This window comes from Rhopalosiphum maidis, chromosome 2 (assembly GCF_003676215.2).
Source record: "Rhopalosiphum maidis isolate BTI-1 chromosome 2, ASM367621v3, whole genome shotgun sequence".
In the NCBI taxonomy this organism is placed as follows: domain Eukaryota; kingdom Metazoa; phylum Arthropoda; class Insecta; order Hemiptera; family Aphididae; genus Rhopalosiphum; species Rhopalosiphum maidis.
This window is the reverse complement of record NC_040878.1, coordinates 65,429,342-65,573,520: the sequence shown is the minus strand read 5'-3', so window position 1 is coordinate 65,573,520 and position 144,179 is coordinate 65,429,342. Positions and strand designations below refer to the sequence as shown.

Below are 144,179 nucleotides of genomic sequence, written 5' to 3'. Positions count from 1 at the left end.
CTATAATAGTGATATACCATTTAACCATTATATTATGCATTATTATAAATAAAATTAAAAAATATTTATTATAATCGATCAAAAATCAAAAACACAATTTACACTTTGTCGGTATTGGTGGTAAAATTAATTTTAAAAATTGTAAAAATGTAAATAAACAAAAAATTTTATTGAAGTAGAAGCCAAATATAATGCAGTAGGTCTAATTTTGAGTATGTGGTCAACTTGGTCAAATATATCAAATCATTAAAAAACTCGCCAGTCGCCGTATATATTTAATTAGGTTTATAGTAGTACACACGAAATAAGGTAATTTAAAATCAACAATAAATCAGTAGGTACACACGGAAAACGATCCTGAGCTTAATACGGTCTATTAGTTAATATCTATTTAATGTATATTACATTTATTTATATTACATAATTATAATCATTTTTAGAAACTCTATTCAATTTTACAAAAAACACCTCGTCAGATATCAGAATAGTACCTATAAGACTATAAATGCCACTTTATCAAGCAATTTTCCAATATGGTATAAATATTTGGGGTGATGGCGATGATGCAACTGAAAATGCAACCAAACCACTACAGTTACAACAAAATAATGTAATGAGTAGGGCCCAAATTTATATGCAATTGCATATTTTTCTATAATTCACCTAGAATAATTTTGATTATAAATGTCGACGTTGCTTAATGTGTAGATTCTATGGTTAGTTTTTTTTTTGCATATTTTTGCATATTTGAACGAAAATGCATATTTATTGCATATTTTTTTATAGTTGCATAAATGTTGCATATTCTATAATTCGTAGATTTCCTGTAAAATGATCTACTGTCTATCGTAAGTAATCCATTATAATGTACATCGATAAGTTATCGACAAATATTGGATTTTCTTGCAATAAATTTATAAATGTATAATTATCAAAACACGTCCACATTAGATAACAGAAGGTATATGTGCACCATACTGTACAATACGTATTCGAACACAGAATTTAATTTAGTTTTAGTTTGGTATGTACATTTATCGTGTATTGTGTACAGTGTTTACAGAGTTTAAAAATCTAACTTGCGCCTTTTTTTTTTATATAATGCCTAAAGTAAATAATGCTTCTCGGTATGTAAATGAATACCCAAACGTATTTAAAACAGACGGAAATATTTTATTTTGCAATTTCTGTTGTAAATGTTAAATGTGTCATGTAACAGAAAATTTCAAGTAGTACAACATTTAGAAACTGCAAAACATAAACCGAATTGCAAATTGAAAGAAGAAAAGACAACTCAACCTTTTATAAAAAAAACATTTAATCAGGTCAGAACTAATAATCAAAATACAAATGAGTTTATAAAGATTTGTGTAATTTTATGGTAGCTAACGATATTTCACTTTTTAAATTAAACAATCCACAGTTTAAATTGTTTTTTGAAAAATATCTAAAACTCAAATTACCAAATGAATCGACCCTAAGTAAGAACTATTCACGGTTATGCTATGATGAAGTTTTATGTAAAATTAGGAATGAGATAGGGAACAGTCCGATTTGGGTTTCGATCAATGAGACAATTGATGTACAAGGACGATATGTTGCTAGTGTCATTGTTGGAAAATTATCATCTGAAGAATGTACAAAACCAATCGTTTTAACGGTTGAGCAATTACAAAAGGCAAATTTTCAAATAATTTCTCAATTATTTTAATTAATAATATTTTGATATGCTTACACAATGTAAGTGTTTACAATGTGTGTACATGTATGTGTTTTTTAATACATTTTAGTGCATTTTTATACATAATATATTTAGATTGTGTAAATTTTTTACTCAAATCTCAAAAACCCTTATAGTTTGTTAATTTGTAAAAAAAAAAATTTTGCATATTTATGATATGGAACTGCATATTTTATAGACTTTTATTGCATATAAATCCGGGCCCTAGTAATGAGAATTTGTCTGGGCAAAACAAATTTGACGAAGTTAACAGAACTAATCTATAAAAAATTGAATGTTGCCATTTATATTGATTTCCAAAAAATTTACATTATTATAAATAGTAAAAAATATAAACAATTGGTAGCTATAATATTACCACAATAGAAAGCAAGAGAAGACAAAGCATAATATAATGCCTCTGTATCTACAAACACCTCGTTTGATCAAAGATTTCTGGACTACCTACAGGGCCGCATTTCAGATTTTAACACCCGGAACAAATTAAATCATACATCGCCCCTCCCTCTAGGACGTATTTTAGGGAGATATGTTTGGGTATTTGTCCCCCCCCCCATGAAAATATAAAATATACACTTTTATATAATTACTTTCAAATCTTATAAGACAAGAATAATTTATTGAAACAAAAAAATTTTTTATTTTAACATCTCATAATAATAATAATAAAATAACTTTAGTACCTACTAAATATATATCATATATTATTATGTGTATGTATAAACTAATTCTATGTTATATGTGTATTTAAAAATATACTTAGTAGATTTATACTTATAAAGATATAATTAGATATAATTCACGAGAAATATCCAAAATATTTGAAACAAAATTAGAAGTCAATAGAAATTATTTCCAGGGAAAATGCAATTGTTGCCATCACTTTAAAATAATTTAAAAACAGTGCTCCACAATCCACATAGAACCAACCATTTACCTACACATTTTAATTTTCTAATTAAAATACTGTTCCTATTACTATTTCTATAAAATACTGTAACGCGCTCAGCGCGTGATTAACGTATTTTTCTATTATTGTGTTTCGTCTTGAACGTGTTAAATGATTAAATTTTTGTTTTACTTTCAATCATGATTATTAGAATTTATTCAACATTTTGAACCTCTTTAATATTGCTCCTAAAAACTATAGCCGCCCGGTACAATTGTACCCCCTAAATGTGGCCCTGACTAACTAAGTTATATTTGTTACAATTCTATGAAAAATGAATCAAAAGAATGTGTTACACCAAAATGTGCGAAAAAATTATAACCGATTGACTGTTTAAAAATGTGGACAAACTATAAGATACTAGTAATATGATACTTATTACTAATTAGTAATTATTATGAGATGTATAAATAAAAATAATTATAAATGTTGTTTAATGTGGTTTTGTGTTTTGTTTCTGGTATTGTACGTTTTTATTTTATACCTTATTCTTTTTCACACTTAATTTTTTTTTATATTATTTAAAATTGGAACATATATTGGTAATAATTTGTTATTTAGATTTATCATTGTATAACTCTATCTTCAAAACACGCATAAGCTTATAAAAGGTGTAAATGTAAATGTCAATCATGGAAATTGTATTTAGTTTATTAGGTATTTTGTTCAAATTTTTATGATTTAATGAAAAAAATATTTATTTTACTAACAATTACCTATAGTTTCATTAATTTTTAACAAAAATTAGATTTATAATATTTAATTTACTTAGTAGAATAAATTGTTGAGTCTTTATAATCTAGCTGTAGGACAGTATGAAATACAAAAAATAGCCTACAATTAATTTAATTTTTACAAAATGTAATTTATCATTATATACATAAAGTATAATAATATAAATAAGTCTTTTTTTTCTTGAGAAATAAAACATAAAGTCAACTGACCACTTCTTCCCTACACTTAAAAATCCAAAATTAACATATGTTATTGTCTAATTAAAAAAATTATTATCATTTTACATGTACAATGAATAGACTGGCGCGTTAAACTAGATAAAATTATAAAAAAATTAATTATTTAATATAATTACTTCTTTTTAGGTATTTTTATATATAATAATATTGTTAGTATTTAATATTCATTACTAATCAATCTTTCATATGATTTTTATTTTTTGTAGTACAGTACGTCATTATCATACCTATTAAGAATTGGTAAAATTTAATGACATTTTATAAGAAAAACCATTAGGAAATAATAAAGGTTTGCAAATGCTTATTTATATGCTGATAGTATTAGTAAAATTGCAATATTGTTTAACCAAGTACTCATATTCTGATGTAATTACTGTATGTCCATAAATTTAATAATATTCAGACAGGCATAAGGGAAATATTTTTTCAAATTATAGCACATACTCTATTTGAGTTAAGAACCACTCATTGAGAGCAGACAGGGAACACCTACCGTTTAAACTATCTGCAAATATTAATGCCATTCCAAACACAAAAGTTAGCTGTCATGTACATTTTGAAAAAATAGTAAGGATAAACTCATTATGCACAATTTAAAAAGAAAACAAATTTATCAAACATAAGATACAATAAAAATTGAAAATATATTATATCAAAACATATTGTAGTGACATTAACGAGCACTGACAGACACTTGCCAAACTCTAATGTTATTGTCTGAGTATCCAGCAAACAATGTTTGTCCATCAGTAGACCATGCAAGTGATAGACATCTGGGTGGTTCGGTGTTGCTATTTTGTGATTGAGATACAACTTCTGGGCGAAGTTCTTCAACCATTTCTTTGCTTTCCAAATCCTAAATAAAAATATTACACATAATTATGCACAATAACAACTAACATAAAGGTCATAAAAAACAAACTGACATTTTAATAATAAAAAAAAATATATAAACAAAAAATCATGATACATACCCAAATTTTGATTGATGGTCCAAATGCAGCACACAACCAGTAACGGTTAGGGCTGAAGCACAGAGCTTCAATGATATCATTATGGTCAAGAGTGTGCAAATGTTTGCCGTCATTAAGATCCCACAACATAGCTTTGCAATCCTAAAAATTAATTTTATTAAAATATAATTTTTTTATATTTGCTTTACCAAAAATATATTTTATTACCTTTCCTCCTGAAGCACACAGAGAACCATCAGGTGAAACAGTAACGGTGTTAAGGTATCCAGTGTGTCCATAATGGTTGGTCTTAATGCGACAGTTAGTCAAGTTCCATACCTTAACAACCTTGTCCCAACCAGCACTCACAATGATTGGATTATGGATATTAGGAGAGAACCGTACACAAGATACCCAATCACTGTGACCATCATCCTAAAACAAATTATAAAATTCATAAATTAAATTATTTAAAAAATTTTTTTGTTTTTTTGAATAACAATATTGAAACTTTAAGAGTTGTTGGTTTTCAGTCCAGAAAGAAAGAAATCAAATTTGGGTCATTCAACAAAAAATTAAGATAGAAATAAAATTCTGCTGTTAAATGGTTAATAAAAAGCAATGCTGAACAGGACAACTATGTAAAATTGATATGTTGAAATATTATCTATACACCAAATCAGGAAACCAATATTATTATGCACATGTATTACACTAAATTTTATCATTAGGCAACTAAATTTAACACGAATACATCTTAAATGGGCAACAAAGTGCACGGGTATAGCTAGTATATAATATATATATATATACTTGAAAAAATATCAAAAAATTAGTAATATCAATAAACCAAGTAATAAAAAAACTTATTGTACCTAATTGTTGTAGTTGTTTGAATAGAAGGTAGCAATGTTATCTCAAGCAGTTGTGCTTACCATGACAAATTAACAAGAGGTAAAAATCATGTTAAGTACTCTACTTTATTAAGATACACTAGTTTAAAATTAATGCAAACATCAAGAAAGCCGGAAATAATGTCTAATATCAAGAAAAATATGATTACAAAGTACTAATGAATATACAATTGTTTTGTAATAAAATATCTTAATATACATTTGCAAATGAGACCATTACCTCAACAAATGTGACTCAATATCAAGTATTCTCAATGTCCAACATCAAACAGATAATATAAAAAAAATCCATAAAATTTGGCAAAACAAATGGAAAGTATCTAACACCAAATTAAACAAAATTAAAAATTATATCTATCTATGATCCGATAACACATTTACAAGAAAAGAAATGACCATAAATTAACTCAGAATAGGCTACAACAGATTAACATGATTTCTTGATGAAGAAAGAAGACCCATCTATATGTCCAACTAATAATTACCCTCCATTGATCAGATATTTACTGAATGTAGGAAGTACCAACGACATCTGAAGCACAATCTAACAAACTATCTAGTTGAAAATTTAACACCAGCATTATCAATGCTCTCAAATTTTTAAAGGATATGGAACTTCACACTAAAATTTAGCAAATAATCTACATAAATGTATTATAAAAGCATAAAAACATTAATGTATTTATCCATAATTTAAATATTAAAGTTAAAATTATTTTTCTTTTTATGTTACAACCTAGAATAATAATTTATATTCTAATGTAATAACTATGTTAAATTTCTTGTAGTCAATAGCCCGTCGCCAAGACATTAACTACCAATAAAAAAAAAAAATGCATCTAGATGTAACAAATGTTTTAATAGTACACTTAAAGTATATTTCTTACCTGAATAGTGTATTTGCACTCAGCCAATGTATTCCACAATTTGATAGTCTTGTCCCGACTTCCAGAAACAATTTGACGATTGTCAGCAGAGAAGGCAACGCTCAATACGTCCTGCACAAAAAAAAAAGGTTAACTGATATGCAAAATAATGTGACCAAATTGAACATTCCGCGAAGCATTTACCGACATGTGTAAGTACTTACCAAGCAGTAAGGCTTCTATATATAATTAAAAAAAAAAAGTAAAAAAAAAAGCTTGAGACAAATTGAACCTTGGTGTGGTCTTCGAAGCGACGAGTGGTACGTCCAGCAGCCAAATCCCACAGACGGAGTGTCTTGTCCCAAGAACCAGAAAGAGCGTAGTTACCATCTGATGAGAGGACAACGTCGCTGACGAAGTGCGAATGACCGTACAAACGTTTCTTGGGGATACCGTAGTTGAGTTCGTCACGTGTCAGATCCCAAACGATCAGGGTCTTGTCTGTGGAAAAATAAATAATAGATGAGTGACCGGATAAAAATTGGAAAGCTTTAAAAAATTCGGCACCGCTGGCCGTCACAATACAACCGCTAATCCTAAACGCAATCGGGGGTAATCCAAGACTACAGCAGCCGTACACACAAAGGAATGAATCTAAATTCACTGAAAATTGTGTGTAGGGCACAGCCACTGCGTAATAATGATGAACGGCAGTAAGCCGCTAGAGGCTAGGCGTTTAGCACATGCAACACTTACCTCGTGAACAAGACAGGATCATGTCGGTATGGATCGGGTTGGTGGCGATTTGCGTTACCCAACCATTGTGCCCACGAAGGGTACCACGGAGTTGCATTGTTTCAGTCATTGCGAACGGTTTGGATCGAATCTGTTATACCTGTAAATAGCAAGAAAATAAAAACGAGAAAACCGGAGGAGTTCACGTGTTCAGTTCGGGGCCATAGGAAAAAGAGATGTGTTCACAGAATGCGAACGCGGATCGGTTCCCATTCGCGTTTGGGGTTAGGTTACCACAGCTACCAGGCGTATGTGACGCTAACCGCGGTACTACGATAGTAATACAAAATGACACAAAATGTCTGTTCATCGTAAGCAATTATTATAAAAAAAAATTTATATTCTTAAAAAAACTAAACACTATATGAATAGATGTTAATTTCACTGCCAAAAAAATAATATAAATATAATATAATATAATAATATGATAATATCAACTTTTAATATTAAATTCATAGTAACACATAAGATAGTTAAACGTATGGTGACCACACTGATTCACAAACACAATCATAAAATGACCGCGCGTTTCAAATCGTTGTATTTATTAGCATAATTAAATTATTATATATTAATAAATTTTATTGTGTAAAAACAATTTTTTTTTAAATTTTCTTTACAATTAGTAGGTATCAAAATTCGTATCAAATACATTGAGATTTAAATTTAAATAATACACTTACACGTAATACGTTGACGTTTTACGCTGTACCTTAAAAAAATATTTTCAAAGTAAAAAAATATATATCAAAAAACAACTAACAAGTTGTTTCAAAATAAAACTTAAACAATTTTAGTTTTAGTTTAATATTTGTATAAATAATAACAAAATGTAATTAAATGAATTCTTGTGTTCCTATTATATGTCTGATTTTACAGTTCATCGCTGTCTGGTTATCAATATCAAAAAATCAGTGAACACACTAGACACTATAAGACACTATAGACATCCAGTTAAAACAATATATAGCGATTGATTTGTGTTTAGTATTTTGATATATATAAAATTTATAATCATATTCTTTCTTATATTTGTGTTTACTTCAATTTTCAATATTTATATATTATATTAAATTGGCTCTGTGGATATTTTAAATGATACCTATACCTATTTCACTACACATCTGAAATTGCATATACCTAGGTAGCTACAGTACTAATAAATTGATTGATAAAACACAGCATCTAAGTATATTCAAAAAAAAAAAAAGGTCGCCAAAACATATTACAATGTTTTAAAATCACTCGCCCATACACATTATGCTAAATTGCCCAAACACATTTATATACACATATTATAAATATTAAAAAAAAATATATATTTTTTAAATTTTTTCCTGGAAATTTTACGCCCATACATTGTAAATACTCTAAAATCTTAATTTCACCTAACATTTACTTATCCCAACTTGTTTTTAAATATTCTTGTTTTTTTAATATGATCGTGGAATATTGTAAATATTTTTATTTATATTATTTCATTTTGTGTTAGTTTTTACTTGAATTTTTTGTAACAAATGCCTGTGTCCCTATAGATTTTATATAATAATTTTTATCTTTTATATTTTCTCGCTTAAATACATTACTTTTATTATGCGGGTAAAAATGTAATTTGTCCAAACGCAGATCGCTCACCTACAGTACCTTATCCAAATTTAAAGGAAAATTAAACGAAAGACAGTAATAACAGCGCCAAATAATCTCTGTCAGACAAATTATACTTAATGATATACGAATTAAAGTCATTTATTTTACTTTAAGTATTACGGAAAGTAAAATTTTCACCGAAAATATTAGTTATTTTTATATAATATATTATTATGTAGGTATATTTATACTATTATACTACATATAGTATATTATATATTTATATCACTTACATAACACAAAATGTAATAATAATGTTTCTGTAAATACAATAAAACAGCAAAAGTATGTTCATCCTAGTTAACATAGCACGTATAATCTACGTGTATAATAAGGATAACTTTGATGTATGTATATGCGTAATTATTATTCGTAAAATAATGGTATAATATACGTTGAAATAGGTATAAACTTTTCGTACATTTTTCGTTATAAAAATACGTTTTAAGCGTTTATTTAAAAAAATGTCAAAATCTGGCAACCTTAATACATTAAATTTATACAAATAATATTTATCATATAGTCGAAATATATACTTCAATTAATATTTATACAAAAAATATCCATTTTATTCTTCAAAAATAAATGAACTTTAAGTCTTTACACGGAAAATATCCACTGCATACTCTAAATATATACTAACGTTATACGTAAAATATCACAAAAATGACTTCATACTTACGTAGAATGGTCCATTAGTAAATATGGATACTAAACGTTGAATATTCGTTAAATAATTCTCTTTTGACCTAAATTTATACCATAATTATACTATTTATCAACTTAACATCTACGTGTATTATACGTTAGTTCGTAAATAATAAATGTATATATAACGTATAATATACGTAAAAATACTTATTTAGTAATACTTTACTGGGATATACTATAAATAGATATCTTAAAATAAGTAAAATGTTTAAGTTCCCACGAATGATTTAAATTATAAAAAATTAATTAATAACCTTATTCATAAGTTATTTGGTCCAAATTTGAGTATAAAATATTATGTTAAAAAAAACAATTGTCTAAATATATTTTTTAGATTTTATGGTTTCCGTATGAATTTATGTTACTCTTAATCATGCATAGGTGCAACTTTAGGGTCAAAAATCTTTAGGGGCTAAAAATATTTACAAGTCTCGTGTTTAATCTAAAAATATTCTACCCCTCATAATCACCTAGGAATGCTTTATATATGAGATTTTTAAAGAAGAATGTGGCAAAAGCCCAACATATTAAATTGTTTGTAAATAAGGTAGGTAGGCATGTTTTGACAATACAGTTTTAAGTATAACCTGGTTATTAATTCAGTAAAAATAAGCTATGCATACTTACTCATAATAAGTATATAATAAAATTAGGATGTCATAACACTCATAACCTCCTAACACTTCCTTTTTACGTGCTACTGTCTAATCAATAAAAATAGAGAGCTTAAAAAAATAATACATCTATTTATTAATAAAAAGTATTGTTTATTATGAATAATAATGTTTTTAAACAAAATTATATTAAATAAAAATAGTAAGCAATAAAAAAATAAAAAAATTATTTTATCATATTCCTATTATAATAAATTACATAAGTACCTAACTCATAACACATAACATAATGATAGTATTATTATTTTATATTTAAGTAATACGCCTATCCTTTTTTGAAAATTTATCAACAATAACCTGAGTGTCAATTATACTAGCCATTTCTCTTTCTATACATAAAGTAGATAAATAACTAAATAAATCTTGTCCCATACTACTTCTTAACCAATTTGTTATACGCCTCATTGAGGAAAAGGAGCGTTCGCATGTAGCTGAACTTACAGGTATTGTTACTGCACTTTGTAACAGCTTATATAAATTTGAATAGATGTAGTTTACAACAACTTTTTTTAAATCATTAAAATCAAAATCATTTTTTTTAGACTTTTAAACAATTTTGTGCAACTACCATTTCGGACTTTAAACTGTCGATTTCCTATTGGAAATTATAACTGATAAGCTGCAATAGAGTTGTTATATAATATAAACGTCAATAAATATTAAATTATTTTGTTAGTTGTAATTAAATAGTTTCAATAATTTTAATAATCTTCAAGTAAAATCGTTTAAAACTGGGGGAGTTAAGCCCTCCCTAATTGTGCCTATGTACTCATGAGTTGTTAATTTGTTATGACTTTAGAGTAATCTTGTATTAAATTTTTAAAAAGCTTTTATGAATTTCTAACTACAAAATAATCTACAATTTTTTTGTGATTTTAATGAATTTTATCAAAATTCTAACTTCAAATGCTTATAAAAAAACATTGTGACTATACTATTACAATATTTTTTAAATTAAAGATAAAAATCTAAAAAAAATTGAAAATTTCTCATGGTTATAAATAGCTCAATAATAATTTGAAAATTGTAATATTATTTTATTTTATTATTGTATTGAATATATAATGATGTTATAAACATTCGGTGAAAAATTCAAGTATCTACAGTAATTTGTTTTCAAGTAACAAAAATGTTATTGAAAATTACGTAGTAATTATTTCTCCTAATTATAAACAAAAGTACTGGTAATTTTTTACTTTTGACCACTCTTCCCCTTCCCAAGTACCTACTAGATCCAATTAGATACCAAAAACTCCCATTTTTAAAAATTGAAACATTTTATCAATTATTGTATACAGCAGTCATGTCAAACTCAAAGTATCAAGTGAGCCAAATATATTGAATAGTTTACAATTTGGGCCGCACATAAAAATTTAGCGAAAAAATAAATTTTTTGTACAAATTTTTTAATTTTATTCTTATTTTCACGAATACAGCAATTAAAACTAAATAAAAAAATAAAAAAAATGAATATTAAAATTTAAATAAAATATAAGTCATACTAATTATTTATGAAAATAGGTGTTGTATAAATTACAAAAAATAACATATTAATAATTCTTTTTAGACGATACTTGATATCTCTTTCTCCAAATCTTTTTACCAAATAAACCATTCTCTAAGAATCTAAGATAGTTGTGACACAACATGAATATTTTATTATTATTTTTTTTTTCCATTAATATTGGTAGCCGCGGGCCATAAAAAAATGAGCAGCGGTCCGCGTGTTTGACATGCCTTGTGTACAGACACATCATCATAAAATAAATACATTCATCACTCTGCTCAGAATCTTAAATGCATGTAAACATTAAAAAATGAAATATATAATTAGTTTGGATAAATGTTATTTTGAACAACTTAAAATATTGTAAAAATATTTTTAAAAGCGCTAAGTCTGAAACAATGAATTTCTTAATAATTATTTTAAATAGATTACCTGCTTAATGGCATTAATACAGTCATAATATGATATTCTAATATCTAAGGATCATTATAATTTATAATAACACATATATCTCAATTTCGAGTCACAATTCTGGTATGCACCAAAAATAAATCTTCAAGCAATTTGGATTCGCCAGTAATATAATATTACTCTATACCAGTAGTTTTCAACCTTTTTAACCATGCGGCACACTTCATTTCCTACAAAATTTCACGGCACACTAATCCATATAATATGTGAAGCATATTTTATATATATACAATATACATACTAATAAAACTATAAACAAATTTTTCGCAGCACACTTCAAGAGCGCTCACGGCACATCGGTTGAAAACCACTGCTCTATACACCTTCTTTTAAGGGGTTTGAGATATGCAAATTTAACTAAAACTTCGAAAATTATCATTTATATAATATATATTAAATATAATAAAAAATCATTTGCTTCAAAAATATATCACAATTACGTAAAATACACGTTAATATTTTGATGATTATTAGTCTAATTTAGTAATAATATAAAAATGTAAAACAATATTGAAAATGCATGACAAATATAATATCAGTATTTAAATTTTAAAATCACAGGTATTAATTTTTAAATACATTTTTGTTTTTTCTTGTATTCTTACTTGTCAGTACAATTATTCAAACAATAAAAATAATAATAATAAATAAGGTAGGAAAGTGGGTATTGCTCTGTCACTCCATGTTTTTGTAAGCAGCAGCAAATTAAAAAAGAAAATTTATGTTTATTAGTTACAACCCTTAAAATATGTTTTTCTAGGTATGTTAAAAAAAATGGTTAAGTGTGTAGTAGCAAAATTTACAAAAACATGGACTGCGCTCTGATTTACAATGGATCGTTGTTACAATTTTGCTAAATATAAATTCAATAGTATATCATTGTAGAAAAAAAACGATTCTTAGCGAAGGCTATGCATATAGAAAATGATAAAATAAACACGAAGAGAAAATGTTAAATATTTCTGAAGCAATTCGTTTTTAAATTATGTCAATAAAAATTATTTTTTTCAAAAACTGTTTTACTGTAAAAATTACCTTTTTTCCTTAATTTTCTCGATTATTAAAAAAACTATAAAACATTTTTATTTTTTTGTACTTTCAACCCTCTAAAATATCAACTAGATACTATTTGCTAGCAAAAACCAATCCTCAAAGTTTAAAATTGAAGCATTATTACTGTTCCAAAAGGCGATAGGTACAGACAAAACAACAACACAAACATCATGGTAAAATCATTACATTTATCGCTCCACTCAGAATCTAGAACAAGCTTTGCCATTTAATGAGGATCGATTGTACCTAAATTGTCATTGAGTCACTGTGTAAACATATATATTATATACTATTTAAATTGGTTTTGTTGAGATGGCTGTCTAGTAAATATTTGTTTAATGTTTATTTTCAAAAAAATTTAATGTGGATAAAGGACAAATATGATTTTATAATAAATAAGCGGGAAACATTTTAACATTCAATTACCAAGAAAATCTGTATCTAAAAAGTAGGTATTTGTTAAATATTTATGTTGAAATAGTATAAATAATTGAAGTAGTTATTTAAATTTAAGTTAAATGATACCATAATGATTTAAAAATAAACTGATAAACTATAGGAACCGAATTTGGTGATATAAATTATTAGTGTAGTACCTACGTATTTTAGTATATTTATTGAAATTTATAGAAGAGTTACAAGTATACTGCTATGTTATTTATTTATATTTGATGTTATTTTATTTGTTGTTAAAAAGGTTTAAGTAAATACATGCTGTAATTTTAGCAATTTAATAGTTAACTACATGTGTTACATTAATTTCGAGTGCTGTTACCATTGACCCTAAATGAGTACAACTATACATTTTTTCAACTTGCACTTTTTTTAACAAATTATATAATATATATAATGTATAATATATACAAGATCTTAAATCTCTAATTCTAAAATAATTTAATGAATTTGAACCACTATACGAACACGTTCATGGATGCGCCTATAATCGTGCAAACATGATACCTGCATGTGAGTAAACGGAAAAATCATAGATATAAAATTCAAACCATGGATTTTGTTCGTTATGTGCTACCTACGACTGCTACGCGAATAAGTTAAAATTTTCAGTATAACGTAGCTTTACAGGACACTTATACGCATTAAAAAAAATACTTACACGAACACCATAATGGGATAAATAGGAATTATGTTGTTATATTAAACACATTCATCTATTAAAATCAAACAAAATAGTTAACTGCGAGTAAAATATTCCTATAAAATCTTAATTCTTATTACTTTAGGTCAAAAACCATAAATATTTTTTTTGTAGTTTAGTTTAATGATTAACTGCAAGTCTGTAAACAATAAAGGATAACCATGATTTACCAAAATCACATCACACAAACATTAACCACGAAAAGTTGATAAAAATGAATGCAGCAAGTAGGTGAAACACACGAAATAGGTACAAAACTAAATAAAAAAGGAAACATAATACTACAAAGTTTGACAGTTGATAACAATTCGTAAATGCCGTCATAAGATCAGCATCGACTTCTTTGAGTATTTTTTAGCCAGGGTCAGAGAGAAAATTGTCTGGAAAATAAGTAATAAGTATTCCATAACCATAAGATAACACGGAAAAAAAAGAGGCTTCAGTACCCCCAGTTTTAGATTCTGAACGGTAGTGTTGAATGTATTGATTTTACAATGACGTGTGTGTTTTTATTTTTGTGTCTGTCATCACGTTTTGGAGTAGTAATAATGCTTCGATTTTTGACTTCAGCCCCTCTTTGAATAGGAAAATTCATCTAATTGGTACTTTAGGGTAAACATTAAGGTAAAGATTTCCAGTAGTTTTCAAAAGCGTCAGGAGAAACCCTGAAAAAATAATGGAAAAACGGCAATTTTTACGCATAACCACTTTTCGACAACATCGATTTTTTAATCTCAAAAACGAATCATTGTAAATACTTGAAATTTTCATCAAATGTTTATATTGTGGATATCTATTCACGATTAAATTTTCAAAATATTTTGAACTTTTTTAAGCTACTTATAGACAATTGAAATCTTCGACGTCTCTAAGTTACTTTTCTTAAAATGCCGATAAAAAAATCTTTAAAATCGAATACAAGGTTTATTATTAGTTAAAACTTATCGTAGTAAAAAAAAAAATCAAAAATCATTAGTCACAATTTTTGTTTATAAGCATTTAAAGTTCAAATACTTACAAAATATATCAAAATCGCGAAAATTTGCAAAGAATTTTAGTTGAATTCATAAAATTTTGTGATTTAAATCTCAGGTTAAAAAACCCAATACAATGTTATCCATAAGTTTCCCTTCAAGTAACTGTAAAATAAAATTCCAGCGACAATATAGAAAAAATATTATGAGCGTATGAAATTTAATTTTTTCTCGAAATCATGTAAAATAATGATCTATTACAATTTAAATATATGTTATAACAATATAATATATCCTGCTAATTATCATTGACAGACAAATCATCTCCGTTCAGAATCGTTTTTCGTATTCAATGATACCTGTAATTGCATTCAAATTTAACACATCTATTATAGTGATCAGTGACCTACTCTCCATCTCTACTATACAGCAGAGCGATACCCACTTGTCCACTTTTTTTTTATTAAAATTGCACATAAACCGTACATTGTAATATTGTATACATACAAATAATTTCACAAGTTTATAAAAATTGAACACTAATTATTGTGTAGTGGGGGGGGGGCAAAGGATGGAATACCTCTGTATGGTGTATGAATACTATTACCGACCTGTATAAAATAATATTAATATCTTACTTCAATACTATAAATTAATAAAGTTAATATAGTTATAATAAGCATGTTGGTGTATGTATGTATTGTACACGCTATAATATAAAAAATACGTTATCAAAATTAACCATAATACACGCGCGTGCAACTAATTTTACGCCGTAACGATTAGATAAGAATATAGGCGAAACGTGATTTACGTACTTGTTGACAAAGAGACGCGCATGCGAAAAAAACAAAAAAATATATACGTACCGTTCTGCTCCAAGACGATAGATCGTTGCAAAATGTTTGGCGCCGTCGTCCGTAAAAATTATTGGAGTGATAAATATAAAATCTTAATGTGTTGTAGTGTGGTGTACCCACACAACGCACCGGTAATGAGAATTACTTTATACCTACGTAATATTTTTACAAATCTTTATATATTATGAGCAAATTAATGAATTTTATTAATATAAGTATCGTATTATTATTATTGCGTTTATTCTACGTTAATAATTCATCCTCCAATGATAATTGTTCATACTCAGAATTGTATTTTATTATAATAATTATCTATCATTTTTCTAATTTAAAATTCTATTGATGCGTCACACGTATATTGTCGTATACAATAATATACAGTTTTTTTTCTCAAACAATTCTGAGTGTTTGTTACACATAAACCAACTGTTTGTTATACAGCTTCATATTCTTAATACTTTTTAAACACAGCTAGATAGGTGCCATTATATATTTTTGGTCACATTAGAAACTAATATTTTAATGTATATTATAATATTATTACAAATGTGAATCTAAAATAAATATACCTAAGACCTAACACCAAATATAACCACATACTTAATTTTTAATTTGGATTAAATGTATTTATATCAATAAAAATAAAAATAGTGTTAATAATAAAATTTAAATGGAATGTGTATATTTTGTTTTCAAGTACTATACAACATAATATTAAAATGTTTTAACGAGTGTTATCATTCATACTTATTAAGTCATAACTATATCAACGAAGAAACATACTTCCCTCTTAGGTTTGTATAGTTTACGTCAGCTTAACATAATCTATAATATAGGACAGATAATTTTTAATTTTAAATTAATTAATAATTCTCATTTTTAAAGTAAATAAATTTTGATATTTTTGATCATTTCTAGATTATCCAACAAATATTTCCACCTTCTTACAATTCAGCAAAAAAAAAAAAAACAAATTTTATTAATGCTACATTGCTACTAGTAACAACTACAACATAATAACTTTTAAGATCATAATTTTTATTTCCCTAAGCATTATTAGTACTTAAGTTGTATACAACTTTTAAAAATGGCACCAAAATAATTGTTTAAACTTTAAATTAATAATAAAAAGCGATAAACATTTATGACGTGTATATTGCAAATGACTGAATTAATAATTGATTGTCAAAAATGAGTTACTTTTTTTAATACACGTTAATTAATTAAAATTCAATGAAAAAATAGTATTTCATATTTTAATATATAATTTATGGAAGATTATTTTGGAAACAAATGGATAGATTCCCAACTTACATAAAATGATTTTCTAGAGTATTTCAAAAGAAATATAATTTTGCCTGATAATATTAAAATACAATAAAATTCTAACTAATGTGATACAATCAAATAATAATAAATAACTACACGGAAATTTCAACACAATGTCCAGTGCATTTCCACAATATTACAATTTACACTTGAAATCAAAAATATTTAAATAATACTAAATATCAATTATCAAAAAGGTAAGTTACAGGTAGAAATTTAAACTAATAATTTATATGATAAGGTATTTTATTTTAAATAAAAACTATTTAAAGTATACATACCAAATTTCAAATATTTTGAGATTTACACTTACCACCTCTCAAAATTAGATTGGAGGAAATTTGTCATGTATAATTAATAATTCTAAACTGTGAACCATTATACTTTATGGCAAACAATGATACAAGAAAAATCTATGTTTTCATTAGATTAAAAATAAAATAAAAGTACAAATTATATAATTATGATTTTGTTAAAAATCCTTTAGTTATTATTCATTAAGTTAAGATTTAAAGTTAAGTTTTATATGGTTTGTAATTTAAATTACTATCTTAGAATATACATATTTTATAAAAAATATTATGAAATTCTTTCTATGTCAGAGTCCATATACTTGATGCAACTTTGTTTAGCTTATTAATTCCATAATAATATGCTTTCAATCTGGAATCATTTTTGAGGTGCTGGATGTTATATTGGTTCTATAATGGACATAGAATATAAATTCTGTCCAAAACAAGGTAAAAAGTCACCAGGATAAAATGTTATACTATAATTTATGAATTTGGAAATATACAAATTGAAGAAGACCTGATGGCCTAGTAAATTAATTATTATGACAGGGAAAAATATATTGGAAATTAAAAAATACTGACAACCCATTATAAGCTGTTTAAATGCTAACCAATTTCGGATTTAGCAATGGATATAATAATTAATGTAATAAATAAATTTAAAAAAAAATAATAATAATAATAATAAAATAAATTAAGAACAAACAGAAATGGTTTGATTAAAATAAAAAGTCTATTGACTAATTATACCCGAGTGTTAAATCCGAATCTCGATTGCTCACAAAGACAAGAAAAAAAAAGATAACTCATCCTACTATACAACTCAAAATTTTTCATTATCTATACTTACACATTTTGTTATAATAATTATAATTTTTACAACATGATCTCTAATTTATGTGTAAAATACAAATTAATTACTTCCAAATTTAAAATATAAATATTTTAAAATTGTAATATTTGCTTATAATTTTCATTTTTTTTTTTTAACTTAACTTATAAACAACAGGAAAAATGATTACAATCATGTTAAAAACTACACGTATATATATATATTTTTTTTTATGACGTTAGATTAGAATGTAAATATTTTTAATTATTCTATAAAATTATTTGTTAGGAATACAGATGTAAAATGTTTCCTCCAATATGTCAAAAAAAAAAAAAAAAATGCCACAGCATTTAAAAAACAATTGTATAATATATATAACTGAAATAATTTTTGATTTTTTTCCTTTAAAGATATTTATTAATCCTGTCCGTTTACTTGAAAGTATAAATAAAAAATAATAAAAATGCCAGCGTAAAAAAAGAACAAAAATACAGTTTTGCTCTTAATTAGTTTTCTTACATTATCATTAAAATTGTATTACTTAGATAAGACTTGGCGATATATATATATATTTATATTAATATGTAAAATTATATAAATATTTATTATTTAATCATACCGTAAAGTAGGCTGATACCAGACACAGTTGGTGTTGTTAGCTTATAAGAAATAATCTGGTGTCCTACGGGTGACGTGTGGTTCGCCGCGTCGTGGTGCTGGATCGAATTGCAAACTAAAAATAGTGTATGAATAATAATGCTGAATTTCTAAATTTTTGAATTTTAAACATTAATAGTACACTCACAATGAGTATTTTAAGCCGTCGTCTAGTTCCATAATAGCTGCTTGGTTACCACACCGATAACAATAGTTAGGGGCCGAAAATATTGTCACTACATTACGATCATGACACCTACCAACAAACAATTATGATTTATATAATTTTAAAAAATATATGCAATCGTATACATACCAATTATAACCTTCCATCACAAGTTGATGAGCTCTGGAAACAAGTGTAAGGCCATTCGAATGATTGAATGTTTCTGAAATATCTTGACCGAACGTATAACCGGCCCCTCTAGGTGATATACCCCAACCAATACGATCATCAGGGTCTGACCATAATAGATCACACATGGGACCCTATACATTCAATAAATAAATGAAAATCACGATTCACAAAAATTAATTAAATATATTACTTCATGAGGGACTTCTTGCATACGATCTAATGCTCTAATATGATCTAGCGTGTCAATGGATGGAGACAGCCCACCGTGAAGACAGAAAATCTGTTCGTCAACAAGTGCAGTCAATGGGAGATAGTCAAACAGGTCAGTGAAAAACTTCCATACATTTGCATTGCCGTACTTTCGTAAGCATTCGTCATAGAAGCCATACACTTGTGTAATCTGTCGACTCTCATGATTACCTCTAAGAATTGTTATTCTTTCACGGTATCGTACCTTAATGTATTTAATACACAAAATAAAAACTCCATTGATAAAAAATAATATTGGTAATTTAACTTACCTTTAATGCAACCAATAATGTAACAGTTTCAACAGAATAGTAGCCACGATCAACATAATCTCCCATAAATAGGTAATTTGTATCTGGGGATTTTCCACCTATTCGAAACAGTTCCATTAGGTCGTGGAACTGTCCGTGCACATCCCCGCATACTGTCACCGGACATTTTACTTCTTGTACATTGGACTCTTTAGTCAAAATTTCTTTTGCCTAAAATAAATTTCAAAATCTCAATGGTAATAATAAGTTTGTTATTTGCAAAAATGATGAACTACATAAATATTATGGAAGGTTATGTATTTAGTTTCCGGTTATGCTATTTTTAAATAATGATTGCTCTTGGATTGTATTCAAATCTTTGTTATTATTCATAAATAATAGAGTGACTATTTTTATAAGGGGTGAATAAAAATACAGCCACTACATGAACTATATTTAGCAGGAAAATAATTAATTTTTAATGAACATTATTTTTATTTATAAAATAAACGTAACCTCTATATAATGGACACTCATAAATCGAAAAAAAAATGTATATATATCTCATACAATATAAAATGTCAGTTATTAAAAGGTTTTCACAAATAAAGGTTTTGTTGTTAAGTAATATAAGAATGTGTACGCTTATATTTATAAATAAATTACGCCCAATATTAAGATATATACCACACCTTAAAATTAACAATAAATATAATAAATACACTAATAGAATTTATTGATTTTTTGATAATTTATTTAAGTGACTATAGTTACTTAAATAAGTACCATCAAAATAATGAAATAAAATCAATAGATTTTAAATTTTAATTAATATAACTAAAATAATATATTCAATTTTTGAAAATATAAATGAAAATTACAATTTATTAAAATACATTTTCATAAAGATAAACTTAAAAAATTCTAACTTCTTATTTCAAAGAATATTAAATTAATTTACATCAAAATACTCAGCCAATTTATTATAAGAAAATCATTCTTAACATTAAAATTGATAACATTATTACAGCTTTTAAATATTTATTTATACCTTATTTAACTTTAATAATAATTGAAGTGTGTTTAATAGAAGACAAAACATTAGTTTGAAATGGATGTTACCAGAGTTGTAATTTAGCTCTATTGATTGAACTTAATGTTCAATAAGAATACCTATTAATGATGAACCATTGTCAATTATTTAACATTGTGAAATGTATATACATTTGAATAAGTATTGTTAAGATGTGTAAAAACAATAATAAAAAAAATAGCACAAATAAAAGTACCAAATAATATAGTTATTTAATTTTTTCAAATGTTAGTATATAATACCTAGATTACATTTTTAATAACAATAGGGTCATAAAGAAAACTATCTTAGTTAAAATTTAAGTATAATATCTTATTTGTAAATTATACAAGGTAATCTATAAATAGGTTATACATAAAATATAGTGAAATTTGTAGTTGTAGAAATGAAATTTAAGGAATTCAGGGTGGATTTTTGAATACAGAGTTTTTATGTTAAATAAGATAATATAAACATAATTATTGAACACCAATATTTGACTTGTATTATTAATTTTTTTTCTAATTATTCTATATTTTTTTAAATAATGTTAAAATGTTAGGTTAATTCATAAAATAATGATAAATTACACCAATAAACTGAACTATAATGATACATAACAAATAATTAAATTAATATATCATATTATGTGTTCTTAGTGATAAAAAAAAAAACTTTCTCTCTGTGACCTATAAAAATTATTCAGTTTTTAAAAATTTTAAATTTTGATTTTTAATGTTCAACATTTTATGATTATATAACCATAATGTAACTGTTAATTATTAAACAAAATATTGAAAGACTTGACCTTATAAAGGCTTTAAGTATGTTATTATATCAAATATAAAATGTTATAATTTTTTAACAAGGACAAATTATTGCTGCATATGAAATAGTTAAACAGTGAAATGATTTAAACTAAATAATGTAGTATTCATTAATGCCTACTATAATATAACTGTAGGTAAACTATAAATTTGTAACATCAAATTAAATGTAAAATATTTTAATAAAACATAGACTATAGAGTATAGACGTGTATATGCATATACAGTGTAGGTATAATATGTTAAATAATAGAAATGCTATTTTGATTATTTTTAAGCTTTCTTATTCTGTGGATAAATACAAGTTGAGTTCATGGAATAATTACAAAATTACCACCAAAAATATTTATTCATGTCATCTCATTAGTTATGTCTCAACAAAAAGTATAATAAATAAGTAATAATACCATCATTATTTATAATTCAAGTTGTCTAGGTTTAGCACTAGTTAATTGTTTTTTTTTTAATCTAAATTGTAAATAGTTACTAACATTTTTGACAGTTAACCTATTACTTAGTCTACCTGATTTATATCAGTTATTAAGATTATTAATTAGTTAAATATATTTAAATATTAAACACAGCTTAGAAGTATTTTACATTTTACATTTAATAGAAATATTTTTAATTACAAAATAAAATAATATACCTGTTGTACATATAAACAAATTTAGAAAATAATTATTGGTTAGGTTATGTTAACTAAGTTAACTTTAAAACAGTTCCTATCTTTATATATATATATATATATATATATCTAAAAGGTACACTAACAATTAAGAATACATTTTTTAACAATGTAATTTGTTATTTCTTGATAAAAAAACTCAAGTAGTTGATAGTAATAATGCATGTAAATACCAAAATAGATTCCTTTTATATAAACTAAGATTAATATATTTTTTTTTACTTTATCAAACATTAAGTATATTTAATATTAGCTATTTTAGCTAATTAGAATGATAGATCAAAAAACATCAATATGTTAGCCAAACAAGTAGTTATTATCAGTAATGTATCAATAAATGGGTAAAAATATTTGTACACACATAATATAAATGATGATCAAAAAAACAACACTCATTTTAAGCGTGCATTTAGTGGGTACAAATGACTCACTAAAAATAAAATACAAAAATTTAAGAATGCCTATAAACTAACAAGTGAAATGGTACCAATGACATTAATATCAATAATAATAATGACTAATGAGAATTATTATTAATATGTTTTCAAATGATAGTTACATAGCTGCAATAGTAACATATCCAGGCTACCTATATGCCTACTATTCAATGGGTAGCGATAGGGAAAGCTGTGATTTCAATACAGTAAAATATATGATGGTCTGGTTGAATGTGTTGGATTCAATACTCTAAACCAAATCCAAGGCCACAACCAGAAGTAAAACAACTCAAATATTAATGATCTATCAGGATTAGTACATGTATTGGGAGTTAATGCTGTTATCAGTTAGAAAATCAGACCGAAGCCATGACAATGCGAGAAAAATAGAGGTGTTCATACTCCAAAAATGAAAATTTCCGCGGGAGCCGTGGACGGACGATGCCGGCGACGGGGGTTGGCAATTTTTGGATTTTTAGGGGGTGGGGGGGCGTCAACAGGGTCGGGGCAGTTTTGCGGCCGGCGCGCGCAAATCGACGGGGCTCGTCGGGACAAGACCCGGTCACGTGGTCGATTTGGGCGAGGTACAAGCGTCCGCAATGGCCGTGCCGGGCCGACGGCGAGCCGGTGATCGGAACGCGCTCAACGACCGATTCGACGGACAGGGTCCCGGCTCACCGACAGCCACGGAGAACGCGTAAACAATATGGCCGAACCGGACGCGCGCGCGCGCGCGAACCCGTTGCGCGACGGCGGCGGCTACGCGCCGTATCGACGGGGCGCCGCCGAGATATTTACCTTGTCGCACAGGAACTTCACTTGGCTTTCGGTCAACTGTTTGCACTCGTTCAGCTGCTCAATCCATTGGTCTAGTTCCTTCAGGGACGTTTTATCGTCCATAATACGAACGTAAAACGTCGGCGAACGTAAATTAACCGATTCGTTTCTCAGGGTAACATGTAAAAATAAATTAAACGGAGTTCGCGATCGGTGTACTGCGGTCCGGACGGAAATCACAACACAAATGAAATGACAGGTCGGGCGAAGGGTGGTGGCGACGGTACTGGGAGGGGGCACCCGATGATTATTTTTGTTTTCTTTTTTTCCTCCTTTTTTACACTTGTATCGGCCCGACTCACCAGTGCTGCCAACGCGATAACCATGAGCAGTGCGTGCACGCCACTAGTCTGGACCTGACGCCGCCGCCCACAGAGGCACAGGCCACGGCCGCAACGGTTTTGCCCCGTCGGCTGTCATTCGTCAACGATAACCCTCCAATACTGGCGATATGCCGATTTTATTATTATTATTTTTAATATTATTATTGTAATTTATGTGATATCGTTATTCATTTTACATTACATTAAACATTTTTACTAATCTACGACCGACTACCGGCAGTACCACGGACTGTTGTATTGAGTCGTAGTCCGTAGCACAGTAATTTGTACGACGACAACTTTCTGTAAACTAGAAAAAATTAAACTGTAGAGCACCTAAACACAGCTGAGTGTTGTGTAAATATCACGTAGTGCTACTGCACTATAAAGTGCGTCGTCCACCGAATGACGTATTGACGTCCCACTCGTTATACATTTATTTATAAAGTTGTTTATCATATACTTGTTATTGTACCTCTTAGACGTATCGTTCTGTATTGATCAAGCACTGTGGCTCCATCCACAGTTCAATCAGTTCATGATCTAAGAGGTGTAACTGATTAACTATTATTTCTCGACTTCTTGTTCGTTAACCAACTGGCGGACGGACGCTGTGTGATGCCGCTACGACGTTTTGTTTGTATACAAACATTACAAACCAAAAGTATTTCGGGACTTCGGATGTCAGGACGGCTATTCTACAATATTGCATTATGTTATATGTGCAGTAGTGCTGTCGTTAATACCGTTAGTCATCGAAAGTCGTCGTTAATCTACCTAATCGAGTTACAGAATAACATTACTGAAATAGTGAATACTGACCACTTTCTTATAATAAATAATTGATAAATAGGTCAATAATATTTTATTGCTCTATGGTCATTGGCGACGATAACATATTGTATTAACGAATTACATGTGATATCAATACTTTACCGTTTTTTTAATAGGAATAGATAACCGACACTGTTGCTTTTACTTATCCTAAACTATCTACAGTGCCCACTGACCGGATTTGTATTTACTATTAATTAGTGATATATTTATTTTGTAATGAATTAATTCAATTAAACAGTGTCGATAGGTAGTCTGTTTTCCGACACATTTTTCATGTCCATTAATTTTAATATCATGAAAAAACTTTTTTCATTTTAATGACAGCTTTATTTGTTCAAAATTATTTTAATTTATTAGTTATTAGTACTTATTACTTGTTAGATTATTACACTTAAATAATACTGGCGCAAAGATATCTATATTGTCTTTTATTCACGACTATAGTTTTTTAATTCCTTGACGTTTATTTTTACCTACCTATATTTTGAAAATCATAATTGATTTTATAAATTGTTTAATTTATTCAATAAAGGGGATTCATAAGTAATTGTTACTAAAACCTAAAAATTTAATAAATATATAAGCACATTTTTTTTCAACTTTAACTTTGATATTATGTATTTTACTAAGTGCGCAATAACGTTTTCAAAATATTCTAGTTAATTTTAAGCAATTTCTTATTTATACCACGAGCGACAAACCTTATCACTGCATCGGTATACGGTATTAACTCAAAATTTAATTAGGTACAATGAAATATAGGTATAAATACTACCTATTGTGATAAATACGATAATTACAACAGAAATTAATTCAATCTACCACATAACTATAATAGTAAAATAAATTATAATATATATATTTATATAGCAATATAAATAGGAATCTGAAATAAAATAAAATATCACCTTTAAAAACATAAGCTGACAGATCGTTTCCAGCCTTCATTCAGGATCGTTTTTCGTATTTAATGATTTATCATAATTCATTAAATTCTAATTTAACACATCATTTTACAATGAGCTACTCAATAACGAGGTACACTAAACTGTACAGTATACTGTAAAGTGACTAGTAAACTAATTCCCTAGATTTTTAGTATTTTAATCAAATACGTATAAGCATTGATTATAAATATAATATTTACAATCAATGGTATAAGTAATGGATTTGTATGACATTCCCATTTAATAAGATTTATCTATTATTTTCTTAAATCGTTGAGCTAGAACTGTTTGTACAAAAAGCTCATAAAAAAAGATTTATTTATTTAAATTAATAATTCATTTAAGTTGTTTTCGTATATATATATTACAATATATTAAACCCATTTAGGTAATTTAGTAATAGGTACCAGTATGTATAAATGTCGGTACTTCGGTATGCCTCTTTTATATCTATGATACCTACGTTATATTATATTTTCATAAAATATGTACAACTTATCGACTATCACTTGTGGTCCGGTTTAAGGGTGTGGCTGGGTGGGCTATGAATTTCGAGCCCACTCATTTAAGAAGTGCCCACCAGTACCAGGATAATTTATACCATTATGAAGTGTATAACACTTTTTTTAACTTATTAGATTAAATTACTATATTATATAATATATATAAAAATATAAGTATAAGTATTATTTCTTATTAATTTTTAATCTTTGAAATCTTTATAACTAACCTTAAAACAGTCTTATTACGAATTTTACGATCACTATAGATAATTAGACAATCGATTATCAATGCTAAAAAGTTAGGTCACTCAGAGAATGAGAGTTCTTTATGTCTATAAGTAATAAATATTAAATATTTACAATAAATGAAAAATGTATGTAATTTATAATATATTCACATGACACGTATTATATATAGGTAAGGCGCATATTAGAATCCCTCGTATAAATATTTATGACATTGCTATTTAGCATTATGCTATTAGAAATTTTAACTCGATACCTTTAAACTTTATAGTATAGGTAATGAGATTGTAGATTGTAGTGGGAACCCAATCCTTTGCATATGGATTTTTTTGTAAATAATTCCCATATTCTATAAGAACATCGAATAAATATTAGAAACTTATCAAGCAAATAATTATGAATAAATGACAAATGTATACATGGCCAGAAATATACCAAATTCCAAAAAAAGAAGTAAGTAAAATAAACGCAAAATAATGTTTTTTTAGAAAAAGCTTAAAATATTATATGATTGATGGATGATGGTACACATTTATAAAAAAAAATTATGTATTTAAAAGTATTTTATTTTAGTCTATAGCTAATATATAGTTCGATTACGTAATATAATATAATTTAATAAATAGTTATCGCGGCAAGTATATAAGTTACTAATATAACATAATAGCCATTAGGTAACATAGGTAGGTATAATAAATAACAAGGATGGATAACAAAAAGTTACTATAAAGGGCCGTTTTTTATAACTTTAAAATCTAGTAGGCCAGAGGCTGCAGTGACGGCTTCAGATATTTTTATTGGTGTGGGGGGGGGGAGTCGGGGCGATACCGAGTGAAAATTTGTTCTGGTGGTCATTTAGGTATGAAAGCATTACATTGTTTATAGTATAACTTTATACCATATTTTCCGAAAAGTATTACTAAAAATGTTTTGAGTATAATATGATTAATATGTTATATTTCTAAATAATTAATCAAAAAATATATCATATAGTTTATTCAGTTTATTATTATCACAAATGTACTACTGTTAAACTTCAAATTTCCTTCGTTTTCTTTTATTCGTTTGTAAGTATGTAAGTATGTAACAATACATTTATATTTTTATTTTTAATGTATACGATTTTAGAAAGTGCGCCGGTTAGTATTAACTCTATTAAGCATATTTATTTCTAAATGTGCGAAAAAGCATATATTTCATTCAGTCAAACTTAAAATAATATAACTTAAGTCTAAAAACTCTTTGAAGTAATTAATACTATTTTTAATTTTACATATTGATAATAATTTATAATTTCTTTATTTACTTACCTATTTAAACATTAAATTATAGAGGGGAATTGGGGGCAAAATCAAATGTTAGGTAGGGCACTTGCCCCCCTGGCCCCAGTGTAGCACCACCCCTGCCAAAGAGCATATAGAAAGTAAAAAAATATGTCTCTACACGATATATATACAATGAAACCTCTAAAACCATTATTCAGAGGGTATATTATATATAAAAGGAAAAAATATGTGCTAAGTTAAATTAAATTATAATATTAATAATTAATTTTTGAAGAGGACGCAATATTAAGATATTATGTTTTAATGATAATATTTTAACAATAGGTACATATTTAACTTATACTAAATATAAAAATATAAAATAAGAAATACTTAGGATGTATAGATACATACACAATTAAATCTAGTATTCTAGTGTAGAAAAATAGGATTTTGGATTAGTTCGTTATCGTTATACTAGTGTAAGCGTGTTTTTCTGTAATTTAGTCATTATTTTTTAACTAAGATTAAAATAAATATCCGCTATTTGAAGGTTTTCCCATTGAAGTGTAATGCAAATGTCTCTGTTTCCAAAGAAATATCCGCTATTGGTGTCCGTTTGGGGAAGAAGCGGAGGTTTTGCTATAATATAACCTATATGTACTATGTACATAAGACAAGGACTAAAATATATATAGTTTATTTTTGATAGTAGGTACTTAATAAAAATGTTATTAATGTTAACTTCTCCTAGATAAATAACGTTAATACATGTAATAATATCAATTGACCCATGATATTGACCTATATAAGTGTATAGCTAAAAGTCTAAATGCCTACCTAGCTATATAGTATATGCCCTTTATGATATAATTAATAATTTTACAAATAATTCAAGTAGGTTAGTAGGTATATACTATATTATATTATGTTTAGGTATGTAATAATTGCATATTTATTATTATTATATAGACGAACATACTACCATATTACTGCCATTATTGTCTCATATTATATACTTAAGTAATAAAAAATAACACAAAATATAAAAATAGTTGTTATTTATTTGACTTGCTAATAAAGCTTAAAGAAGATAGGTACAATAGGTACATACTACATAATAGTATAATACTATGATAGATAGTTATTAGTTTTGACTTTTGATACAAAATTATTTACTGTGATTAAAAGAAAAATCCACGGAAGCCACTCTACTACTACGTATATAGTAATTTACTAATTTCTGAGTTAAAGTCAAGCTCAAAATTCAAATGCTCATAAAAAAATTATTTAGCTTAACAGTAAAAATGACAAATGTTAGATATAACATATAAAGAATCCTATTGTATTAATTTTTCAAGCTTTTTAATCAACATTTGTAGAATAAAAAAAAGGGTAGAAAATTGTATATGATATATGCTTATAAAGTTATAAATAGCTAAAAACGAGCTAAAATAAGTTGTTGAATATAAATATTTTATGAACATTTTAAATAACGCAAGTTGACGCTGATGTCAGGTTATTCTTTTAATTTTTTTTTAATACTATACTACCAGTGGCGTACTCAGGATACGACCTAACCTAAGGGGGTGTCATAAATCATAATTATATGCACGAATTGACCTTTTTTTTTTTAGTCATCGTTTCATTATTTGAACAGATACTTATTTTTAAGGGGGGTGTCATATCTGACTGTGGAGCAAATTTAAAAAATGATAAATTAGGCGCTTGCAATGAGCAGTAAAAAAAATATATTTTGGTAGATAGGTACGGTAAAATATGATAAAAAGAGACTGAATTATTATTTAAAAGTATTTTATAAATTAAAAAAAGAATTTTATAAATAAATTTGTCGTAAAAATTGTTTGTAAATATTAGCTAATAATTTATACCTACATTTGGCAAATGTAAGTAGGTACTAAATAATAATAATAGCTAATAGGCACTAAAAGCTTTATATTATATAATTATATACAGAATGATTCTTTTATCAAACAACACTCATTATTTCAAAAAGTATTAATGTTTTTGAAAATATTTTTTTACATAGTTTCAAGTTGTTAAAAAACAACGTTTTTATTAAAAGTTTATATTTTTAAATATTTTTTATCCTTATCATTTTTTTATTTTTTGAATGATAACATAGTGTTTTAATTTCATATTCCAAAGCAGAATAATATTTTGAGTATTTTAATACATAAAATTCGAATTTAGGGTGAGTAGTTTATGAGTTATACTTATTTAAAGTTTAGACAAGCAGAGTAGTGGACAAACATTTTGCGGGGTAACCCCATACCACTCCACTCCGCGCAACTAAACTTTAAATACATATAACTCATAAAAACTACTCACCCTAAATTCGATATTTATGTATCAAAATACTCAGAAAATTATTCTGCTTTGGAATATGAAATTAAAACACTATGATGTCATTCAAAAAAGTAAAAACTTAAAAAATCATAAGGATAAAAAATATTTAAAAATATAATTGTTTAATAAAAACGTTGTTTTTTTAACAATTTGAAACTATGTAAAAAAATATTTTCAAAAACATTAATACTTTTTGAAATAATTAGTGTTGTTTGATAAAAGAATCACCCTGTATATAGTTATAGTAATAGTAGTCTGGTAGGTACCTAGTCATAACTATTTCTAAATTTTTCAAAACATTTATTTTGGCTATAAGCATTTTAATTGGGAAGTGAAACTCGTTTTTGCTATTTACTCATTAGTCATCTTGTTCTCAATGCTGTAACTACGAAAATGACAAAGCATATAATATACTTTGATATGGATTGCTACTTAGCTTGAAATATGTCCTAAACTAATTTAAAAAAGACGTATACTATACAGTATAATGATGTGAATAATTTACGAAAAACAAGAAAAAAATAATATTGGCTATATATTATTATTTATTTTAATCACTAATCACTATTAATAGAATAAATAGAAGGAATAAGTTAAACTAATAGTTGTGTTTTGTAGTTATTATTTATATGTACATGAAATTTAATTAGATGAAATTACAAAAAGTAAGGAAAGACATTAATAGGTATTTTGTAACTAGTAATAACTAGGTAATAACAAATCTTGTTCATATAACACATAGCCCATCGCCCATAGGTCAAGTTAAAATAATAGAAAATACTATTGTTGATGTTATTATGTTATACTTATTTAAAAATAATTTCTTCACATTTGTTTTGATTTAGTGCTTATTTGGTAAGTATAGGCACAGAATAAATTAAATGTGATTTATTTTAATTCAATTATATACATGCTCTAATATTTGAATGTATGAATTAGTCTAGGATTCCAATTTGCCATTTTACATTTAGTCCGTAATTTTAAGACCTTACTAACCAAGAAAATTAAGCTTTTTTTAAACTATTATCAATTATTCTGTACTATAACAAGCATTTTAAAGTTTTAATATTTTACATAATTATAACTCATTTTAAAATTAAAATACCAATAAAATCCTACGAGATGTCCTAGATAATATTATTACCTTTAAGTTTGATAGTAGGTAAATTGACTTTAATATTTAAGTTAATAGCATATAATTGGTTCTGCTGAAAGCAAATTCACTATATTCTATGTTTGTAAGATGAAGACAACACATGCAGATATAATTTTCACTTAAGTTGTTTAATTTTAATTATATATTTACATTTTCATGCATAAAGTATTGGCGCACATAATATTAATAAGTTATGGTGGTATACAAGTTTAAATAATTGTATTTACTTTAATATAGTTTCAGGGATTTAAACATTGCCTAAAACTTTTTTTACTTTTGGTAAATTAGTATAATAATGTAATAATAATATTATATTAGTATTTACTTATATTGTAGTTAGAACTAATGAACAGAAAGTTGGAAATGTGTTAAACTCAAAACTTTTTCAGTCTTATTTTATGTACAATTAATACCAATGGACAATGATTCAAATTAAGCATATTATATAAAATATAATTAATTATACAGGATAAATAAGATAATTCAAGTTATCTCTGAAATCCAATATTCTATATGTAATATGCATGTATCCTATAAACAATAATAACAATAGGCAACGGCATATAATTAAGTTAGTACTATTAATGCACACTATAAATTTTCAATAAAAACAACTTTTATTCAAAGCAAACTATAACTTTAATATTTTAATTATAGTTGTTTGTTTTAAAATATGATAAATTTATTTAATATAAAATAATATATTAAGCCTGTCAACAATTAAATTAATAATAAATTATAATAGTAAAAATGAATATAAAATAATAATAACTATTATTATAAAAATGTAATCACATTATCAAACTATTCAATTTTCTACAATTGATAATTTTTTTTTTTAAACTAAGTAAGTATATACATAATCCAACCATTCAATAACATATGAAGCATATTGGCAAATACAAGCTTAAAAAAATGTAAATTATTATTAAAATATTCTCACTCTTAACAGTCAATTATCACAATAATAATCAATGGAGATTATTTATAAATCACCAAAAATAATATAAAGGTTGTAAAAATTAGCGGCGATTAAATGTATATAATATATTTGATACATCTTGAAAATGTTCGGTACAATTTAAGTGTCTCAGTACTTGTCCATTCCATAACTTAATAGAATATCCTAAAGCATCATCTCGACTTGAACAAATATTGTTCTCCACTAACCATGTTACAAGCTCAGAACCAGTAAATGTTTTCTTATACTTCCACAGTTTCCATCTAGAACAATAAATAATAAAATAGGTATTTGAATACTTACAATGGGTTGGATTAAAAAATTAATTACCTAGTAAGATGAGTAATCTCTGCTAAACACTTTTCTCTGTGCTTAAACATAAAGTTATCACATGTTTTTCTTGTATCATATGGAAGTTCTTCCCATGATGGACACTCGATTGGTGATCCTCCCCACCAAAATTTATTCCATCTAAACATAAACAATATTGTATTTATGTAATTAGTATTATGAAAATACTCAGTAATATAGAGAAACTTACGCTCGCACAATCGGTTTATTAATAGACTGATAATTAATACCATAAATCAACAATGTGAAAATTGATTGCCCTCTCATTAAAGAAGTTTCAGAATATGCTAATTCAAGGTATAGTCCATTTGTTTCACCAAATATTCTCCAAATGGCCACAGAGAATGTCTATTAACATCACATTTTTATTAATACAATTCAGAATATAAGCTTTTCAAATCAATTGGAATATAAAAATGTACTTACAACAAACATTGCAACTGCTTGCATAATTAGTAATAGAGAATGTTTAATATATTCATTATTATCCATAACACTTGTTTCGGTTTCATAAAGAAGACCTTGTTTTAAATCGTCTGTGTCAATACTATGAGTGTCTATACTGTAAATATTTTTAACATAGAAATATAGAAATTAAGAAATGTGAAAGGTACTAATGCATTGGTCTAAGTTAATCGCTCAAAATGTATTGCTTTGTCTCTCAACTTTTCTTCATATCACTATTTGCATGTTAAATAATATGAAAGTATAAAAATCAAAAATGTTAGTTATTAAATCTTAATAATATCTTATATAATTGTACATATGCCAGAGATATAATAATTAATTTGATGAAAGAAATTTTTATTGTGTATTTAACAAATTTTCTAATTGTATACCTATCCAAAATATTGTTTATCGTTAAATAATAAATACATTATGAATTTTAGAAATTTATTGTGTACAATTCACAATGACTTGTGTTATTAATTTTTATAAGCTAATAATATCTATTTAAGTAAATTATAAAATATATAGCTAAACATTTGTTTGCTAGTTGAAAACTTTAAACATATTCAACCAAATTAAACATTTAGTAAATTTTTAACGATGTAAGCCTGCATTTTTTTTTTTTATGTCTTCTTATTTTAATATACTTTATAGAATTGAATATTAACCAATTTAATTTAATCTTAAGATAACTTCAGTAGTTAAGTCTGTTGAGCTAACAAAAAGTCCAAGATAGTAAGTTGAGTTAAATAAAAAGGGAAAGATCAAGTAGTTGAGAGATAAGTTGTGAACGATCAATTTCGACTTGTGATGGAATAATTACACATTACATAATCAACAAATGAATACATTTTAAATTATTGAATGTAACTAGGTGGGTATGCTAAATATTCAAATAAAAACTTACGATTGCTTGGATGTACTTTGTACATCATTTATAGATTCTGAATAAACTATGGGTCTAATTATTTTATGCTTTTGGCGTTGGTGCAAAACTAAACAAACGATGGTGCCTAAAAAATGCATATAATATGAATATTGAATTTAATTATTTACTAAAAATCATTTACAAATTATAGATGAAAGGAGAATCATTGTAAGAGTTGCAGCTTCTGGAGTTCCATACACATAATTTTGATCAAAATCAGATTTAATAAACAATGGTGGCTGGCAAGTCAACATCAGGACAGAAACCAACAATATTGGTACACTAAAATAAGAATGTGTGAGAAAAATATTTTTAAGTCAATAAATAAAAAACTAATTACCCCCAAGATATTATCATATAGAAATAAATAATTTTATTTTGGAATTCATCAGTAAATGGCTTATGCATTATTAGCAAAGTAAAAGCTAAACATGCAGTCCAAATGTAACAACTCATATCACCAGCTATACTCAACATAAGTTGAATGTATGTTAAGGGATGTGATTGTGGAGTTTCTGATAAGTACTCAAGTAATACACCAGTACATGAAATTACCTAAAACAATAATGTACTATTAATTAACAATTTTCATTATGAAAACCAATGTTAGAATATCAATATACACAAAATACCTGTGAAATTACTAAACAAAAAACTACTTTGAATGGTAAACTTTTTAGTTTTTTTAACATGACTAGGATAATCCAAAGCTGGAAAAAAATAAGTCAAGATATTATAAAATATTTATATTTAATACAAAAAAGTTAAACAACTTACAGATGCTGGGATGGCGAGTATACTAACATTGAATTGATACCCCTTTAAGGCTGTTATATTATTTGATGGATCTAATTTGGCCACAGATATTATCTTGGCAGTTAAAAACATAATTGGAGCTGAGAAGAATACGCACAATACCATGGAACTAGCAATCTAAAAATAAAAATCTTAATAAATTATTAAACAATGAAAAATAGTACATACCAAATCCATTTCGAGATTATATGCTGATGCATAAACAAAAACAGCTGGGGCAGAAGGAATCATTCCATATAAAAATCCAAACATTGAAAAGGCAAGGCTATCATCAGCATTTACTGTACCAAATTTTCCCAAAAAAATACTTGTAAGTTCTCTAATCACTAATGGCAAAACTATTCTGTAAAATTCAATCAATAAATTAGAAAAAAAGAAGAAATTTTTGTCAACTTATAGTTATAATTAAATAAAGATATCTAGAAATCTTACAATTTAGCAGCAATTAGGAGTAATGGTAAAATTAAAGCTTCTCCTCTAAGTTTATTGATGTTTCCAACCATTCGTAAACCAAGTAGAAACAATGCAGTAGCAGTAAACGCATTGCCAAAAGTCTAAAAATTAATTATATAATATAAAATTTAGGTATTACACAAAAGCATTTTTACCTACTCCTAAGAAAGTTGTAATCATTTTGGGTGGGTCGTGATTAAATACTAAATTAGCTATCATCCCCAAAGCTGTCATAAACACAACAGGATTACAAATAATGTTCCTTGATATTCGTCCCATTAAAGCAGAACGTCTTGTAGTTTCATGTCGATTATATTCTTTGCCTAATTCCATCATTGCAAAACCAAATGGATTTAGGATTATTAAATTAATAGGAGCCACGAGATAGAGGTATTGAACAAATTCACTATGTTGATGTCTGTAGAGCGCTTCAACTGATTTAATAAAAATAAAATTATACTCAGAAAATAATTAGAAAATAAATCTATAATACATTTGTATAACTTACATATTGGAGCTCCAATAGCAAAATCATTGCTCTGGGTACAGAATATAGCAAACAGAGCAGCTCTAGCTATGTCTGGAGGTCTTGTTACTAATACAGTAATTAAAGCAACTGATACAAATACCAAAGTCTTAGATAGGAGTAGAGATCCCAAAAAAACCAAGTTCACAGATGATAATTCTAACACAGCCATATTAACAAATATAAGTGAAGGTAACGCAAATGTTCCAACAAATCTATTTAAGCCAATACCAGCAGCATGACTAACCAGGCCCAATCGCCCTGACAAATACCTAAAATAAAATAATAGTTGTTATAATGTATTTATAATTAGTTATTTTTTTAATAATAAAAATCAAAAATAATAATATGAGCAAAAAGTATAATTTGCTTGTATATATAATTACCCTGTGACAATGATCCCAAAACACTGAAATAATGCATTATACATATTATTCATTAAGTCTTCATCAGAATCACTCTTATTAATTGCAGTCTTATTTGAAATCATCATGTTATAAAATTGTTTAGCATTTGTGTGTGTACTGTTGAGTAAACTAAAAAAAAAAATATATATAGAAAGTAATTAAATTACATGTTATATAATATAATATATGTATTATTCATATATTATAATCTATCATATCCTATTTATAAAACTGAATATTACAGTAGATGAATTCAGCTAATAAATAAATAATAATAAAAGCTATAACTTATAATATATAGTTAAAGATATTTAGATATATTATATTTAACTGTTGTTTATCAAAAACAACAGTTTAAGTGTAAATGAACAGCAATGAATCTAGAAATGATTTAGGGGAGAGGAGAGCAGTTTTAATTTAGTTACAAAAGTACTTAATACTAAGTTGTAAAGGCAGCCACTTGCCTCGCTTCAACAACCTTCCGAAAATAAAATAAAAAAGAATAATTCATTGACATTCAGAATTTTAACAATAATACATTATATTAATTAATATTTACTACCTATTACCATTTCTTAAATTGTAATAAAATGCAAAATCTTAACATTTTTATAAATACAACTTTTTATGTTTGCTACACTCTTTAAGAAATTTAAAGCATCAACAAGATTTAAATAAAATAAAAAAAACACATTAGACAAAAATTCAATATTCACCTAAATATTATATTTATTATTCAATATTGTAATTTAATTGCAATTAAACAAACTGTACATAAAACAATTTAAGTTAATATAATTCTTTGATACTTAATGAGGTTTAGCTCAGTATAGGAAACAAAGAATGTCAGGAATTAGGATCAATAATTTTGGCATTCCTGAACGGTGAACATAGAATTCATACTTCTATACTATATACATATTTGTCACCATCTACCATATAGAACAAAAAAAAATATCTAAGGCATTTAATACAAAACTTTAATAAAAATAAATTTATTTCTTTATTTCATACCTAAAATACTTCAATAAAAACTTATAAATATACTTATTTGCCTTTTGTCATTTAAAACTACTCAATAATTAGCAATATTGTAATACTTAAAAAATTAAAATAAGTTTTTAGCTACAATACTTATTCAAGACTCTAAAATTTAAATATTTAATTGTGATGTATGTTTTAATCATAAACAAAAACAAAAAATTGACATTTATTCTCTAAGAGAAAGCTTTTTTTTAATATCTGTGCTAAAACTATTATAAAAACAGGTTCTCTTTATATTATATACTATATAAGTTTTGGTTAAACATAACTTAAGGTAATGATTAACTGTAAGTTTTATTTATGATTAAAGTATTACAAATAATGATGAAACTCTGTATAAATAATCTTTTCCAAATTATCATTATACGTCATTAATATAGTCTATAAAAAGTGCTTCTATTAATTCCTCCAGCACCCCATGCTCTTATTATACTTTACTCTTAATTATTATATTTAAATACTAGCTCTATAATAGCTAAACATCAAAGTTAGTACTTTCAACTAGTAAAAACTATTGAAAATTGTCAATCAAATTACAAATGTATGCCCTCAATAAACATTCCGCCCTCAATAAACATTCCACCCCTTACTTTTTATCCAATACACACTAGAATATACCTCGATGTAATCAAATTCAAATTATATATTGTTGTAATGTTATATATTAATTACTGAGATAGATAACAACTACTGAAGTGCGGACTTTGTTCTGAAAAACGAGCTGTCGCGTCTATTTTTTTTTCCTGGCACACACCCTATAAATGTTGTCTTAGGGACAACACTTGTCTTAGTCATGAACATATATTATTTAATTTAATTAGTAAAAGGTTTGTTAATATTAGAGTGAGCCATTTTGAAAAACAATTTAATATATATCGAGTACTTAAAAATCAATTTTCCTTAAGAACCAAGTTATCTAAATTAATATTATTTAAAAATGTGTAAATAATTTAAATTTGTATTTATTTATTTTTTTAACTATTATTTTACATTTTATTATATTTGTTATCTTGGTTATGAATATAATTTTTTTCTAGTATAATTATTTCTTTACTAATTTCTCTTTATAAATTAAAAATATTTCATATTAAAATATATCAATATAAAGCAAAACATCAAGATAAAAATTTTGTTGCCAAATTCGATCATTTTGTTACTGTAAAACGTTAAGTTAAAATTTACTAAAATCTAATGTTAAGTAATGTGCATTTAAATAATTTGCCATTTGGTGGTGGGGGTATCGGTATTCGACACGGCTTATTTTCTGTTACATTATGAACATAGAGAGTCGGTGCTCAAGTAGTTGTTACCTATCTCAGTCATATTAATATATTATATTATTATCAATACCTATCAGTAAACTATCTACTATATTGATGTTATGGTATGACAGTTTATTGTTATTCTACAATACTAGTATCGGATTTCAATACCATAAACTAAGTTAAGGGCTATAACATTTTAGGGCATTTAATTCCAAAACGTGACATGTTTAGCCACAAAATAACAAAACACATTTAAACATAGTCTAAAATAAATATAAATGCATGTAGATTTTTTATGTTAGTTTGTTTAACAAATCATAGAAAAATATTTATTATGAACAGATATTAAAATTAAAAAGCCGGTGATATTGAAGTTATTAGAGCAACATGACAAAAATAAAAAATAATTAAAATTTGACTTAAAATATTTTAAATTCTTGAATATTCTACTTTTTTTGTAGCTCTTAAAAGCTCATTCTGAGCTTTCATTGTATCTATTATTGCAAGGTATCTTTCTCTATATTCACTCTTTTAGACTTAATTGTGAAGCATATTTTTCAGGGTCTGCTTAAATATTTATCCTTTGCTTAGGTCATCCTTTAGCTTTTTTTTTTATTTATTGTGTCTGTCTTTACTTTTTATGTTACACTATTTAACCTCTAAATATGTCCTGCCTATTCCAAACTTTTGCCTCTTATAAATGATTTGATATCAGGCTTCAGGTACATTTGAAAAACTTCTCTGTTGATTCTCATTCTTTATTCTTAATTTTCAATGATAGGACTATAGATAAACACAGTATTTATCTTTTGAAGATCATTAAGTTTTCTTCATCACCCATTGAAACTGACCACTTTTTGTAATCATATGTTAGAACTAATCAAAGAAAACTAGTATAGAATTGATTTTGTTTTTATGAATAGTAACTATCCAGTTGTATTTTAAATTGTCAGCAATAATTTTCAGTTTTATACAGCACAGAAATCAATTGTAAATTATTAATTACTAATTTTGCTCAGCCAAGCAATCAAATAAAAATTATAAAATTAATTAAATATAAATATTTAAAATAAAACTAATATTTATTAACAGTAGCATAAATTATTAATTATGCTTAACCAAGCGATTAAATAGAAACTATAGAATAAATAAAATATTACTATGTAAAATAAAACTAATATTTATCAATAGTATTACTCATGTATTGTTTATAATTTTTCTGATAAAATATGATGATTTGCTTATCATTAATCATATACTAATTACCTATTTTTGTGGATATTATTCATTAAAAATAAAAAATACCATTTTTAGTATATAAATATTTCACTAAGTACAGTTATATCTATATCTAATAATTAATGAGGTACAAACTAATACCTAAATATTATTAATTATTATAATGTTCATAAATCATGAAAAGAAAAAGTAAATATGAAATTTGGCAATAGCTGGATTGTAATATACATTTAGTGGCAAACTTTACAAGTGGAATATTGAAACTTTTTTTGGTGAACTGCGAATTGTGAATAAATAATAACTTAAGCCATTCCTATTTATGGATGCTAAAAATATTTTTCAAAGTTGATCACACTTAAAAGTAATGGAAATTTTTCTGAATATAGTAAGCACTGACAAAATTTGATTATATGAAAATGTATTTTACAGTGAACGTTTCTGTGAAATATGTCTATTAAAAATAGTACCAAGTGTGATAACTATAATTCGGTTAGTGTGCGGGGGTTGTTCCTTCTTCAATTTGAATAGGGAAGTGAAAATTTTCTTAGCTCAATTGTTATAGGAAATGAAACCTGAGTAGCTAATTATATTCCGAAGACAAAAAAACAGTCGTCACAGTGGTGCCACACCAGTTCCCCATTTTCCAAAAAATTTAAAAATTCAATTTAAAAAAAAAATCATGGCCACCATGTTTTAAGACAGAAAAATTATTAAGAAATTTTAATTTAAATTTTTGTCTCGAGAAAAAAAATTAATGTAGAACGATACTATGAGACCCTAAAAAAGCTTAGGAGAACAATTCAAAACAAATGAAAGGGAATGTTAACAAAGTGTTTGTTGCATGACATTACTTGCCCCCTCACGGTCAAAGCCACTAAGGCACTTTTGAACTCATTCGGTTGAAACTTTTTGAGATCCATTCTGTACACTCTGTTAACTTGGAACCTTCAGACTTTTATTTTTTTTACCTCCTTGAAGATACACATAGATGAAAACAAATTTTCAATTGACGAGGGAGTGAAACAAGAGGTTTTAGAAGAACTAGAAGATTGCGGGAAAATTCTTTAAGGAGGGCAACAAAATCTTGTACCATGGGCCATGGGGCTATGTAAATACATAGAACGAGAAGGCAATTACGTGGAAAAATAACTTAATATCATATATTAACAAAACCACGTTTTTTTTTTTAAACAATTCTTTTAAAAAATTAGAAAAATCTAGTAATCTTACTTTCTGGATATGCCTCATAAATTAAAATAAACTTTTAATAAGTTCAAGACAGGTAATATGAGTTATTTTATTTAGAAATTTTTTTGAGGGAAACTTATTCTAAAAATTCAAAATAAGCATGCAATAAAACTCAAAACAAATTTGAAAGCTGGTAAAATAGTTTTCCCGAGCTGAATTTTGTTCATAGTTTGCCACTATGGACGATATTATATTTCTGCTATACCTACCTAATAAAATTAAAGATACTGACTAAAATAAAACTTTAATACAGAATTGTATAATCCGTACCTATTACCTAATTCATTATAGTTATTTTTTCAATACTCACAACAATACGTCTTTTAAAGCTTCGGAATCAGTAATTTCCATATTGATATTATTTTGATTGACAAAGGCTAATGAGTGTAATGAAATATGCTTACGGGATTAAGAAGCATTCATATTTAAATTCTATAAGATACAATGTGTTAAATAAAAAAAAAAGTGTACCGTTTAAAAGAAATTAACAAACGGGATTGAACGTTAATAAGGTTTTCATTCACGCGGAATTTATATAAAAAAAATTTGATTTTTCGAAAAATTAACACAGATTAAATTTTCGGAACAATAGACGAACTGAATGAATATTCATTGTTTCCGCGACGTACGTATTAGCAGAACTTTTGAACAACGTGGGTACTTCCGGTTTCGTTGCTCTACGCAGCAGTGTTACTCTCACAAATCATAATAAATAACGAAAAAATGTAACAAGCAACGGCATCATTCGCTGTCATTACATCCAGTTCGAACGTCGGGCAGTCGTTGACCACTGCACAGGTGCACAATGCGACAACACTACCATAGATAAGTATAGTATTAACACTACGACGGCAGAACGTACAAGTCACAAACACGAATACACGGTTATTACTGATGAGTGATGACTATGGAACACTTATGTAGTAGTCAGTACCCAGTGGGGACAGTGCTGAATGAATTGTAGTGGTGCTGGTGCACTAAATTAGAATTGGACAGTGATAACATTGATAACAATATACTAAAATCATATGGGTGAGCGCCATACGTCGAGATAAAACTTATCTCCGTCTGTACTCGGCGCCGGTGACGGTGACTGCGCGAGAGAGGGGACCGTCCTGACGAGCTGCAGGACTGGCTACCCGAGTCCATATAAATAATGATAATAATAATCGCATTATATTATTAATATACTGTCCGCTGGCTACCCCGCCGGTCGGTCGTACTCACGAGTGGAGGCTGTTGCCGCCGCCGTAGTGTCGCGTTTTCGTACTATAGTAGTTGTATAGATCTTTATGTTATACACTTCTCGCAGTTTGTACCAATTTTACTGAAAATTGTAGTGGCACTACGGCTTCAACACTACTTGAACTAGTTGAACTACTAATATTATATAATATGTACGAATTGTGCGTATTGCGGAAATCGGAATGACTCACGATGATAATTAATCACATACATATTATTAGCGTGACGTGAACGTATTCTTATTATTTCTTGGAACTTGGCCGAGAAACCGCTAATGTTGCCGTCGATAAAAAACCCAAGGTAAAGATATCGATTACCCGGATTACCCATGAATACAAAAAAACACCAAAGCTGTAGTTAGTGCTTAATACTTGATAAAGTAACTACTAGTTGCAACCCGCAAGGCTGGAAATAGTGTCCACAGACCACAATTATAAATTATTATAACATTTATAACCGATATCGATAAAAGGAATAAGTACCCAATTGGCTAATTCCCACTTTCACTGATCACTACCTACACCAAATATTTCACGTCACTATCGAGGTACTTCAGATTTTCCCTACTTGTAGTTAGTTTATATATGGACGCTATGAATTATAATTACATAGTAGGTACATAATATTATCGGACGCACTGTAGCTTCGAATGAATAAAAATATTTATAACAAGAAATGTCCGCATGGCGCATACAATAAAATAAATATATATTAATATATTAAAATATCGCTAAAAATATTGGTGTAAAACTAAGTTGAAATTATATATTATATCTACAAAGCCATATCTAATCATTATTGTGTATTTGTGTACTAATTAATTTCCCATGTCTTTGTGATTCAACGTTTCAACGAATAGTTCATTAGTCCCGCACGGCCCACGGGTCAGTGTCAAGTAATTGTGCACTAAATCAACGGATTGAATTCCTTTACTTAACTTTTCCCAATTCGAGCATTGCTATTGTTTTCATTCATACTGCAGGTGCTAATGTGTTAATTATTATTATTTTTATCAGATAATAAGTTTTTACTTTTTAGTTACAAGGCCATATCTGAGGGGGGGGGGGTCTAAGGGGTCCGGACGTCCACTCGAAATTTTTAATAGTAGAAATATTTTAGTGGTAAATATAGTTTATTGACTAAAAATTTTCAGCATTTATATTTAAAAAAAATGTTGGACCTCCCGAATTTTTTTTTCAGTTACGGCCTTGATAAGAAGGTGATATATCATATAATATCTACGATGCATGCGCAGTTACGACAAAGGCACTGTAGGGCCTTAGTTACGGTGCACCGATGACCAATATTATCATACATCATTATTTTTACTAACATTTTTGTTGTTATCAAAAAATTTTTTAAAAAATTCCTGTTTAATTATACATTATTATTAATGCATTTATTAAGGAATTTTCTCTGGCAACAAAAAAAAAAATTCTCAAAATAAATAGTCATGATATCGTAGAATTATTTCATGCTCACACAAGTTGCACCTCATTATTATTAAAAATATATTATAAATTATAATGCTAGGAATAAACGATAAAACTTAATAAAAAATAATTATTCTTTATGTAAAAGAACTTTTTTTTTTAATAAAATTTTATATTTATCCATCTGTTGCAATATAGAACTATAAGCTTAAGTGATAAGGATAACATAACAAACAAAAATAAAAAATAAAATAAAACAGGCAGAAGAGACAGAGGGAAGAGGCCTTCCATTGAAGACACTTCGACGATATTAATTTATCCTAAATATAATAATAGTAGTACAGTAAATACATAAAAATTATAGTTACAACATTATAAGCAATAAGGATCATAACTGAAGTGAAATAAATAATTATATTTATTATTTATATAAGCAGGTCACGACATCATTGTCTTTTGGCTTTTTGTGGGGATTTCCTGGAATAGTTGCAGATGATAGTTGGGCGAGGGCGATTAGGGGGTTGGGATGATGAGTTAGCTTGTTATTGAATCGCTTATAGTGGATTTTAGCTAATTCAGTATCAGTGGATAAATTGCAGTCAGAGTGAAGGGTATTGTTGGAGACATAGTATAGAGCTTTAGAAATGATGACGTGAAAGACTTTGGATTGAAATCTTTGTAGTTTGTATACGGTTAGTGTTTGATATTTTGGCTGGACCCCATAGCTGTAAACCGTAGGACTAGATGGGTCTGAGTAGTAGTTTATACAGCAGTAATTTAGTAGGTATTTTTATATTTTTAGAAGTTAAGAACGGTCGAAGGAGACGAAAACATTATTAAATATCATTAAGTGTTCGGGTTTTACTTTTTATGTGAGCTGCCCGTGTAAATCGGCGGTCAATGTTGACTCCGAGATAGCGTACGTATTGGACAGTAGGAAGGGGTTGGTTGTTGAGGAGGGCCTGGTATACTCCTTGTCGAAGAGTAAAAGTACAATGGATCGATTTGGATTCGTTCATTAATCATTTTAACTCCCCATTCCTTGTACCAGGCTTGGAGCAAGGTCTAAAAGAACTAAAAGATAATATATTAATATTAAATTATTATCTAATAGTTATTACAGTTTTTATTATTTATAGGTATAAATCATTTGTTTTACTATTTTTATTTTATAAACTAAGTATTTATTATAATACGTATTATACTATTTTTCGAAAATTCACACGCATTTGTTGTTAATAGAATACTTGCTGAATTGTATGACCACAATGCAAGATTAAAAACACTTCCCTTAGAAATATACGAGTTAGTAGTCTACTAAATAATCATAAATTCATAATATTTAATTAATTTTTCATCAATTGGACATTCAGCCATTAAATTTTGAGTGAAGCAACCCGATACTTGAGCGGATTCTAAAAACAATAAGCTAAAGTATGTTGAATTAATTTACTAATACTTACTCCTATTAGTCCTCTTATTTTTGTTTTCACTATTCAGTTGTTAAACCATATTTTATAACGTTCCTACAACAATACTGTGTCAGATGAAAACGATAATCAATTATTTACGACGAATGCCAAAGTTTATTGACTACTAAATAAATTGATTTTTCAAATTCAATAGTAACAAATTTTGGTATAAAAACTAGGATTAAATCTTTTCATTTATTTACTATTACTTTAAACATATTATATACTAAATACATATGTTTCATATTTTTTAATATGGAAACTTCTTCATAATTATAGTCGAACCATAGGCGCAATTTTAGGGAACTTGGGTGTGCTTAGCATTCCCAAATTTGAAATTAGCACCAGCAAATTGTTTCATGTTAATTTAGATTTTAATAGTAATAGGTATCCATAACCTCAAGTGGCTCAAGATAACATTATAAAAAAAAGATAGAGGAGCTTCAGCACCCTCAGTTTTTTCATTGAAATTGCGCCCTTGATTCGAACCATAGAGTAATTACTCTATCAAGTTGAACAGAATTGTATTCATGTCATTGATTTGATAACGAGATAAAAAAGTATATTGTTCAAGCTTGAAACATGCCCAAACATGTTTGAAAAACTTACCAATTTTTTCATGCTGCGAAACCATTGTATTAAACACTACTTCGAGGTGAAATGATACCCAATCTACAGCAATATGTCAAAGTAACATATTACATAAGTATATTAGTGCCAAACTCGAGGTCCTCCGCGCGACATTATTAAGTTATGTTCTAAACATTCGCATAAACGTAAAATTGCAAACTTTTGAAAGCTATAACTTCGAAAGTAAGTCCGAGCAACAAATTTTAATTGCAAAATTAAAATTAACTCGTCTAATTACATAAGTTTCAATAAAAAAAAATCAAATTGGTGAGGGGGCACTAAACTGCATTTATGTCTTTTTAAAATATTTAAACCAAATGTAAGTTATTTATATGCACTTTTTTTTAGTTTTATTTTAATAAAATGTTAATGAAAATGCTTTTACTTGGCTACAAAAATTGATTTGATACTTAATAAAAATCCTGCATCTTGTTTTTGCAGAATTTTAAAAATATAAAATATATAGGTACTTATACAATTTAAACATTAGATCGGATATTCAACCAAAATATAGTTTTATCCCATTTTGTTGCAATTCAAAAAATATCAACTTGACTTTTTGTAATTATTATTTAGTTTACATAATACCATTTTTAAAATATTTAGCATATTATCAGTATTAACTTAAATGTTTTTAGATAATAATACATAATAATACATAATATAAATGTAAAATATTAAAGTTAAATGTGATGTTTTGGGTAAAAATTAATTCAACATTTCAATCAAATTTAATATATCCGTTAGTCATTTCAGACTACATACAGTGAGAAAGTGAGGTATTCAAATATAATCTATACTTGTACCTATAGTGGCTACTACTCCTAGTCTGCCCAGCAAGAGAATGTGCTAATTCTGTGCAACCTCCGTGTCACCATGATATCAAAACTGGTATGGCTGGGTATCATTGGGGAATGCGCGGAAAAACTGATTTTGGTCGGTTTGCAACACATTTTCTTGCTGGAGAGAGTATATAATGGTATATCAAAGTGGCTTCTATGGCTTAAATTGTGTTATATTAATTAACTATATTATAATAAATAATGATTAATCACTCAACATCTAACCACATACCAACCAAATTTTGTATTTATTATTAAAGCAATATACAGACTAAGGATAGCCGCCACTATGTATTTTTTTTTATTAGACTATTAATTAAAATATACAATTTATAATGTTGCTAAAATAATAATAAATATTTACCTATTTATATCTTGTTGTGTTTATATATATATTTTAAATAAAGTGTTTAACATAATTTATGTTGCATAATATGTAATTACTATAAACATTATTATTATTTATTTAACATATTATATCATAATAATTAATAATAACATAAAATAATTTTTTTTCTTGTTTATCAATGTTATGAATGTGATTAAAATGTATAAAATACAGTTTAAATATTTCTAAATAAAATCTAATACTTTAAAACTCAAAAAACAAAAATTTGGCAATTTTGTTGGACTAGAGCACACATTTTATAACAACTTATACAAAAATATAACCAGAACATTAAATAAAAATAAAATGTTGTACATATTTAATACAATAATACATAATTACAAACCAGATAAAAAAATAATATTAATAAATTATACATTAAAAATTGTATTTTATAACTCAAAATATTAACATTAATTCGTTAATTTTATATATAAATAAGTACATGTATACTGAAGTATAATGGAAAAAACATTCAATGTATGTCAATTTGACATAAATGCAAGGTCATCTCAAATATTTTATCTATAAAATATTATATTTATACAATTTAATTCTTTATTCATTTTCTGTAAGAGATATAAAAATTCAAAACCCCTTAATTTACCAGGCATAATTTGAAAAATTAAAATTAATTATTATTAAAAAATACACATAAAATAAGTAATTAAAATAAAATTAGATAAAGTATTATATTTTTATTTTTATTGTCTTTAATATGTTTAATAGAGCTAGCAGTATTGTTGGTATACTCATGACTAAATTGTATTACAATATACAAGTTAATAATTTTAACTTATTTATAATTTGTCGATAGATGATCAATTAATATGACTTAACATCATAATTTGATTTTTGTGAATCGAATTACATATTTAAGTAGTATAGCTTGTTCTCTTGACATTGGGAAGCATTTTATATACTAAGTTTTAAATTTCTAAAAAAATAAAGGTATATGTTACTTCACATGTAATTTGATGTGTTGCACATTGTATATCATTTTACAATTTTTAATGTTTAGTTTAAAAAACAATGGTAATAATATTTAAAAGAGAGTTAAAACCTAAAATTTGAAATAAAAAAGTATTTTTAAATGAAGTATATACCTTATTTAGATTTGAGAGATCATTAATAAATTACATAAGTATTAAAATTGAACTCTTTATGTGTATAGTATACGTTTATAAGTATGTAAATATTATTGATTCACAATTACTATAGTCTTGAATGTTACCAAAAAAAATAACACCTAAATATAGTAGAGACTAAATTATGAAAATACTGAAGAATTAATTGCTTATGTTGCCAGCTCCATATTTAAGTATTTAACAATCAATAAGTCCATTGACTGTTTTGTTACCTAAATTAATGTACTATGATGCAGAGTATATTCACTTTAAATTGCTTAGTTAAATACCAAACAATTGATCACTATGACGATGGCTCATTTTCATTTGAATGGTTACTGTTTTTTACTTGTATCATTTCTAGTTGTTTTTTGAGGTTTTGGCTTAATTGTGTTAAATTTTCCTAAATAAAAAAAAATACATAAGACATTATTTAAAATTATCTATAATCATACTATGCTCATCCTTAAGCTGCCATAATATTAATTTGAAATCAAATAAAAATACCTATAAGAAAATTAAAGAAAAAAAATCACTGAACAAATGTATAAATTATAACATAATATAATAATATATATATATTAGTTAATTTAATAAATAGCCTAAAAAACCAAGATTTTATAATTAAAAATGCTCATTAAATAAATCCATTAAAGTAACCTATTCAATGATGACACTAGGATTAGATAATTACTATACAATGGTTTATAGTTATATACCTAGCAACATATAGATAAATGTAAAACAATGTAAATAGGTACACAACAATATAAATTAAGTAAACTGTACTTTGCTTAAACCAATTAAAATATTATTGATAGTTAGCCAATACAATTTATTAAAAGGTATATTATTATGTATACACAATTTAAAAATTAAAAACAGATAAATAAACAATAAATAACTCAATTTGTATACATTGCTTAATTGCTACACTAGTATACATTTAATAGTTAATAGACTACAGTCTAATATACAGTACATACTTTCTAAGTTCACAATTTTTCTGTTACTCAGTGGCGCAATTTGATAATAAGGGGCCTATGTGTAAATTTACAGACCGGGGGCCCTTACCTAATAATAAAAATGAAAAACAGTCATACCTTATTATAACTTTAAAAAATATTGTTTTCTCACATGTCATAGTATTAATTAATTAAATTTTTTTTTATATAAAATCAAACAAAAATTAACTCTTCTTGTTTTTACAGCAGCAAAATCATTAATGATTTTGTTTGTATCCAATTCATTATTATAAGATAGTAATTCAAAAATTCTATGGATAGATAGTTTTTGTCTTATTATCGTCAGACACATAGGTAATATTGTCACGAGTTATGACTTACACAGTACACACACCAACATAATTACTATGTATAATAATAAAAGAAGTTTCAAATTTTCAATTATAGTGTATACTCTGTGACTCTTTACCTACATTTCCGACGTCGGACCTATACTGTATTACGATACACTTAATTGCTTTCTCACATAAGTATTCGTAATTTGAATTATTCTTTAATTTAGAAGAGTAAAGACATAATTATTTATTATATTAAAACAAATATTATAATGTGTTTATATTATAGATTATAGTTTAGGAAAATCGTACATGAGTTTTTTAATTTAGGGGCCCTCAAAACCCGGGGCCCCTGTAAATTACACACCCAACACTTTGATAATTGCGCCACTGCTATTATTACAAAACATAAAATATTATATTATTATTATAATATAATTGTACAGAAATCACATGGAGTTTATTTCTATGAGGTTTTTTTATGGTATTTTTTTTTCGATTACCATTGATTTAACATGTTAGTTTTTCAATATAATTTCACCAACATGCAATCTTAATTAATAGGTATTCATGATATAATACTAAATAGCATTGCCAACTTTTATTTCTAACATTAAAAATATTTATAGATAATAGTTTAAGAGAAAATAATTTATCAATACTTACTTTTTCATTTTTGAGCTTTTTAATTTCTTCATCATCTTCATCTACTTCTTCGTCACACAAGATTTCTTCACGACTTAATCGCTCTGCTAATTGCTCCATATGTCTTGATAAATATGCTCTTTCTGTTTGTACCTTTAGATATTCTTGAGCCAGCTAAAAATATATGTTGATATATTTTAGTTTATTTTAGCAATTTTCACTTTGATTTTTAATTTTTAATGTTAATATTAATTCAAAATATTTTATACATTTTATATTGACTATGCATTAATTATGATTAACTTATCTATTACAAAAGTTATTAGTTTTTATGATAACAAATACATTAATACAACAATAGGATTTATCATAAAATTATAGCTTATATAATTTTAATAAATAATACAATTTAAGTACCTGCTTATGTTCTTCAAATATTTGAACTGATTGTGGACAAGTGTTATCCGGAGGTATTGGATGCAACTGTTGATCTAGCATCAGGTACAAATTATCCAGTTCAGGATGTGTTCCTGAAATACCTAGATTAAAAAATTACATTGAATTGTTAAAAAATGTTAATAAATCAATCATTATAATTTAATATTAATAATAATTAATAGGTATTCAATTTTAAAATCAATATGTATTTGGGTGTGTTTAATACATCTTAATTCAAGTCATTTTTATCATATATTTGATATATTTATACACAATAATATCTATGGATGAGGCAGGTCATTAAGCAAACGAAGCCAAATAAATTAACTACTTACTATAGTGTTCATTTGTGACGCACTCGCTAAGCTCACACATAGTTGTTGTCCGTCAGGAATCGAGCAAGGAAATAAACATACAAATACACAACACTAGGAAAACACTACTCTCTCTACAGCCGTGTAGTGTCTAAATCTAGCCGAATGACTCACACCCTTTACAACGTGAGCCAGATCACTCCAGACATCTGGACCACAGTTTTGACATCCCGTTAACCACAAATCATGAAAGTATTTTGTTGAATAAAAAAAAGGTATCGTACATAATATAATACGTAACTATACTAAAAACGTAAATTAATATTTTAATTTCAACTAAAACGTACAACAAATACATAATTTTTATTATGAAATGCTTCATCCAAGGTCAATTACGCAATATTCTGTTATTTTATTCAAATTTAAATTGGGATAAGTACCTAAGTATTATTTCTGTACTACGTATAGTATCTATCAAAGGAAATTACGTATGTTTTGTTGAGCTAATAAATTCGATGATGAGTCATTGTAAAATGTGTAAATGTTTCCTATATCATCTTTGCAGATTTATAAATTGCAACAGATAGGTACAGTCATTGTTATTCTGGATATTTTTTATTTAAATAAATACATTGTTTACGAGTGTGGTGTGTGAATGTATTTTAAGTTTTGAGTATAGATGACGTGCGAAAAACATCATCGATAGGACAGGTATGCAAAATGCAATACAAACAATTATAATTATATCATTTAAATCCATAAAATAATTAGACACTTCCTTCAAAAAAAGTACAGTTATAAAAATGGCAATTAATATTTGATCATTAATAGGGTTCAAGTCAATCTTTTACTAGCATAGTAGCATACAAAAGGTTTTAAAATATTTTAAATTTAATGTTATTTAAGAAAAAATGTTCTTCGAGAACAAATAAATGAGCCTTTTCTTGAAATCGCAGAGGTTGCAATACCATATCTCACGTGCAGGCATATCGTTTTAAAATTTCAGAATAACATTTATAGGTACATGAAATAATTAAATTCAAATATGAAGTAATCAACATTTTTTTTCAATAAATGGTTATGTAGGTTATGCTGTTATGTAGGAGAATATCAGCGCACTAGTTATTTTTCTCTGACCCATACACAATATAGCAAATTCAAGATCAGCAAAACCCCATTTTGTGTTGTTATAGCTTTAGTATTAGAGTAAATTAATCTATTATTAAATTAAAAGCTAAGAACATTATTTGTACGTAAACTTTTTTATAATTTTTTAGTTTTTATGAAAATTATGAGTATTTGCATAAAATATAATAATTTAAAAGTGCTTAATTCTCACTTTAAAATTTAAATATCGTAAAAAAAGTAACAACGTACAAAAACAGATAATGTTCTTATCTTTAAGTTCGATAATAGATCAATTTACTTAAATACTAAATCTAACAATACAAAGTTGGTTATGTCGAACAAAAATTTGCGTGTGTATTGGTCAAAGAAAGAAAACAAATAATGTATTAACATCCCATAAATCTATAAATAGGTAAGTAGGTATGCAGATCGAAATTATCAATTAATACTACAATACGGTTATAGAAAACAAAATGAAAATGAAAATGTAAGTAAATAATAAACACTCAAATTGTTCGCCACTTAGTAATTTATTATTAAATGTAATAGCGCCAATTACATTATGGTGTTAAGCAGCCATTTAGTATACTGGGCTTTTAAACACCGTACACTGCGTCTTTGTGTTCCGCTAGCTATTTACGTAAATTCTAAATTTATCTGGCCATGTTCTTTATTAAGAGGCGTTTTCATCAACTACCTTCTTATCCGTTTTCTTTACACAAATGTATAAATATATTATTGCCCTAAACAATTGTATAAAGTCTAAAATACTCGTATATATATAAAGGTACACAGAATAAATTTAAAATTTAACAAGAGACAACAAAATATTTTCTATAAAGTTAAATTTAATATTCAAACGCAAGAATTCAAAATAAATAGTTCTATACGACTATACATTAAAAATAACAATACGCTAAAAAAAAAATCATTATTTTATAATATATTTCATTAAATATTTATGTATATTATAATAAATTAAGATGTTACACACATTTTTAAATCAATTTTCAAAAAGAAAATTTTTTAAAAGTTCCCGTCCTTTTTGAAATCCTAAAATAGGATAAATATATCATAATTTATAATTTATTTCATATTATATATAACAGTACACTATGGCTATATTGTATACTCTATAGTTTTAGATTATACATGAAAATAACTAGAAAACATTAAAAAATTTGAAATTCTTCAGACGAATATATATTTTATTATCATTGAATACATTAGAGTGAGTGAATGCGTATTACTATAATAATTTATATTTTATACATTATAGTCATTATTATACTATTGATTAAATACACTATGACTATACAGTATATGTACTAACTATAATCAATTATTACAAATTATAACCATTGTAAAATGTAGATTTTTTTTTTAACAATAGAATTCATCATTTATAACCAAATTGTTAGGGTACAAAATACTAAAAGGTAACATCTGACATCGAGATTGGAATGATAGGAATATTGGTTGAACATTACATACAACTATAAGGTCACGTCCTTCTGAGACTATAAACACCGGAAACAAAATGTTTGCATTGACATACTGATACTGGCAAATAGCCACCATACTCATAACACGAGACAAAACTGGAATACATAATAAGAATACTTTGGGTTGATTTTATTTTAAGAGGGGGAGTTAAGCTTCCCAATTCCCAATTACTCCTTGATGTCCACCTAGGTGCTAGATAAGCGGTTCCCAACCTTTTTGAGACTATTACCCATAAGTCAGGTAAGATATTAACAAATACCCCTCCCTCCAAAAAAAAAGTTGAGTAAAAAAAAAAACGAAAACAAAATATATATTACGATTATAGTAATAATTTATTTTAATTTTTCAAACAAAGAAAACAAGAGTTATTACAATTACATTTACAGTCATAGTACACATGACTAAATAGATAATAAGTACTTAAAATTAAAATAAATAGTTTAACCTTTACCCCCCAAAAAATCGTGTTTTTACCCCCAGGTTGGAAACCGTTGTGCTAGATAATCACCATAATATTTAATCAAAATTAAAAAACCATATTTTCCTGATCAATGTATAACGCAAGTCGCAAAGTGTAATTGATCTTGGAAAGATAATAATTATAATTAATTATCTAAACAATTATTATTAAATATAACTATTGAATACTTTTATATACTTTTCTACATATTTTTGCATTTAATAAATATTATTTATAATTTTTAGAAAAATCCAACATTTTAACTAATTATTATCAGTAAAAATATTTAAATTTTTTAAGATCATTATTATTTTAGAATAGAAACTAATTCTAAATACAAGTTAAATTCTACTCTATAGCACAAATATAGAAAAATGTTAAAACATTTTAGTAAAACTTCATGTAAACAACTAAAATTATTTTGTTTAAATTGTTTATTTTATTTTAATTACATAATATTATTTTTTATTATGTAAATAAAGATGTGTTTATTAATAATGTATTATACTGTTTATTATATGTATGTACACAAAGTAATAGGTAGTGATATCAATTACGAAAATTTGAAGGAAAACATTACACGGGAGGGGTGACTGCACTATTTACCCTCTTCCCTAGATACAACAATTAAATTTAAATATCCTTTAGATAGGTTTTTAAGTTTGTACTAAAAATTGAACTGTAAAATATGTTTTATTTAAAATCTGATAAAAAAACATCCCGGTTGCAAAAATGAAAACCATAAAATGTTAAAATTAAAAAACCATACCATTAAAAATTTAAAAAATGATATATTTATATTTAGTATTATTAACATTTTTGATGCCAAAATCATTTAGAATGTAAACTGTTACATACAATTTTGGGGAATTAAATTAAAAATTAAGACACAAAAACATTTATTAACCATAGTTTTACTACCTCAGTGATAAAAATGATGTATTTATAATTGTTGTGATGTTGTATAATAAGCATCAAAAAGTAGTTAAACCCTAAAAAAATGTAATATACACATAAGTACATTATACAACAGATAATGCAAGTTTTTTTTTTTGGCCAAGCCATGGGTCATTCACCATATGACTCATGCTGATGTGATTTATTATTAAAATAGTAACTGGCATTCACGTGTCATCAGAAAAAATGATCTCTTTGATGGATCATTTAACTTGGCGGTCATTCGCCTTAAAGAATTTTTAAAAATAAATCGAGAGTATTCAGAAGGGGTAAAAAGATAAAAAGAAGGGTGTATTATTATAGGCGTATTTTTTTTATAAATAATTATACCATAACAATATTTAATATTAAAAATAAACAATTGTATTTTAAACACCCATTAAAAATAATTAAGTGGTGATGACATAATATTATAAAATATTTAAAACTCATTTTTAAAATACTTATTATAATTACATGATATGTTCAGTAACTGATTAATATATAGATAAAAGTTGATTTGTTTATTGAACTAAACTACAAAAGTAATATTATTACCTTTTTCCAATAATTTAAAAATAATGACAGTCTACTATAGTGCATATCAATTGATATATTATTAAATTAATAGTTATTTTAATCATTAATTGATTCAGTTTTCAAAAAGATATAACAATATTTTATATCAAGTGGATCAAACAAAATAGAACAAATTTATAAAAATGAATAACAATTGAATCAAATAAATAATTTTGAATATATATTTTTTTTTCATCAATATAATGTTAATGTATTAACCATAAACAAACTGAGCTCCTTTATGTTTAAACATAAACAAACAAATTTTCAACTACAAAATATACAAATGTAATAATAGGTACATTTTAAATAATCCTAAAAATTATTAGTCACAAGACATTTGAATAAAATTTAAAATAAGACTTCTGAAAAATTGTTTTATATTGAATCTATTTTTGCTATTTATTCTGTTGGACATGATCCAATTAATTTCTATTGTTTCTTGTGACATTAAATTGATAAATGTAAAGACAAAACAATAACAATAATATAATAATTCTTTGTAGAAGAAAATAAAAATTTTACTGAAAAATGCTTTAAAAATAACAACAAAATATCCTACAAAATGCCAAATTGTCTAATTTAATTAGTCAAAAAATGCTATAGTAAATTTATAATAAAACAATCAATATCTATAACCAAAACAGATTTTCCAATTACGAAGTAATGTTCTAAATTATTAGAAAAAAATTGAAATTGCGTTAAAATTCTAGTCCTGTATTTCTGAAATTAGTGTATAAAATGTATTATTCCTAGGTTATTTTTTTTAATTATATTTTTTTACTAATTTTGGTACTGGTGACTGGTTTGTTGATGTCCCACTAATATGTAAAAATCCCACTATGCCAAATATATAATACTTTCAGACTGTTAGAAATCATACAGTAATAGTCAAAAGATAAGTTATCATCATGTTCAATTTAACCATAAGTACAATTTTATGGACCTTACCTTTAGAGCTCACTTCCCAAACGTGGAAATAATGTAGGATGTTTTAAAATGGGTGAATAAACAACACCATGGCCCTAACCTTTAGCAGAGTTTATGTACAGTCAAAGCTTAGTGAAAAGGATCCTTTTAAACAAATTTTATTGAATATTTTAGAATTTTGGATATTGATACCAAATTAATTAAGTCATTTTAATCTCAAATTAAATAATACAGTCCTTTTTAATATTTTATTATTGCATTTTTTGTAATCTTTAATAATTTAATATTTTTAGTAATTTTAATAGTAAATTAAAAATACATAGGTAATATATTATTTGAACAACAGTACTAACAGTATTAAGGAGCAATACCTAGTACCCTAATTTTTCAAATATAATATGTAGGTTGTATCCTAATTAAGTATAGTTAAAATTGTATCTTGTTTTGATGATACTTTATTTTAAACTTTATGACACATTGGTTGGCAATCGAATTGACAATCAGCATACAAATAAACATCACACACATACACATGTAGATTCAATATATTGACACATGTGCTAGCCAAACAAAAAAATTGCTATGATTCACTTGAGTTAGTTGAGTCTTAATTATTTAAAGTTATTTATATATAATTTAAATCAATTCATATGTTTCTTTAAGTTAAGAAACAATTATTTTGTTAAATATTTGTATTTTATATATCTATAATATATATATATTTAGTATATACCCATATAATGATATATATATATATATTTATTAAAAAAATACATATTTCATACATTTTCTACGTATGAATCAATTTTATTTTATTACAATCAAATTACTTATTATATTTTTAACTATTTAGATTTTTTTATTTATATATAAAATAAAGTTAGCTCCATAACTGAGTAAAAATAATAATACATTTTTAAGCTTCTTTTATAATAACACTAAGTAAATTTTATAAATACCACCAATAAAATATGAACTGTTCATAGTTAATAACAAATGTAAACTTTAAATAAAAATAAAGAATTAAAAAGGTTTAAAGTAGTAAATATTATAGTAATATATATATATAATTATCCTATATAGTTACATTACTGAAATAAAGGAAAAGTTAAAATATACCTACCAATGAAATGATTTAATAATTAAAGAAATAAATTTTATTTAATAAGATTAAACAACATTTTATAAAACTTTAATTAATATATACCATTTTTAACTGAAGCTAAGCAATTAATTGTAATAAAAACATCAGTTGAATTAAAATATTTAAGTTATTCAATTCAAGTTGTTAATATTAAAACCTAAAAGTAACTCTGGGGAATCTTACCTTTTACATTATTAGTGTCAACAAGTGGACTTTGACACTCTGAATTTGATTCATCTTCATCTTTGTCAGTTGAGTCAACAGTTTGATAAGCACCCACTTTGTCAAATCCAGGCATGGTTAATATTTTTAAGTCTTCGTATTGATCAAACTAATAATAATAAAATTATATAATTATAATGTATACTAAAATTTTTAGGTATACAAAATAATCTTACCTTGCTGTCTACATCAACATTTAAAGGTATTGATAAATTTGGATTAGATTTTAAGCTATCATTTGTCAACATTCCATTAATTCCTTTATGACTTCCTACCATATAAATAAATACAAATTAATTATCTCAATTAAACATACATTTATAGTATATTAACTGTGATATTAAATTAAATAAAAATTAAGAGAGCTAATTTATAAGCTACCATGTTGTTTATAAACTGAAAATACCATTGTATTTATAAATTATACAGATTATACAGTATACAAATAATTAACAACAACATATAATTTATAACAGGTTAAGGAATTAGAGAATATTAAAATGACAAAATATAAAATATGTACGGAAAACATTAAATGCTATAAGTAAATCTTAAGTTAGTTTGTCAACCTATAAAGCTATAATTCACTATATATAATTACATGTTTTAAAAATATAATGCATGTAAAAAATATGCTAACCTAATAGTTATTTATTATACTTATGTTATTACATATTTGTTAAAACAATGAAAATATACTAATTATTATCTACTTACTGATTTATAAGTAGATATTTATTTATTTATAATCCTACAATTAGCTTTTGTGCTCTAAGATATTTTAATACTCAATACCTAGTGATTATAAATATTGTATTTTTATATTATGTAATTATATTGTTATAATTCAATCTTTGGTACTTTATGGGTTAAAAAACAATGTAATAAATATAACATCTGCACAAAAAGGTATTAAAAATACAATAATATAACATGGAAATTTTCTTTTTCAATTGCATTTTAAATATTAATAATAAATATACACAATAAAAATAATTATATTTACAGTACAATTTAAAATATAGATAAACAAATTTATATTTAAAATGGATTTCTTTTATAATTAATATTTTGATTTACAAAAAAAAATGTGTAATATCTATAGTTTCGAACCATGATTATAATATTTAGTTATTTTAACATATAATCACAATAGGAAATATTCAAGAATAAAACAAATATAAACATAAAATAATAGTAATAATAGGGTCGAATTCTCACCTGGCATCTAGGTAGACCATAAGATGTTTAAAAAGAAGGCCAAAAGACAAAAATAGAGAAACTACAAATAAACTAAAACAAATGTGTTAGATTAGCAGTCACCACTAAAAATTAAATTGTACATTGGAAATCCAAAATTCTATAAATTGATGTGTCGTTAATGAATTTTTTCCTACAATACCATTTCTTAACAAAATATCCTTTCTCATTTTATTATTCTTCACTAAATTTAGTAAACAGTTCTAAATTTGTATACTTTTTGTTATTATCATTAAAAATGTAAGTGGCCCGCAAGTGATTTAAAAAAACTACATTTGGCCCTTTCTAAAATCCTAGTGAGGACCACTATATGATATGTTAGATAATGCTTAAAAAGAATTAGGGTTGACAACAAAAAATATAAAATTTACTATGTTAACATTAATATTTTCTACCAAATGGGATATTAAACTCAATTAAAAAACATTCTATAAAAATTGTATATCCCTAAGAGTTCAACACAATTAAAATAAGGAGATATAAGTCAAAATATCTTCAAGAATAACAAAAAAAAAACCAATATTTTCCAAAATATAGCATGAACAATGAACCAAAGGGAAATAAAATCAGTAATCAATCAAAAGTAAAAAAAAAGACTGAAAAAAATTACGAAGGAAATTGAAAAAAAATATAAAATTTTAAAAATTATTTAAAAGAAGTATATTTAATTTTATAAGCCATAACTAATATTATTACCAAAATTATAATGTATTAATCGCATAAAAATAATATTTTAATTTTGTGAATTAAGTAATTAGTATTTTTGAATTTAGTATTATTACTTTTTTTTATATAACTTTTGGGTATTTTTGTTTTGAATATATATTTTTATATGTAATAGATAAAATTGTTTATTAATTTTAGGTTCAAGCAATAATTATCAAATATAATATAGTATAAGAAAATTAAATATATATTTTAATATTATGAATTAAACTTATATTTTTGTATTTTTTGTACAAATTGAAAAATGTACAAGGACTTTTTGCTAATATTAAAAAATTTGTTCAAACTATTTGTCTAGCTTTTTTTAAATCAGACATTTTGTTCGGGATACAAATTAAATGATATAAGATTTTAATAAACATACTTAAGCTTTCAATATAAGAATCGGAAATTTCTGGGCAAGAATCTTCAGAAGTACAATCTTCTTCAAATTCACTACCTACAAATAAAATAATATAATATTTAATAATAAAGCATAAACAAAAAATTATAATAATTTTATACATACTAATAGTATAACAATAATTGGGATATATTAATGGTTGGTCATGTCCAGAACAAAATTGTATTAAAATCCTCATAACCTGAACAACATGATCTATTGATGGCCTGACATTTGGATTTTGATCCCAACACCTTAAAAAACAATATAAAAGATAGTCAACTATTTAAATGCATTAGGAAAAAGTATGATCCAATATGTTATCTACTTTTCAGTTATATCAACTAAAAACTCACTATTTTTATTGGGCGCTATTAGAATACTTATTGAGCTTAGTTGAATATATTTTCTTATTATTGAATTTTTTAAGCAATATTTGTATAACTGATACAATATATATATATATATATAATATATTCAAAAAATAGAAATTATGGAAAATTATTTGTTGACCTTAAAATTAAGGTAATTAAATAAATAATAAAAAATTGATGCTGTGTATTAAAACACAAGTCTAAATTAAAAGTATTAATCAAAGAATGGTATTTATTAAATAATTTAAATATATAATATTTAAAGGATATATAAAATAATAAAATATTAAGATTATATTTATTCAATAAAATTGTTTATTATGGAAATATACTCTACCAAAATAAGAAACTTAGGTAGTCAATGTGTGCACAATGCGCATGGGTGTGAAATTATTTTGTGTATTAGCTACTGGTGGTTGATTAAGTAGGATAAACAAATGTTTGTGCACCTGTACACCACTGAAAAAACTAGTAGTTGCCAGGTCAATTCGTATGCTGAATAGAATAAAATATATAGGATACCAAATTTAGGTAAGTAGCAATGTAGCATATTGGATCATATTTAATAATATATCTTAATAACTGTTTACATACTCAGTAATTAATTCCTGGAACGGTCGAGGGCATTGTTCAAATAATGGTGGTCTGGTTCCTTTATGTACAGCCCACATGATTCCATAAGCAGATCCTCCAATTTCATTAAATGGTTTCAGTCTTGTTAAAACTTGCCATAAAATAATACCCCAGCTATATATATCACATTTTTCAGTATAATTTGAACCTTAAAAAAATGTAATATTATAGATTAAAAATGAATGCTATACAAATTTTTAATTTCAAACCTTCAAATACTTCTGGTGCCATCCAAGCTGCACTACCTTTATTATTGGTCATATATGTTTTTTTGTCACAGGCAGTCCCAAAATCACATATTTTTAACGTTTTTCCTTCATTCACTAATAGTAAATTTGGTGGTTTTAAATCACTAAAACAAAAATCATTATTTAATTTTTTAGTTTTTTATGTTTAGGACTAAAATATTAATTATAAATATAATTTGATACCGATGAATTAATGGTTTAGGTTTCATATTATGAAGATATGCAACACCTTCTGCACATTGCAATGTCCAGCTAACAGCATGTCCCAAGTTGTATTGAGGCTCTGGTTTACAATGTAATACTATTAACATAAAACACAATTTAAAAATATTTCAGACATTATAGAGCAGAAGTTCCCAAACTTTTTTCTCCTATTTTTCAATTTTTGTAGACCTCTATCATTGAATCTTTACAGATGAATGTAATAGTGTTTTTTTATAATTTATACAGAATTAGTCACTTGAATAGAGTTTACAATGGAGTAAAAATTTTATAATAATAACAATATTTATTTAATGTTTTAATTATTTAAATAATAAGAAATGCAAATTAAATATAATAATATAAAAAAGTTATAATTTTAATGGGAGGGGTGAGTCTCATGCTTTTATATTAAATGTTGTAAATTGTACACGCTGTCATACACGTTTTTCATAAAAATTATAATGTACAAATTTTTGATTTAATAACTCTCTTAGACCCCCTATTTATTTTTAATGCACTCTCAATTTTTTTTTTTTGACAGACCTCTTTTGCAGATAAGAATTAATCCCGGGAGATTGATATAAACCACTTTGGGAACCTCTATGGCTCTGTTATAGAGTAATATATAAGTATATACAATTTCTTTTTCTTTTTCCAATACACATTAAAAACTTAGGTACTGGTTTGTTATAGCCCCGCCATCCATATAACAATAAATACATCGTATATATATGAAATAATGAGTTTATTTATTAATATTAATCTAATAATTCAATGATAGATAATATTATATTGATATAATATAAAAAAATTAAAATTAAAAAATGTAATAATAATACTTTTAAAACAATGATGAATTAAAAATGTATACAAATGTTTATAATGTTAAAAATTATGGTTTCTGTGATTCCTAAAATTCTGCTATATCTTTTAAGATGGTGTCAAACAGATAACTATAGTTCAGTTTTGATGACCACAAAAATTCCACCATGGAAGAGGCTAAAACTTTCTGTCAGTACATCTACGTTTTTTGTTGCCCCATTTGGCCGAACCCCACATTCTCTCGACATTTTGTGTGTGGACTCCTGAGTTAGGATCCATGAAATTACACCTATGGTTAACTTGATTGTCTTGATTATGTTGAAATCTATGTTGTATCAAATTAGCATAAACTTTCCAGCTGTCAGAAAAAATTGTAGAACTATGACTAATATATCGGTTAATGATAGGTATCAATGTATCTATTTATTGTTATATGGATGGCAGAGTTTTAAAGTTTTCACTCGCCATGGCAGGGCTATAACAAACCAGTACCAAAACTTAATCAATATAAATGATTTCTGTAGATAATATCAGTGCAATAGTTATATAACTGTATAACTTAAGAAATTTAATCAATAAATACAACAATCTAACCATTGTATAATGATCCACCTTCCGCAAATTCCATTACTAAACAAACAGGATTTGATGTACATGCACCATATAATTTGACAATATTAGGATGATTGACTCGAGACAACTGTCGAACTTCGATTGTAAATGCTTTACGCTCAGCTTCGGTGTCAATGTGTTTGACAGCCACATAGTTGTTACGCCACCGTCCACGGTAAACAACACCAAATGACCCTTTGCCAACAATCTACATAGCGTAAAATAAAACTGTCAATATACTTTGGATATAACAAACCATGACATTATACGTATAATATAAATATATATGTACTTCAAGCTTTTCAATTTCATCGTAATCAATTTCTTCCACAAACTTTTGTCTGTGACCGTGTGTTTCTTTAATAGCCATTTGATTTGTGCATGTGCCTCGGATGGCATAGAATATGTTCGGCGCCGTACATCGCCCAAATAACCCGTATGCAGTAATAAATGTTGTGAAGAATGGATGAATACAATTCCAATACGTCTATGTATTATTTATTTTTTTTTAATAAATATTTTTTTTTTTTAATTATTGTTATCCTTTCATCGCTTGTGATTGATTGATAAAAATAAAATTTAGTGATAAATAACTTTCTGTAAAAAAAAAAATGACGTTTATTATTATTAAAAAAAATGTAGCTCAAATCACGTGATTATACTTTATCATCATTGATATTAATCATAACACTGATAACAGATAACGGAAACCATTGGCTGAGGTATCAAACTAAAAAGTATTAAAGTAAACTATCAACGATTAACCATCAACGTGAACGTACCATCACGCAAATCGGAATTATTTTTTATTCTTTAATCTTTAATTTCTATCACGATTCACGAATTTATAAATTAAGAATTAAGATAATTGGTGTTTTGTAATTCTGTATCAATTAACAATATTGATTTACTAATATATTTAGTATTCAATACTCATTAATTTTCAGCATAAACCATTCATGTCTTTTATCAATATTCAATGCTTGAAGTTCCTGAAATTAGATACTGAAAATTAAATTTTAAAAAATGCGTGTAGAACGTAGTCAAAGCCCCACTGAGCAGGTTAATTAAGAAATATAATATTAATTTTTAGATAATAATATTCATCATAGTCCATATTTTATTTTGTTTAGGTGACCAGCATTTTAAATGAAGCTGCCGTGGCTCCTGATGAAAATACTAAACTTGATTTACTACTTAAAGCCAAAGAAGTATTATTATATCAAGAACCAAAATTTTTACCACAATTTATTAATGATGTAATTGCATATCAAAATGATCATAGTTCTACAATAAGAAAATTTATTGTAGCGTTCATAGAAGAATGCTGGTAATTTGGTTGAGAACAATTATTAAAGATATTTTATTGTTATAATAATTATTTTTTCAGCAATAAAGAAAAGTCAAATGTTTGTGTCACATTACCAAATGTATTAATGCTACTGAAAGATCGATCACTTGTTGTTCAAAAAAGAGTAGTGCAAGCAGCTAGTAATATATATAGAGCTGGATTACAATGGATATCAATGACTGATTTACCTAGTTCTGATCTATCAACTGTATGGCAAGATTTAACAAATTTGAAATCGCATGTAATTAACATGATTGACAATGATAATGAAGGGTATTTAAGAATTATTGTTTTTCTTTCCTAATTGTAGAGAGTAATTTAAATATTTTCTTTTTGTAGTATTCGTACTCAAGTAATTAAATTCATGGAAACAGTAATACTTGTACAAACATATAAAGGTGAAGGTGGTGTAGATCGTGAGAATGATTTATCACTTGAAGATATACCTTTAACTCTTAAAGTTACTCGCCGTAGAAGACTTGAAGATGAAGCAAAGTATTTAATATACAATTATATTATATTGCTGTAATATAAAATAAAGAATATAATATTATACTAACAATGATTTTGAATTTTAGGGTGGTATTTGATCTTTTGTCAAGATTTTGTCAATCTGGTAATGTAGGCTGTGCAAATTTAATGACTTGCATGGGATCATTAGCATTAATTGCCAAATTCCGTGTGTCATTTATTGAAAAAGTTTTAACTATATTAGAAACGTTAATTAGTAAGAAATATCATGTAAAAATCATTATTAAAACCAATTATAATTAATTTATATTTTTAAATTTTTTTTTTTAGAAAATATACCTAATTCTTTAACACTGAGTCAATCAACCTCTGTTCAGAAAAATCTTAAATTACAATTATTAAGTTTATTGCGTCTCCCAGCTTCAATTGAACATCAGCAAATTATTGGAAGACTATTATTAGATATTGGGGCTTCTAATCAAGAAGTATTTAAACAATTATTAATATGATATAATATATATATAATTTAAAAATGTATAAAATATTTTTAGATTATGAAAGCACTTCAAGTTCTGTCAAAAAATGAAGATAGTAAAAAGTTATTACGATCCTTAAAACGTAAGAATGATGATAAAGATGATAAAAAAACAGATAAAGATGATATTCCAGAAAAAAAGAGATGTACTGAAGGTACACCACCAGATCGACATATTAATTCAGTTAAAGCATGGGTACTTGAAAAATTATCTCCAGAATCCATCACAAACTTAATTATGACATTCATGGTAAATATATATAATTATACTAAAATAAGCATGGTAATTTCTTAAATTCAGAACCATACCACATAATTTAAGATTCTGAATGAAGTAATAGATATATTGGTTTAAAAATATTATTTATTTTTTGTCTGTTATTGTTCATAAATTATCATATTTGAAATTTTAAAACCATGGTTCTACTTTGATGGTGGTTTCTGATACCAATTGAACAATTTTAGTTATTGATCACTGGAAAATTCATACCGGTTGAAGTAGTCATATTTCTAAAAAAAATTTTTATTAATGTTGAGTATTTGGAATTTTTTTTTTCTGGTGTTATTTAAAATTAATTCAAAAATCTAAATCTAATATGGCCAAATTAATGTTCTCTTCTTTAAAATAACAATAAAAAAATGTATCGATAACTTATTATTCTGTGAAGCGTGATTGTTTTTCTTTTAAAGTAATTTATTTCACATTAATTTTTATTTTTCCTTAATTTATATTGCCGCTACATTAGATAATTAGAAATTCAAATTGTTGCCTTTTTATAAATAGATGGCTTCATCATCCTTAAGAGAATGTTACACATGTGCGTGTAGTCTCTGTCTTACAAACTCAGGGAAATTACTTTCTAAAGAACCGATTTTATTTTGTACATTTGTAAAACGGAGACAACATATGCTAGTATAGCTTCCCCTTAAGGATGATAAAATAGAAAAAAAAGATTAATAATTTATTGTTTATTCAAATATCTTATTATATATAAGTAATAAGTAATACATTTAACATACTTATTAGAAAACAACCTTTATACTGCCACAAGGTAGTCTTTTAATGCTTTAAAAATATTATGATTCAAGAATATGGTATTTATGTTAACGCATAATTTAATCATAAAAATTGAAATTTTTCTTGTATTTTTTACTAAGAGTTTTTATATTTTAATTTACAGCCTAAATTACCATCAAAAATGCCTTCAGCTTTTATAACAAATTATACTCCAATAGCTGCAGCTGGTACTGATAACCACATTAAACATGTAGCAAAACTGTTAGCTACTTTAATATGTGGATCAGATATTGTTATTCCTGATCTGAAGTATATAACCCAAAATGATGATGAATCTTTAGAAGGAGTAAAAGAAGAAACGGTAAAAATGGAAGAAGAAGATATACTTTTAGCTCAACCAGCAGAATTAAATATGAATAACTGTCAAATTGATCCTATTGAAGCTGAAGAATTAGCTATTGATGCTTTACTTAGAGTTTTAGATACTAGTAAAATTATATTATCAAAACAGTTTAAAGAAGTACACATTAAAGCTATAACTAAAGTGGCAGTTATGTGTAGTGATGATTTTCGCAACAGTAAGTAATATTTAGTAATGTACTCAATTAGAAAAATAATTATACACTACATGAATATTTCATTCTTGTTTAGCTATACTGGACTACATAAATTTGGATATGCCTAAAAATATGAATTTATGTTTATCATGGTTATATGAAGAATATAGTGTAAATCAAGGATTTATTAAAGTTCCAACAGCATTTAGAAATACTTTATCTTCAGAACAAAATTACAATACTGTTTTATGTGCATTAATCAGAGGTGCATTAAATATTGCAGATCCTAAAGAAAAAGAAGAGTAAATTGGATTTTTAATAATTATACAATTTTGACATAAACTTTTGATTTTAATTGTTGTAATACATTTACAGTGCTATAACCACTTTTTATTTTGAAAGTCCATTAATTACTGATGACGCAGTAGATATTTTGAAAGAAATTTGTGGTGATCATGCATTTGGTCTATTCATTCTCAATGAATTGGTTACAAAACGCCCTCCAAGACAATTAGTGTATTTAAATGCACTTCTTTTCTTCACTTCACATAAGAATGATAAAGTAATGTATTCACATAATATTTAATAAATGTGTTTAATAATAGTGAAAAATCAATATAATATTTATCTATGCTTGTTTTAAATTACTTTGTACAATTTAAATTATTTCTAATAATTTATTTACTGTCTTTTAATAAAATCCAAAACTGATTTATTCCTCCAAATAATTTAAGACTTAAAAAATATTATGATTTTTGACATTTTTGTCTGTATAGATCATTAAAAATGTTATTAAAGAAAATAAATACAGTTAACTTGATTATTTATGATAAGTATAAGGTATAAGGTATTGCGACTACCATGAATAACCATATTCTGTGGATAACCAAATTTTCATATTGGGAAACAAAAATATTTCTAACTAGATTTTAAATCCCCTGGGTATAACGGGGCATTATCATTCAAGAAATAGCTTTCGAAGGAAGGTTATGAGACTATAATTTGTGGAATAAAAATGTATGGAAATATTTATTTTTATATGAATGTAAAAACATAATTCCTTTAATATTATGGAAGACGGGATATAATCAAGTTTATTTATTTAAATTGTTTATCAATTTTAAGTAATAATTTTATAAACAGCTTTATTATAATTTAGCATTTATTTTACTTCTGACTATTGGAAAATATGTGTTTCTATTTAATGTAAATACTTATAAAAGAAAAACTTAATATTTTTAGTGACTTAATTAATTAACTGAATTGTGTTGAATATTTTTAGCTTCGAGAAATTGCATTGAATTTTATCAGTAAATTGTATAAAAATAAAGATTTAAAAAATATTATTGAAGAATATGCTACTTTTTACTTGGGATTCTTAAGATTGCAATTACCCCCTGATGTACTTTTTGGTCATGAAACAGGCCGATTGGTCAAATCTGAAGTGTGGGATGAAGATTCAACTACAGCTTGCTTATATCTATATTTCATGTTAATGGCTGATAACTATGAACTAATTCACGAGTATGACTTATACTTAATTTAATACTTGATTTATGTCAGGATACATGATAATATTATATTTATAATACATTAGATTAGCAGCTGTATTTTCTAACTCTCAAGGAGAGGTAAAACGTTCAATAATAAAACTTTTACCACACCCTATTCAAAATATGCCAATGAATTCAACTGAAATGTTTAGACTTCTTGAAGAAATACCAAAAGGATCTGAAGCAATGATAACCCGAGTGTTGCATACTATTACTGAAAAAGGTGAGTGGCTAAATTTTTATTTTTAAGGGCATAATACTAAATAATGTTACAGAATTTCCATGAATGAGTTTTTGGTTTTTAATCTTGTAATATATATATATATATAAAAAAAAAGGCGGTCAAGTGGATATCGTTCTGCTGTATAGTAGAGATGAAGATGAGTAGGTCACTATAATGGATGTATTAAATTTGAATGAAATAACAGGTATCATTGTATACGAAAAATGATTCTGAACGGAGATGATTTGTCAGTCTAGGTCGGATAATTAGTAGCATATATTATATTAATATTATTACCTATATTAAAAATTGTAATATTATATCGTTATTTTACTCGATTTCATAAAAAAATAAATTTCATACGCTCGTAAATTGTTTTCTATATTGACGCTGGAGTTCTATTTTACAGTTATTTGAAAAAAAAGTTATGGAAAACCTTGTGTTGGGTTTTTTAACATTAGATATAAATCACAAAAATTTTATGAATTTTCAACTTTCAAAATTCCTTGTAAATTTTCGAGATTTTGACATATTTTGTAAATATTTAAACTTTTAATGCTTATAAACAAAAATCTTGACTTACGATTTTTGATTTTTTTTTTTTTACTATAACAAGTACAACTTAAAATAAACTTTTAAAATTTAAAAAAAATTTTGGAAAGCCAAATTTTGTTTATCGGCATTTTTTAAAAAAAAATGTTGACATTTTAATCGTAAATAGATAATGCTAATATAAACACTTGGTGAAAATTTCAAGTATTTACAATGATTCGCTTTCAGCAAAATCAATTTTTTGATTTTGTTAAAGTGGCGATGCGTAAAAATTCCCGTTTTCCATTACTTTTTCATGGTTTTTCCTGACGCTTTTGAAAATTACTGGAATTTTTTTTACTTCTCACCCCCCCCCCCCCTAAATTCAATTCTCTTTTCAAAGAGGGGCTGAAGTCAAAAATCAAAGCACTATTACTAGTATTACTACTCCAATAGTCTCCAAAACATGATGACACATACAAAAAAAAAATAATAATAAAACACACATCATTGTAAAATCAATACATTCATCACTCCATTCAGAATCTAAAATCAGCGATGGGGGAAAGTTTTTTTTTAAAAATAAGCTAATTTAAGTTTAAGTTAAGACATTAAATATGAACTATAGAGTTCAAGTAAATAGTTTTTAAAATTAATTAGCTTATAACTTTTTTTTTTTATAGTTCATAAAGTATGAAAATAGAAATAACCATAGGTAAAAACTTATTTAGCTATGGAAATAACTAATAAGCTGATGAATCGATTAAATTACCTGGAATTTTTGCGATGAGATGTTATAACTTTATCAGTTAGTTTTTATTAATTTATAATAATAGTCGTACATAATAGTTTCACAGAATATTCTGTGGTATTTATAATTTATGTATGGTTTATCCATAGCTCTTGTACTAAGTATTAAGTTTTTGGGTTTGTCCAGAGGTTTGTCATGTTTTTGTGTTATTTATATTCGACTATGTGTCCCGTGAGGTTTTATCCATTGTGAAATATTCTGAAATAATGAAGATATCATAATTCTGTTTTTTTAATAAGATTCACAGGGACAAGAACTACAAATATTTTATGTTTTAATTTATTTTAATGTTTTGGTAAAAAACTTAAAAAATATAATTTTTTATTTAACTATTTTCAAAAAAATTCAAGATAACTATTTCGTAAAGTTAATTTCTCTGAAAATATTAACGTTTCAATATTTTAATTTCATTAATCTCCTGATTTTTAATATTTTTTCTAGTTTTGAAAAAATATGAACACGTTCTTTCCCATCACTGATAAAAATTAAAAATTATAAAAACTTATGTGCTGGTTTATTTGATCTGTTGCTTACTTGTTACTTGATAGTAGGTATGCTCTTACAACATTTAACTGAATATAATATATCATTTATCCAATTTTTAGTAATTAATTTTTACTTAATAGTTAATACTACTTGGAAAGTTATCCATGGCTTTTTAGAGCAACATCAACTAGGAATATGTTATAATAAAATTAACTAAACAAAAAATAAAATTACCTAATGAAATTTAATATACAATAGGTAATATAGTTCGTTCACTTTAATTAAAGTAAAACGTTTTTATCAGCTTCAAGGAAAAATAATTTTGCCTAATATGATGATCACAGGCAGAAATTGGGTTTAGTTATAGGGGAGAGAACTTATTTTTTATTAGCTAATTTTCTGTTTTCCCCCATGCCAATTCATATTTGGTTGAATAAAGTTTAACCTATAAGTTGTAGGTAAAATTTTACCTACTTATGTCGTGTAAGTTGTGAACACTGACAATTAACCGTTGAATGCGCATGCGCGACTCAACTTATCGCATATTTATCCACAGATTAGTTATACTTGGGGATTGTCCATTATACCTGTGGATAATAACGCAAGGAGTTTGAACACGCATGCGCACCTCGAATATGTAATTCTAACACTGTTATTATCATTTATCGATAACAAAATAATACAAGAATATAACGTGAGTCGAGTAACTGACTACAATACTGATCCATAGTAGGTAATAGGTGTGTGATCAAAGGTTTTCACTTTTTCCATCTATTATAACTTAAAAGTATTATACTATTATTTATTTCGATTTTTGAATAGTTATACTAGTTTTTAGTAAAGTAAATAAATAATTATCAGATTCTAAATCTAAATAGATTCATTAACATTTGTTTTAATTTAAACTACATCGACACTGTTGACTGATATGTCTTCGTCAAGTGAAGATGATTCACCTTCAAATCCTACTGGAGTATCAGTATCAAAAAAAGTTAAAGGCAGGTCAAAAAAAGATCCTTGTCCATCCAAATTGTATGATTTTCGCTGTCCATACACTTTACGCAAGACTGATCAGTTTCGATATATGAATCAACTTTGGACTGTAGGTGATATTGTATCTATATCTGAAGAAAATTCAACTAGAGTCTTTTATGCACAAATTCTTGAGTTATATGAAAATGATTTATGTGAAAAACGAGCAAAAATCATGTGGTTGGCACCTAAAGCTAATGTTGGAGTCACGGATGAATCAAAAAAAGTGCATTTTGATACTTTTCAACCTAACGAATTTGCACATATTTCTGTTGATGACAGATTAGTACCCATACATTGCTTAACATTTGTTATGAATGTTCCAAACTTATTTGAGTATAAAAAACATATTGGTATTGATTACTTAGTCAATACATATATTGTATCACATGCTGAAAGATATGCAGAATCTGATGAAGACGATGGACCAAAATCCAAAAGTAAAGTGAGGCGACTACTTAACAAGTGAATAAAATAACTATTATAATATATTATGTATTGTAAACCAAAATTATCATTATTAAATGTACTTATATTAGTAAATACTGTTATAATTTTAATAGAATATTGTTTGATCTAATACATAGAGTTAGAAAATCTAATATTAACAATATTAAAGGTATTATAAGATAATATAAGGTAATATGCTAAACCTAACTTCATATTGTTATATAAAAGCTTTCTTGTTTCAAATGTAATTCAACACTTTTATTAAATACATTTCTTTAACAATATATTTAATAATTTGTTATAAATTAGCTTGTTTAAAACATATTTTTAGTGTATAGTACCTTGTACCAATATGTATTTAGTAAATATATAGTATTTGTTTATACCTTAGTTGTCTATGTAGAAATTTAATAAATGTACATTTTTGTTACTAAATATATCAGTCTTATGTATAATTTTAACTTTTAAACTATTATAATAAGTATACTTGCTGTGTTTAAAAAATATCATATTTTTATTTATTTTACCTATTATACCCATTTATAATAAAGGATAATATGATATTTACAAGACTGCGCTAAAAGTATTGGCGCCCTGGGCGAGACCATGTTTGGCCCTTTCAATCCCCCCCCTTCTAGTTTGAGTAGTAGTAAAATTAAGTTTTTTAGTAAGTTTAAATGAAATTAGTAGGTATGTATTTTATAACTTACAACTTTATTACCTGATCATATAATATTGTAATAAGGTAATACTTATATTAACTTACAAAAATTGCTGCATTGCATAAAAAATAAAATACAAATAATATTATTTTAAATTTTATACTTATAACTAGAATTAATATTAAAACTAGTTCTTTATATAAATATGAGATAATTGTAGATGTATTATCAATTAAAACAATATTAGATAATGAATATTTCAAATTGTGTAGACTGTTAATGCGTATTAAAAGATAAATTAAATATAAATCATTTTCAGTTTGGCGCCCCCTGAGTACTGGCGTACTGGGCAGTTGCCCAGGTTACTCATAGCTTTTGCCAGCCCTGAATATGTAGGTACCTATAAATACTATATTATATAGTATAATAATAATACTAGTATGTGTATAATATTCTAATATATTCCATTCTGAAATTTGTTGAATAATACAGTGTTAGATATTAAAAAGTTTTTCTTTGATCTTGGTCATCTTTTATTAGTTGGAGTAATCTAATGTACTTTATTAATTTGGCTAACTAGTAGAACACCATAAATCATCGCTCTTCCCGAAGCTGCTTAAATATTTTAAGGTATGCCCTATTCAGACTTCTCTTGCTATGTATAATGTTTTTTTTTAATAATTTATGAATAAAAATATTTGACTATACATATACAACTATAGAAGTACACATATTTTAAGTATCTGAGTTATTTTATTTATTTGGTATATAAACATAATATAAAGTATATTTTAATATATGTTTATAATGTTGATTTTTTGTAATAATTAAATACAGTTCAGCATCATACAAAAAAAAAAATAATTTAAAAGATTAACTTAAGATATTAAAGACTATAATATAATTAAAATGTATTAAAAATATAATTAGAATAACTACTTTATGTTTTATTTTTTATTTTAGAAATTCCATCAGCGGAGTTAGTATCAAGAGTTAAAAAATTATATGAAAATCAGTTAGTTGAAGTACGTTTCTTGGTACCAATAATATCGGGCTTGGATAAGAAATATATTTTGAATGCTTTGCCTCAACTAATAAAATTAAATCCAAATGTCGTAAAAGAGGTATGGTTTACAAATGTATTTTGTTACAAACATGCATTAATTGATTAATACAATTATTTATGTTTCTTTAACTTAGGTTTTCAACAGAATTTTGGGTATTAACTATTCAAACTCAAATCCTCCAGTCAGTCCAGCTGAACTTTTGATTGCATTACACACAATGGATTCAGATCCTAATGACCTCAAGTACATTATTAAAGGTAAAATAATAACTAATAACAATTTAAGATTATTTATACATATAAAAAATATTATTATATTTTCTAATATATATATTCTATTTTATAGCTACATCATTGTGTTTTGCTGAAAAATCTGTATTCACGCAAGAGATATTGGCTATTGTCATGCAAAATTTAATGGATATAAATCCATTACCAACTTTATTGATGCGTACAGTTATACAATCTCTGACAACTTTTCCACGTTTGATTGCTTTTATAATGAACATACTCCAAAGACTTATTCTAAAAAAAGTGTGGCACCAAAAAACACAATGGGAGGGTTTTATAAAATGTTGTCAGAAGACAAAACCTAATAGTTTTCAAGTGTTACTACAATTGCCACCAGAGCAGCTAGAAGATGTTTTATTTCAATGTCCAGAAATGAGAAAATCATTATTAGATCATGTACTTAGTTTTACCGAAGTACAAGTAAGAGTTAATCAATTAATTAAAAATAGATTTTTAAAGTTAAATTATTTTTCCTTTTTTAAGCGTTTACACATTCGTCAAGCAATTATGGATGTTATATTTGGAAAAAAATTGGAAGTACCAATGTATCAAAATTTAAAAGTGAAATGTGAACCTGTAAGCAATACAAATAATCAACATGTTATAGTGTCTGTAAGTAAATTAAAATAATTTGTTAAGATACTAAGCTAGTTGTTGCCAAAGTATAATAATATAAATTTGAAACTTGAAATACCACAGACTCCACCTTTTATTCATTTAAAAATTATTAAATATATCATATATGTAAACTGTAAGTTAAATACATTTAAGTATTTACAATATTTACTTTATTTTATTTTTTAATAATAATAATGTAAATAATATACATTGACATGATTTATTATTTACGAATTATGATTATTTACATGTAGTTAAAATTAATTTATATTCTTACAGAACGAAGAAAAACAATCATCTGAAAAAATATCTAATTTGAAAGAAGACGAGCTTAGGCCACCAGGTGATTGTGATGAAGACTCAATCAATGGAATATAGTTGTAATACTACTTAAGAACATTATCACTATGTCCATTTATTTGTACTTTATTTTAAAATGAATACAATTAATTTAATCAACTGTTATATTAAAAATGTAATTGAATAAACTTTTAGTTTAATACATATTTTATTGGTTTTATGTATTTTTATATATATTTTTTAAATTAATACATCGTTGTGAAAAAAAAAAATCAATAACTCTTTTACTATACCCTAAATTGCCATAAGCTCCTTGGTAACAGTTTATGAAAACAAATAAAACATAACATACTCAAGCAAGTTTTGATAAGTTGATAGGTAAGGTGTTTTAAGTTATTAAAATGAAATAAGCTATAAAAGTGATATTTAAATTGTGAAGTTTATTAGTTTTATATGTATTTGTAGAAAACTAGAATGTCTGACAGAGTAAACGTAGCTAAGCTACCAAAAACTAGTTCAGAAATTATTAGTGAAGCGAAAGCAGCTCTGAATCCATCCCTTTATGTAAAGCCACTGACAACAAATAGACCATTCACCCCTCGTGAAAGGATTTTCTTCTGTCACCGACGAACAAATCGTCCACCAAGTGCTTTTAAGTATGTGAAAACTGTTTCAAATGTATAAACACATTGGTAATACTCATACGGCTCATATGTATAATAGGTTACAACAAGTGCAATTGCAGGAAAAGAAAAAAACTAGTTGTACAAAACTACCAGCTCTTAATAGTAAAAAATATTCTACAGCCAATAATTGTAAGAAGTATTACAATTGTTTTTAATATGTCATAGTATAGTGATTAATATAATATGTTGTTTTTAATGTAGTAGATTTTAAAAAAGAAATTAAAAGACAAACACAAAGCAGTTCCCCAAGCACAACACGTCGACGTTCTAATTCAGACGTGGCTAACAATGCAAACATATTATCAAGAAAAAAAATGTCATCATTATCTTTTCCTCTGTCAATTGATACATTACTTAAGGTACCATTTACTGATTTGATTTATAATATTCATAATATTGTTATATAGGTACTCTTATTTATTTTTTTTGCTTTATGTGTTACGATAAAAATACAAAAACTAGTGAAACTTAACATACACAAAATAGTTTAATTAAATCACAAATTTAATGATTTTTTTATAGCTCAGATTTTTACAAACAAAATTTGGTAAATATTAGGATAAACAATCAGTTTTAGTGAAAGTCCGATATTGTTTACCAATTATGATATTATATATTATAATAATATACTTCCTTTATATTCTTATATTAATTTATAGATGTTTTAACTTCAATAGTTTTGCAGTTTCTAGAATATTTATATTTCATGTAGTATGTAATTACCTATTATATTGTAATATTAAGAAAGAACTAAGAATTATTTAAAAATATAGTTACCTACTATATAATTTTTTTATTATTGTTTATTACATTTTGACTATAAAGATATATACATCTATATATTATAATAATCAACAAAAAAAAGTATCTAATAATAAAAATGAAAGGGCATGATTTAAATTTTTGTTTTGGAAATGAGAAATGCTTATCTTTAGAGTTCACCATATTTTTTTTAATATAGATTTTTATTTAAAGCACTTATTAATTTTGAATGATAAATCAAGAGTAGACTTTTGATTAGTTTTAAACTTGGTAGGAGATGGGACCTATAAAAATACCTGTTATTTACAAATTTTTGATCATCTCCAGCTTTCTGTCTTCCCATTGTTGTATCACATTATCTTTTATATTTGGTACTATCTATTAGTTAGTACCTATTTATTAAATATGTATTGAACTATGAAGTAGGTATTATATTATATTACTTATAAGTTATTATTTTTGGTGTGTATTTTAAAATTATAACCATCAAAAATGTATCATCAATCCATTAAAAATATTTATTTTTATTTTTATTTTCTACACAGAAATTATGGTAAAGATATTTGTTTAGAAAAAAATATTTATCAATAAGCATTTTTCTATAAATATCGATAAAAATATTTTTGTTCGGTTAAAAAGCTAAAAATTGAATACTATGTGTTTTTCTTAAGCTGTTAATTGTTATATTATAGTTATTTTGAAATATTAAAAATACCTACATTAGTATTGGCACAATTTTTTTTTATAAGTATGTGAAGTTCAAATTTTGACAAATTTTGTCAAAACCACAAAAATTTGCAAATGATTTTGTTGTTAACATTTCAATTTTTATAGCTAAGGCTTGAAAATGTTCCTTATTACTACTTCATACTTAAACGAAAAAAGCTAGATTTTTTTTTGCAGACATTTGTAAGTCAAAAATATTATTTGTAAGAGACTTGAAACTTTTGTGTTTATTATCACATTTTAATATTTTATATACCCAATAACATTTTAAAGATCTATTAAGTAAGACAGTAGTGACTTAAAAGTTAAGAAAAATAATAAATTATATAAATATATACTATTCTAATAATTAAATATCATCTAACAAAACAATAAACGCAATGTTTTTGGCGAAAATTAATTCATCATCGTACCGTATATTACTTAAAGTAAAATAAATTACTTATAATAGCAATATAAATATATTTCGCAATCTAAGCTGACAGACGAGGTTAGAATCATTTTACGTAGGTATATGCAATGTTTTATCATTACATTTAAAATAAACTCATGTATACATTACAGTACATACTTACATTTTATTCTCAAGCTATATAATTATTAAAATTAATTTTGTAAAACTTTGAACTATATAAATGATAATATCAAAAAATGATGCCTGTGTTTTTTCAATATTAATAATTCTATGTAAAAATAATCTACGCGGAATAAAGTACTCGTATTTCATTTTTAAACTTTACAGTTGTCAAAATTAAAAAAATATATAAGCCTATTAATCTTTAATTACGAAACAAAAAATTATGTATACAATATTATATATATCGTATATAGATGTATAGAACAGTTTCAACTTAAAGTTGGCTTTTGTGTATAGGTGGACATCGGGGAGGGGGACTTAGGGAGGGTTAGCCCCCCAAGCATTTCAATAGACCTCCCCCCCCAAAAAAAAAAAAAATATCGAAGGTAATATGTTATATTGTTTTACCTGTGTATAGAAAGGTGACGCAGGTCACTTTACATTGGATTATTAATTATGATTGGTCCTCTAAAAATTCAACCAAATGTCCGCTATGCTTTTGTGCCTTATAATTTGCCTAATAAGTTGCTTTTTGTTGTTGTTATATAGTTTATACCTAATATTAAAAATCAAAACTAGTTAAAACAAAATTAAATCTGTGCATTTTTAGTTGAATAAAAGATATATTTTATATTTATTGATATATTTTTAAATTAAAAGTTATAAATCCAATGTTTTAGAATCATTATGAACAAAATGTGTACGATCATGAATACATGAACCATGAAAATGAAATAAACGAAGCGAGAGCACTATGTTTTGATATACATACTGACTGCTTATGGGTCGTGTCACTAATTGAAACCAAAATGAAAAAAAGTATAGTATCGAGTAACAATTAATTTAATAATACTTACATAATTGATAACATTTAAATCAAATTTATAACTTATAAGATGGTCGCTGGTAGGTATTTGCATTTATTTTAGCCATTTAATACAGTCGAGTCACGATAGCTCGAAGTTGAAGGGAGATAAAAATTCGTTTCGAAATATGTATTATTCGAGATTTCTAACTCGAATTTATATTAATTTATACATAATTTATATTTCTAGGGGAATAAAAAAAAATCGAGTTGTCAAGTTTATCGAGATTCGAGGTTCGAGTTATCGCAACTCGACTGTATAAATAATATTTACAGAGTAACGCTCCAATTGTATGCTCACTAGTTATTATTCTTACTCATCACTTGTATAGTTTGATGTGAAGTAATAATGAAATACGAGTTTTGAAGTATATATAGCGTTTTGTATTGCATCTATAGTCGTCATAATAAATAAGTGAAAATGTTTAGTGAACCACTGAATAATTTGTATTTTGTTTAATTATATAATAATATATTATAATATATTTATATAATATTTTCATATTATAACTTAATTTTATGTACTATGTATTATATTAATATATGATAATTGATAGGTACTATTAATTATTGAAATATCTATTATATACAAAGACAGACTTTTTAATATTGGTTTATAGATATTTATTTAAATATTGCTTGAAGACTCGGGTATATAAAGTATAATAGTTAAGTTAGTTAATATGTAAAAACTTAAATGAAAATTCCGTAGTCCCTTATTATATAGTTATACGAATTTCATGAAATTTAATAATATTATTATTAAATTGCATAATTTATGCACATATAATTAAAATAGGTAAGATATAAATAAATATGATGTATTTTTTTTAAATGTATTTTATTTGTAGATTTTGAAACTAGTGAGATGTCTTCACTTTTAAATAAGCTAGCAATGGCTATAAAACGCGAAAACTTATCAGTAATACGTGACGAAAATAAGAAAGAGACTATACTGAAAACAATGTTTAAACTTGTTAACACTTCACCTGATGACGAACTTACTGTTCATATATTATTAGTATTACTTCAGGTAAGTTAAATGATTTTTCAATGTTTAAATACAATATAATTAAATGTTGATTTTTAGATGCAAGTGACTGGAAAATATTTAGCAACTGTTTGCAAACTTATATTTAAAATATCTCGTTTAGACAAAAACGATAATTTATTCCTCAAAACCAATGTATTAACCCTTTTTGTGGATATACTTGGTTTAGCTACTCCACATGAAGATTCAGAGTCTTTAATTTACGGTTATGGAGCTTTAAAATTTCTTACTATGAATCCAGATTTAATGGAACGTGCTATGAATAACGGTTGTCTATCGTTAATGTTATTACATTTAAAAATGATAAATTTAGAAAGAACAGAACGTCAAATCATGCCAGAGACCATCAACCACGTACTATACCAATTAACTGGCACCCTTAGAAATGTAGTCAACGACAGAAAATTCTACGTTGAACTTTTATCTTCGGGTGGTTTGGTGACTATATATCGTGCTTTGGAATTGTTTTCTGGTGATATTGATGTGGTTACGAACATTTCCAGAATTTTAAGGTACCAAAAATATTTATTACGGCATCCATAATAAATATTATCTGTACATAGGTATTTAGGTAAAACAAATATACTTATATTAATGTATTAAAAAATTTATCAAGTAAAAAATAATAATATATTAATAAATATTATTAGTATCATGTCCACTGATGGGAAATGCTGCGAAGCACTTGTGGAGTGCTGGTCAAATGTATCAGTATTAATGTCAATAATAGACAAATACCCGGGACAAGAAGAAATTGTAGTTCGTATTACCTATGCATTAGGAAACATACTGACTAATAATGAAAACGCTAGACACCAAGTAATATTACATGAAAAGTTTTTACCAACAAAAAAGTTATAAATCTTGTACTTTATATACTTCCAATATTATAGTTATATGAAACGCATTGTTCTATGGGAACATTTTTGAATTTAATGCAATTATACCTGGAAAAAGATTTAAACAATATATCACGTGACGTTAAATTCAACATTGTTGAGGATGTGCTTATTAAAGTAAAATAATTTCTTTTCTTTTAAAATATAAAAAAAATTAACCAATAAACGTATGCTTGGTTAATAGGTAATACGCGTCATAGTAAATATGAGTATACAACCAGAAATCGGTGCTAAGTTAGTAAAGGTGGCAGACGAGTATCATCCAGTTCACAAAGTAAAAGAATGCGAACAGTTTTTAGATTCTTTATTGACTATACTTAGACGAAAATCTATTGATGAAAACGAAGAGCTTGTACTCGCTGCGTTAGCGGCTTTAAACAATTTATCTTATTATGCGGACATGTCAAAGCCGAATTGTGGCCCTTTTGGATCTCGTCAGCTAGATATAACACAAGGTATTTGTAGCTCAATTATTAACTATAGCCTATGTAGATAGGTATTATAGATAGTCAGATAGATATTATGATTACTTTAAAACTATTGTTTCAGTATTGAGCTTGTTACTTACAACCAGAAATCATTTTTGTAAAGTGGAAGTAGCTAGAGTATTTGGGAACTTAACTAGATCAGCTACAGTTCGAGATTACTTATTGGAGACAAGTGGTAAACACCGTTTTTACAAATTTTATATTTTAAGTGAATCGCAGAATGTGTTGGTGCATATGAAATACTAAGATAGTAAAAAAAACTATACTTCTCTAGATTGAAAATTAAACGCAATAGTCAATAAGCCATGATACTCATATATGGGTTTCTTAGAGTGTTGATAATTAAATTACACAAAACATTGGAGAAATAAAACTAATCATATGTTTTAAACAAGTCTCCATCAGTTTTGGGTATACTAAGATTCGCTCAAAAATTTCTTTTCTGTCGGTGCATTGATTTATAATTGATTTTTAAATTATAATATTATAACTACAGTCTACAAGTATACAACCACCCCAGCCACATATTCAACTATTATTTACACATACAATGATGTTATATAGACAATATAATTAAATTAATCTTTCTATTAAATTGAAAATGTTGCTATTAAAGAAAGTAAAAGCACCTTGGAAAAATCAAGGGAACATTTATTGATAAGTGATAACCCATTCCTTTTCTAATGATTTATTGTACGTGACAACACTGCATGGAACGCTCAAAATAAAACATGAATCACGGTATCTTTTAACATTTAATATAACTTTGACTGCATATATCTGTATAAAAAAAATTGATTATACATTATGTATAAACTAAGTACTAGGAATTAATAAATTAATAAAATTTTACAAAAATTTTAAAATCATAAAATGTATCCTCATAAAATAAGTAGTTTATCTAAATTTGAAGTTTTTAATGATATTTTTTTTTATCAATTATATAACCAAATAACCAAATTTATTTTTATAAATTTACTGGATATTTAAAAATATATTTTTATAAAAATATTATGTACCTATGTTTGATTTTCATTTTATACTTATGTCCAAATTGTAATGTTTGTGAATAATTAACCACACTTCATATTGAACGTTTTATCGACAGATAACGATAAAATAATTTTTTTAATTTGATTTATTGATTATTGTAAAAAAAATACGTTATAGAGTTTAAATACAAAATAATTGACTGATATAAACAATATATAACAGTATAACACCTTAACATTTGATATAGCCTAAATAAATTGAGTAAAAGTAATATTTATGAATTTATGATCTTAGGGTTCTGGGCTATTGCGTTTTTAAATGCATAACAACGTATTATAATTAATAGGTACATACCTACGTGATTACGTGTGTAGAATTTACTAGTTTTTTTTTTCAATATTAACGTATTGACATCAATTTAAAAGCATTTATATCTCTTGACTCTTATTTATGGTAAAAAGTCAAAATAACTGGGGAGTGTGGATTGTTTAGAATATTGCTGGAATAATATGGTAGATAAAAAAGTAGATACATAAAGTTGTTAAAAGTAAATTTGTTATAGTTAATTTTAAAATTTCTAAGCGAAAAATGTTTTTGTTATTTTTATTAATACTATTAATAGTTTTCTAATCAGTAGGTAAAATTAGTATTACTTTTTCATAAATAAACAAAATAGGATTGTACACGAGTTAAATTGAATATAAAATACGTACATAATATACAATATGTATTTACCCTTAAATTTGTAATTACTTTTTATCAGCACTTATTACATTACATCATATTTAAAAAAAAAATCGCTTCTTATCGTTCATCGCAACTACCTTTCTATACGCGGCGTAATTTAAAAAAAAAATGAATTAAAAATGTACTGACATGCTATATTGTATTCTGCACGTCTGTAATCTTGATACTTAGATATTATTATTAACGAACGTGACATATTTTATATGTACCAGAAATTGACGTGTTAAAAAACAAGAACGAGTAGAATCAACTACTTCACTTTTATTTATTTTGAGCCTCATTTATTTTTATTCCATAATAATAATATTCTTGTTACCATTTTTGCACTTGTATTTCAGGATTATTGGCGGTTACCAATTGCTTGGATAGTGGCGACATAGAATTATTGGTCGTATGTTGCGGCGTATTGGTTAATATGACTTCTGACGAGAACAACAGAGAAGCATTCAAAAATTACAATGGCATTTCAAAAATGGTAAACATTCTTAGGTCATCGGGTGAACGCAATTGGACCTTGTCGTCACTTATATGCCAAACTCTGTGGAACGTGTGTTCGGACAGTGACATTTTTCCGGGCGACCCTATGGCAGTGCTTGACACGCTGGTCAAACTCACAGGTAGGAGCCTCGAGCATAATGATAATTTGATAATAATGTACATGCAGAATTGAAGAATATAATTTGTTAATTTTTTACTATTAAATTATTATATCACGCATTAGACGAAGAACAATTATTTGGTGAGCTATTGTCGTCGAATGAGGAGAAAGTTGCAGAGTACAAGCAGTGGGAAGATTTCGCTTCGGTGGCTACGAATCTCTTAGAGTGGTTAGACGAACTACTAGAAGGGAGATTTGATAACGTAGAACAATAATTCTGACCGTCTATAATGTTCGTCTTATTTATCATTCTTCTTATATTCAGATGTCTGTAGCATATATGTGGTTGACAAACTGTGTGAAACCCCAGTAAACCACATTACGTGTGGCGTCTAATCAAAACTAAATTATTTTAAATTATATATAACAATATTCTAAAATTATATAATTATATTAATTTAATATTTGAGAATATTAAAAAGTATAGTCCGGTACAGATATTTAAAATTCAAATTAATATTGATTATTATTTCATTTTACTATTATTTTTTTTTTCTTAAGAGCTGGGCGTGTTATCCGGAAATGTATCTTTCATCTTATTAATACACTGCAAAATATTTTACGTTCAGTAGTTATTTTAAATATTAGAGTGAATTGTCATATTGTCAAAATCAAACTTAAATGTAAGAATATTATCTCTGTTTTCTTGTTTATTTTTCACAATATTTAAATGTTTAAGCGAGTTATGGTCATTTATAAATATTAATATTTTATATACTCATTATAATTTGATTAAAAATTAAAATATGATAAGAATCTAACGACGGATCATAAACAATATTTTTACATTCAAGTTCAATTATACATTATATAATATATATGGATAATAATAATTATTAAAATATCAACACAAAATTTTAACTGCTGAACACAAATTTGCTATGTTGTCCATTTTACATTTATAAGACTTCAGAGACAACATTATCGGTTATAAGTCTTCTTGAAATTGACTTATTCGTTGATACTTGCAGATTTTCTATACCACCTTGGTACCTAAAACATTTTTCTTTGAAAAACCTTACTTATCTACTTAGATTATCAATCAATAATCGTTATACATTTAATAACCCTATGTCAATTTATTAAATTTACACAAATGATTTTGGACATTTTAGTCTAGTTTTAATAAGTTACTAAAACCGTTAAATATTAGAAATAGTAAAACTATAGTATATAGTATATAGAATATAATAACCATTATTAGTATATTTATATTATTGTTTATTTAAAATTTATTAAAAATAAGTTCGTCGTTCAATGATACTTTTATAAATACACTATTTACTATTTATACAATATATATTAAGTAAGTGTAAATTAATAAGCTTATAGTGTAATAGTGTTCCGTATATTGTGTTTTATAAACAAACGTCTTTTGACTATTTTAAATTTGTATTCAATTTTCAATTTTCCGGCTATAGAAATAAATTATAAATTAAAATGTATACTACATTAAAGGTGTAGTACCATGTATATTATTGGTTAAAGTTTGTCATTCAATTTTATACTATATTGTCTATACTGTTATTAGTTAAGTTTAATATGAATACTATTATTGTACACATTACGGATAAATAACTACTAATGTAATATTAATGTACAATTTAAAACCGAATAAAATAATACTTAATTTATTAAATACAAACATTATTTAAAATAATATGTTCCATAGATGTTTAATTTTTTTATTTAGGGATTCTAAAACAGCTAATAATTAAATCATAATAAATAAAAATGTATTTGTTAAATTAATGATAATTTATGATGTAACAAAAAAGTTAATATACATTGAATTTAATCGAGTCAATATGGTCAATATTATAATATGATAATAAATAAGTAAATAAATAAATAATATACTTATTTATAATCATAAGTAAATCGAAAATGTGTTTGTCAAATGAAACAAAAAATAAATATACCTACATGGCTACATTGAAACAATTGAGTTTAATTTATTCAAAAATAAATATAGTCAATAATATAAAAAAAATAAATAAATTAAACAAAACAGTCAACAATTAGGTTTATACTTTATTGATACCTATAAGTTTTATAAACATTTTTACCTTATTATATTTTATTTTAGATTTTGAGTGTAGCAATAAATGTATTATTGACTGTATGATGTGTGCGTTTGTGTACACGATACATTGATACATAAACGATAAAAATCTTTAACTTTGAGGGTAGTTTGTGACAGAAAATTAAATCAAGATCATTGTACATTAATTTTAAAGAGGTCAAAATTAAAGATTACAATATTTTTTTAAATAATTATAGGGAAATAATTAAGGAAAACAAGATTTTTTACGAAAAACGAGTTTTTGACAAAATAATTTTTTTTTTATATGAAAACGAATAACCGTAGATACTTAACATTTTCGATAAACGTTTATATGATCATTTTCTATACACAATATAATATTCAAAATATGTAAAAATAAATAAATATGATGACTCTTTTTAAAGTATTTATAAATATTTGAAAATTTCCATTTTTTTTTAGTTTTTTTTTTATAAATGTTGATATTTATTCGCAGTATAAAAATTTATAAAAAATTTAGTAGAATATCCCACATGAAATGTTCTTAAAGATAAACAAAAACAATTGTAATACATAGGTACAAATGCACAATTTATTTGTATTAACATTTCTAATTCAAATGTTGACAAGACTCCTCGAATTCACAAAAATGTGTAAATTGTTTTGCAACTGAAAATGTATAAAATTTTTAATTTTGTAGGTAAGGTTTGAAAACTTAATACAAAGTTCTTCGTAAATATACTCCCCCCCAAAAAAAAAAAAATCTAAAAATTATAAACTTAATTTTTTATTGGGATATAATACTTTTACGTATATTTTATAGAATAAAATTTATACACACAGCAATATTTTCAAATGGACATTTTCCGGCAAAAATGAACTTAACCTATACTTTATTACAGGGGCGGCCAAACGGTCGATCGCTAACGATTTTAAAGTCGATCATATTAGAATTTATTTTTAGGCTACGCACACGAAAATTAATCATGGTGGTAGTTAACAACATTAAAACTTTTTTTATGGAAGTGAATCCTCAAAGGTGAAGTATATTTTAGTAGATCGCGGCCAAAAAAAGTTTGGCCGTCCCTGCTGTATTATAACTAGTAAAATAAAATGCTTTGTCTAATTGCTAACAGTATCAATATCAAAGAACATAACCTCAAATACAATTATCTTTACTGATCATATCCGCATGGAATCTTTTTTTTAAATACAATGGCATATTACAACCACCGTACAGCAGAGTGGTATCCATTTTCCAACCTTTTTTAATCTGAGCTAATTTTAATCTTTCGTTGTCAATTTGTTTATAGTTTTTCATTTCCAGTTGAATTAAAATTATTCTGGAAATAAATTCTATCCATGTTTATAGTATTATATCTCGCAACATAATATCTGAACCCAGAATCGGTAGAATCCCTCTAAAATATATCAATACCAAGGCCCAAGGGGCAAGGAGAACTAAAAATAATGAAAAAAAATGTACTACCCGACCATCATATAGTTGGATAAAATTCATATTTATCTTTTTAAAACCTACAAATGCAACTAAAGTGCTTAGGTTTTAATAATTACGCAATTAAACAATACATTGAACAATTTATTATAAAATATAATATTAAGTTATCATTGAAGTATAAAAAAGTTGAGAGATGATTATTGATAATGTATTAATAACGATGAAATCATTGTAACTTGCAACTATTATAAAACGAAATTATTGAAAAAATATAAATATTGAAGTACCTAATTAATTAACTGTAATTTAGTTATTATAAACTATAGTGTTGAAAATAGATAAATAAATTGTTTCTATAAATTTAGTAGAAGTTGAATGTTAGATGACAAGTAGTTTTAGTATAACAAATGTATTAAAACAATAATAATATATTAAGGTATTAAATTTCTTTAGTTATACAACAATAATTCATAATACAATTTTATTTTTTTATATTCATGAAAAATATTCTAAAAACTTTTTGGACAATCGCCAATAACAAAATAAGGATATTGACCTCAGCAAAGGATTTTAAAACCAGTCGTGCATTGTTGAATAAAAATTATATTGTATATAAATAGCGATAAATCCGTAAAACAAAAATGTTATTATTATTATACTATTATAGTACATATTTCTTAACAATCGGACGTTCATTCAAAATGGACTTTAACATATAGTTTTTCACCTTCATTGACATTTAGGTATTTAGTCGATTAATGATGATAAATATTATCAGAATTGATTATTGAATATTATATCTATTTATCTATATATCATTACTAATAATACATATTAATTTATTTTTATTATATTACCTTAATATAGTTAACATTATTTTTACATAATACCTATCAAAGATGTACCTATCTAATATCTATACCGTCTACAGTAATTGTTGGGAACACTTTTTAAATTATTCCAGTCGTAATAAATACAAAACGATAACGATTGTAGTATATTAAAAATCACAAAAGATCCTCAATTTCAGAACAAGTCGGTACAACATCACAACGCAGTGTAGTTCTGCCGTACATGTGGGACATATTTCAGCTGTGCACCTGCGTCTTTCATGGGTCACACACACAAAAGCACGCACACGCACACATATTACGTATATATATATATATATACACAGTATGAGTCTTTTATGTTTCACATGGTCTGTTAATATAATTTATGAGGGTGTCCAAATCATGTCCCTTTAGGTAGTTTAAGTAAAATCACTCAAATAAAGAAATGACTATATATCCCAGAAAGGCATAGGACTTGAAGATTCGATATACTGTTATTTTTTGTTATACAAGTTTGTAACTATGGGTTTGGTCTTTATTACCGTTCGCTAGATGACTATTCCCAAAATTGTAAATAATATAATATAACAATATATAGTCTTTTCGATTCCGATTGTTTTATACCGAATAACTAAATTACTGACGATACAATTGACAATTGACGACGATACAACTACGCATTGCATCCATATGAAGATAATTCATAATTGCTATATTTTATACCCGTTAAATATGTATAGATTCAAAATGATAAAATATCATATTTTATATTCATTTACAATGTATACCACTACATCAATGTATGTAGTAGCCAGTAGGTACCTTATTAGAGTAAAGGATATTTACCTACATGTCGTCCATAATCGTCCGTCTACTCGACGACTATCTATGTACATTATGTACAATAATATCTTCTTAATACGTGCATAGCAGTATGAGATACAGCAATAGCACCAATAGCAACCTACTGCGTTAATGCGACTTTTGCAATATCCCATCTCCCATAATGCGTACGGTGGATGCTGAAGCATAATAAATTATATTCGTCCATTATCCCATTGGTTTACCACTCATCGAAAATACATATATACCTACTATATCATTATTGAAGTATGGCCGATGTACAATCTTATCATTTTTATCACTTAACTAGCGAAAACATAAAAAAATATGTGCGTATTGCGTATATACTATATATACATACATGCATACATATATATAAAATTGATATCATTATGTTTATGTGCGTGAGCACCTACGCGTCCTTCATACCTAAATTATTTAAAAAAATATTATGTCTTACTATCTGTCGTGCGTGTAAAAATATATTTTTAAAATGCTCACGCGTGTAAGTTACTGACATATTCGCCGATTGCGATATAAAGGTCGAATGACCGTATTATTATCAATTACAATAAATAATACAACAATATATATATTATATATTAATCGTTTAACACCGAAGCACGTAAAACCGTGGGATATTCGCGTACAGCGCCACAGCCCACAGTATAATAGATATTATATTTAATTTTTTTATTAGGTGTTCAATAATATTATGCAAGTATAATCAATTTGATGTGGCCGACCACCGATGAAAGGGAAACAATAGACAACCTGACGCATTGGAAATGTATAGTAAGTAAATCTAATCAGTAAATTGCTTGCACTCAACGCCGGTGAATTAAGTATATGTCCATATGGCATATTATAAATATATTCACGGCTGTGTACAGTGTTGAAGATATGGAATTTAGTAATCGAACGATTTTTGTTTTCGTAGTTGTTGAATAATATCGGTTGCTCACCTCGTGATATCGTGTTCGCTAAACAGTAAACAGTCTAAACCGTTTTAAACGATTTCATAGCGCAGGTGATGGGCGCGTATCTGCAGCATACTGCAAGTAGGTACCGCGCCTCCTCCGTACGAGGGTTGCTCTACAGTGTAGAGTCTACACAATGCCATGCGTATACCATAGGTACGAGATTTTCATGCCTTTGGGCAATATTTTATTCCTTCTCCCACTCGCCCTAATATACAATAAAAGTAATAATAATACAAAACCAGTATTATGTACGCGGACCCATTTCCGCGAATGTAAACGTAGAACTTTAAATGTTATTATATTTATTGCTAATATGAATGTTGAATAGTATTTCAAGACAGTATATAAACGAAGCAATAACAATATTTTGTTCTCGACATGCATTGCATGTATTTATCTGCCGCCCCAGCCTTAGTTACTCCTCCCAAGGGCGTAAATTACTAATTTTAGTTGTTATTTTTACCAGAGAAGGACATACTAATTATATATTATGATCGAAGTTCTTTTTTTATAAAGTCTCTACGAAATAATAATAATTCTTAAATAAATTATATAAAAATCTATACAGGTAAATATTATACCGTCTAGTGTATAGTAAACGCTCTATTGCTCTATAAGTGTTATAAACATAATATTATAAATAATAAATATACAATTAATCACAGGTGTCCACGCACTATTATGTAAGCATAATATACTTAACAGAATAATATCGATATACGTTTGTCCAGATAACGATGTTGACCAAGTGACAACACGATGGCATAATAGGTTTAACATAGTATATTAACACCAACATTATTATAACCCGCCGAATCGAGTAAAGTGTTTGTTTTGAACGAATGTGATTAAAGTTTGTAAAAATAAACATATACCTCTAGTGAGTTCATATTTGTTGTTGTCAAGACTATATAGTAGGTCCATAATCTACAGGCATATACATATTATACATAAAAAAACAAGGCATAATAAAAAGAAAAAATATTTCAAATAAGTTAACAGTTAATTATTTTGAACCTTAAATCTCTACGTGTCTGATTATCTACCTAAATTATAAAATTAGTCAGTATAAATATAAAAATAAACAAATCATCAAAATAACTGATACGGCGAAAATTAATTAATTAATAAATATTTACTAGCATGAATGAATAGCACGGGTTAATTGCACGTTATACATACTATAAACTATATAGATATTAAGTATATAAATTATAATATGTATCAAAAATCAAAATGAAGAATTATCCAAACTCAGATTTTAACACTTAGATTTAAGCAATAAAAATTAAAAAAGAGCATTTTTGCGATCGTTAAGATTAAAATAAGAGTGAAGTGTGGTGTTTGACTAAACAAAGTGTTAAATTGACCACATTATAGATACGCTTTTTTTTGTAAAGTGGCCTTTAACTTGAAATTTTTTTTTATCGGTTAGGTTTTTCACATATGATATCATTACTTCTTGTTGGCTTTAGAATGGTGGGCATAGTTATCATTGTTTTTTATTAGACATTGGAGTAAATAAGTAATTATTTTCTCTTATATGATCGTTTTGGTATCTTATATTGTTGAATACTAATTTACTTCCATGATTAACTATCAGAGCAGTTTCTGTGTTAATATATATAGTTTCAACAGTATACTGTGGAAAGTTATCTTAGTTTTTCTTCAACTAAAAAATCACAGAATACCTTTAGAGAAAATTAGAATACATTAACTACCAACTATATAAAAATGTCTTGAAAATTATTTAATATATTTTAAGCTGTTATCACTGCAGGTTTAAGTACGCATTATTAAAATATTCAACGTTTTCGAACTGTCATATATATACCCTTATTACAGACTACAGTACATAATATACTTGTATACGACATATGTAATACCTACTCTGCAGCAAGCACTAAAATACCTACAGGTCTATATTAGGTCTTATCTTTAATGTAAGATTATTCTAACTTATGTTGATATGTATTTGGTGGATTTACATTTTTTAATTTAATTTTTTATAATAAGCGATACAACTATTTATAATAAGTTGCAACGGTTATTATTTGTATACATACAGTTTATAGTACGTAATAGTAGTATCAGGCGCGGATACAAGGGGGGCATGGGAGCGATGGTCCCCCAAAATCACGAAAAAAAATCAATTTACTTTATTAATTTGTCAAACAATGAAAATAATTAAATTTCTTTATAGTTTAGGAGGATCTTATTTTTAGTTTTTATTTACATTAAATAATAATAAATTCATTGTTTAGCGGATAGTTTTATTTATAATGCTGTATAATTTTCAATTGTGCCGACTGACGACGCGACGGATGCGAACGAAGTATCAGAATTTTTTTTTCATAATCCTAAGTATATTTATGTACTTAAGAAGATGGTGTGGTTTAAAATTAAAATTAATCTTGTTGTTGCATACATATTATAAATTATAATTTAGTAAAATTATTGAGTTCGCGACTCGCGTTGTATTGCCGAGCAAACCAATTTTTTTCATTATTATTTAACGCCTGTATCTCTTTGATTAATTAGTGATTAAGCGTGAGACCCTCGCCATATTATAAATAATAATAGATGTATTTTATTCAACTTTTTTCACACACTGATACATATTGTAATAATACTTTATTAATGCAGAGATATTTGTATAGATAACATTTACAATGAAAATTTCTTCAGACAAACATTGAATATTTCGAATCAATAAATACACATTTAACAAATGTCGAATATTTATAATTTTGGTTTATAATTATTGTTGGTTAATTAATATTCAATAGTTTTTTCTAATTTTTCTTAAATAGTGTTCTTTTCAATGCACCTACCTAGTTTTTTTTATTAATTTTTAATAGTAAGTTAATTCCTTTAAAATTTAAAGAAATATTTAAAGTAATAGCATTGATTATGTATATAATAAAATTAAAATAATAATTATATAATAATAAATAAATATATTGTATGTATAATCGATGGTAATAATTATAATATAATAATAGAATTATTGTACAATATATAATGGCCGAATGCCCCCCCCCCTAATAATTACCCTAGATCTGCGCCTGGGTAGTATTGTAAAATAATAGTAATGTGCTGATGTATATACAATACATAGTATGAACAAGAGTGCTGCCACTTATACTAACACTTTCAATATTTTTTAATTTTTTATATTACTTATTATTGTATTAAATGTGGTAACTATATTTAGTATTTACCGTTCCTGACGTTCCGGTCAACCAATTTAGATAGGTACTTGAGACTTGACGATATAAATATTAAAACAAGCAAAACTCTCTGATACAGTAGATTATACTATAGTATACGTATGTTGTATGCAATGTTATTCCGTATAACTGTATAAGTCCAAACATTATAAAAAATGGTATACAATACGTTAATATAAGTATATATGTACTTATATAAACTATATACTATGCATATACTAAAAAGACATAAAATGTACTAAATATAGTTACAGTTTACAGAGACCAGAATTGAATGTACAATACTACCTATACAATGCATTAATAATATAAATATATAATATGAATTTATAAACATATTGGGCGACGAGTTTCCCGGGGAATTGCTGAGTTGAGCTTTTTTCTTCTATATTAATGATTGTAATGATTGTATCTATAGTTGTACAATTGTAAAATAAGATTTAAATAAAAGAAAAAATAAACATGAAATAAATTTTTTTTTAAGAAATTAATTAATGTGGGATGACGTATTAAACGTTATATTAAAATAATGTAATCCTCATCTCTCTTTATTATATAACAGTAGTGAATAACCTAAAATGTATTTTATTTGCATTGTGATGAGTGATGGTTGAAATTCGATCAAGAATGGTAATTCATTTGATTTTATTGTATCAGCAAAAATATTATAATTCAATAAATTTGGTTATGCAGCATTAATACGTTATATAAATAGCCTTCATAAATATTAATTATAAAAAAAGTTATTGACGAATAAATACAAACATAGCGAAACTTCCTACATAATAATATGTAGACGTGTATTGTTGTACCTATATTGATAATTTTTGAAAACATATTTATACGTTGAATGCGACAGTTTTAATAAATGTCAAAAACCAAGGTTGAGAATTTTAGATAAATCACATATTCTCAGATGAGATCTCGACTTTCATCGACACACAAAAAAAAATTACCAACGCTCATATTACTGCGAGTATCGTCACAAACATTGTCGGTTGATTGCGTTATATATTTTGATATGTGGTTTGTTTTATATAATTTTATCGAAAAAGATTAGTCATGAGTCATATATATAAATAACAAAACAATTAAAATCTACGTTTATTTTAGGTAGGTACGTATTTTTTAGATGTTTTCTAGAAAGAAAAATATCAAGGAGATGAGTTTTTGAATACAATTAATTACACGACATTCTTACACATATAAATCGACAGAAAACTTAATTACTGATAGAATAATGAAATAACTGAAAAATTCATATTATATTTTGAAAATTATAGGTGATAGGTAAGTCATTGTAGTCCGCGTTTGACTAAAACGGCTATAAAATATAATTGGTATACATGTTTTTTAAAATTGCACGCTGATAAATGTTTTCTATGTTCAATATATACACATAATTAGTCTAATGCAGCCATTTACGGGATAAACCACCATGTAGGTAAATTATTCAACAGTGAAAACTTCCGCGATGATTACGCGATATTGCTGTTTCTATAAACGAGTTGGCCTCACAATACCACCGGACACTTTATTATATATCAGTACATCAAGGAGAACACCATAATAATAATATAATCTATTCCATATAGTTCATACTTCATACAATTAATATAATATAGAGTATAGTACATCCTGTAAATAAAATTTGATTTAATAAAAAATGATTTGAGAAAATATTGTTTAAACTGAAGCCAAGATTGTATGGTTTGTATCGGCTGAAAAATAAATCGTAATAAATAATAAACACAATTTTTTTAGGTTAATTTAAAATTCGTGACTTATAAAACAATAATATTATAATATTTATAATATCCACCTTTGATTGTTGTTAAATTTCATTGTAAACATATGACAACAATGTTATTGTTGCTCATATATTATAATAGTCGTACTACCATAAGTCTCACTTTAACATATTTGGTTATGAAATTAATAGGATTTATCTATTTTTCAAAGAAGAGAAATATTTTTTTTTAACAGCTATTGATAATTAGTAATTAATACTTTTATAAAATGTCCAGTAATCATTTGACCTTCTAAAAACATTTACGATTAAATACGTCATATATTGGTATATTATTGTTTATCTATCTTTATAAACTTATACTCATGTACTATTATCTATATTTTTAGATTATGAATGTTTTTTTCTGAGGATGAGTACACATTAAGTTGTCGATAAAATGCTACGATTTTCAAAAACCCTGGGGTTGTTTTGTATATAAAATTAGATTTAGTTTGTATTAAAGAGGTCAAATTTAAAAATTCCCAGCATTTATTTTTATAATCGGGAAAAAGTAAGTACAATATTGAGAAAAACGAGTATTTTCGACAAAATCAATTTTGTTATTTTAATATAACTCAAAAACGGATTTCCATAGATACTTGAAATTTTCACCAAATCTTTGTATTATCGTTTTTTATTTACGATAAAATTATCAAAATCATTGACTTATTTTAAGCTATTTATAGACATTAGAAATTTTCAATTTTTTTATATATATATATCGTTAAAAATTATTTACTGCGTAGAAATACTTGAAAATTTTAATACAGAACTCTTTATAAGTTTTTAATTTCTTAATTAAAAATATCAAAATCTTTAGTCACAACCTTTTTTTATGAATATTAAATAAGTTAGAATTTTGGCAACATTTACAAAAATCGCAAAAATTAGTAAATTATTTCATAGTTGGAAATTCATAAAAAAATTTGTTTTTATATCTAAGATTTAATAATTTAATACAAAGTTCTTTATTAGTTTTTTTAACCTATATTATATGAAAAAAAATTCTACCAGAAAACCATATTAATTTTTGAGCATTAAAAATTCAAATGTTTACGTATTTGATATTCACCCGTAAAACAATTATTTCTCCGCAAACAATTTTTGATATTTAATTGTATTTTTTAAAAAAAATTATTATAAATTCTTGAAATTTTCACCAAATGTTTGTAATATCATTTTCATTATACGATAAAGTTTTCAAATTTAAACTGTTTATGAGTTATTTATAGGCAAAAAAAATGGTAAATATACATTAGCACAACTTTTTTTTATATGCATTTGAACCTTCATACACAAACAATATATTAATATAATTAATTAGTATGTAATTTGTAACTTACAAGTTATATTTAGTTATTCAAAAAATAAATTAGACGAAATGGAACAGCGAAAAAATAAATTTGGCGAAATGGGATCTGACTCTGGACAACTAATACTCCGCCTAGTTACCTATTTTTTTAAATTTTATATTAGATAATTAGACGAACTCAGTATTATAGCTAGGTACCACAAGGTTAGGTAAACAACGCATATTAGGTTATGGTATTAAGTATATGTATGATTTATATTGTATGTAATTGTATATAATATAATATGATTGATATGAGGTATGTTTGATTGTCTGTATTATATTTTTATGATATGTGCATAATAAATTAACATAATATTATAGTTTAATCGCGTAAACGAATCAAACTTAAATTACATTTGATACATAATAGGTATATGATTACAAATTATATTTTATGCAATTTTCTCTTGTATGCAAAATCCATATTATATTTATCTTAATTAATTTGATTGAATAAGCGCGTGACGGTTACTCAAGACAAAATGCCACTCATAGTTTCTATATTTTTATCGTTAGGTACAATTGTCAGTCGATATAAATAAATTATACTGTTTATTGAAAAATATTCTACGCACTTCGCTGCACACCTTGAATTGGTGATGTGATTCACTTAATATTGTTTTGATATTCAAGATAGTAGTACAAAACATTTATTATTTTCATATTAGGTATGGCGATATAAGTACAGTGAACATTTTAATAAAATATATAAATATGTATATCTTAGATAATTTCTTTTTCTTTTTAATTGAAGAACGAATAACATAACTTCTAATCTTTGACTATAAAGATTTATTCATGTTTCAATTTCATTTTTTAACTTAATACTTATGGATAAAGATTATACAAATGTACAATTTTAGCGTATTTTATTATTTCTGAGATAAATAATTTACTTAGATTGAGTTAATCGTATAAAAAAAAAAAAAAAATATTGGAAATTAGAGTTTATAATCACAAATTCACAAAGTTAATTATATTAGGTATGTTAATAATTGTTAAACCTAAAATTAAACAACAATGATTACCTATACCAAACTTCTATACTGAGTTCTATTATCAATAGCGGTTGCCGTTTGCTTATTATTTAATATTGTTAATTTAATAATTGCCCATAAATATCCATACTTATTTTCAACTAGTGTTTTTCCCGCTAGTTGTTATATAATTACTTAATTTAATTGCATATTATTTCATACAAATTATCATATCATAATATTGCGTCTGTTCAATGTTCAAATTAGATTTAGTCTATTAAAATTGTATTTAAAAATTATTGAATAATATTATTTAATATCTTAAACTTTTCTTTTAAAAATATGTAGATATGTTTAATACTTATAACCTACTATCTATAATTAATTTAATGCAAATGTAATGTTTAACTATATATTATAATACAACCAATATCGTTTATTCAAAATTTGACTCTATTATTTTAAACGAATAGTATTATCTATTTATCTATAGTCTATAAGGCTTAAACAGTTAATTCACAGTAATAATTTACATGATACTATATTGTGTATATTATACAATATTAATCCTCGCTGAAATAACTAACTAGCAACGATACGATTTCTGTTATTTTTTTTTTTTTGAGAGCTTTTTTTAATGAAACAATTAATGAACCACTAAAGGAAAAAAATGTATCATAATGTTAGATATTTTTGTAATAAAACGATTTTCTTAAATATTCCGCACAAATATACAATAGTTATGTAAATGCGCCATATATACTACTATTGGGTAGGTAAATAAAACCGTAAAATGAAGTGATCGCGTTTATGAAATAGTGACAAATTATTTTGCTTTCACTTCATCCGTTATTCTCGAACATTATAAAATTTAAATACCTACTATAAGTATTAAGTGTACATACTGTAATACTCTGCGGGTATTGTTCTATGATTGTAAATAAAAAAAGAAATGTTTACTTAATGTAAAAATAACCAAAAATTGTGTTGCTATTACTTTCTAGATTCTCATTCTCTCAAATATCCATTTACAAATTGATGTGCACATTTGTATAGACAAAGTATAATGAACAAATATATACTTAAATACAATTTAAGCACAGGTATATTATACATTGAACGTTTACATTCGTACAGTTTTTGTTATAAGTCTTATCACGTAATATGTTTATTTGTATAAAACTCGATTTTTGATTAATTTAATTTAACAACAATAACACTATTGCACTGACAGCAATAAAATATTCAATTACAGTCGTTGTTCATTACATTGAGTTGTGCCAACAATATTATTTAACATTTCTTATAATATATATTATTATTTATTATCGTTACATTGCCTATACGGTTTCATTGCTTTTATAGTTTTTTTTTTAATTGATAATCTGATTTATTTTCAATAAAGATAATTTTTTCTTGTTTTAAACTTCAAATATTGGGTTTGAATATAAAATGTATTCTATGTTGTTGTTAATTTTAGTCATGAGGTCAAATAAATAATCTTTTGAGATTATTTTTTGCCGGGGAAAATGTGATAAGTAATATAAAACAACGTAACTATATTAGCTGAATGTTCTTAGTTTCTTATTTATTTTTTATAGTTAATCAAAAATATGTATATTTTTGTTAATTACATAGTTCAATATAAATGATACATACATTTTTTGTAACCATTTTATTCAAGCTATTAATCAATGTAAAATAGTCTTAAAAAAGGATTTTTATAACGTAACTTACTACTTGTACAAAAACGAATCAAAAAAATGTTGATGAAAAACAAGTGACCCTCTATCGAACCCTATTGTGTATTACGTCCTTGAAAACTAAACGATTAACTTAAAAACCAGTTTATTTCCTATTACTACCAGACGTTATTAAATTGTTAAATTATTGGAATAAAACCCTTATTTTTTTTGCATAATATTTTAAAATACTTAATTATTTATCAACCTAACCTAAACATTTATAAACAGATTATGCCTCTACGTTAGTCAATTTATTTGAGAAAAACAACTGAAATACGATTTAGAGTTAAATGTTATATTCTTCTTATGTATACTTGGCTTTGAACCATTTTTATGCACTACAACGTATACTATACAATTTGTTTCGGATGGTAACACAATAATACAATAAATAATAATAAAGTATCATTAGTATTAATACATTCTTTAAAATTCAAATGTTCGTAACGTTTGTTACCATATAAATATTAATTATTAATTTCTGTTTTTACTTTTGTTTGGTTCTTTTTTTATTTTCTAGAATTTATTATGGTATACAATACACAACACAAAACAAATATGTAACTATAGAACAATTTTGTTGAAAGACACCCTATTCGAATAAGTTATTATTTAATCTTAGACATTTAAAAGCCAACTATTGTAATTTATATATACATTTGTTTATGAATAGTAACATAAAATGACGTGTCCTGTATAACAAACTCTATACATAAACATTTTCGCCTTCGTTATACATTGTGAGATGGTATAAAACCAATAACTGATAAAGTAATACACTATGTACAAAAATAATTACACATGCGTGTTAATTGAAAATTGAGTAATTTGTATTTAGTTTTTAATGTGAGACGATACACCTTTAGTAAAACTATCACAACGGCAGAAAACGTCAACAATAGATAGTGGTTATAAACATTATGGGTTCACTGTACAGCTGATTCTAAATTAATATTTATGTTAATACTCTTAATGCTTTATACTTTTGAGTTAATAGTCAATATTATGGTAAATAATTATAATGTATTACATTTCTCTCAAGCGCTACGACACCACCGTATGGTCATATTGTCATCAGTTTAGTAATCAATCACTAATTACTAATAAATATCGATAAAAAAATTGTTGAACAATATAATATATCATCAATCATTATTATTATTTATTGCATTGTCTTGAATAATTGGGATCGAAATAAATATGTACATTAGGGTTGCTATTATCTTCGGAATATTAATAATTAAACTAATAGCAAAATTCAATATATTTAGAGAGCCTTAGGCTATAACACAAGTGCACAAATGTCTTATGATATAATATTATATAATTTTTATCTCATTCAATATAGTATAATATGTATAGTAATTTAAAACATGTTTGCTAATTCAGCAGATAACATTTGAAGTATTTATTATACAACTCTTTTTTAGATTTTAATTTTAACAACAAGTTATATCTTCTGTGAATGCTAGTTAAGTGTATTAACTTCAATTCTCCACAAACTATGTATGAAGTGTGAATGTATTATTGTTATTTTTTCTCATCAAAACACAAGATAAAAATCAAAATAATTAATTGGACAGTGGTTAGAATTTTACTTACATCGAGAAAAAATTTTCCTTTTTTTTAATTTAACGTTGTAATATCATTCTTTGTTCGTCTCTCCGTCGTAAACCTCGTGGCTAAATGTTTTAGAGTAGGGGTCTCCAAACTACTACCCACCAGCTGATTCCGGCCTGTCGAGATTTTAAACCGCCCGACATACCTACTAATGTTTTGATCTTGAGAGTTGGGACAACAAGATTCTAACTATATGTAATATATTATCAGATGTTATTGTAAAGAAATCGTTCGGATAAATAAAATAATTCCTCTTGTTTTCAATCTCGTCAGACATCACTAACCTTTCCCAAAAGATTCCTTCTACCATCAAAAAAAGGTAGGAGAGCCCTGCTTCGGGATAACGCCATACATACTACATCATTGGTCATTGTTTTAAATAGAATATTGTTTTTAATTTTATTGACACTACAATACATTGAATCAATAATATAACATATGGGTGTATTAGTGTATTATAATAGGAATATATATATATATTACGTATATTATTATAATATACTATTGTTTTCATTCATACTACAGGTGCTAATGTGTTAGTCTATGCAATGTATGTATTATTCGTTAGTACGTATTTACTATTAAGTAAACAGTATTATTTAGTATTTATCTAACATGTTGTGTAGTTTAATATTATAATTGTATAATATGTATTTAGCATATATTTTAATATTTTTAGTATTATTTTATATATTATATTCATATATTTTTGTATTTATTTATTTATAAAAGTATAAAAACATTATTTCACTTATAAATCGCGGCAGACATCATTTGATTAGTGCGTATTACGTACATAATTACTTTCCCAATTAGTCGGAGAAAATGTGTACTTATTACTTATTAGTTATTATATCCTAAAATTCAATAATTCAACAGAGACGAATATGAAAACAAAATTTGAACACCAAAGAATAATTGTCAACCTGTATATTTTACTTCTTGTCGCCAAATATCCAGAACCATAGTGTGCGACGGGCTAATAACATTCAAACACCGCGTTCAAACAACCTACCAACATAAATGGTAATTCTCCCCCAATAAACTTGGTAATGAACACGTGAGCGATAGACATAGCCCCGTATGGGTTAGTATCGACTGGGGAGGGAGCGGGGTCATAGCGCTTCGATGATAACCCTTGCCTCGTGGTGGAAAACGGAAAACGAAAATAAATAATAAAAAACTACAACAACAGTCATTATTATTAATTATTATTAAGTCAATAAATGGCTATCAAACACTTCCGTATTGCTCGGGGGGTTGGGGAGTGGCGAGCGTCAAGCCAACGGCGGAGGCGGCGGTAGGCTCCTCGAAAACACGTGACGCGAGACAACGTACATTGTACACACGACGATAATAATATTATCATCTGTGCGGTGGCGGCGACCTTGAACAGGTTGGGTGGGGGGGGACCGAGCGAGGGGTGGTGCGCAATAACGTGCGGCGCAGAGAAAACGCACACGATCGTCGGCGGCTGGTCGGATACGGCGGGTGGGCGGTCGCGGTGCGGCGGCTGTGAGAGAGGGTTCGACGCGAAGACGTTGTCGCGAGCGTAGCGGTGCGCGGCGGCGGGGTGGGGGGCAAACTAGTCCGGCTGTCGGGCGGCGGCCAACACGCCGCGGCCGATCTCAACTGTTCCTCCGCGTACTACGATCGTCAGTCCGAATAACGCGATCGGCACGTACGCACACACGCGTCCCCAACGAGACAAACACGCTTCTTGCACGCAAATCATCACACGGCGTTTTTAGTATATTTTTAGCGACAACGAATGCGCGAGCTTTTCGATTCGATATACAATCGTAATACACAATTGTTTTTTGTACCTCTTGACCACAGTCGTCGATTGGCAAAGTCGTTGTTCATTACGCGAAATCGCCCAGTGTTACGCATTACATAATAATTTTATTATTTTAACAATAATATTGTATTTAAATATACACATAGTATTGTCATATATATATTGTTATATAATAATCAAAGTGTTGTTTTGTTTTCCGATTCGGTTTTTTTTTGCACGAAACGCGCTGAAAATAGCCAACGGTAAATCGATTTATTATTTATTAAAAACGAAATAATAAAACGAGTGCGTCGCAGAACTATTCAAGTAAACAGAAAAGTTTGACAATCAACGTGAAAAATGACCAACTCGTTGTTCAACAGTGGAGAAACAGTCGCCAAGGTAAAAACAACACCGTATACACTAATCAACGATAATTAATTGATAATAATAATACAATTAATAACATGAGTATAATAAAACATTCAAGTTATTATGCCCAATCGCCGCGATAATGATGAAAGTAGAGTCGGTGTATTACGTGCGGTGACGGAGTACGCGCGTAAAGCACGTTGCCGGACGACCATGTGAGCCACGTGCTTGTTGGTGGGCTTTTGTTTTAGATGTTATAATTGTAACGTACGGTATCGTTAGCGGATCCCCACCAACACCCTGTCATCAATGTTGGGTCGGACCTCTTCGTCGCGAGAGCATTGACGTCGAAACACCGCGGCGACGTGCGTCACAATGATATATCAATACAAATTATAAATATTAATATTAATAATAAATACTGAATTTTTGTTGTACGATCGTTTTCTCTGATGCGGTCCTACTGGCACCACTAATCACGTGTTCTACTGCGATAACGGAGTCGTTTTAATTGGCCAACAGGTTAGGTATAATGATTTACAAGTTACAAACCCTATGAATAATAATAATTTTTTTTTTTTTTAAAACGCGCACAAGTATATTATTCTGAAACATATTCGTAGACGTCAAATGGATATTGGCTGTTATCGGCAGGCAACTCATTTTTTATTTCGGGTTTAATTGTTTTAGGCCCATAAGGTTTGTGACCTATTGATAATGTTTTCGGTGCATCTTTGTCTGCTTTTGTGCTGCGCAAACACAATAACGAAAAATCATCTGTACACACACACACACACACACGTGCGTGCGTGTGTAATATGTAAACCTCTTGTTTGTAGTTTTATTCTCTCGTTTTTCTACTCGTTCCCTTATCTACCCAAAGGGTCGACAGAATCTTCGGGTGGTATTAGTCCTTCACAGCAACCACCTGTTCGATCCCCTTTATGTGCTCAGCAAGGGTCCGCCCCCCCTCCGCCCGCTCTCGTTATACTTCGTCTTGCTCACATGCACAAAGCACAACGACCACCGTATGTGCACACATACATCTTCTATTCCAACAGGTTTTTTTCCGATCCCCACACACCAGTACACCACACGGGTACACAAGAGCACACGTGATTATATAATTGATAATGTGTTGTCCGGCTTTAAAGGCCAAGAACGTTTGATTGGTCTCCGTTTGACATTTTAGGTACGCATTATAACATTGTGAAGGCCATCTCGTTTGATTGTATCGTGTTTGTCCCTACTAGTACTGAATGCACTCGGCCAATTGATTGTGTTTACTACGTTACTATAAGTGTAGTAATATAGTATGGTTTATACTTGCAGTACTATACACAAGTTTCTATTACCTTGAGGCTTTGACGATGATTCTCTCCCACTGATTGAAATTTATTTGACCAAAAATGTTATTATTAATATGGAGAAAATCAAATTTTCATATAAAAATAAAAATATATTTCATAATCCGATTTTGTCGTTTGTTACGTTTACAGTAATATATCATATATATATACTCAATAACGAGAGCAGGTATTATACTTTTTGTGTTTCGTTAGAGCGATAAACTCTTAAGGTCACGGTAATACCGAACATTTTGTATATCGTAATTTATTTTTATCGATTTAGATAGCTCATCCTCATTGCGTGTTTACATCTTTGCTATTTACACCGTTTAAGTGCTCCAATCAAAATCCTCAACGAGATAAGATATATTAGAATAATAATGATTTCGAATTGTTGAATAAGTAAATTAACCAGTCGGTTGTATGATTTCATAAAAATCGAAAGTGGTCACGGTTCGAGACTCCTCCGTTATACGTTAGTCTTCCGGTTTTCTCTGTTCTTGGGAAAACCGTTAAGACAATGTTTCACCAAAAACAAACAAAACCAAACAACCACAATTTTCTCATAAATCCTATTGTCACGTTTCAAATCCCATAATCGATGATCAAACACAGTTTTTGATACACTTTAAATTAATTTCAAGCTGTAAATACGAAAAAACTATTATCTTGGATTGATATTGGATTAAAAAAATAAAGATACTTCAAGATCATCATGATGTCATCGACCCGCATTGTTAGCCAGTATAGAAAATATAATACACAAATAATACATAATGTAGTCGTACTTTATGTATACACCTAGTATTTAGGTAAACGAAAAGAGATAAATTAACGTTTTTATTTGGTTCGAAGAAGTACCGGAGTGCGTTGCGTTTCATATAAATAATAAGTGTGTTTTGTCTGTGGGGGACGATCGCGTGTTAAAAAGCGACTGAATAATGTTCAAACACAGACATTAGGTACCTTTATTGGTATATGGCTCCATATTGTTTGTTGTATCCAATGTTCAATACTATTTAGTAATACTATTATATGTATTGTTAATTGTTATCGTGAATTTTAGAAAAAGCAGCAATAAAAATAAGGACGAACGATTGATAGTTTAGGACGTTTAGGTTATCGAACACGTCCTTGCCCCCGGGGGGGTCACACATGTGAAAGAAACAAGAGAAAGGAAATTCGCTGTTTACGACCAGGAAGTTGTCGTCGCCGCCGCCGCCACTGCCATCACCACCTCACCCCGCGCGAACAAACCGCATTGAGACCCGTCGATCATTTATACAATGCGGTTCATGCATGAATAACACGTGGGCAGCTGCAAGCTTAAAGGAATTTCGATTAAATAAAAAATTACCACTGTCTCCCAATTTTTTTTGGCTTTTTAACATAACCTACCTGTAGCAAGAACGATGATGTGGTTGAAAAATGTTAACTCAAATAGGTACTGAATAATCGCTCCTCCTTCCCTAGAGAAGTAAAAACTTGCATATCCCGTATAATTGAATTATTATTATTACCTACTCTGATTAGGTATTATTAAATTATGTATAAACGCTATCCCGGTAGTAGTTACCGCTGTGTACAATATTGCATACACAAACACAGTACACGACCTTGTCACTAAAAAATCGTATACACAAGAAGACGCCCGTCCGCCCTACATACATATAATGTGTGTGTGTATATTAATAATATTATATGTGGGTATGATTTGTAGACGGTGACAATGGGTAATCATTATCAATTCAATAACATTTTGGGTTAGCGCTTAATTTGACTACATCTTCACTTACTGACAATGTGTTGCGTTATTTTGGCGAGCGTATTTTGTGGATGACATAAATTTTGCACTCTGCTATGTCGTTTTTTTCTTCAAGTTACTTGAATATTTTATTTGTTCACTTTCTTCGTCCTTCTCGAAGTTGTCGCGTAATCGCATACATTTGTGTGTGTGTGTGTTTGCATCGTATGTGTGTGTATGTGTGACGTGTTTCCCACGACATCAACATGATCGGCAACGTCTTGAAGGGAATATAAAAATAGATTAAAAAGAGAGAATACTGATGTAATGTATAAACGTCATCGTAATTTTTTTCGGACTTATCGGTGTGGGACACAATAAACGATGATAATTTTTTTCTTTTTTGTTACTACACGTGAAAATATTGTGTGTGCGTGTGTAGTATCGCAACAGCCTTATGCAACACCGTTCAAGACCGCACCGGTTATATTTTCACTTTCTAAACACTGACCGTGTCCGTTTGTTGTAATATCTGTGTCTGCGCATATTTTCGTTATTGGACAAAAAACCAATATAATAGTTAAGAATGTAGTCACGGTATAAAACCAGGCGAAACTCTTACAGATGACAAAATAGTATCATGAATAAAAATTGTCTTTGTTTTGATTTCGTACATTTTTATTTACACGAAACAAAATGCATAGTCTCCATACACTAAACGTATAATTATTATTAATTTTCAATGAAAACAATATATTATTGTCTTTATGAAAATTATATCTTCAGATTAGTGATCTATTTCTGGAATCGCTGATAATTATGTCATATTGTCATAATAGTTGTATTATTTGTATAATGTAAGTTATTATAAACGTCTAGTCTATGATTTATCCTTAATTTGTAAAATATATTAATGATAATTTATTGGGCGATTAATCCGTTTTGTTTACGCAGTTATTCTGAAAATTAGTAGGTCACAAGAAATATGTTAATGTCAAATAAATTAGTAAAATCAAGCCACAACAAAAGGTATCGTTTATTATAATATGTAAATATTACCTTGTTATTCTTTTTTATTCTCCATTGAAAATCATGCATTATACGAATTTCAAACATTAAAAGTATTGGCCTTTTTTTGGCTTTCGTTATTAGAGTTGTCTTGTATTTTTTGATTTTTTTGTTTTAAGTGTACCACGAGGAATGGCAGTTATGAGTTATGAGTAATGTTTGTATACGTTTGCGAGTTATCCTTTTATGTTTTCCATATCTCGGTTTACGACTATCATCTGTTGAAATGCAAAAAAAAACAATACAAATGCTTATAAATTACCAATGTCACGTGTGCAATGTTTTTGTCTGTCTAGACAGTTCTCCGTATGTGTAGTTTGTACCTTATAGATAATGACCGGATGTGCATGTGTATGGAAAGAACCCTCCGTCTAGTATACCGAAAATGATTACATCAATTGCAATAATATTATTGGAAGAAATTTGAAAATAAAGAGGATTTTTTTGTTCATAACAATGTGTGTTTGAATGACGTTTATGTGAAGGAAGTGAATGCAAATAAATCTCGTGTGCGACGCGATGACTAAAAAAATATCATTTTTTTTTACCTTGTTATGTATCTTATTATGTGAACCCGACAATTGATATGTAATATCAATTTGTGTATTTCTTTACAAATGTGTGTTCCTATGTTGAATTGTGATTATATATTTAAAACGTAAATTAATCATTTTTGTCGTATGTATCAAAATATTCGTTTATCACAACACGTGCAATCTACTGATAAATAATTATCAGCTATCTTAAACATATGCTGATGTGCCGTGTGCGGGAAAAATATTATTACAGAATTACACACGTAGTAATTTTACTTAAGCCTAAAAACGATAAAAATGATTATAACAGTACATTATTCTTCTCGAAATCTTGCAATATTCCATTATGGGAATTATCTCAGACCAAATAGATGTCAAAGTATAACTATTGTTAATACAATATTTCATTAGGTGTGTACTACAAAATTTTGAATAAATTCTTCTGAAAAATAAACAATATAGATACAAATATACAATTCATATTTAGTTATAATTAGTCGATATAGATAGATAGTTTGGCGGTCTAGTAATCTGCGTTGTTAATACAATTACTGAAGTATGTATTCTTTTCACTGTTAGGGATTTTTATAGTTAAAATATTATGTTTTATCTGGGAAATTATTAAGCGGCAACCTCATTTAGACACAGATATTATTTTCGTTATTACTCCATTGTACAGAGGAATAACTGCATTATTGGTAAATAAAAAAATCGAGCCTGCTTAATTGGCGTCGCGAAGTATTTTGTTGCATAATAGAGAGAAAAGCAGAATCAAAACTCAACAGGCGAACGTAGGAAAAATCAAAAACACTCTTTTGTAATATTTCCCAACTAACAACTTGATACTGGTCCGACTGTACGTATATGTTGTAACTTGTAATACGATGATCGCGTTATTATAAAATTAAAATAAAACTCGGTTTCTCTTTACGCACCGCATCGCTCGAGTACCTATGTCCTATAATAATATACTTATATAACATTTATTTTATTATAAATATTCTATGGCCACCTCTCACGTTTCTCCCTACCGGGTCGTCCCGCATCGAATATTATGCATTCATTGATCGTAACTTGTAAAAAATCATAATATTATTATACGCGTATTTAATCGTGTATTTTTTTTTTTTGCGCAGACACAAAATCGACCGCGCGCAGTGGCCACGGAAGTGGAACATTGGTGGCAAGAGATGGTGTCGTCGACGGGCAGCAGCAACAGTAGCGGCAGCAACCAGGGATCCGTGTCGTCGGAGCCCAGACGCCGCCAGGGACAGGGTCGTCGCGGTGGCAACGGATCCGGTAAGCAACAGCAACAACAGCCTCAGCAACAGCAACTGCAGCAGGACCAACAGCAATTGCCGCCGCAGGCACCGATGGGTTCGCGGTACAAGACGGAAATGTGCCGCCAGTACATCGAGAAAATCAAGTGCGCGTACGGCGACAAGTGTCAGTTCGCGCACGGCGAACAGGATCTGCGCCCCGTGTTCCGGCACCCCAAGTACAAGACCGAACCGTGCCGCTCGTTCAACTCGGCCGGTTACTGCCCGTACGGTCAACGGTGCCATTTCGTGCACAAGGGAGACGGTTACATCCAGCCGGCGTCGCCCGCTTCGCCGCCGCTGTCCACATCGTCGTCGTCCGGCATCGGCAGCGACGGTGGCTCGCTGGCCGACCTCGGGCTTGGCATGTTAGACAGCATGTTCACGCCGCCCCAGTCGCCCGAGGGCCGATTACCGGTGTTCAACAGGCTGTCCGGCTCTCCGCCGGCCACCGGTGACGTGTTCTCGTTCCACGTTCCGGCCACGGTCATACCGCCGTCGCGCCGCCTCAGCGAACCAGATTTCGGTTTCTACGGGTTCTGAGCGGCTTCCCCTCCGCCTCCCCCCCTCATCCCATCCATCGCCAACCCCTCCCCCGCCCATCGGCCGTTGCCACATTGTTCTAATTTTTTTTTTTTATATAATATACCAAAACGTGATAACAGTCTTGTACATAGTTTAAATTATATTACTCGTTAATTAATTTAGTATTTTTTTCTTTCTTTTTTTTTTTTTTTTACAACTAACGGCGTTCGTTTTACAGACAATTATATGATATTATTATTCTGATGTTCCGAATTTTTATACTTACGCTTAACTTATGTAATATTATTATGTTGTACGTGTACTATATCTATATACATATATAATATACACATATATATATATATATATATGTATAGGTACGCTATATTACTACACTATATGTAATCATTCCTATCGTATTCGCACACACACATATTATACTCGTCTTTCTCTTCCATTTCCCCACTCGCAGACTCCTCACTCACTCTCTCCTGTAAACTACGCGCGCGCACGCGTTATTGAAAGAAAAAGAAACCGATAACCATAATATTATGATACGCCCGTAACGATTTTACACGATTTATTCTTATTAATTTTATTATTATTACTTATTAATTACTATACCCCCCGTATATTATTATTATTATTATTATGTTATTTAGCATTAGTTTTTGGTCCGCGTTAACCGGTGCACCCCGTCGTACAGCGCGGGGTGCCGTTATTATTTTTTTATTATTATTATTATTAATATTATTTTGACCGCGCGTATACGGACGTGATACGAAGTGGTCGGCGTGACCGCGTCGTCGGCGGGCCTTAAGCGTTGTACGGGGAACATTTCTGAAGGATAAAAAACCGGGCGGGCGCCGAGCGCGGCGGCGTTTGATTGCGACCGGAAACTGGCCGGAAGTCGCGTTTTTCCGGATCTGTACCGGTGTACGTGCCGTCAGACCGCTGCGCTCGGCGCCACTTGCGTTTTCCCCAGAATTTGTCCTTTAGAACGGTACTGCCCGCGGACGACCACGCCAGTACGTACGTATTGCGTTCGCACGCGTGCGGCGAACCATTATTATTATTATTATTATTATTATAATTATTACTATACCTACATCAAACTGACTTCAATGTTATAATTATTATTATTTTTTATTATTAATCCTCTTTTTATAACTATTATTCATATAACTTTACTAAAAAAAAAAAAAAAACTAAAAAAAATTGTATTTATTTAATTATTATTATTAATATTATTCTATGCGCACGCTGACCGACTCATAACAACTTTAATATTATTATATTATTTATTATGTACATATATACATGCCTCAATGCACCTACCATACGCGCGCCATCCATTCTATGCAATGTAGTAACGCGTGTAAATCTTAAGTCGTAGATGTGTGTGTGTGTGTACACGCCGTTTTTTTTAATGTTTCGTACAATAAAAAAGAAATATTATCAACCCGTTTTGCTGGAACTCAAATCGATTTAATTTATACATTATTAATGTTTTATGTCTGATCCGCGTAAGTTTGTGAAAAAAAAAAATTACGCAATCTTTTCCAATCCTCCTATCGGTGTCCTGTGCAGAGTTGACTCGACTCGACTCAAACTTTTTTGTGTATCATGTGCTCGTCGTGTGTGACTTATTTATCTTTTTATTTGTATTCGTGTGTTAAGCTCGTATTTACTATACCGTAGAATCGTAATTTATTAATTTATTATTTTGGCAGAACGTACCTCCCCAGTCGTTCTTTTTGTACTTTTAATATTTTTTAAAAAATCGATTATATTGTATTGAGTTTTTATTTATTTTTTTCTATATTTATGTATTTAGCCAACCCTCGTCAGCTACTCTTATGTTGTTCTGCTATTTGATGTATAACAAAAAAATTAATTGTCTTTGTCTTTTGGTAATGTTGATAAAATAATACCTATTTTATACACACATAATGTATGTATCACGTGTGTTCTATCGAAATTGTACTTAATTATTATACCAGTGTCATCTCGACAAACTCGTTTTGTATTACTCTTATTTTTATTATTATTATATTATTATTAATATTATAACGTGTGTTTGGTTGATAGTGAAAACGAAAAAAGTAATAATAAAAATATATCGATAAAAAAAATAAAACCTCTTTTGTATTGTTTTATTCAGTTTGCCTATATAACCTCATCCTCTCAAGTGTTGTTCATTAAGGTATTAAAGCCTTGCTGTCCGGTTATGTGCGCAGTGCCGTTGTAGCGTTACAAAAAAAAATAATAATATTAGTATTGGCCCGTCATCACTGGTTACCCACGCAACGAAATCACGGTTTAAGAATATACGGTGACAACTACCACATACACCTCTGTATATTATACATCTTTTATTAAATAGCGTATAGCATTATAATTATAGTTGGCCGCCGTTCCTTTCCGCCTATATCACAATATTAATATGTATAATGTTATTATTAAAATGGCGGCACACGAACAGTGCCGGTCGTGTACGACCAATAATTCACAGCGATAATGTATTTGTATAATATTATGGGAAAGAGGAAGTGATTTCGCGGCGTAAACAATACGCAAACACGATTCCGGTGGAAGGGGGACACCGGCAATGTGGATACGACCCATACACGGGCTATGATATGTAAGTAGGACTATAGTAGGTATACGCGTGTTATTATTGTTATACAAGTATTATATGATATATAATGGCGTGGTATAGACCGGTATAATACGTGTATAGAGTGTGATATAGTGATATATAGTAAATACTAAATAGTAATAGTAGTAAGTGTAGTAGCAGTGAACGGCTGTCTTACGTAATACGTGTTACGCACCGGATCGCTTGTGCCGGGGAAAGTGGTTTTTATCCCTATTACTTTTTAATCGCATCGTGCGCCCGAGGCTTTCCGCGTTTAGTCGTCGTCGTCGTTGTCGTCATAACACGCGCGCGCGTGCGCACGCCGCGAATCGCAATGATAGCGATATTGTATTATATACGATGATGCTGCGATTTGCCATGTTATATTAAATTATTATAATAATATACGACATACATATATCACACTAGCTTTATAGATTTACGACGATCGTCGCTTAGTTTTACAGTAAAATTCATATACTCGAACACTTGAAACGAGAACGGTCCTCCCCCCCCCACAAACACACAAAAAACTTGTGTTCGAAGCATGCGCGACAAGGTTTTTCGGTCGTTGAACGCGAAAGAACGTATAGGTATTTCTACTTAAAACCTATAAAATAATCCGAAACTGATCGGTTTGACAAATAATGTATTATGATTATGCAAAGCGTAAAAAAAAACGTGTGAATTGCCTGTCAATCGGTCGGGCCCCGATTGCGATATTCGGCCGGTTCTATACGAGCGATTGTAGGTATATTGTGAATTGGCCCGAGTGGGGGGGGGGCAATCGTACTTCACACCTAATAAGAAGAGCTACGCGCTACTGCCGTTGCAGACTCGATTACTAAAATAATTATGATGCAAGTTTTTTAATTCGGGTTTCACGCATAGTATAGTATTAAAAATTATACAATATATTATAATCAGTAAAAATAATATTACCCATATAAATACGATACGAAACCTGTTACTTTTGGTTTTGTCCGTATAACCCACGTGCAATATGGATCACTGCGGGCTGGTCGTTGGTGGAATACACCCACAACGGCACAACAATGATCAACGTCGAATTGCAATAGGTGTGTGTGTGTGCGTGATATTAATTGCATATTATATGAGTTTTTTCGATTCGACAACAAAGCAAATTTCAATTTCAAACTCAACAAATTGCATGCATAAAATTGTATATTTTGTATTGTTTACGCCGACGCCCTTAAAATGTACTATAATATGATGCAAACAGAATATGTTTTCAGTGGAAAGGATCCAAAAAAATGAATAAAATACAATCATTACCAAACAAATTGAAATATTTATTTGATTGAGGGTGACCCCAACCCAAGAAAAAACCTAAATTTACGACGGCCTGCCCAACACTGTATATTCTGGCCGTAGCATTGTATTTTATTTTCAGCGCTGCCGTTGTTGAATTCCGGCTAATTTTTCATAAGAAAAAGCATGTCGTCGTCGGTGTTATAATATTGTTTTATTTGCTAGACGATAAAATTTAATTGCTTACAAATTACAACCATTGCATGTTCTTATATATATATGAGAAAATAACGTTAATCGCCGTTCAATACATTATAATTTATGATATAATATCACATATTATTATTGTTATTGAACCTTAACGTGAGTTTTACGAGCGCACTCGACCTTATTTACCGTATATATACAAGTTGTGTACTTGTTATTTAAATCGCAGTATCCTCTTATAATCTCTTTTCGGAATGACGTAAAAATAATTGGCACGATATGAACACATTGTATACGAACAAATGAATATGTGCGAGTATTTTAAGAAACATACGTGTGTTATTTTAAATATAATTCATTTCGTAGTAGAATATGTACAAATCACCATCATCATCATCATCATCATCACATTATAATTATTATTTATCATACATAATTATTATTGTTACATTATACGCGTGTATAAACTACGCGCAGGCTACAGAAATTGGCGAAAGAGGTATAACCACGTAGAACGCATATCACACAACCATACAGACTACAGGCATTTTTTACTATTCAACGAGTTAATTTTCTATTGTAACAATCGCAAACCCTCAGGATCAAGACTTAAGTCACAATATGCATTGTGCGCTATTGACAAGCTGCATATACCATGTAGGATCTTCTTTTCACATTATTATTTATATTATCACGTATAATGTATATTGTATATGTATGTCGCATACTAGAACTCAATGTAGCGTTCATAACTAAACACAACTATTGAATAGGTAGGTATATAATTTTAATTTTAACATTCAATTAAGGCGTACACAATCTATTAACGGGGAAGAAAACGAATACAGTTTTTTGTTTTATTTTGTTCATCATTATCGTTTACGTCAAATACTCAAATGTGAAAAGACAATTAATAATGTAATCAGAATTTGGATTAATTAATACTTCGTATTATTGTTCTAAATAGTGTAGTACATCATACACCATAAAGGTATTGATTATTAATAATTATGCATATTATAGATTTAATATATATAGTAGTGTATAATAGTTGTGTAGTAGATAATAAATAATAATATGTTATGTACTATGAACTATAATTAAATAGTTAATAGTAGCAGAGGTGATACCATTTCAGTTTTAAAAAAGGTCTCCAAAATTTTCGTTGGATCAAACTTTTCTACTATACTAGACCACAAAAGTGGCAGTAAAATGTTTGGGCGTCTTTTCAATTTTGACGTGAGATAAAAATTACATTTACTTCAAGCTCATCATGCCTGCCCATGGGATTCTTCTTCTTTTCGGTTATAATAGCCAATAGGTAGCAATTGCCGGGGAACTATTTTTTTTTTGATTTATTTAGACAAAGCCCATAAAAAAATTCATGTATGTAATTTAAAAATTACCTATTCCAATACTCAATATTTTATAAAATGTTTATTATTTATTGTTTTATAAAAAATACTTTAATGATTGCTGTATCTACTAGCGTCAGGACTCAGAAAAAAATAGGCTTAAATGTTACTGGTAAAATAGGACTGTCATATGAATATTGAATGAATATAAATGCTTTGCGATCCATCAAAAATCGCTACTGCATTAATACACATTTATAATATTATATACTTAGTTTGAATAAATATATTAATTTGTTGGACGCTATTGTTTCTTATAGGTGAAGAAAATATCAACTGACAGAAGAAACAGTAGTAATTCATAACAATTTAAGCTAATGAAAATATTTGTGCAAGTATAAACATAACATTCGCTTAACTATATGACAGAAAATTATTTAATCATGTATCTAATTTTCGTAATCAAATACGAATTATTATTATTAGTTATTACCAAAAAAATGGAAAGGTATAATAGTTAATGTAGTAATGCCTATAGGCTATAATATTATAACATTGATTATTATTTATTATGAAAATTGAATACATATTGAATACTATTTAATTATTATTATATTCAATGCTATTATTAGATACAAAAAGAAGCTAATAGACAATATAATATAGAGACATACTGAAATTAACATATTCGTGGTTAGAACTATTTAGAATTTAAAACGTAGATAATAATATATATATTGTAGAATATTCACTATAGCATTACCCCCCTTGGGTACGCCCCTGGCGTTTGTCATTTACTCATTGTAGGTATTTCACCTTCATTCAAGGGTTAGCCTATGTAAAGTTAGAAAATTATAATGGACATTATGGATTATACCTACTGCAAATTATAATATATAATTTTTGACTTTAAATTTTTAAGCGGAGCGATGACTACAGTATTTATTTTAATATTTTATTCAATGATGTGTGTTCATACAATTTTGTGTGATTTTGTACATGTACACAATAAGAAATCGATAAAATGCTGTAATTTTCACTTTAAGGGTGGTTATGGATGGAAAATTAGATCTAGTTTGTACTTTAAAGAGATCAGAATAAAAAATTCCTAAAAATATTTTTATAATCTGGAAAAACAAACAAAAGATTAAGGAAAAACGGAAATTTTCATGCAAATCCAATATTATTATTAAAATAATTTTTTTGTAACCATGGTATGCAAAATTTAGACAGTCTGCTTAAAATCATTTTTTGTTGCATACAATAATAGTTATCATTGAGTTCAAATGTTGCAATATCTATTATAGTTATGTACTCAATAACGAGTTCCGCTCGACATCTTATGTACAACAGAGCGGTACTCACCTGCCTATACCTATTTTGATATTATTTTCGAATGATAAAATACGCTGTTTATAATTATATAAATATCGGCGGAGGGATTGCCGTCTACCACTGTTGTGTTGCAGAAGTAGACAAACGTGAATATTTTGGCATACATTTGCCGATCTTCACGTGGTCACGGCGTCACGTAGTATGTTTAACAGTGTAGTTGCGTAATCTATATTTAATTGAACACTGATAACTTATACTATTTCGACGAGCAATACGCATCTTTGAACGTCTTATCTAAAAACTCTTTCTGAACTTATTACACATAATAATCGTTTTGTGTGCTGCTTACAAATGCGTTTGATTGATTCTGTCGAAAAAAAAATATAAATGTTTTATGACTTCATTACGCATTCAAAGTCGGTGAATATACGATCAACAGTGTATTTGACCTCTGTATCTAAAATAGGTAACGATTAATTATTATTATTTATATTAACAGACAACAGTAAACAAAAATATTAGTACCAAACCGCATATACGACACGTTCATTAATAGGTAACGAATAATTTTCAATGTTTTTCACGTATGTCTAAATCTACATGTTAAATTTATCATTTATATTTATAAAAGGTATGATCAATAATTGAATCATTAAATTTTGTGTAATTTATGATCAGTATTTCCACCAATATACGTGGTCGAGATGAGCGCTTCAATTTTCAACTAAAGTAGACCAATATTGGCAATATTAGTCTCGTAATTAATATAAATAATTATTTAAATCATCTTTACGAATATTTAAAATTTATGAATATTATTTAGTTTACTACTCTACCATATATAATTCCAATACTAGAACTATATTTCTTATTAGTTATTTCAATAATTGAAAATAATTAATAAAGTCGAGTAATATATGATGCAAAATTGCATGTCATTTGTTAATGCTTATTTTAGGATATTTATTCGATTATTTACTTACTATGATATTATATGATTTAGAGTTGGTTCACATTTGAGTATGTTCATGACCCGTGTTCATTCGTTGAAACTATAAAAGATAAAAAAAAAAAATTACACATCTGAATAATCTGATTGTAGTCATTGTTTTGATAAACAGTACAAAAATAAAGTTGAATAATTTTAGCAATAAATTATTCAGAACAATCGAATTACGTATATTGGATACATTAATACATTCAATAGAACAAATCTATGAAATTGTTTCATAATATTAACTAATCGACTGACCGGGTTTGTGTATAAGAGTATAACCTACTATCCTGTTTACTACCTAATTTGTAATTAGTAATTACATAAAACATTTTTAATTCACCTCTAAAATTGGTTGTCTGATTATATTGAATTACTGTGAGTTTCTGTGAAATGTGAAAAAGAAGCATAACTATTGCAAAATACTTATTAGTAGGATACTTATAATTTACCTACTTAATGTAATATTTTGGTTAATAATTTACATGTACCTATGGTGTATACCAAATACTACTGCTTAGGTTTTCTTTCGTACAAACATACAATTAATATTAATAAAATAATAAACATTTTTAGTTGATAAATATTTTTTTTCTATTCTTGATTCAGCATCTATAAGGTATAATAAGGTTAACAAAATTACTGAAAATTTAAAATGTTTATGTTTAAAAAAAGGAATGTACAATAATAATGGTAAATTGAGTTATCTATACGTCATGTTGATCGATTTTAGGAAAGTAAGGATTTTTTAAAGCTGTCCTTTTGTGGGTTTAAAGCTTCATATAGATTACTAAGAACTTAAAGATTTACTCTGATTTCGGCAACGGGAATTGGACAATAAAACGTTTAACTATTCATATTAGGCATAACTGTATAAGGTATCTTATACATTACACAAACTGTTTGTGACAAACACACATAATGTTTAATGATTATAATATTATCAAATTAAATCGTCAAAATTCATTTTTTTCCTGATAACAAACAATATAATATTATTAATAACAAAAAAATTTAAATTGATAATAGTATGTACACACGTTTAACTATTTATTTATCAAAGACATGGTCCAACTTCGGAATTTGTCATAAAGATACATTATTGTGTCTTTTGTTTATTTATACTTGTATACTGCGTCATGATGTTTTGTGAAATGCGAATAATAGTCATTTATTTATATGACGCGTATACATGTTTATAATGCTATATGGTATACATTTAAAATTATATTATTTTTTATCAAAATCTACAACCTTTGTAAAAAAATGTTTTCTTACTCTCCAATCAACAAAATAAGCTATATTAATATTAGCTATCATTTTTATATACACTATAGATATTTGATATTACATGTTCCTATATCTTATGATAAAGACGGTCTTTTGTAATAATATTATGTCGCACACTCGCACGTGCAACCACGTGGCAGTCAAAATTGAATACACGCCAAATTATATTTTTTTTTAGGGTTCTCGACGAAATATTTTCATTATGAGAATATCTTTTAATAAAACCAGTTTTATTGCTGATTCCGAAAAAGTTCAATGTAATATCCCACATCTGGAACATAAAGACAATTTTCTATTTTATAATATTCATATAAACATAGCGCACAGGCACACAGGTAATATTATTTAGGTATAATAAATAATAAATATCATGTATAAAATGTAAGTGTATTTTTCCGATAAATTCTGTAAATATTTCTCGTAAACGACCATTGACAATTCATATCTAATAGCGTCGACCTACATTTTATCACGATGTTAGAATGTCATCGGACATGATAATCGTGGACACAGTCATTATTTTTACATCACCATCAGGCTTGAGAACAAAAAAAACGTCGACACTTTCGATAGTTGCGACACGATTTGTATTTTATTTCCGTGTTCAACTTCCGATAAGATTCTTGAATTTATCGTAGACAATACAATATCATAGCAACGGTCATCTAATAAATAGGTTACGTATACGTGCGCGTGTATAAGCTATTAAACGTGAATTAATTTAAATTTGAATTTATTCTTTTTGTTTTATACCTGAAACATTTTGTCATCGGGACTTATGATAATATTTGTATTGATGTCAACGTGCTATAGCAATAAACGAGACAATATGTCTTTTCTTTAGTTATATGATAAAAAAAAAATTAAATGTTAAACAAAAAATTATGAATAAAATAACAGCCAAATACTTTTGACGATAACGCTTACCATTACCATTTTATTATTATGATGATCTTATATATTTTTATCTTATTTCTTCTCAACGAAACGCATAAAAACTTTATTTAAATCCTAAATAGATATTTTTTTACATAAAAAAAAAAAACCGGTTAAATTAGTGGCTATATAGTATTTATATAGATATATAGATAGCTTTTTCATAAATTTATTATAAAAACTTATAGTTGTGATCATGCATCCATTTGTTTATTGTTGTGGTTATTAGTTGAAAATGTTGAAATAATTCAGATCGGTGTTAAATGTTGTTGACAGCATATTAAAAATTATTATGTAAAGAGCAGTTTTATATAATGTACCTATCTTGCAGGTATCTTTGTATAAAAAACAACATTTTAGATTGCTATGAAAATGTTCGTAGAATTCAATGTTTTGTAAGTTTAATATTATTTATACACAAATACGTTATTGATTTATAATATAGGTATGTATACTTATATGTAAATCAAATAATAATTAACATTGAACTGCCTATTCGTATAAACATAAAATCAGAAAATTTTCGTGTGAATGGTTTTTTGTACGTTTTCCCTATACCTGCTATAGCACTCCTAAATACAGTAGGTAATTAAATAATTGCTTATTATTTATAATTCATGTTTATCTACATTCCAACTATATTATAAACTACGACAATTTATCAATGCACTTATTACAACTATGACTATCTTTTTACGTACGTATTTCATATTTTGAAATTATAAATAATCATTTATTTGGCAACAATTATATAAGCTATTACTTATTGTTAATTTGAAATAATACTTATATCCTTTTAGAAATGTTTTTATTTTATCATCGATTCAATATTAAAAAAAGCTCATGGAGGTTTTGAATCTGAAAACCCCCATGGTTATGCAATTAAGTTCAAATAAATGAACAATAATTACAAATTACGTAAAAACTTTTTTTTACCGACAAAATGTCAAAAGCAAAATTGATTTTCTCAAGTTTATAACGATAAAAAAATGTATATATTTATTTCCAATAGGTTGCCTGTTTTTTTGACGTTCTCAGTCATACACATTTAGTTGTTGACAAGTCGGTAATGTAATCTGTTTTACTTCGATACACAAGTAAGCAACACACAGCTGACTATAAAACGACTTTCTATGAAACTCAAATATTTTGTTTATTCGGCCGTGAGCGCAGTTTCGCCGCCAGACTTTCGGTCATAATAGGCGATTTCTGTAAAAAAGCACTATATTATGCTCATTACTTGTTATTCTCGTGATATCTATCGCAAACTATAAACTTGTAAAACTTGTTATTGATATTGTTTACAATTAATATAATACGTATAGCTATATATATATAATTTCATATGGATAGGTAAATAGGTATTTGGTATGTGTTTATAAAATGGAAAAGGCGCATTGGTCACAAACTTACAACTCACATTGACATTGGTATAATAATAAATAACTGTTATAATAGCGTAGGCACTTTCAAATGCATTACCACGTCTGTGAATTGAATTAATTATCAGCGTTTCCTACTAACAGATTTAGAAAAAAATAATTTTAAAAATAAAGCATTTGTTCCACGACGACCTCTCGCTCTATACTTATACATTTCATATACGATATATATAATTTTACCAATTATATAACAGAACCCATAAGATGTTTGATGTTGCACGCCAATACGGATTTTAATTGTTTTTACACACCAATTAAAACAAAGATATATCTATGTGTTATCTTATATACATTATATTTCTTCTATATGCACACACACACACACACACACACACACACACACACACACACACACACACACACACACACACACACACACACACACACACATACACACACACAATATTGTAATATTTTAATTTTTCATGTCTACCTAATATGATTTTTTACACAGATAAATTTGTAAAATTATATTTCTTATATTTCATAACAAATAAATAAAAGTAGTCTTCCGTGTACAACACCTACTACGGAAATATTTGATTTAAATTTTAAATCATTACTTATAAAAGTAAACTCTGTTATTTATTTTAATAACAAATGAAACAAAAAATAATCAAAACGTCCAAAACGCTTTTTATTGGTTTCATTTTATATTCATTATTTGATAATTGTTTTCTCATTGCATTATTAATAGAAAGTGAAACATATATTACTATTGAAAAAATAAACCGGTACCAAAATGTATTAGAGGTTTTAGTGTCTGTGCGTTAGTGTTCATATTTTATGACAATATACTTAAAGGAAAAAAAATAGGGAAGTAGTTGTACTATGTATATTATAAGTTTTAAAATCGTTCGAGAAAATACCAATTTTCTAGAATACATTTTCTACTAGAAGTTCAAAAACCATCTGAAGTTAAGGATTTGAGTATTTTTATGATTTAAAGAAAGATGACGTATCTCGTATCTGACATATAAATTATTGTAAAATAATACATTTATCGCTTCATTCAAAATCTGAAAAGTAAAACACAATAGGTTAATAAAATTAACAAACAAAGCGTATTTCAGCAATCGACCTAGCTGGGATAAGAGTGAATTAATAAGCATCATAAAAACTGAACCCAAAGATAATAAGTGATAAAAAACAAATTTTAATTGAAATACTTTGTATGTATTTTTTTTTTTAAAAGCCATTAGATTATGAAAAAATATATGTATATTTTTAGTAGCTCTGCCGTTTTATTGACGTGCTTACGTTCTCTTCACGTATCAATATTAAATAACAATTTAAAATGTGCTGGTATGATTGACTTTAAAAATGTCTTATAAAGTTATTAACTGTAAATATAATAAAAGTTCTGTGTTAATCACTGTAATAATTCAATGCATTCTAAAATTATTTAGACTATTCAAATTATTAGCCTGGTAGCTAGGATATACATTATTGACGGGGGCTCTCAAAATGGATAACCATTTGACGGGTGACAGGTATAGTATTTTGGCACCTCTATTTTTTCGGGGTCGCCGGTTTCCGCCAAAAATGAACTTTCCATTTTCATAAAAACTTCATACCCTTTTTCGTCGGTTATAAATTATAGAATTTTAAAGTTTGGGAACCCTTACGTAAGGATTTAATAATATTATATTTTTTAGTAATTTCAACCAATCAATCGAGCTATGCCATATTATTATCAAAATTGCAAATATAACATTGTACTCAGTAAATATAAGTAAATACAATAATAATTTTACACAATTATATAATGTAACCTAACCTATTTATTTTTTTATTTTTTTATATATATATAACTAAATGTTAGTTATTTATTACTTTTGAATAATTAGATTTAAATTTATGATAACTGAAAAAAAAAACAGTTTTATAGAAATACAAATTTTTTTCGAAAGACTAATATATGTTGTTATGTGTTTTGTATTGGTCATTTTTTTAATAATTTAAATAATATCTTTATAATAATATTATTGTATGTACTTATATAATAACTTGAAAAAAATCGAGTGTTGTTGGTGATGTAGATACAATTATTATTTAATTGTATATAGTGTATACCTAAACACACATTATAGTTACTAAAAAATTTAATATTATTCATTTTTAACGTTAGGGTTCCCAAACTTAAAAATTCTATAATTTATAACTGGTGCAGGAAAAATAAGTGAAGTTTTTTCTGATTTGGCGGAAACCGGTGATAGCCATTTTTTCCACTGGTTTCTTGTTGTCCTAATCTGGCTTATACAATTAATAAATGCGTCTATTTATACTGTTGATGCATTAAAATTAAAAAAAAATAATCATAATACTTATAATATGTATGAGGGCAATGAATATTTATTACTAATATATGTATACAGTATACACTTACCTATGTATATACATATTATATAATATTGGTATACATGATAAAAGCTATATTATTAACTTTATAACTTTTTAATTATATACATAGTTAATAATTATACTATTACAATATGTCATATAACCAAACGGATAAGATTCTATGTGGTTATATTATACGAGTAATATGTATTTAGCCAGTTGAGTAATTATTTCACATGTTGTCAACCGCTTCTTGCTTATAAATATCGACTCTCTGATATAGGTAATAATTTTAACCAATGCATAATAATTTTACGTCAAAGTTTCAAACAAATTTCCGTATTAAAAGAATTTACAGATTGTAAATTTCACAATTGATTTTGCTTTGCCCGCCTTATTGTATCTCTCTGCAGAAATGATGTATCTATAATAATATTCACATTTGCGTTCGTAATAATGTAATTATTTTATGATAAATGACAAAATAAATAAGTTTTGAGTTTTTGAGTGACGGTCAACAAAAAATATTAAATGGAATGATCTTCTCACCACAGTTAAAATTGTATATATGATTATGTCGTGCTTTTGTCAATAAAAAAATGTCTAAAACACGAAAAGGATCAAAGATTTATATATTTTTTTACGAGTTCCATTTATTGTACCTTTGAAATTTTTTGAAGAGAAGAATAAAAAAATTCATATAGACAAACTAGTTATAAATATAGGTTAATTTAAAATCAGTAAATGCCAAATGGTTTATTAGGTTATTATCATATTGTTCGTCGTTTGCGCAAGTGATTTCAAAGAGATTATTTTCATTTAAATGTTTAACGTAAGCAGTATAAAATAAAACGGGTGGTAATATTATTGTAGTATATATATTTATATCTAATAGGCCGGCAATCGGCATTATAAAATATTTTTGTTTCTTGTTCACATAATACAACAATAATTTGCGGATGGACACTATTTGTAGAGTATCTGCAGGCTATAATTCGGCACTCCTATTTTTTGTGCGTCTTATTGGTCTGCTATATAAAATTTACAAACGCACTAACAGCCAATGGTCGATGCATAAATGTTTAAATATATTTTGAAAACTATAATGTATATTTATTATTTATAGATGCCGGTATTATAAGTATAATTTGTATCATACCGATAGTATGCCATACGCATGACATAAGCTATTTCCAGTTTCCAATTTTCTAATTTTTCGAATCATTAAGATATTAAATTCATACAATACATAGATTTATTATGATGAAAAAAGTCCCTGGTAATAAAAAAAAAATTGGCTCGTCTAAATGTTGTCACCCTTATTAAAAAACTCAAATGGTGTAATTGTTCTCAAATTATTAGTGGTGCCTATGTATTAGTGGACAGCGACCGGAAGCGACTTAAGTAATTATTATACTTACTATATATAGTTAATAACACAAACAAATAATTGTGACGAGGGTGAATATAAGTGGTTTAAAACTGCAGTCTATTATTTAGAACCGGACTGGGTCAAAAATTTCTATCAGGAAAATAAAAAAAGTTGGCCCACTTAGGTATAACTATAAAAACAACTAAAAAAAAATATATTTTCACATAAAATGATTGTACCTATATTATTTTGAGAATTTGAACATTTAATAATATTATTAAAAATTAAAAAAAATTAAAAATTGGTTAGTACAAAGTCTGTCGACAGGATGAGCTTTAACCGATAAACCTAAAAAAAAAGTCCCTACGAGTACAAGCGGCCCATCTGGAAACTCCCGGTATCCCCCTGCCCAGTCCGGCCCTGCTATTATTTCATTATTTGGCAACAAATCATTGGTCATTTTGAAATTGTATACATTAGTTTAACTTACTTACTACTGTATGTTTAATAATAAATAATTTTATATTCATTTTAAAAAAAGTTTGTTATGTAACATTTATCATAAATATTTAATTAATTTTTAAATACTTACTAAACATTTTGTTTCAAATAAAATATATCTACAGTATTTAATAAATTGGAATTTATTTTGTTAATTATAGAAATCTAATTTCAAAATGAATATTACGCCAATAATAATGAATCAATACAAACAAATATTTTTAATTTTTTTTGTCAGGTTAATTTGACCGAAACTCGTAAAACCGTAAACGTTTTATGGAGTTCGTTTCAACATACAATGTATTTTTAATAGAATTCGCTACACAGAATTTAATACAAGGTTAAAATCACTCTCAGTCAGTATAGGTATAACGCGGAAACGGAGAAAATTATTAAAAAAAAATGTATCAATCATTTTTTTTATACAAAAATCGGTTGTGAAATAGTTAAGGTGATCTTTGTCAGAGCATGACATTAGACTTGTCTATGTACCAATGAAAATAAAAAACCATAACTCAGCTGATAAAATACAACAGTTATTATTTTAAGACACTTAGACTATTTAGTATTTAAGTCAAATAAATAAACAATTATTAAGTATAAGCGAATATAATTAAAGTCATTGATTCATTTAGTTAAAACATACCGAATTAAAATAAAAAGTTCTTTCGTTTTTTTAATTTTTTTAAGAAAGTAAAATTAATAGATTTTAAAAACTATACGTTTATTTCTCAATTAGTGTATAAAAATCAGTATTAGATTATATAACTTAAAAACTAATTTTTAGAATTTGTATAAGTTATACAAAAGTAGAACATTTTATTATCCTTTAAAAATAAATAGTTATATGTATAGTATATATATGTCATTAAGCTAGTTAAAAAGTTTTCATTTTTACAATTTTTAATCACGCATATTTTACTGTTCTAATGAAATAGAACTTTTTCATTTCATAAACATTTTTAAAATTTAAAGTAAAAATTCAAGTTTTATCTAACGAAATATTTTCTATTTTAATTTTGAATGCATAATATATAATAATTATCATTCATGTTAAACTGTCAAATGATTTGAACTTGTATCATATAAAATAATAATTTATATATAGTATCGTGTATAATACGTACATGCATACATCTCAATCTATATTATTTGTATTTAAATAGTTAAATTATTATTTATTTTGTTTGATATTTTTTGCCAAAATAATAAAGTATTGTATAAATTATAGAAAATTGTCCTATCAAAATGTCAATATCTAAGGTCTATCAATAATATAGCAGTATTTAAACCAGAACTCAGTACTTAGCTTATATAATATTAGTAATTTTTTTTCAATAATTACTCATATATATCTGCTTATTAACCATTGTGTATATTTATATTTATAAACGTCCTGCAGGTTTAAACAATCAGAGGTATTATACTATTATATTTTTCTAAATATTAACTATGTAAAGTGTATTATTATTATTTATTATTGTTATTATACATTATTCAATAACATTAAAAACATTATATTTTAACGATGTATAGTAGTAATAATTGTGCAAAGAATTATTTTTTATGTATATATTAATAGCATGATGTGTTTATAAAAGAGACAAGATTTTTTGATATTTTTATTCTTAGGATCTCTACAGTATGATATAAATTATCTATTATTGTTGAAATAACTTTTCCTTTTACAATTAGTTTGGCTGACAATTATTCCGATATACATCATTACCCTAATGGCATATTATAAAGATTAGTTTGAATAGGTTTAGATACTTATAACTTGTAAGTATGCCTACTAGTATATCGTAAATGGATATTTATTATTTATGATTAGGGATTGGGAGTTATAGATGCTAAAACTAAGATGGACATAATATGCATGCAAATATGTGCTAAAAATTGTTAAATATGCATGAAAAAATGTTAAATACACAAAATCTATTGAACATACTGAAAAAAAATCTTTTTAAATTGCAATTTTTAAAAAAAAAAAATATTGTAGAATGTTAATCGTGTCAATTTATCAACTAATAAGTAATGAAAGGTTTACGATAAAATATTATTTCGCCATATTAGCGCGATGTAGATTAAAATCAAATCGTATACCGTTGTCGTCAAATAAATATTCAACTGTGACGATGACAATAAATACCTACGTATAATAATATTGAGTTTTAAATTTAATATTATTTGATATACGTATAGGTTAAGAAAAAAATTAATTTTTTTAGAAAATATTATGCTTAATATGCGTATGAAAATCAATGAAATATGCACTTTTATCCAAAAATTGATAAATATGCAAATTATATATTTTAAATATTCGATTTTGAAATTATTATGGTATAATTCAAATTTATAGTTTGATCTGCTATAAATTGGGACCATATTAAACAATATAAAACAACTCATATAACTTTCGAGCCTTATTCATAATAATTAAACTATATGTCGTATAAATATTTTGTAATTTAGACATTTAGAGTTATTTATATTGAATGACGGTTAAAATGTATCAAATTATTTGATTATATTGCATCATTGATTTTGTATCGGCTATTAGAAATGATAGATAAATATATTAAATTATGTATGCATATAGTATATGTAATCATAAAATGATAAAATAATTGCTTAAAACCTTTGATCGAAAGTAACTCATAAGTAATAACGAATGATATCAAATGAATAAATGATTAAAAACCCACCTTTTATTTTTAACAAACATTTTTGTATAATATAGTATACGCACATCGTATGTTTAGGTATTTACGTTAATTGAATCATCTCAATAATTTATTATATTAAAAACTTAATATTATTATGATACTGGACATACTTTTCATGAATTCAAAACTTCATCAAAATTATATGAGCTATATCGTTCAATTTAAAATTACGTTCAATCGTATATCTATATAAATAATAAGCATCTAATACTACAGTTAGTGTCACTACAAGGAAATATTTTTAGGAGTGTTTTTAAATTGTATATAACTTATAGGTACTCTAAACTATATTTCTTAAAATAAACGAAATGGTTTTTGTTATAATTGTATTATTATATTTAATAATAATTAAAAGATAAATTGATATTTTATATGAAAAATATATGAAAACTTAATGACTTGTAGGAATTTTTATTTTGAAGTTTTTTCCATTTCATATAAATTATCATTGTTAAATTGTAATAATCAATATTTATATCCTGGTGTAAAAACTACTAACTAGCTTAGGTTTTTGATAGACATTTTAGTCTCATTCGATATTTAGTATCTATCCTTGCAAGTTCCTGAAAAAATAAATTTATCATATGTTTAATGTGTATTATAATATTAATAACTATATAAATTATGTATATAATATATATTAATACGTTGTATGCTAATGAAGATTATCGTACATTTTAGTTTTCACAAAAACAATAGCTAAAGTAGTAGCAACGTGATATAAAATATGATTGTTTTTTTTTTTATGAAGATAATTAAATCGTATATAAGGTCAACTATGCCATAAAATAGAGTCAGTGATCTAGCCATACTAAACATAGAAAGAAAATAAGATTAATGATAAATTATATTTTAAAGTATTCACTTCAAATACAGGTGTGTTCAATTATATAATATTATATGTGCTTATACTAGTTATACTGTATAGAATAAAAAATATATACATAATATTTTATTTTTAAGTAAATAATATTAATAACGAAGTGGCACCCTTTTTAAACATTGATTATTTAGGAGACTTAGGGTCTGTAAAGTTACACCTATTAGTATTTCAAAGTTGTAAGTTTTAAATCGATGTAATGTAGATAGTCAAATATATTTCCTTTATTAGGTTGGTGTTGACGCTAGTAGTGTAATAAGAAATAACTAATAAGAATTTTTAACTGTAAATTACTTTGGAGTCATCAACACTTTTTTCAGGTACTTGTTTTCTGTGTCATGGTAATAGATATACTTTAAAAGTAGACAATTCACAACATAATTGATACATAATATGGTGAAATTATAATTAAGAGGTTAGCAAACACATTTCGAGTTGATATAAGATCTACTAAAAATGTATCTCTTTTAAATGTTCATGAACACATCATACATAAATATTATATATGTAGTACGTACCTATATAATATTAGATTTAGACGCTATTAGCTATTATTACCAATAAGAATATCTTAATTTGTATTTATAAATGACGGGAATTATAATCTGATAGCTAGACTCCTGACAGTCTATAGTCAGACCAATTATAGCATGTCATCCTTCCTTTTAACCCTCAGTGCCGAGGATACGATTTATTTCAAGGGGGCCGGTGATAATTATAATGAGTAATAGGTAAGTAATAACTAATGAGTAATAATGATACATTTGGACAGTTGTCAACATATGCAGTAGCTATATATATATACTAACAAACTATAAAGTGTTGCAATCAATTGCCTAGGTAATTAACCATGAAAACGACGACGATTGTTGTCAACGCATTTCATTCGTGTTATTATTATTGAATTCGTTTAAATAGAGTATATAAAACCTTAAACCACACATAAATAATACGATACAACGTATACAATAGACGTATTAATGTATTGATATTATTGAATGATTGTACACCCGGTGCCTTATAAAGTTATAACGTTATAACATTGAAATCACGTTTGATTGTCTGATTGCATAAAAACGACAAAATATTTTATGGTTTTTAAGAATATAAAACCATCCAATTAATTATTCATAGTGCCTTGTTAAATTTTCCATTGTTGTAAATTAGCTAATTGCAATGAAATAATTATGTGCGTGATTAGCCAATGGTAAATAAGTATCATGTAGGTGTAAAGTAGTTGAAAGGAGTGTGTTATCTGTAACCGATGGTCGATGGTATAATTGAATATTGATTAATAATAAATGTTACAGATCTATATACTTATTATTATACTGTTTATACGTGCATATAAGTATATAACTAATAAAGTGTATGTCAGGATTGCTACTATAAACAAAATCAATAAATGCAATTAAATATTATAAATTAAATTATTATAACTAAAAATAATGTGACAAAGAAATGAGAATAGTTTTTATTGTTGAATACATTTTATAAGATAATAATATAGTACAAACGAAAATGAAACTGTGTAAATTAAAACTTTTGTAATTTATTGGGCTTATATATGTGAAAGTATATTAGTTTATTAATTGATATAATTTTAAATTAATATTTTATTACTGTTTGACATTTGTACCTATATTCAGACAATCAAGACAATTTTATAAATTTATTTTTGTATTTATGAAAAATGTTTTCTAACTAGTTTTTTTTATTGCATTTCTAAATTTCTAAATTTTTCTTTAGCTTTTATTAGTGATTGGTAGTGTGACTACTTACACTTCAAGAAAAATAAAATATTCTTGGTTGTGTTTTTTTTTTTTTTTTTATATTATGAGTATAAAATTTAGTTTAGATATGCAACTGAACTAAGTTGGACCGAAAACGTCACTGAGTTAGTTTTTATCCTAGTTTCGTTTTTCGTGGGCATTGCAGTGGCGTAAAGCACCAACCGAACCACCGAAGAGACAAGTGTGTTCTGGGCTGAGTACACATCTAAATATGCTTGTATGCCTATAATATAGATTATAACGAGACGTGCATGATAGTACAAGTAAAATGTCAACCGTATAATAATACATAATATTTGTATAGAATGTTTTCATAATAATTTCTTATATTATATGTTCATTATATGTAAAATAGAAACTCGTTCATACAAATACTAGCGCATATAATTTATTCCTAGTCTGTTTTTTTAGGTTCTATTGATTTGTGAAACGGTTTTAATCATTATTTTATTTGTGATATATGTAATATATAATATATATATTTATATTGTTATACGTCAAGGATAATGAGAACCAATAGTAACTAGGCAATTTAACGAGAATATGTCGATAATGATAATTTGTATACTTGTATATAATATGATGATTACACTAATATTTAAATCAATAATATAGGTAACTGTAAATTGTAATACTTTTAAATCACCAAATAATTTTATAGCAAAAAATAAGTAATAACATATTATAATATACTCACATCTTTATGGTGCAATGTAGATTAAAATTATAAAAATGGACATTTTATTGTTTCAATTGATATCATTAAAATACGAAGTTTATCAAAGTCCGTCGGTGTTTAAAATTGATAAATTGTGTATAGCCGTATACCTAGATATTAATATGCAATTACTATATGTATCTATGTTTCACCATTTATGTGCAATGGCATAACCATTAACCATGAAACAGTGAGTCAATATCACTGCACAATCTCAGGTATTAGTTTTTCATTTAATTGTTGTTATTTGTATATCAATAGATATTCAATATCTTATATACGATACATAATAATATTATACAGAACTGGAATACCCATAATGATATTAACATAATTATATGGGTTAAGTGAAACTGAAAGTGCTATTTTCTTTTTCTAATAGACATATTATTCCATAATTTTATATTGACGAACACCATAACATAAATCGTATTTCAAAACTATAAATGTTACTATGATTTTATACGACAAATATATACAATATAAATAAATTTTGTCCACGCGCGCCGGTGTTATTATGTTTAAATTACCTATAAACACATTGTTAAACATAAATAATATTTTACTATATTAAATTTGATATTTCTTCTCAATCCATATCATCGTTGAATTTGGAGTTGTCGAGAGTAATTTTTAGTTCTAGTTTGAAAATAAAATCTCATGGATTAATATAATTGCGTATTTGCGTTTATATATATAAAGATTATAATTTATGTTGTGTTAAATAAACATCTAATAGTGCCAAATTTTACCCAATAAATAATAATATACGTCTCTTCGGTAAACGACTTATAACGTCTATTTTAAGTTTTAAGTTCTAACAATACTATAAATAAAACAAACGTTTCAGTGGTTTCAATTTTCATTAGCGAGTATATAGTCGATTAGTCGGTAGGTAGGTATTTAATTTTAATTTCGTAATACAGCAGCTGCAAAATACTCATAACACTCAAATAATGCATAGACAATGTAAATAAAAAACATAAAATAACAAAATCATCACAGTAATCGATTGAAATTATTAAATCATGTTATTATCATCATATTGATTATTATAGTGATTATACACATAATGTGTGTGCAGAACAATTGTGCGTGTAGCGTAAAACATTAGGTACCTACATACGATTGATATCTTCGCGTAATATCTTGCGAAGTATCGCACAATAATAACTGCTTTGCGTTGTAGAGACAATTACGATGAAAATTAATTTATAAATTAATGTAATCTCACGACTGCATACCGAAAATAAGAAAATACGTGTTGTAACGAGAAAACAACAAATTTCGTTATCGAATTATAAATAATATTATAATTATGCACCAAATACGCGTACACCAGAAGTAGGCCTGCGATTTAATATAGATATGTACTACGCGAAGAAAACGTATTAGACGTACCTATATGCACACATAAATATAACGTGATATAAAACTTCAAACGAGTGGGCAATTGTTTTCAATTGTAGAAACACTAGAAACTAATAATCTGTGGTCATCGATTTATAACTACAAATATAAATATTATAGTAAATAAAAATAATACCGAACGATGTCGCGATGATTGAAAAAAATATATATTTTTATATGACCGTTCGGCATGCCGAAGATTCGTGACCCAATAATATTATATCGTACTTACTTCTACTATAGTCTACTACCTATACATAATATACATTATCACCCATGATAATAGTATTAAATTTCATTATTATTAATGTTACGTCATTACTTTCGCCGAAAAGCTCTGTCGAGGTTATCGTAGCGGACAGTGCGTTGGCGTACGACTATATAATAGGTAATAACAATTATTGAGTGGACGGTGTATACGGTTTACCGGGTTAGAAATCTGTGTGCGGGTCAGCGGGAGTCGTAACGCGGTGGCGAAACAGAATAATACGATAGCTGAAAAGTAATATATAATATTATTATGGAGGAAGTGCACGGACGACGATCGTTACGACGACGTCGAGGAGCGTTGGGTGCACGTTGCGAATGGAAAGGAAAGCCGGTGGAACCGGTGGGCGCGAGCGAGAGCGCGAGTAAGCGGTGGCGTAGTGTGCGCTTCGCGCAAACCGCAAGCATCGGCTGTTGTTGTTGTTGTTGTTGTTGTTGACTTGTTGTCGTCGTTATCACTCGTGGAAGTGTGCACGTCTGAAAATTTATATGCTATTAATGCTAAAAATATTAAAATTTTAAAAACAGCGATAACGGACGGTGATGTTGTTAAATTGATAACAACATTTTATGGAAGTTCATAAAATACAATCATTTATCGATCGATTACAAAATTTGAATTCGTTATTATTAACGTTGCCCGTTTCAAGTAAAAAAGAGAATTAAAAAATTTGTCTCATTGAATTTTTTCGAAAACTGTAGGTGTAAGCAATGTGAAAAATCGGTAAAATCCACGACCCCTCCTTACCCGTTTCTCACGCGCATTGAATCCGGATCAGTGCGTCTCGAAAACGGAACAGGTCGTCTGAATTTCTGTTCTGTTTCTGTAATGTTATTGCGCGCGTAGTTTGATGGACAGATACAACAATAATTATTATAATATCGTCGTACAACACTGCACTGCGATGTGGGTGCACGCGATGGTGACTGGGGAGAGAGAGAGAGCACAGAAGACGTATACAGAGACCGCGGCGGCCAACCGATCCGAATCCGTTCGTATAAATAGGTATCATACTATAAATTATAATAGTAAATTGATACGAGTAACGTATGCGTATAAAAAACACACACGCATGCCACACGGTCGGCACAGCGTTCGGATAAACGCGTTCGCTTTCACCGACCGTCGAACGCATTGTAATAACACGGCAACACGAGAGCACATGGCAGGTACGGGCGCGGGCCGGCGTCTACGTATATGTATATATAATAATAATAATAATAGTAATATTATAATAATATCGTGTATAATAGTAGAAAGCAATTATGACGACACGACGACGACGACGACGGCGGCGGCGGCGGCGGTGGTCATCGCCAACGCGATCGGCCTTGAATCCTTTCGCCCGCCGTTACGTCAACCGCCACACCACCTCCGCGCCCGACACGTACCAATATAATAATACAATAACATTATATTATTATAATATAACATTATATTATATGTTATTATTATTGTAATCGGTCACCGGTCGCGCCTCGTGGAAAGTGGAAAAGGTTAGATGTTTGCGATTGACCCTTTGCAAAACTTTTTTCTCCCCGTTAACGCGGTTTACGTTACGTCAGTAGTTGCGCGCAGCATTGAGCATTATAGTAAATCGTCGTACCGTGTTATGCGGGTGTTGATATAATATAATTTCTACTAACATCGTATATTTTATATTAGATACGTCACGACACACGACTTGAGAGATAGTCCGCGAGATGTTATCTGAAATCTAATTTTAAAATAATTTATTAAATCGTGACATAAAATATAATAAATAATACAACTGTATCATATACCTAATATTGCATTGATAGAATTATTGTTATTTGGCGATTACGATTATTATAGTATTTTTATGTTTGTAGGCTTCAAAGTAACAACTTGACCTGGTATTTTGGGCGTGCTAAACAGTGAAAACTAATCAAGGCGTTATATACGGTTCTATTGAAGGTGATAACTGATAATATTGATGATTACATGTCTCAATGTCTGGAGTGTCTATACACAGTATGTAGACTATAACATATGATATATTATATATTACAATATACATTATACGGGGTACGGGAAGCCCTGACGGCTGACATATTTAAATTTAATACCAATGTAAAATTCTTAGATCTTCGTGATACACACCATATTCATAATATATATTCCCACTCCCTGTAACGATACAATGATCATTAAATCATTTTTCAAACCAAAATAAATAAATTCAAAGCAAATCATGTTAATATGTTATCGTCTGACAGATATATGAATAAACACGAATACACTACGACAATAACTGATTATACAATATTCTGAATAACATTTTAAATTTAAAAACCTTATTGGAATTTGGATCTCCGCAGTGGCGACTAAAGTTCCCTCGTTATCCCTCGACGACATCATCGCCACTATTTACGTATATACAGTTGTCACTCGGCCGTGGTTACAAATGTTACAATAGCTATAAATTATTAATTATTATATTATACACTGTTGTAGGCTGTAGTGTTATAAATACCTACCGTGAGAGCATGGACCAGTGTGAATACTGATTATTAGTGAGTATACATATTACATTGTACATACATACATGTATTAATTTCTATGTGTTATATATTATATATATATACGGAAATCGGAAAAACTGTTTACAACACTATTCTGTAACACTAATTTGTGATATTGTATTATTTTGCGCCCAATGAGCACTACATATATATGTAACTCATGCACACGCGCATTTCGCGAAAATTGGATGTTCGTCGGTATTGTGCAATCCGGCTGTATAATATAACATTAATTCTATTTTTAAAATTATTGTTAAGATGATAAGTCTATAACGGCTAGTCTTTAATTCCACGAAACTTTCTCACGGTCGTATCATCAACTCAACAATAGTAGATACATAATAATATTGTACATTTATGTGATCGCATTAAAACGGTTTGAAATCTACGGATACAAGTGTAACATTCGTTACATATGTATATACATCTAATATACAATGGACACACTATGTGATTGACTGATACATAATATACACACTCAACACTTTTTTACATGTCTGATGAATTATTACTTAATAAATTATAATAAAATGACACACGGCAAGCAGTTCGACACTAACCATCAACACGAGCGAACTCAGCAATACACTATTAACAGCCATCCTCCAAAACAGTAAAGTATTATTTTAAATTTAATAATAATTATAGATATAAAATCAAACGTGTCTAACTATTGATAAAAACCTCGTACATAGTGTTCTAGCCCCCCAGTTATGGAAAACTTATCCATAAGGAACAGAAAACCTTTTCTGGTTAACTAATATCGTACAACAAGGTTCCTCCGGCAATATAAAATATAAGCTTTCTTACTGATCGTTTAAATTACATATTTTGTTTACTAGTAAAATTACAAGCACACACACATGTCGATGTTTTTCTCACTACACGAAAAAAGTTCTAAAAATCGGAAAATATAAATTTGTAGGTTTGGCCATTGTGCTCAGACACACCTATTATCACTGCGAGTGCTAGGTTGCGACAGTCGATATGTCGAATATCATCTCTGCATTGGCTTAGTTTCACATAAATTTAGATAACGTACAAATTCTAATTGATTTATAGCTTTATAGGAACTTACTATAAATTACAATTTTATTATATAGTGTTTTAGAAGACTTAACAAAATGATACCATAGGGTTAAAGGCTTCTTTAAGTTATCGCGCAAGTTTCTAAATAATTTCATACCTACTTATATTGTTTAATTTGTTATGATTTAATAATGTTCGGCCTATAAATAAATAATTAGAAAATTTACAAAGATTTTTATATTTTCAAAAAATATTGAATAATAATATAATATACTCTGCGGACTGTGATTAAAAATACACTTATAATGTGTGTTATAATTTAAAGCTTATTAACATACATAATATGTATAGAGATATTATTTATGGTTTGAATTTTTGATTTACTATAAATAAACCATATTAAAAACAGTGAAATCACAACTATTAGTATTTCATAGTAACTAATTATTTCTAATTTGAAAATAATCGTTAATATTGAAGTATATTGACGATGTGGCATCAAATTGGTTTAACATTAGCAGTTATCAACAAATATATATTTTTAAAAAGTATAATTTTCATTAAGATATTATAATAAGTTGTTTCTTATTCATTAACCTTGAGTTCTTAATAACTTATATAAATAATTTTGACATATTTCTTTACTTAATATAGCATCATTAACAATATATCTGTTAAGTTATTAATATATATTATATTATATTTAAAATATTATAACCCCGAATTTATAAGATTTTTTATTATTAGTTTATTACTTATTACTCATTGAGTATATTGTATACCTAATATTATATATTTATATTTTAATTTAATGTATCGAGAGTAGTAAAATTGTAATTGAGTTGAAAAATAATTGATTATTCTAGGAAAAATAGAAATACATTTTTATAATTTGTATAATCGACGATATGATTTTAAATATATGATATAATCTAGTTTACTTATCAAGTAAAAACTGATGGACATTGATTGGCCATGTTTTATAGTTATAAAATCTAAATGATTTAATAGATACAGATTATCCGAAGGTTTATGATGAATATTATTGAAATATTATTATTATTGATCAATAAATTGTACTAATACGCTTTTAAAATATTTATTTCTAAGTTAATAAATTCCTTCTTAAACTTGAGTGTTCTATGTTATAGAAATTTCACTTCTCCCACATTATATAAACGACCTTGGTCGAGGTTCGAGCTCATAATATGTCTAAGCAAAACAAAATATTATCTTATCATATTATTTGCGGGTTTATATGTCAAAAACACACACATAAGCCATTTGGCGGCTACAATAATTATTAATTATAAATAGTTGATTTTATTAAATGTGATTTATTCATCTTAAGTATAACTACGCTACAAGATGAATAACAGCACAATGGATTAGAAAACGTTTGCTGTATGCCTATATACTGTATATTAATATGCTGTATTATTATTGTGTGTGTGAAATAACATTACGGTTGCGCGGGCGAACCCATTGTCCGTTGCACAAGATTTATACGTTGAATTTCACTCTTTCCTAATGCGTGGCAATTATACACGAGCGGTGGACAAAACTGCGTAAAATTAACTGAATTATATTATTTTCTCTGTTTATATTATTATTTTTTTTGTTTCTCATTCTCTAAGACTATTATTTAGTATCGTTTTAATTTAACCGAATAAAAGGGGAAATTAAACACAATAATAATATGATGCATGTTATTACTTGTTGTGTTACAAACATAAAAACATACAAATTACGATACGATTTATTAATCATTATAATATTATGTCTAAATTTTTGAATTGATAACTTTAAAAAAAAAATGAATACATAAAACGTTATGAGACTATTGAGAGTTTGAGATTGATAGACGACAGTCATATTACAGTTTTAGTTAGAAACAATATTAATATACCTACCATATAAGTTATTTTATCAACAAAATACATCAAATAGTCAAATGTTATTCTCTTCTGAAACCTCAATTTTAGATTCGGAATGAATGAATGTATTCATTTTATTAAAGGTTTTTTTTGTTTGTCATCACTGTTTAAATAAGTAAAAATACTTATAGATTTTCAACTTGAAACTTTCATATCTTTTCTCGTAAGAAAGTGAATCAAGTTGGTAAGAATGAATTTTTATTTCAATTTTTTTTTGTCATAAGTTTTTGATTAGAAAATATGCTTCAATTTTTAACATTGAGGATGGTTTATGTAAGAGAAGAACTTTTTTATCGGTTAAAATACCTGATGGTTTAATATAAAGTTCTTTTTATAAGGTTATTCTCTCATCAATCAAAGAATGTTTTAATTGTTTTATTTATGTTGGAAACTCAAATATTGATAACATTTGTTAAATTACGAATATTTACAATAAAATTATTTTAAAATTTAATTTGCAAAAAATTTAAAATTTAAAAATTCGTTATAATTTATAACATGTATATTTTCTATTTAATATTAATTTTATTATTATAACATAATTTTTATTATTTTTTTATGTACGTAATTGATTATTGAACAGTAAACTAATTTGTGAAACAATTTTATTAATAGTAACTATATCTATACATTTTTATATAATTCCATCAGGTGCGGATCTAGAATATATTTCGGGGGGGGGGGGGGTAATAATACCATGTGCGTACCGTATTTTATTGGTTGACAAAAACAGACATCCTAGAATTTACCTGTGTGGCAGTCTAAAGGGAGGAGGAGTTATCGGCCCTTGCTCACCCCTTGGATCCACACCTGAATTCTATGTATAATTATTGCTATTAAATTTATTATTTATTAGAGACTCATCCATCAAAAAGGATTTTATTCTTAGTAATAGACGACGTAGTGCAGTGTCAATATACGTAACACATTTGTGTAAACCTTAATCCTGCTAAATAAATAAATAATTATATTAATTATGTACAATTACGGGTTTCTCTTACTTAAGTTTTTCTTAAAATAATTTATAAATACATCATCACAATTTTTGTTATAATCACTAAGTAAGTACTCACTTGTGTATTTATAATTCACTAGATGTCTTGAGGCAATGAGTTGTGAGCTATATGCGATAATTCATTGTTGGTATGCTTATTACCATTTATCGTGTAACCATCATTAGCAGTGGGGAAAAAAAGCTCAGGGCCTATGCCACGTTTATGTCACCGTGGCACTGGCCAGGCAGACAATAAATGTGATATAATGTTATATTTTATTAATTTATTTACCATTTGCATATTAACTTATTTATTACAGTTTCAATACAATATCGCAATGTACATTTATTTAATATACTAGTATTATTAGATTAATAATCAATATGTGTATATATTTTATGTTTTTTTTTGTAATTATTGTAAATCATATTTTAATGTTTTATACTTCAATGAATAACCTGAATAGATCGTTCTAAAACGTAATTGTGTTTGTAAAATAATTTTTTATTATGAAGGTTAAGAAAATAATCCTTGCATTTCATAAAAATGTTTAGATAAATCATGTTTTTTGTAGTCAACAATGATCAGTAAGCCGTAATATCTTTCCTAAAAAGGGAATCTCGAAGATGAACTTGCTTTGTATTTATATAACATAGCTACTACATTAATTGTATGATTGAGTGTATGTTATTAAATAAACAAACAGAATTATAGTCTATAGAACATTATAAATAACGAATAAATAATAATTATGTATTCATAATATAGGTTGCGTAGAAAATAACGCAATATATAGGTACATTTTACGTATTGTGTGAATAAATAAATATAATAATTGTAATCTAAATAATTAGGTGCAATTATAAAATGTTTAATCTGCCTTAAATAAGTATAAAAACTTGATACAGCTTAAACATTTTTCTAAAGCAATATATGAAATTTTTTTACATGCCTTCTAAAATTCTAAACCACGGTTATCTACTCATGAGTAGATAATCATGTTTTAAACATATTGTATCTATTTTATTATAGGTTTATATTTTAAACACAAAACATGTAAGGATAGTTGTAAAAATATGTGGTGTTAAATAAAGATTAAGACAATTTGTTTTCATCATGATATTGTAGATTGTGCAGTGTTGAACTGTAGACGAATCTGACACTATTCATTATGTAACCGTTGCTGACGACTTACATTGGCTCTCCTTATATTATAGCGAACTTTCACATGGTGTTAAGTCTTTGATCCACGAACTCGATTCAAGAAAATACGAACAAGTGAAACGCTATACAATGTTGTGCTAAAAATAAAAGTAAGTATTTTAAAAGTAATTATTTCAATAAAAAAATAAAACCAATTGATAGAAAGTAAAACTATAAATACGCAGGCAGTAGGGACACAGGAAGTAATTAGCATAAACTTATTTTTTTTTTTTAAATAACCTGACACAAGATAACACAAATTTGGATCTTTCATAAGTTTCTCTCTCTCTCTCTCTCGCACGCACACACACATTATAAATTGTTTCGTAATTTTCCGAACAAGTTTACGCAATTATGGTAACAGCAGCAACCAGCTACCGTTGACGTCCGATTTAAAGTGTGTATTATAATAGTATATTACTCAATAGTATGCAATGTTATCGATACAATGGTAAAGCATACAGTAAACTATCAAATTCCAAAAACTAGTACTAAAATCTAGTTTAACAAGTTCATATATTACATATAAATTTCTTTTGGCTTTAGAAGATTTTTTTTTATAAATCATGTAAAATAGTGAATATATTAATAAGTAATAGAAAATAAATGTCTCATACTGTAATACAAATTTCATGAGTTCTGGAGAAATGCGTAGATAATTTAAGGCCACAGCAGAATTAATTTCAAATCGATAAAACTCTGATTTTTTGATCAAAATCGGAATGGTGGTTACCGTGTGTAACTAATACAATAATTATATTATGTATATGTCCTCCGGAGAGTGTAAGATTACATTGTCCAGTTGAAATCAAACGTGAGGCGCCAAGTATATATGTATACACATTGTTATGAAACATTTTGCCCGCATGAAAAGTGAATGTCTGTGTATAAAAAATAAATTTGTTTCCGGATTCATGACACACGTTTACTCAACGTACTCTCGATTTCTTATAATACAACACAACCACTCTATCTTTTTTTTTTTGTTTGTCTAATTTGCTTATTTACTGTAACGGTTGGAGAATTATGAATTGAAACGAAACATCAAAAAGGTTAAATCCAACAAAAAATAATGTAATCAATAAATTATATACTAGCTAATAGCTATACTATAGCTAGTAGCTATACTTAAGCATATTTAATAACAACACATTATCTATTATTATATTAAATTGTAATGGTATTCATGACCGAGAGCATTGCATAAAAGTACGTAAAATTACTAGCTACAAACATAAGATTTTACTATAGTAAAAATATCGTTTTCAAATTTTATAATATTTAGTTAATTGTATACATATTTTAATTTCGAAGTAATACGTGGGGATTTTGTGACCCACCACCCACACCATGATTATTATATATACCCGGTTCTCATATGTACGCATACTGTTTCATTTGCGGGTGTATTGAAATTGTTGAGAAGGCTAAGATCTTAATAGTCCTTACTCTTTACCCCTATTTATTCTTGTATTTTTTCAACGATGCTTCCTAAATTTTTGAAATTTGACATATTATACTTGAAAAGTAGCATATCATGATTTAAAATAATTTTTATATATTAAATAAAAACTAATGTTGGCGAATTGAATAATTCCCGCATTCTAGTACTTATCGCCAATGCACCACCACTTAATCAGACATTTAAAATAACATTAATAATATGGAATTAAAAATAATTTTTCTACAACTAAAATTAAATAGTATACAACCATTCTCGCTCCACATTCACCAAAATCACTTCAAATTTCGAAACATTTTCTTATTATAGTGATTTTAAATTTTAATATTTTATTACAGCGCTACAAGGTATACATTACTGTATATATTAGGCTTAGGTATAGATATAAATAGATAACCACTACAATCTAAATACACGTGTTCTATCTAACACGTATAATATTATAATACATAGTACTATATACTACCTAGTACCTATACATACCATAGTGTAATTTGAAAACCGTACAGCTCTATAAATAAATAAATTAAAAAAAAAAAAAAGATAAAAATGATGGCCATCACCGTTGCTAACGCCCGGAAACAGTATTCGAGAGAGCCAACAAGGTCAACGAGTGCGCGAACGTTTGCTAAGTTCAGGGCTGGTTGATAAATGGCGGCGGCGAATTTAACTTTGACAAAGTGCTAGTTTCCTCAAATCAGTAGTATCACCACAGGATTAAAGTAAAGAATATTACACCTAAATATTTTCAAAACAAAACCGTTGACGAAAATAATGAGGACCGTTAACGGTTCACAAACGGATGGCGTTCGTAGGAGTGAAGGGAGTGGTTTTGACGTTTGCTTGTATTTTATTTATTTACTTTTTTTACCTATCAGTCATGGTGATGAACTAGAGAGACATTTTACGTGTAGACTTTCTTTCAGAGATTGGCACCGGAGACGGAGAAAATAAAATATATACGTACACTTATATATACATATAATGAATTTGTATAATATTTAAAAAATACACACAAAACACGCACATCCAAGTGTATACATAATATTATTATGAATGTCGTAGTATAATGTATTGTGTAATTATTTTCGTCGCATATAAAACCTATTAATTTTAAGCAATTTCAAACGGCGTCGGTGGGTGTCGTTTCTATTTTCGGTCGCCGTGATCTTTATAATTAAATAAAAAGAAAGGATTTGCGAACGCGTTCGCGACCTCAAACGGCCCTTTGTCAACGACGGTGCGACGATGACGTTCAAGGATGTCCGTTGTTTTATAGATCTTCGTTTTATTTTTACTACTACAGTACGGCCCGACTGTGGCGATCGCCATCGCTGATCACTGGTCGCTAATGTCTATCCGTTAAATAGACTGGTGTTTCAGGTTAACCAACGTGTGGTGGTGTTTCGATATAAAAATAAATATCGCATATTAAAATATTATTTTCATTCGTATACACATAATCGTCAACGACACTAAAAAACGGATAAATAATATGCATAATATATATATATATATATATATATTATTTATACAATAACATTCAGCGTTCTGACTACGGACTGAATGTGTATGTGCTTAGATTTTCTTATGTAAGTAGTGTTTTTATATGACGGCCGAATAAAAACGTGTTTGGACGCGTTCCAGTCGGGACATGAGCCAAACTATCATATTGGTCTTATTATAGGGTCTCAGTTTGAGTTTGTATATACATGTGAATGTGTGTGTGCGAGTGTGTGTACACCTATAATAGTATAATGGTTTTCCTCTATATAATTCGCTTTAAAGCTTATGCATATTTGCCGAAGGGTTACAAAATACTTAAGTATATATACAATATACAATATACATTATAATACATATCACATATTATGTGATATCCCTTTACGTGTGTCGTTACCAAATAGTCAAAATATTATTGTGGCTCTCATGTTCCTTATTTACATTTCATTTGTATTTAAAAATTCATCACATAATTGAAAATGTATGACACAATATTGTTTATGGACAAGGATTATATAGTTTAGGTGTATCGTGGTCTCTAATCAATGTTGTATGACAATATTTCGGTTTAGATCGATGTTCTATGGCTAACTATCACTGTTGTAGAGTTATTATTTATTTA

General features: G+C 27.1%; 8 protein-coding genes across 15 annotated transcripts; 4 read left to right on the top strand and 4 right to left on the bottom strand.

Annotated features, from left to right (window-relative positions):
* Nucleotides 1-4,273: 4,273 nt before the first annotated feature.
* On the bottom strand, nucleotides 4,274-7,386 carry LOC113551299 (guanine nucleotide-binding protein subunit beta-like protein). The gene is made up of 6 exons (XM_026953464.1): nucleotides 7,154-7,386; nucleotides 6,690-6,898; nucleotides 6,419-6,529; nucleotides 4,846-5,052; nucleotides 4,639-4,779; nucleotides 4,274-4,520 (listed from the first exon to the last, which is right to left on the bottom strand). The coding sequence occupies exons 1-6, from the start codon at nucleotides 7,260-7,262 to the stop codon at nucleotides 4,338-4,340; spliced, it is 960 nt and encodes a 319-aa protein (XP_026809265.1). The 5' UTR covers nucleotides 7,263-7,386; the 3' UTR covers nucleotides 4,274-4,337.
* A 9,512-nt stretch (nucleotides 7,387-16,898) lies between these two features.
* On the bottom strand, nucleotides 16,899-24,272 carry LOC113551529 (serine/threonine-protein phosphatase 2A catalytic subunit alpha isoform). Of its 5 annotated transcripts, none has more exons than XM_026953816.2 (7): nucleotides 24,037-24,272; nucleotides 20,236-20,445; nucleotides 19,905-20,168; nucleotides 19,673-19,845; nucleotides 19,505-19,612; nucleotides 19,319-19,432; nucleotides 16,899-17,070 (listed from the first exon to the last, which is right to left on the bottom strand). In XM_026953816.2, the coding sequence occupies exons 1-6, from the start codon at nucleotides 24,136-24,138 to the stop codon at nucleotides 19,360-19,362; spliced, it is 930 nt and encodes a 309-aa protein (XP_026809617.1). In that variant the 5' UTR covers nucleotides 24,139-24,272; the 3' UTR covers nucleotides 16,899-17,070; nucleotides 19,319-19,359. The 5 variants fall into 5 exon arrangements, with proteins under 5 accessions (XP_026809617.1, XP_026809614.1, XP_026809615.1 ...); XM_026953813.1 differs by lacking the exon at nucleotides 16,899-17,070 and adding an exon at nucleotides 17,803-18,300; XM_026953814.1 differs by lacking the exon at nucleotides 16,899-17,070 and adding an exon at nucleotides 17,803-18,275.
* Nucleotides 24,273-32,494: 8,222 nt separating this feature from the next.
* On the bottom strand, nucleotides 32,495-41,761 carry LOC113554492 (integral membrane protein GPR155). Its single transcript, XM_026958373.1, has 15 exons — nucleotides 41,721-41,761; nucleotides 36,594-36,743; nucleotides 36,190-36,479; nucleotides 35,841-36,115; nucleotides 35,661-35,782; nucleotides 35,397-35,571; nucleotides 35,190-35,345; nucleotides 35,045-35,122; nucleotides 34,753-34,967; nucleotides 34,555-34,694; nucleotides 34,392-34,497; nucleotides 33,461-33,596; nucleotides 33,225-33,382; nucleotides 33,014-33,154; nucleotides 32,495-32,946 (listed from the first exon to the last, which is right to left on the bottom strand). Exons 1-15 carry the CDS (start codon nucleotides 41,759-41,761, stop codon nucleotides 32,745-32,747), a joined length of 2,385 nt encoding a protein of 794 aa, XP_026814174.1. The 3' UTR covers nucleotides 32,495-32,744.
* A 6,276-nt stretch (nucleotides 41,762-48,037) lies between these two features.
* LOC113553054 (mitogen-activated protein kinase kinase kinase 7-like) lies at nucleotides 48,038-63,983 on the bottom strand. Its single transcript, XM_026956179.1, has 12 exons — nucleotides 63,703-63,983; nucleotides 63,393-63,618; nucleotides 61,956-62,073; nucleotides 61,734-61,876; nucleotides 61,486-61,672; nucleotides 60,644-60,771; nucleotides 60,500-60,574; nucleotides 58,326-58,420; nucleotides 58,111-58,258; nucleotides 50,910-51,031; nucleotides 50,514-50,666; nucleotides 48,038-48,950 (listed from the first exon to the last, which is right to left on the bottom strand). Exons 1-12 carry the CDS (start codon nucleotides 63,778-63,780, stop codon nucleotides 48,852-48,854), a joined length of 1,572 nt encoding a protein of 523 aa, XP_026811980.1. The 5' UTR covers nucleotides 63,781-63,983; the 3' UTR covers nucleotides 48,038-48,851.
* Nucleotides 63,984-64,163: 180 nt separating this feature from the next.
* Nucleotides 64,164-75,581, top strand: LOC113553305 (symplekin). The gene is made up of 17 exons (XM_026956572.2): nucleotides 64,164-64,472; nucleotides 64,544-64,740; nucleotides 64,801-65,034; nucleotides 65,101-65,256; nucleotides 65,340-65,488; nucleotides 65,563-65,717; nucleotides 65,784-66,017; nucleotides 66,949-67,363; nucleotides 67,437-67,644; nucleotides 67,718-67,904; nucleotides 68,625-68,866; nucleotides 68,940-69,118; nucleotides 74,054-74,214; nucleotides 74,291-74,414; nucleotides 74,503-74,867; nucleotides 74,931-75,059; nucleotides 75,345-75,581. Exons 1-17 carry the CDS (start codon nucleotides 64,437-64,439, stop codon nucleotides 75,441-75,443), a joined length of 3,270 nt encoding a protein of 1,089 aa, XP_026812373.1. The 5' UTR covers nucleotides 64,164-64,436; the 3' UTR covers nucleotides 75,444-75,581.
* Nucleotides 70,959-72,735, top strand: LOC113553307 (GATA zinc finger domain-containing protein 1-like). The gene has a single exon (XM_026956573.1). The coding sequence runs from the start codon at nucleotides 71,875-71,877 to the stop codon at nucleotides 72,445-72,447; it is 573 nt and encodes a 190-aa protein (XP_026812374.1). The 5' UTR covers nucleotides 70,959-71,874; the 3' UTR covers nucleotides 72,448-72,735.
* A 112-nt stretch (nucleotides 75,582-75,693) lies between the features above and the next one.
* Nucleotides 75,694-101,652, top strand: LOC113553542 (armadillo repeat-containing protein 2). Of its 4 annotated transcripts, XM_026956911.1 has the most exons (14): nucleotides 75,694-75,743; nucleotides 75,831-76,021; nucleotides 76,089-76,180; nucleotides 76,253-76,410; nucleotides 78,797-78,935; nucleotides 79,833-80,014; nucleotides 80,072-80,544; nucleotides 80,683-80,851; nucleotides 80,926-81,048; nucleotides 81,116-81,386; nucleotides 81,481-81,594; nucleotides 83,498-83,776; nucleotides 83,881-84,049; nucleotides 101,583-101,652. In XM_026956911.1, exons 2-13 carry the CDS (start codon nucleotides 75,840-75,842, stop codon nucleotides 84,030-84,032), a joined length of 2,334 nt encoding a protein of 777 aa, XP_026812712.1. In that variant the 5' UTR covers nucleotides 75,694-75,743; nucleotides 75,831-75,839; the 3' UTR covers nucleotides 84,033-84,049; nucleotides 101,583-101,652. The 4 variants fall into 4 exon arrangements, with proteins under 4 accessions (XP_026812712.1, XP_026812713.1, XP_026812710.1 ...); XM_026956912.1 differs by lacking the exon at nucleotides 101,583-101,652 and having other exon boundaries at nucleotides 76,256-76,410; nucleotides 83,881-84,479; XM_026956909.1 differs by lacking the exon at nucleotides 101,583-101,652 and having other exon boundaries at nucleotides 83,881-84,479.
* A 699-nt stretch (nucleotides 101,653-102,351) lies between these two features.
* On the top strand, nucleotides 102,352-111,512 carry LOC113553958 (protein TIS11). The gene is made up of 2 exons (XM_026957565.1): nucleotides 102,352-102,885; nucleotides 108,689-111,512. The coding sequence occupies exons 1-2, from the start codon at nucleotides 102,844-102,846 to the stop codon at nucleotides 109,412-109,414; spliced, it is 768 nt and encodes a 255-aa protein (XP_026813366.1). The 5' UTR covers nucleotides 102,352-102,843; the 3' UTR covers nucleotides 109,415-111,512.
* The last annotated feature ends 32,667 nt before the right edge of the window (nucleotides 111,513-144,179 follow it).

Bases quoted from the DNA above. Each gene is read 5' to 3' on its own strand.
- LOC113553054 (XM_026956179.1), bottom strand. From the start codon at position 63,780: ATGGCTATTAAAGAAACACACGGTCACAGACAAAAGTTTGTGGAAGAA. The intron at 58,421-60,499 runs GTATGTTTATTA...TTTATATGGTAG, and splicing joins TTCTTATATTGAAAGCTTAA to GAAGTCATAAAGGAATTAAT. The intron at 58,259-58,325 runs GTAAGATTATTT...TATTATTATTAG, and splicing joins ATGTTGATGTAGACAGCAAG to TTTGATCAATACGAAGACTT.
- LOC113551299 (XM_026953464.1), bottom strand. From the start codon at position 7,262: ATGACTGAAACAATGCAACTCCGTGGTACCCTTCGTGGGCACAATGGT. The intron at 5,053-6,418 runs GTAAGAAATATA...AATTTGTTTTAG, and splicing joins AGTGCAAATACACTATTCAG to GATGATGGTCACAGTGATTG. The intron at 4,780-4,845 runs GTAATAAAATAT...ATTAATTTTTAG, and splicing joins TGTGTGCTTCAGGAGGAAAG to GATTGCAAAGCTATGTTGTG.
- LOC113553307 (XM_026956573.1), top strand. From the start codon at position 71,875: ATGTCTTCGTCAAGTGAAGATGATTCACCTTCAAATCCTACTGGAGTA.
- LOC113553542 (XM_026956911.1), top strand. From the start codon at position 75,840: ATGTCTGACAGAGTAAACGTAGCTAAGCTACCAAAAACTAGTTCAGAA. The intron at 80,852-80,925 runs GTAATATTACAT...CCAATATTATAG, and splicing joins ATGAAAACGCTAGACACCAA to TTATATGAAACGCATTGTTC. The intron at 83,777-83,880 runs GTAGGAGCCTCG...ATCACGCATTAG, and splicing joins CACGCTGGTCAAACTCACAG to ACGAAGAACAATTATTTGGT.
- LOC113551529 (XM_026953816.2), bottom strand. From the start codon at position 24,138: ATGGACGATAAAACGTCCCTGAAGGAACTAGACCAATGGATTGAGCAG. The intron at 20,446-24,036 runs GTAAATATCTCG...AATTTATTTTAG, and splicing joins TGAAGTTCCTGTGCGACAAG to GCAAAAGAAATTTTGACTAA. The intron at 19,433-19,504 runs GTGAGTGTACTA...CACTATTTTTAG, and splicing joins GACGGCTTAAAATACTCATT to TTTGCAATTCGATCCAGCAC.
- LOC113554492 (XM_026958373.1), bottom strand. From the start codon at position 41,761: ATGGAAATTACTGATTCCGAAGCTTTAAAAGACGTATTGTT. The intron at 33,155-33,224 runs GTAAGTTTCTCT...GTTTATGTTTAG, and splicing joins AATAAACCGATTGTGCGAGC to ATGGAATAAATTTTGGTGGG. The intron at 32,947-33,013 runs GTAATTAATTTT...TTATTGTTCTAG, and splicing joins GAGATTACTCATCTTACTAG to ATGGAAACTGTGGAAGTATA.
- LOC113553305 (XM_026956572.2), top strand. From the start codon at position 64,437: ATGCGTGTAGAACGTAGTCAAAGCCCCACTGAGCAG. The intron at 74,215-74,290 runs GTATGGTTTACA...TCTTTAACTTAG, and splicing joins ATCCAAATGTCGTAAAAGAG to GTTTTCAACAGAATTTTGGG. The intron at 75,060-75,344 runs GTAAGTAAATTA...ATATTCTTACAG, and splicing joins ATCAACATGTTATAGTGTCT to AACGAAGAAAAACAATCATC.
- LOC113553958 (XM_026957565.1), top strand. From the start codon at position 102,844: ATGACCAACTCGTTGTTCAACAGTGGAGAAACAGTCGCCAAG. The intron at 102,886-108,688 runs GTAAAAACAACA...TTTTTTGCGCAG, and splicing joins GTGGAGAAACAGTCGCCAAG to ACACAAAATCGACCGCGCGC.